The sequence below is a fragment of the Ylistrum balloti genome, unplaced genomic scaffold (assembly GCF_031769215.1).
Source record: "Ylistrum balloti isolate Yb309-2 unplaced genomic scaffold, AGI_CSIRO_Ybal_v1 Utg369562, whole genome shotgun sequence".
NCBI lineage: Eukaryota > Metazoa > Mollusca > Bivalvia > Pectinida > Pectinidae > Ylistrum > Ylistrum balloti.
Window position 1 is genome coordinate 741,123 of NW_026781862.1, and position 106,024 is coordinate 847,146.

General features: G+C 34.5%; 6 protein-coding genes across 8 annotated transcripts; 2 read left to right on the forward strand and 4 right to left on the reverse strand.

Annotated features, from left to right (window-relative positions):
• Nucleotides 1–824: 824 nt before the first annotated feature.
• Nucleotides 825–1,199, reverse strand: LOC132547992 (uncharacterized). Its single transcript, XM_060211842.1, has one exon. The coding sequence runs from the start codon at nt 1,197–1,199 to the stop codon at nt 825–827; it is 375 nt and encodes a 124-aa protein (XP_060067825.1).
• Nucleotides 1,200–20,191: 18,992 nt separating this feature from the next.
• LOC132548998 (RILP-like protein 1) lies at nt 20,192–38,503 on the reverse strand. 2 transcript variants are annotated; one of them, XM_060212941.1, is made up of 8 exons: nt 38,161–38,503; nt 36,573–36,723; nt 35,877–35,995; nt 34,602–34,838; nt 33,091–33,377; nt 29,759–29,809; nt 28,837–28,944; nt 20,192–20,596 (listed from the first exon to the last, which is right to left on the reverse strand). In XM_060212941.1, exons 1-8 carry the CDS (start codon nt 38,461–38,463, stop codon nt 20,530–20,532), a joined length of 1,323 nt encoding a protein of 440 aa, XP_060068924.1. In that variant the 5' UTR covers nt 38,464–38,503; the 3' UTR covers nt 20,192–20,529. The 2 variants fall into 2 exon arrangements, with proteins under 2 accessions (XP_060068924.1, XP_060068995.1); XM_060213012.1 differs by lacking the exon at nt 29,759–29,809.
• A 462-nt stretch (nt 38,504–38,965) lies between these two features.
• Nucleotides 38,966–44,952, forward strand: LOC132545200 (transmembrane emp24 domain-containing protein 2-like). Of its 2 annotated transcripts, none has more exons than XM_060208912.1 (4): nt 38,966–39,195; nt 40,397–40,598; nt 41,276–41,383; nt 41,603–44,952. In XM_060208912.1, the coding sequence occupies exons 1-4, from the start codon at nt 39,010–39,012 to the stop codon at nt 41,725–41,727; spliced, it is 621 nt and encodes a 206-aa protein (XP_060064895.1). In that variant the 5' UTR covers nt 38,966–39,009; the 3' UTR covers nt 41,728–44,952. The 2 variants fall into 2 exon arrangements, with proteins under 2 accessions (XP_060064895.1, XP_060064965.1); XM_060208982.1 differs by having other exon boundaries at nt 40,397–40,592.
• A 2,921-nt stretch (nt 44,953–47,873) lies between these two features.
• Nucleotides 47,874–54,725, reverse strand: LOC132548600 (rRNA methyltransferase 3, mitochondrial-like). The gene is made up of 4 exons (XM_060212504.1): nt 54,145–54,725; nt 51,819–52,063; nt 49,574–49,732; nt 47,874–48,965 (listed from the first exon to the last, which is right to left on the reverse strand). Exons 1-4 carry the CDS (start codon nt 54,723–54,725, stop codon nt 48,367–48,369), a joined length of 1,584 nt encoding a protein of 527 aa, XP_060068487.1. The 3' UTR covers nt 47,874–48,366.
• Nucleotides 54,726–54,834: 109 nt separating this feature from the next.
• On the forward strand, nt 54,835–63,296 carry LOC132546315 (glyoxalase domain-containing protein 4-like). Its single transcript, XM_060210066.1, has 10 exons — nt 54,835–54,968; nt 55,617–55,666; nt 56,806–56,926; nt 57,679–57,817; nt 57,918–57,968; nt 59,372–59,451; nt 60,262–60,348; nt 60,534–60,647; nt 61,590–61,676; nt 62,022–63,296. The coding sequence occupies exons 1-10, from the start codon at nt 54,879–54,881 to the stop codon at nt 62,085–62,087; spliced, it is 885 nt and encodes a 294-aa protein (XP_060066049.1). The 5' UTR covers nt 54,835–54,878; the 3' UTR covers nt 62,088–63,296.
• A 4,421-nt stretch (nt 63,297–67,717) lies between these two features.
• Nucleotides 67,718–105,522, reverse strand: LOC132547395 (uncharacterized). The gene is made up of 4 exons (XM_060211186.1): nt 105,440–105,522; nt 73,517–73,792; nt 71,383–71,517; nt 67,718–70,848 (listed from the first exon to the last, which is right to left on the reverse strand). Exons 1-4 carry the CDS (start codon nt 105,501–105,503, stop codon nt 68,201–68,203), a joined length of 3,123 nt encoding a protein of 1,040 aa, XP_060067169.1. The 5' UTR covers nt 105,504–105,522; the 3' UTR covers nt 67,718–68,200.
• Between the last annotated feature and the right edge of the window lie 502 nt (nt 105,523–106,024).

A 106,024-nucleotide genomic window follows, 5' to 3' on the forward strand; every position in this document is an offset into this window, starting at 1 on the left:
GCAATTATGGTTTTTCTGAACCAACACCCAATATTAACATCTCGAGTTCCATCATTGAGTTTCACATCAAACTTTTTCTTGAAATAATCCTTTGGTTAGTGAAATCTAATATGGCTGCCATGACAACTATACAACTATTATAAAAAACAGATTTTAGACTTCTTAACATTTTAATCACAGATAGATTGTGGCATCATTTGTTTGTTGATGAATATTTGACCTTGCCAAATTCATCACATAATAGGTCATAGCAATATGAACTAACAAGAAATCATGACATACTATGTCAAAATATGGATGTACATATAAGTCTTGATAAAATATTGAATTAGTTAGGTTAAATTATTGATCCATGATTCTGTACACATATTATGTGATCTTAAAAAACTGCACAATGTGATTCAGTATAAAGTGAAATAGGTATGTGAGGTTTGGTGTGAGTTACCTGTGTACCAGCAGTAAACCAGTACAACTATGCATGCCATTGATACCGTAGTCAAATGGTCGATTATATTGGTGCTTTGGTATGCTAGTACACAAGTATGTATGAGGATTGGATGTAGATAAAAAGGCAAATTGTGTTAATGTGACATGTATTAAACTACCAGTTTTCTTGTGATTTCTTAACTGTATATATCAGACAGCTTCAAGAAATCTTCTTTGTAAAACGAGGCTGGATTACTTTAACACAGGTGTACAATATGTTGTGGCACAGAACATAGCAATGCCCCAAGTCTTTCAACATTGTGTTCCATGAAGATTTCCTGCCATTCTTGTTGAATTAACTTTGTTTCTGTCATTCCTTTGTGATTGTGTGGAAGTTCTTACCTACAGCTCATCAGACAATGTTTCTTTTTCCTCCGCACACTCACAACGAAAGTGGTCACACCCACATCAAAACTGGTCACACCCACACCAATACTGGTCACACCCACACCAATACTGGTCATACCCACACCAATACTGGACACACCCATAACAATATCAATACTGGTCACACCCATATCAATATCAATACTGGTCACACCCACACCAATACTAATCACACCCACACAAAAACTGGTCACACCCACACCAATACTGGTCACACCCACACCAATACTGGACACACCCATAACAATACTGGACACGCCCACACCAATACTGGACACACCCACACAGATATTGATCACTCCTGTAACTAAACAAACACTTTTCATGATAACTTCATCTCATTATTGATAGCCCCAGTGTTGACTGTCATCACCACATAAGTTATTTAAAAGAACACTTATATTCATGCCAAACCATAATTGCGTACATTGTCAACAGATGAACGCATATCAAACTATAGGTTACAGTAAAATTGGTATTGTGTTGTTTTAATTTTCATTCTGAATACAGTGATTACATGAAATGGACATTTTGTGATATTTGCAGGTAAGTGTTGTAAGTTGTGACAATTTTGTTTTCACCTTCCCCAACTCTCCTCATCGGGATCAGATAATAGCTTGTGAGACGTTTTACAGCTATGGCCCTTAAATAGTACTGTTCAATGTGTGAATGTTTCAGAAAAATTGTCAAAAATGAAATATTAACTATAAAATCAATTTTCAATATTGAGAGAAGATTAATTTTCATAGATGATGGATGTTTTTTGCTGTTTCTGGAAACTCTCATTCTATTAACTCGTTTATTTCAGTAAATTTCTATCCTCCAAATGTTAAAAGAAGAAATTATTTGAAACAACCTTATTTTAAATTGAAAGTGAGCCAAATGAAGTAATTTTCAAGGATGTGGAAGAAAAAGAAAACTCCTTTTTTAAAATTCAAATACATGTAAATATTATTTTAATTCTTGTAAATTCAGTCGTTTCCATTGGGTTTCAATTTAATAGCTTTCAAAATCACTTGAAAGAAAAATCACCACCACACACTGGTTTTTGAACAAATATTGTACTATATGGGTGCAATGGTACAACCATGCAGGGGAGTTGTGTATATTTACAAGTTTAACACATTTATATTGATATGAATGAGATATTGTCCTCTATTCTGATCACAGTCATTTATTTATAAATGCAGTGTGAAAATGTATTTATTAAAAAAAAAATAAATCATTGTTTTCATTTAAAACCACATGTTGAATTTAACTACTTTTCATTTGATTGTTTGTAACTCATTGCTTAAGTCTTAAATTTCATTAATTTTGTTTGAAAGCATATTGAAACCACTTTGAGAAGTAAAAACTTTTTTTTCCATTTAGTGCAGTGTATATGTAACATGTATGTCTTACCAGTAGCAGAGACATAAACTAGGAGATGTTTGTACATTTATATAGGTATTATATTAAGTTATTTACAAGATGTAGATCTCATTATCCAATGACTAGACATGCCAAATATATTAACTGTAAATGTCCTAATACATGCAGATTTCGTTTAGTCAGCCTTTAAATTTTCACAATATTGACTGTGAAAATTGATACAATGAAATTTTCCTAGAATTTCAGTTTCAATTTAACATATTTTTTTGTTATTTCATCATTAAGTGTGCAAAATATAAACAGTTGTCTGTGTAACAAAACTTGTGTTTGGATATGTCATCATTTTCTCTCAAGACCAGTGTGAAGATGTTATTTTGCTGATGTTCCTGGCTTAAAGATATATACTTGATGAAAAATTCTAATATATTGATGCAAAAAAAATATGTATATAGAAGGAACTGTTAAGCACAATACACTGTACATAACCCTAAAAATTGATTTTTGGAGAAAACCAACCAAAGTTGAGCCAACAAAATAAAAACTGCTTCACACCAAAACTTGCATATTTGGGCTCAATCTAAAAGTATAGGGTAGTTTTCAGGTGCTATTGTTCTGTCTGAATCTGTTCAAAAGTGTAAGATACTCAAATTTTTATGTTACATGGCCCTAAAAAAGTAGTTAAGTATGTACAACTTTTGTGTCCCCAGGTATAAATATTAATGAAATAGTGGTAACAGGTTATCTTTATTTGCTTCATTAGGAATATCCTCACCAAATATATATGATCAACATTAAATTTCAATTTTCTCTAAATTCTTGTCCATGAATGTTGAGAGATTACTGTTATGACGTATTGATTGGAATGTTGTTTAATAAGTTCCTGGTAATTTATCTGACTTATAGGAGGGAAATAAATTGAAAAAAAAATTGACTGAAAATGTTTTATCTTACTGGAATATTTACACCATCTCAGCTTTTAATAATTGGATTTGATCCATGCATAAGAATATGTTGATGGAGTTCCTTATTTCAGTTAACTACATCAACCAGAAGATATTAATATACATGTTTTAGATGACACCAACAATGGGATCAATATTTATCATTTTTTATGCACTACATTTAACATTGAATTCTTGATATATACATGTTTTAATTGACGTCTAAAAATGTGGATTTACAGATTTTTGTTATATTGTACCTTTAAACACAATGGTCTAGGTATAACCAATACATAAATGATCAACATGATAATAGGGGTTTATACCTGGTTCATTTTTAAAAGGAATAATTGTTATATATATTAATTTCATTGATGAAATAAACATGGGAATCACAACATATACTTAAAAATCCACACAAGAGGATCTTGATTTTTGCAGTTTCTCAGCTACATTTATATAACAGGGATCAGGATGTTTAGTTGGCTCATCCAACAGTTTCTGTCTCTAGTCAAATGCTTGTTATGTATGGTCGTTATGTTTGGTTATCAGAGATATTCATTATATCTCATTGTGGTTTGTTTTCATTGGCTGTTATAAATATAGCTGAGCAGATGAAGGCTTGTGATTGGAGGAAACAGTAGTCATGTGACTTGAACAGTGCGTGTGTTAATGAATGACAGAACGTCAGTGTGATAGGTTGAATGTTGTCATGTGACTGGTGTGTCTTGTCTGTTATCAGATAGATATTGTCACATGTAATTGTTTGAAAGTTACTCAAATAAAAATATTGAATTTCCTAACGTTTTTCTGTGTTTGGATTCAACTTTAGATTGAATTATTTCTCATGTCGAGATATGTTGTGAAGAGACGATGACAGATCTAGTCATGTACTGTGTGTTTACAGGTACTGTACTGGGAGAATGACATCTGTAGATATGAATATTGAACTGAGGCAATGACCACTCAATGTATGATGATACTGGGACAGTGACAAATGTACACACAGACACTACTGGGACAGTGGCAACTGTACACACAGACACTACTGGAGCAGTGGCAACTGTACACACAGACACTACTGGAGCAGTGACCAACTGTACACACAGACACTACTGGAGCATTGACAAATGTACACACACACTACTGGAGCATTGACAAATGTACACACAGACACTACTGGAGCATTGACAATTGTACACACAGACACTACCGGAGCATTGACAAATGTACACACAGACACTACTGGGACAAGGGACGATGACAACTGTCCATGAAAACTGTACAAATAGACAACTGAACACACAGATACTGTATTGGAACAGTGACAACTATACACAGAGACACTGTACTGGGACAGTGACAACTATACACAGATACTGTACCCGGACAATGATATCTGTATACACAGATACTGTACTGGGACAGTGACAACTGTACACACAGATACTGTACTGGACTGGGACAGTGACAAGTGTACACACAGATACTGTACTGGACTGGGACAGTGACAACTATACACACAGACACTACTGGGACAGTGACAACTGTACACACAGATACTGTACTGGGACTGACAACTGTACACACAGATACTGTACCCGGACAATGATATCTGTATACACAGATACTGTACTGGTACAGTGACAACTACACACAGATACTGTACTGGGACAGTGACAACTACACACAGATACTGTACTGGGACAGTGACAACTACACACAGATACTATACTGGGACAGTGACAACTATACACAGAGACACTGTACTGAGACAGTGACAACTACACACACAGATACTGTACTGGACTGGGACAGTGACAACTGTACACACAGATACTGTACTGGGACAGTGACAACTACACACACAGATACTGTACTGGGACAGTGACAACTACACACACAGATACTGTACTGGGACAGTGACAACTGTACACACAGATACTGTACTGGGACAGTGACAACTACACACACAGATACTGTACTGGGACAGTGACAACTATACACAGAGACACTGGACTGGGACAGTGACAACTATACACACAGACACTACTGGGACAGTGACAACTGTACACACAGATACTGTACCCGGACAATGATATCTGTATACACAGATACTGTACTGGGACAGTGACAACTATACACACAGATACTATACTGGGACAGTGACAACTATACACAGAGACACTGTACTGGGACAGTGACAACTACACACACAGATACTGTACTGGACTGGGACAGTGACAACTGTACACACAGATACTGTACTGGGACAATGACAACTACACACACAGATACTGTACTGGGACAGTGACAACTATACACAGAGACACTGGACTGGGACAGTGACAACTATACACACAGACACTACTGGGACAGTGACAACTGTACACACAGATACTGTACTGGGACAGTGATATCTGTATACACAGATACTGTACTGGGACAGTGACAACTACACACACAGATACTGTACTGGGACAGTGACAACTACACACAGATACTGTACTGGGACAGTGACAACTACACACACAGATACTGTACTGGGACAGTGACAACTACACACACAGATACTGTACTGAGACAGTGACAACTACACACACAGATACTGTACTGGGACAGTGACAACTGTACACACAGATACTGTACTGGGACAGTGACAACTGTACACACAGATACTGTACTGGGACAGTGACAACTGTACACACAGATACAGTACTGGGACAGTGATATCTGTATACACAGATACTGTACTGGGACAGTGACAACTACACACACAGATACTGTACTGGGACAGTGACAACTACACACACAGATACTGTACTGGGACAGTGACAACTACACACACAGATACTGTACTGGGACAGTGACAACTACACACACAGATACTGTACTGGGACAGTGACAACTACACACACAGATACTGTACTGGGACAGTGACAACTACACACAGATACTGTACTGGGACAGTGACAGCTGCACACACAGATACTGTACTTGGACAGTGATATCTGTATACACAGATACTGTATTTGGACAGTGACAACTGTACACACAGATACTACTTGGTTGGTGACAGCTGTACACACAGATACTGTAATGGGACAGTGACAACTACATACACAGATACTGTATTGGGACAGTGACAACTGTATACACAGATACTGTACTGGTACAGTGATATCTGTATATACAGATACTGTATTGGGACAGTGATATCTGTATACACAGATACTGTATTTGGACAGTGACAACTGTACACACAGATACTGTATTGGGACAGTGATATCTGTATACACAGATACTGTACTGGTACAGTGATATCTGTATATACAGATACTGTATTGGGACAGTGATATCTGTATATACAGATACTGTATTGGGACAGTGATATCTGTATACACAGATACTGTACTGGGACAGTGATATCTGTATACACAGATACTGTACTGGGACAGTGACAACTGTACACACAGATTCTGTAATGGGACAGTGACAACTACACACACAGATACTGTACTGGGACAGTGACAGCTGTACACACAGATACTGTACTGGGACAGTGACAACTACACACACAGATACTGTACTGGGACAGTGACAACTACACACACAGATACTGTACTGGGACAGTGACAGCTGCACACACAGATACTGTACTGGGACAGTGACAACTACACACACAGATACTGTACTGGGACAGTGACAATTGTACACACAGATACTGTACTGGGACAGTGACAACTACACACACAAATACTGTACTGGACTGGGACAGTGACAACTGTACACACAGATACTGTACTGGGACAGTGACAACTGTACACACAGATACTACTTGGTTGGTGATAGCTGTACACACAGATACTGTACTGGGACAGTGACAACTACACACACAGATACTGTACTGGGACAGTGACAACTACACACACAGATACTGTACTGGACTGGGACAGTGACAACTGTACGCACAGATACTGTACTGGGACAGTGACAACTGTACACACAGATACTACTTGGTTGGTGACAGCTGTACACACAGATACTGTAATGGGACAGTGACAACTACACAAACAGATACTGTATTGGGACAGTGACAACTGTACACACAGATACTGTATTGGGACAGTGATATCTGTATATACAGATACTGTACTGGGACAGTGACAACTGTACACACAGATACTGTATTTGGACAGTGACAACTGTACACACAGATACTGTATTGGGACAGTGATATCTGTATACACAGATACTGTACTGGTACAGTGATATCTGTATATACAGATACAGTGATATCTGTATATACAGATACTGTATTGGGACAGTGATATCTGTATATACAGATACTGTACTGGGACAGTGATATCTGTATACACAGATACTGTATTGAGACAGTGATATCGGTATATACAGATACTGTACTGGGACAGTGATATCTGTATAACTAATACTGTCCTGTTACTAAGACAGTGTCAAATGTAGACACCAGTATGTGTTTTCATTATCATCTGACTTGGATCCAATCAGTTATCGAATTACCTCTATGATCATATCTGTCGTATCTTCATTTCTACCATCTGAAGATGAAGTGATGAAAAGGTAACAGACCTGGGAAATAACAATGTTTCTTGTATTGAAGTTCTTGAAATCTTTCAGAAAGCCCATTTGGATCTTTCACATAAATTATACAAAATACAACTAAAATATTTGTGTTAAAGGTTACACTTTATTTATATATAACAAGCTAGAGCATACCATAAAAACTCATAAGTATGAAAGTTTTGAACAGCACTTACTGGTAAATTACATGTCATTCATATATTAACCATCATCATAAAATTCTCAAGTTACCTTAGTGCTTCAGTTTCCCTCTAAACATTGTTTTAAGTTTCATTTGAATGGCAGTATTTTTAAGTCAAAATTTTGTCCAGAATTCTTCCACACAAGTTAAATAAAAAATAACGATTCAGGTGAAACAGTTAAAATTCCATTGATAACTTTTTTTTAATTAAAATTTAAAATGATTTTAAAGATTTAAAATAAGTTATTACTTAAAAGCAGAAATTCTTCAAAATGTCAAAAACTCTTTCAAGAGAGGATATCAGTGTACTGCATCACTAGCACAGACACAGATTTCAAGCTTTCTAATTGGTCAGTTTTTAGTTGAAATATTGGTTATGTTATCTGTGTTTTCAGTGTAAGGAATTATAATAAAGATATACATTTCTTGTTGAAGTGTGAAATAGCAGCTTTCATTTGATAAACAATTCACATTATCAGATGTTTTATACCAAGCTTGTCTTGCTCTTTTTTTCAAGTGATGAATTTGTCTATTTCCAATCAACATGATAATATCCTAAACATTTATCAGTGAATCTATATAAAACAGGGGAAAGAATGCACAAGTATTTGTACAGCCAAACCTGTCTATAAAGGTCACTCAAGGGAGCAGAGAAAAGTGGCCTTTATAGACAGGTAGTCTTTATATAGAAGTTAAATTAGTATGTATTACACAAGGAACCAAAAGCCCTGCCTTTATAGACAGGTGGTCTTTGTATAAAGGTGGCCTTAAAGACAGGTTCGCCTAATTCAACCATCAATGGTTATAGAATCAACATGAACAAAGAATTATCACTTTTCCATAGAGCAACAATCATTAGACAAAGTCATTAATCTTATTGATATGTGTTTATATGTTAGTGTACAGCCGTTAAATTTTGTGAGGTTGATATTTCTGTTGGTGTTCCAGTTTCAAATAGTTCACAGATATTAAATTTTTGTGCTTGTCTATGAACTGGTTGATGTACACAGGCATAACAAATATTTACTAGATTTTCATTGACTGTAGATTAAATGTTTGCTGGATATAAATTTTGCTCTACCTTAATTGATAGCAGATATAATGGAATTTAATCACAAGCTAGTATAACCAACTACACAGTTATGAGAATTACTCACTAAATGTGTCTGTCTATGAACATGTACATTACAATATATTATTGTCTGATGTATTATATAACCAAGTACACAGTTATGAGAATTACTCACTAAATGTGTCTGTCTATGAACATGTACATTACAATATATTATTGTCTGATGTATTATATAACCAACTACACAGTTATGAGAATTACTCACTAAATGTGTCTGTCTGTGAACATGTACATTATAATATATTATTGCCTGAAAAGTTCCTTGTAAGAATTTTTCCCTTTAAACACTCTTGATTTATGGTTTAATGTACAATAATCTCTTTCCACTGGTTTAAACATTTGAAGTTATAACAAATTTTAATTGCAATATGGCAAGCATTTTCAAAACTATGAATGTTAAATTGATGAGATAAACTGATAAACCAATCTGATCAACTGATCACTAAAACTCACTTCAATTATCATTCAATGATGATCTTTTCTATAAATAGATATGCTACCACGACTTCAATCTAGCATAACATCAAATTTACTAAATAGTCAATCTTATAACAGAGACAAATTCACTGTAGAGACAGATTCTTTCCAACACCAACAAAAATATTTTTTTAATATTGAATATACATGTATTTAGATGTTTAGTTATTGCCAAAAACTACTCTTTCTATCAAGTTTTAAAGCAAACAAAACAAAATTAGTGATTATGAAAAATTGAAGTTTTACACATTATTTTTGTAACATTTTTATTTTCTACAGTATTTTCAAGAAGTAAACAAATGTATGAATCTAAAAGCATTTTAAATACACTAACTGTTGAATATAAAAGCTTCTATTTAAGATCCCCTCCACTTTCATATATCCAAACCACCCTTCAACCATCCAGTGAATTATTGGGAGTAAAGATTTTGGAAACAAGTTTAATAACTGCATGAGACAATGTTTGTTATTATAGCTACAGTGTTATTATATTATAGTAATTAGAGAACTACACTTTGGACAGAATCAAAATCCATGACAGAATTAACATTGGAAACAATATCCGAACAATTTCATTGGTCCTTACTAAATTTTTCTCACATTTTCAATGTTTTTAAATTAGAAGCATGTTCAGTTGAAGTTAATATTTAGGTCACAGACCCACAAAGTATATTTCTACCCTAATGATAATAAATACATTTACATGTACTAAATAATAAACTTATATATATAAATAAAGTAATACCACTTTGTACACTGACCAGAATATATATATATATTTATATACTATAACAATGATACTTCATTTCTTATAAAATCATCCATTAAGCAAATGATAAAAAACCCCATTCAGCTCTGTTCACGCTTCACGAACAATCTCACATCAATACTTTATGGTGCACAAGAAATGCATAGATGATAACCGTTAGAGGTTACTTATAATTAACTATAACTACTGTGTATTAAGCTTTTACTTACCTATATCAACAGTTACAACTTTAAAAATGTACTTTAGTTAGACTTAATGGTTTCCATGTAAGATGCCAAATGAAGAAAGTAAAAAAATCTTACAGGTGTTTGTAGAGTTTCTGTAACCAGAGATGCGTATCTTACTAAATGCTATAATTAATATTAGTGTCTGGTCACCTGATACCATGATTGATAGAACGACTATAAACAACATATCGCCGGAGAACAGAATTTGGTATCACTATAGTAACATCAATCAAACTCTATAAACATTGTGTGAATAAAACAACTGAAAAATCACTATAAAGAAATCAGCTCTACTTGTCTGTTTAAGATCAATGAAATAAACTTATTACTTAACTTACTACTAACCAATAATTTGTATGGAAAAATTCATTGTTTGTGTCACATGACTGTGTATAAGGTGAAGGACTAGGACTGGGGGGGGGGGGGGGGGGGGGGGGGGGAACTCTCATCATTAATTTTTTTCACCAATCAAACTTACATGCTATAAATTATCAAACAAGATTTATATGTTTTTATGATATGTACCGAGCAGATTCATAAAGAAATTGAGAGTTGACAATTAACATTGGTTAACTCGGATAAATTACTTTTAATGACATTGGATTCCTAATAAGGAAATCTCTAAATAACTGATAAGGAAATCTCTGGATACCTAATAAGGAAATCTCTGGATACCCGATAAGGAAATCTCTGGATACCTGATAAGCAAATATCTAAATACCTGATAAAGAAATCTCTGGATTCCTAATAAGGAAATCTCTAAATAACTGATTAGGAAATCTCTGGCTTCTGGATAAGGAAATCTCTGGATACCTGATAAAGAATCTGTGGCAACCTGATAAGGAAATCTCTGGATACCTGATAAGGAAATATCAGAGCGAGGGCTAAATTTTTGTCTGTCTGATCCAGTCTGTCTTGTACCTTTCCACACATGGCATAAAACTCATTAGGTGTATGATTCAGACAAGAATTTGGGAACAAAAATAGTTGTGTACTGTTTGCCATGAATTTGATATTCTAAGTTGTTACATTGGTTACAGATTATCTGCCCTGGATGGAGATCAATTGGTCTCCCACAAATAAAGATAACAGATTCTGTATAATAGGCATGATACTATATCTCAAGTAATATTATGGTAATATTACATATGATGTAATGTATACTATGTACATGATGTAAATTGGCACTGCTATTGTTGACCTATTTTTTCATTTTTCTCACAAGTTTTAGCCTTTATGATATCAACAGTATCTTTGGTAATAAGGTAACTGCCTCCTAATAAGCACATCCATTCAGTGTTGTAAAGATAATGTAAACAGATTACACATTCAGGACAGTGTTCTAGAGATAGTGTAAATAGATTACACATTCAGGACAGTGTTGTAAAGATAATGTAAACAGATTACACATTCAGGACAGTGTTCTAGAGATAGTGTAAACAGATTACACATCCATTCAGTGTTGTAAAGATAATGTAAACAGATTACACATTCAGGACAGTGTTGTAGAGATAGTGTAAACAGATTACACATCCATTCAGTGTTGTAAAGATAATGTAAACAGATTACACATCCATTCAGTGTTGTAAAGATAATGTAAACAGATTACACATTCAGGACAGTGTTGTAAAGATAATGTAAACAGATTACACATTCAGGACAGTGTTCTAGAGATAGTGTAAATAGATTACACATTCAGGACAGTGTTGTAAAGATAATGTAAACAGATTACACATTCAGGACAGTGTTCTAGAGATAGTGTAAACAGATTACACATCCATTCAGTGTTGTAAAGATAATGTAAACAGATTACACATTCAGGACAGTGTTGTAGAGATAGTGTAAACAGATTACACATCCATTCAGTGTTGTAAAGATAATGTAAACAGATTACACATCCATTCAGTGTTGTAAAGATAATGTAAACAGATTACACATTCAGGACAGTGTTGTAAAGATAATGTAAACAGATTACACATTCAGGACAGTGTTGTAAAGATAATGTAAACAGATTACACATTCAGGACAGTGTTGTAGAGATAGTGTAAACAGATTACACATTCAGGACAGTGTTGTAGAGATAGTGTAAACAGATTACACATCCATTCAGTGTTGTAGAGATAGTGTAAACAGATTACACATTCAGGACAGTGTTGTAGTGATAGTGTAAACAGATTACACATTCAGGACAGTGTTGTAGAGATAGTGTAAACAGATTACACATTCAGGACAGTGTTGTAGAGATAGTGTAAACAGATTACACATTCAGGACAGTGTTGTAGAGATAGTGTAAACAGATTACACATTCAGGACAGTGTTGTAGAGATAGTGTAAACAGATTACACATTCAGGACAGTGTTGAAGAGGTAGTGTAAATTGATTTCCTATTAAGGACAGCGTTTTAATGATGTCGTCAAGGGATTGCATTTGACTCAATGAAATTTAATTGTATCAGCACTTTTTGAAAATGAAAGAAAAGATGAATTTCCACATCAACAATTTATTCTAAATAATTGTTATATAAAAACATACAGTAACTGAAATTAACACAATCATATTTTAGTGCTATATTTTCAGAATGAAAAAAGCTGAAATAGGATCACATCTAAAATACCCGGGTATGTTTGTTTACAAAACTGGACAAACATTCTTCATTGAAGTCTTTCTAGCCCTTCTAGTCGGAATTTGTGTTGGCTTTGGTCTTTGTGAGGAATTGATATGGTGCACACCTTCAAATATTAAATCTACAAATTGAAGACTATTTGTAGTACATATCTTAACATATTGATACATGTAAAGCCTTATTCACTCTCTTAAAATGACCTATAATTTGGACTCATTATCAAGTGTTTCCTAAAATTATTCTTGATTGAAAAATTAAGATAAAAGCAAAAATAAAATAAAAATTGAAAATTCTGCTGTTTTCATCTGCTTTATTGACTTTTACTAGACAAAATCTTTTCTTTAGTGCTAGGCACTTAAATATTACAGCTTATTGAAAAGTTATATCTATCATATATAGATATTAATATCCTGTGTTAACGATATCCTTGTCACCCTGTAAAATCGTATTACAATTTTACCATAAAAGCTCAAAAAGCAGTGTTACTAAATATACCAATGCTGTGGTTATTAGTGTGAATGCTATATATGAGGGTTATATACTGTAAACCATTGTATCATTTGATAGCTGGTCAGGTTATAATGATAGATATATACCATGTTCATGCATAAATATTTCTGTAACCAAAATTATTTACTGATGAATATATGTAAAGAATGGTGGTCATATCACAAATCTGCCATTGAGTTAGAATCTGGAATGTTTCCTTGATTCAGCCTGGATAATGTACACAGCTATATATGTCATGGATGATAGTTACAACTGAAGCAGTCAACTATTTGTAGATGTTGCATCAATGATACCTTTCAATGAGCAATATATACAGGTTACACATGTTTAACAGATAACACAAACAGGGTAAAATCACAAATCAATGACTGAATGGAGTGTGTTAGTACTTGTCAATTTTTTTATCAATATTTGATATGTCCCTCAGCTGTTATATTGATAGTTTTTTCTCATTAAAAATGAAATCTGACACCTGATGCATGGTTTAATATAATCCATTAAATTTTTCGGAAAACAGCAGGTATTTTGAGACAATTCTACACATAACATGTCTTGTATAACAAGTAAACCAGGATATGTCAGATTTACATATTGTAAACCAGGAAACAAGTTATCGCTGGTATTTGACACAGATGAGTGTTAAAAAAAACCCATATATATATATACATATATATATATTAACTTCAACAGACAAAATAATATGTGATGATGAGATAATGCAGGAGTGACAGGCAAAATAAAACATTAAGATACACACATAAAGAAAATGTTCTTAAACAAACAGCTTAAATAATATTCAATATCAACACAAAATCATAATGAAATATCTTGGCCACTCAGACAGAGGAGATTTGAAAAAGGTCAAACCGTGTAAACCTAAGTGTTCAGGCTGGCGACATTTTACTTTACATACAATCTTCTGTACCGAGTGTTTACAATAACACAAATGTACTGACATACAAATTATGGTATGCAATAATAGGTAGAAATTAAACAATATCAGCCTGTACAACAACAACAACAAATATATCACAGCACACATATCAACAATGATCAGGGGATTGCACTTATACACATATATAATACACTTTTGCACTTCTCATGATATAAGTATTGTACTGTCAACAGAACACTGTATCCGACTTAACTGGAGAAAGGTCAAACAATGCCAAGCAGTGTCACCAACTCCTCTGATCTCGTCAGGTCAACCTGATACTGGCTATAATAGAACCTGTTCAAATTGGGAAAAAAATACTGAAATCACCTCATATTTCATTATTTGAAATCAGTATGACTGCATTTAAAAATCCCAAAATCATTTTTTTTTTATTTAATCTAGTCAAAATAATGTTAAACTATAACATAAATATCATCTTCATTCAGATATGATTACAGTAGAATTGATAATAAGGACCTGTTCCTTGATGACACTTTAAATTTAAACACCATTTCACCCAGGGGCCATGATCAAATATTAGAGGGCTAGAGATTGGTGACCTGTTACCCTAAACACCGGTACATAATATCACCACTTAATGTCTAGTACATCTGTTCAACAAATATAAAAAAACATTGGTACATAATACGACCACTGAATGTCTAGTACATCTTATTAATCATGTGTACAAAATGTCACCTTTCAATGTCTCGTACATCTTATTAATCATGCGTACAAAATGTCACCTTTCAATGTCTCGTACATCGATTCCATAATCTTACCAATCATGATGAATATCTCAGCAAATGTTGTCTGAATGTTCTGTACATATAGACATGATTCTTGAGTATGGTTTGTATTTAATCTTGCCTAATAGGTATTCTATATAGTGATGAATTTATTGATGCATATAATATACTAGTATAGATTTTAATCACTTATTGATGCCATTAAAGAATGTTCAAGTCAATGAAAAGTGACAGATATTTCTGTATAACACTGACAAGCACCTGTACGAATTACTGATTTTATTTGTTCACTTTATTGCAAAACAGGTATACAGAAGTGTTTATGTGATACAGAACTTATGTGACAAGTTCATGTGTTTGATATGTCACAAGCTTAAAGGTGATTAATGATAAATCATCCTTTTAATTTCTAAATTGATCTATAATATCTTACCTGTAACACAGACACTTTGTGATAAATCATTTCATTATATGATTGAGAGGTATCTCACACGTATACCAATCATCTTTTGCATATCACACAGAAATATCTTTCATTTTCCAGACATCAATAGCAGTAACAGATTGACATCGAAGAATTCATCATCATTCAAATTGTTACATTGGTAATATATTCTCATCTTGGTTTCTTAAATAAAAGTTCAAATGAAAAATCTCATTGTCAAAAACCACAACCATTTAAGTAATATAGTACCATATCAAAAGCATACATCTCTGGGCCGGAAGATCACATACTAGTTATCCTACCTCCTCAATTAAAGAGTCTTGCACATGGGAGGGAACTCTTTGTATTTGAACATCATTTTATGCTAGAGTTTTGAAGAATTTCTTCAAACATTTTCGTGCAACAAATTCTGAAAAGAAAGGGTACATAAACCTATCAAAGAAATGAAGTACAAATTAAATAAATAATAAAATCACGTAAATACACGAATATCGTGTACAGATTTCAGGAGAATCTATCATCTTGCTGAAACTAAAATAATTTCAAATCATAAAAAAGTTCTTATTTTCTATAAAAGCGATAAACTTGTGTTTATAGATTCATATTTACTTTTGTAAAAAATGAAATTATTTAAGACTCTTCAAACAATTTTATCTTAACAGATAATAATCATAAAAGCTAATGTTTTCAAGTAATAAACTTTTTATCAATATATCTTTGTAATGTGACATGAAAATTTACAAAATTAAATATAAATATATGAAATGATTTAAGTAATGCAAACAAAAAAATAAACCATTTGTTCATCAATCACACACACACATACAATGTGTACATATGTGAAAGTCACACATACATCTGGAACATAACAGCATGATATGGTCATCCATTCTATTGTAACAATTACTAAACTCTTCACTAAAGTAACCCACAGTGCACTATCCCTGCTTACATGTTGTACATCAATCATACAAAAGTAACCCACAGTGCACTATCCCTGCTTACATGTTGTACATCAATCGTACAAAAGTAACCCACAGTGCACTATCCCTGCTTACATGTTGTACATCAATCGTACAAAAGTAACCCACAGTGCACTATCCCTGCTTACATGTTGTACATCAATCGTACAAAAGTAACCCACAGTGCACTATCCCTGCTTACATGTTGTACATCAATCGTACAAAAGTAACCCACAGTGCACTATCCCTGCTTACATGTTGTACATCAATCGTACAAAAGTAACCCACAGTGCACTATCCCTGCTTACATGTTGTACATCAATCGTACAAAAGTAACCCACAGTGCACTATCCCTGCTTACATGTTGTACATAAATCGTACAAAAGTAACCCACAGTGCACTATCCCTGCTTACATGTTGTACATCAATCGTACAAAAGTAACCCACAGTGCACTATCCCTGCTTACATGTTGTACATCAATCGTACAAAAGTAACCCACAGTGCACTATCCCTGCATACATGTTGTACATCAATCGTACAAAAGTAACCCACAGTGCACTATCCCTGCTTACATGTTGTACATCAATCGTACAAAAGTAACCCACAGTGCACTATCCCTGCTTACATGTTGTACATCAATCGTACAAAAGTAACCCACAGTGCACTATCCCTGCTTACATGTTGTACATCAATCGTACAAAAGTAACCCACAGTGCACTATCCCTGCTTACATGTTGTACATCAATCGTACAAAAGTAACCCACAGTGCACTATCCCTGCTTACATGTTGTACATCAATCGTACAAAAGTAACCCACAGTGCACTATCCCTGCTTACATGTTGTACATCAATCGTACAAAAGTAACCCACAGTGCACTATCCCTGCTTACATGTTGTACATCAATCGTACAAAAGTAACCCACAGTGCACTATCCCTGCTTACATGTTGTACATCAATCGTACAAAAGTAACCCACAGTGCACTATCCCTGCTTACATGTTGTACATCAATCGTACAAAAGTAACCCACAGTGCACTATCCCTGCTTACATGTTGTACATCAATCGTACAAAAGTAACCCACAGTGCACTATCCCTGCTTACATGTTGTACATCAATCGTACAAAAGTAACCCACAGTGCACTATCCCTGCTTACATGTTGTACATCAATCGTACAAAAGTAACCCACAGTGCACTATCCCTGCTTACATGTTGTACATCAATCGTACAAAAGTAACCCACAGTGCACTATCCCTGCTTACATGTTGTACATCAATCGTACAAAAGTAACCCACAGTGCACTATCCCTGCTTACATGTTGTACATCAATCGTACAAAAGTAACCCACAGTGCACTATCCCTGCTTACATGTTGTACATCAATCGTACAAAAGTAACCCACAGTGCACTATCCCTGCTTACATGTTGTACATCAATCGTACAAAAGTAACCCACAGTGCACTATCCCTGCTTACATGTTGTACATCAATCGTACAAAAGTAACCCACAGTGCACTATCCCTGCTTACATGTTGTACATCAATCGTACAAAAGTAACCCACAGTGCACTATCCCTGCTTACATGTTGTACATCAATCGTACAAAAGTAACCCACAGTGCACTATCCCTGCTTACATGTTGTACATCAATCGTACAAAAGTAACCCACAGTGCACTATCCCTGCTTACATGTTGTACATCAATCGTACAAAAGTAACCCACAGTGCACTATCCCTGCTTACATGTTGTACATCAATCGTACAAAAGTAACCCACAGTGCACTATCCCTGCTTACATGTTGTACATCAATCGTACAAAAGTAACCCACAGTGCACTATCCCTGCTTACATGTTGTACATCAATCGTACAAAAGTAACCCACAGTGCACTATCCCTGCTTACATGTTGTACATCAATCGTACAAAAGTAACCCACAGTGCACTATCCCTGCTTACATGTTGTACATCAATCGTACAAAAGTAACCCACAGTGCACTATCCCTGCTTACATGTTGTACATCAATCGTACAAAAGTAACCCACAGTGCACTATCCCTGCTTACATGTTGTACATCAATCGTACAAAAGTAACCCACAGTGCACTATCCCTGCTTACATGTTGTACATCAATCGTACAAAAGTAACCCACAGTGCACTATCCCTGCTTACATGTTGTACATCAATCGTACAAAAGTAACCCACAGTGCACTATCCCTGCTTACATGTTGTACATCAATCGTACAAAAGTAACCCACAGTGCACTATCCCTGCTTACATGTTGTACATCAATCGTACAAAAGTAACCCACAGTGCACTATCCCTGCTTACATGTTGTACATCAATCGTACAAAAGTAACCCACAGTGCACTATCCCTGCTTACATGTTGTACATCAATCGTACAAAAGTAACCCACAGTGCACTATCCCTGCTTACATGTTGTACATCAATCATACAAAAGTAACCCACAGTGCACTATCCCTGCTTACATGTTGCACATCAATCGTTTCAACAAGGGAATGCTTATCAAAGCAACATTCAAAATATGTCCTTTTTATGATCATTATATGATCTCAAACAAGATACGAACATAGTTTGGAAATTTTGTTTGTTTAGTTTTCTAAGTTCATTCTAGAGGTGTAGTGAGGCAGCATGGTGTCATCCTATTTTTATGAAAAACTTTGTCATATTTCATACTGTATCACAAATTGTGTAAAACGTAAGTGAAAATTTCATTGTCATTTGTAGACTGACAATTCATCTGCTTTCCAAACCACTTTCCATTATGAAATTCCTTGTGTTTGCAGAGATCATAAAATAATCTAAGATTTACCTTTTACACACAGTGTAATACAGGCACAGATATCATACTAGTAAATCGACCAACACTTCATAATTGAGTGGACCCTCTCTAATTTCTGTACAATTCCATAATCATGCAACCACATTTAACTCCAATCTGTCTTTGTGATCAGCTGTTTGGATAATTAAGATTTACTATTTTGTAATACAGGACGTCATACATAGGTTTTGAAGTGCCTATAATTGTTAAAATTTTCACCATACACGCTTTCCTTCTAATTCAAAATCCGAAATGTTGACAGGTTACTTTAGTTGAGAGTTTAGTTACTGTAGAACAGGTATTATTATTGTGAGGTTGAATTTTTTTCTACCCATCTTTTGTTGTTGTGTTGTAAATAAATATTGCAGAAAATTCAATTTGGATAAATTTCCAATTTTAGAATTGTTATGAACAAAAGAAGTGACACAAAGTATACTGCTATTTACAAATATTCTAGCTAAAGCACAGACTTACTAGTAAATATGGTATATATAAATAGTATCACATTTACATGTTAATATGGTTCAGCAAGTTAAAAACTTGAAATATCAATTACATAGATATATTGAAATATAAAAAAAATATATAAATCTGACAAAAATAACCTGTTCTACAGTAAAACTGATCACAATTTATAACAAGCATTGGTCCCATGATGCTTCAGGCGTATCTGATGATTTAGGTATATCCCATGATGCCTCAGATGTATCCCATGATGCCACAGATGTATCCCATGTCTCAGATATAGACCTGAGGCTGCTGACCAACAAATCAACAGGTGACATGTCATCTGCAAGGAAGTGTGACCAGGTAGCTGCCATGTCGACATCAAAGTCACAGAAGAGTTCTTGGTTATCTTCCAGCCCAAAAAGATGTCAATGAATGTGGCTTCTTGTCCTGTGTCTCGATTCGTTAGGTGATCCCCCGAACATAAATTTAAAACTGAAACAGAGACAAAGAAACAGTTATCGCAAAAATAAACAAACAACAACACATCATGCTATCAACAAACAAACACCATGAAAATACTGTTTTCATTATGTAAAAGAAAAGTAGAATTCCTGGAAATTTTTTCAGTCATAACTGACACAAAATTGAAACAATATCAATTTTTAATGAGGCATAATCCGAACAAAACTTTGCCAAATAAATCAAAGTAAGGAGAAAAATAAATGTGTTGATACCAATCATGACAGATAATTCAGCCTCTTGAATTTATACTCAGTAAAAGACATTGTACAATCTTTGAAATCATGCTTCTAGTCAAGTATAATACTGAACCCAGTCTTATGGTCAACAAATATATTCTCTAAACAAAGATATCTTTACGACAAAACATAATATTTTGATTCTCATCTCTTGTTTGTAATCTTTCAATTCCAAAATCTCACCCTGATAAAATGAGTGCCACCTTAAGTACAACAAAATTTAGTGATAACTTTTATCAGGTAAACTGACTAACATTAATCATTATACTTAAACACATTAATATTTCGAGGAAAAATTCTGAATAATCAAGCAAGGAAAAAAATTTCATTTGTTAAAGTACCATTATTTCATCAATTATGGGTGTCTACAAAATTAGTAGCCATACTGGAAATGAACAGGTAGTGATGTTGTTGTAAATTCAAGATTCATAAAAATTCTGAACACAATTCAGTACAATGTAGTCATTATACATACACATACCGATATCATATCTGGTAATAACAGTGCTTTATTAACAAATAGATACTTTATGTCCATTTAATATTTCCAAAGTTACTGTCAGCTACTACATCTAAAAATAAACCAATAGAAGTATTCCAAATCTCCATTGCTGTCTTAATCAGAGTTGAACACACTCTTGTTAAAGTACGTGTACAAAGTATTGTGTCGATGACATAATTAAGCGAAACCTAACTTAACACTATACTTGTGTGAAGACTAAAGAAAAAGTAACAGTTTCTACTCCTGATGTATGGGTGTTTACTTCTCCTGAAATATCAGTCAATACACCATAGTTATCCTTAAGTAAGTACACAGGCCCAGCATACCCATTCTGACAGAAGGTGGGCTTATTACAGGACACAAAAAATACCCTTTTTTGTAGTTCTACTGAATAGCAATAGACATATATGGCTTATTCATTGATCACCAGGCATATGGGCTTATTGCCAAATAATTAGGAAGTAATTTAATGAAAAATAACAGCTAAGATCAAAGTCGTTCTATTGTGTGAATAAACTTTTAGTTTGAATTTTTTTTATACTTATCTAGGTAACATATCTTCACTAATGACAGAAATATTTCCTGGTGATGAAATTACTATTTTTAAACCTCAGATAAAGATGACACCAGCAACGTTTTGCTGACTAATCCATTTAATAACACTCCCTCTAGCCCTGGTCAATTACATGATGGACAGAGGCCAAAATGCATCTGTACCTATATAAAGTAATGGTGACCAGTGGGGTGATGTGGGTTAAGTCAGTAATGGTGACCAGTGGGGTGATGTGGGTTAAGTCAGTAATGGTGGCCAGTGGGGTTCTGTTGGTATGATACACTAACAGAGAGAGAGGACAGTCCCCCTGCTTCTAATGCTACTCAAAGCTTTGATCAATATTTCATGGTTGCTTGTGATATTAGGAGCTGCCATTAGGCTAGCCTAGAGTGACAAAGCAGCACTCTGGAGGAATGGCTGACTGACACAAAGTAATCAATGGTACGATCACATACTCTCATTAAATACACATTCACTCTATTTGACTTCAGCGATCAACAGTCTAACACTTTACAGAGAAATCGTTACAAATAACAGCACTCCTACATCTCTATTATAATAATGGTTATTCCATTACATCTATTATGCTAAACAAGACCATTTCTATTCTTTGTAGTGTTGAGTCTATCTAGTCATCTACTTATGAATCAATACTACATAATCAATTCTGATTTAAAAAAACCCTGAGAAATATCTTTAGTTTAAACACATCAACCCTCTATATGTACAACATTTTCCTCAATAAACACAGAGATATCTGACTCTTCACGTTTAATTATAACAAGTAATATACTGTTCTGGGAACTGTTCCATAATCATGTGACATAATCTTTTCTACCTTCATATAAATTGATTGTGTTGTGCATGCTTAGCTACATAATTACATAATACACATTCCAACTAAAATTCCATTGAAACCACATGTCACACATCAGCAGCCTCACGAGGCAGCTACTCAATCAAATGAGAAAAAAGAAGTTATGATCCTGCTTAGAATGTCACATTACATTCACTGACTAAGTTTCATTAAAATCACACAATATTTCCTTTTTGACTGACCATAATCCAACCATAACAGTTAAAGAAACAAGAGGTCAGGTCATCTGATTATAAAGACCTATATATGAAATAGGTCAAATTGGCCTAAAATAAATTGCATAACTACTCTACACTTACACAGAAGGCATTGTTGATTCATAAAACTATTTCTGCAAACTTGAAATCATATTCTTTGTACTTGCTTCTACACAAATGGCATTCTTTGTGCATGTTACTACACAAATGCTATTACTCCAGACCTATTGCTTGCTGAATAAGAAATTTTAAGACATCAACTCATTTAACCCAAGATATATAGGTCAAGGTCAATAATATTAATAAAACAGTAGCCCTCCACCCACTTATAATGAAAAACCATTAACAACAGCATTTGACCCTGTGACCTTGCAAATGAGCCAAGGTCATTCACTTTAACAAATGTGGTAGCCCTTCATCTCATCATGCTACAGACCCAATATCAGCACCCTGGCCCTTCTAGTTATTGAGAAGAAGTCATATAAAGATTCTAACATATCTGACCCGTGTGACCTTGAAAGTAGGTAAAGATCATTCATTTTAACACACTTTGTAACCCTTCATTTCATCATGCTGTAGTTCAAATATCAGCACCCTAGACTTTTGGTTTTGAGAAGAAGTCATTTGAATGGAATGTTTACATATCACCGTGATGGACAAAACATGATGACTATAGGTCATCCTGACCTTTGTGCTCAGATGACCTAAAAAGCCTTTTGTACTCCACTGTTTAGTTTCATTCAATTTTGACCAGGAAACCTCTACAGTGGGAGGAGGTGGGGAAAGAATAAAAAGTCAAGAACAATAGAAAATGTAACATAATTTCTGTTTGGTCATTTAACTGATATTCATATTGACTGATTTTCACCTTGAACTTTAGATCTTAACCCTGACCTTTACATTGGTCTCTGCTGATTGCTTGTCAATCATTTGAAACAATAGTAAAAAATCTCACAACAAATGGTCATCAGGACTGTTTTAACATTAAAGTAATTTGGTGAATACCTTGGAATAGTAAATTATTCAAAGATTTCCAAGCCCAAATGAGAAAATTGCCAATTTAATTGAGGCTCAAAGTCTTGTAAAGGAAAAGAAAAATGTTGCTGACATGAAAATCCTGGAGAAATGGAAAGAGTGTGTGAACAATATAGAAAGCCCTGCTATTGTAGAAATAACTTTGCTATAGTCATTTTATCATGTTTTAAATGATGAAATGTATTTTGATCGAAATATCTATCTGACAAGACTATATCAAAAGACTATTGATGCAGTCTTTTTTGACCCCCAAATCCATCAAATTTTAAAACCAATAATTAAATTCCTTAATCACAGTGTTTCAAATTAAGAACATTTAATACATGTATGATATTATCATTGTTTTTTATAATTACTGTAACAAAAGAGTACAAACCTGCATCCAGGCCAGTATGATTAGTGGTATTATGCCTCGATCAAATCAAATATATTTCATGGGGCAGACTTAACGTTGTTTCTTTTTTATTATCACAAATATCACCTCTGAAGCAATGCTTTTGATAAACATGCATTCATATTTCATACCGCATGTCTGAAAACGTGTTTCAATCCAATCTAATTACCACTGATTTATTGTAACATGGTTTGACTATTGTGACCTTGATATAAGCAGTCATTGAGCGGCTCTTTCATTTCCCCTCCATGTTGTCATGTTCATTATAACATTTTCATTTCGTGAGCAGATATAACAGAGAAATCATGTCCACTATTTTGCAAGATAAAAAGAAAGTCATATTAAAAAGTGTACTTTACAACAAGAATGGAACTCCTGAAAAAAAAAATCAATGTAAAAAAGAAAAAGGTCCAAGCAAATGACAACCCATCATGCATAGAGGTGAATTGGTGAACCTGATATCACAAATAAAACTGAAACCATGCAGAGTCAGAGACTGGAATCCAGCCACTAAAATAAGGGAAAAAGTCAAATAAAATAAAACTGAAGACAGCAATGAGAGTTAGGCGTGACAGTGTTAGTGTGACACAGTGTGATTTGTGCAGCCCAACAGTTCACTTGTATGTTATAAACATGGAGTTCCAAGGTGAGCTTTAAGACACTGAACATGATACTAAGTAAAGCCTATCTCACATCTAAATGGCAGAATACATTATTTTCAAGAGATCAATGTCAAGATTGAAGTGAAAATAATAAAGAAAATTCCTTATTGTGATGTTATGAATGTCGTATTTAGTGTTCGAACTAGAGGCTCTAAAACAACAAAAATTTCTACCAAGACTTACCAAGAATTTATAAATGGATCCCATATGGATTTTTTTTTCATGAGGATCATTTTAAACACGTTTTACAACAGAAAAATTTCCTGGGGTTCAACAAAATTATGGAAACCATATCATGTCAACCTAGGATTCACAAATGTTTTACTGTGGTGCAGCTCTGAAAGGTCACCTTTGTTTGTTCATTTAATGTACAGATATTTATACACAAGACAACACAACACAATAGTTTTACAATATAATACCATTTTGGGGTAAATGAAACTTAATCTGAGACTTTCTCAAATGTTGTTACAAAAAAAAAACAAAAAAATAGCCCAACATGCCTAAATGTTGTATACACAGAAGGCCAGTTAAGTTACCCATGCTATTTGAAACAGAAAGAGAGAAGATGGGAAAAGAAAAATCACTTTGATATTTAAAAGAGATGATAATCAAAACCAAAGCGGGAAGATGCAGTACTCCACAAGCACAGAGACTACCATGGTCAGACAACATTTAGTCTGTATAACACATACTGTGACAGATGATTATATTAAAGATGGTTAGAAGTCCAACTCGGGCAGATTGAGTTTTTCCACCAGTCCAGTAAAACTGTAAATAGTAAGTATAGCTGTATAAGAGAATGTCAACAAAACCACAGGGCCTGTTCTTTTATGCAGACAAACCAGTGCATCTTTTTTATTTTAAATATAAACATCTGACATTGATCATGAAGGACCTGCAGATATTAAACTGCAATACAGACTTGAAAGTAAAATGTAATCACATGACCCATTTTATTTCAGCCAAAACAAACAACTGTGGACTATTCAGTAAAACTGTTTAAGCCGTGACAAACAAGAATGGCCTGGGTCAAATTTTGTTTACAATGATCCTGTTTACCAACACCAACCTGACATGGTTATAGAGGTACAAGGCCGTGTTGACTGAATAAACACCACCTATTTACATCATATTAGCGGAATCGTCATGTCACTACTGCTTAACTATTTCATTGTACACATATCTTATCTTCAAGAACAATTCATATCTTGTTTATAGTAGAAATCCTGAATTTCTAGAAATTATTCATTCCTGAAATGATAATGTGGATTTCTAAACTTTACACCATTAAACAATATCATCTTCTCCTAATGACAGGATCATTGGCCGATTTTAAATATCCAGTTATCAAAACTATGAAAGAGCCAGTTTTTTCTGGGAAAATGTAAATATTTGTGTGAATCTTTTTTCACTTTGTCATAATGGATTAAAGTAGGACGGACACTCTAAGATCTGTAAAACAATGACAATGAAGTTATACTATCAAAATGAAATGTGGCAGCCATCTTGTTTTTTTTATTAGTGTTAAACTTAACATGTAAAGAACCTATGGTAACTTATCATTAAAATCTGAGAAAAGGTTCTCAAAAAGTATAAGAAACTTAGATAGTAATATTAAACTTCAAATTCAAGATGACTGACTAGAAAAAAAAAGTTCTTCAAATAAGCCTCAAAATTCAACATGTACAACTTCTTCACAAGGAATCTTTTGCATCCCCCAAGTGCTTCAAGAATCAGTTATGAACATATTGTCAAAATGACTCAACTATGGGTAGTCCTCTCATTTTTGTAATTTAATGTAGTTTCAAATTTTAAAAATAAAAAAAGAAAGAAATAAAGAGATACCAACAAGCTTCAAATGAAATTTCAACAAAACATTCTTTCAAGTACCTTTAAAAAACATTATATGGCCACATGTTTGCCAATTCCTGAGCTGTCTCAAAATTAAACATGTTCCACCAGAATGACAATTTGATTCTATCTCAGTTCAAATCATGCAAAACTACAGACAAATGAAAACCTACAGCTACATACAAAAGATCTGAGAAAAACCTGTTAATATTAGTATTAACCACTGGTTGTACATGAAAGACTAATTGTACAGTCAACCAGACAAATGATAGTGGGCTAAAAATTGATACCCATCTTGAAAAGCTGGAAACAGGAACCAATTAAAGATGATAATGAAATCATAAAGAAGTAGGATATACATCTATTTTACATAATGGCTATCATTTAAGATAGAACAATGTCAGTATATAAATTACACATTAACCTGGATAGCCAAGGGTGTTGAATACCTTAAAAAGAAAAGTAACATATTTTCGGGGTTATAAGCCGCACTGGTATATAAGCCACAGAACTGATTTTTACCCATCATTTAAAATTTGATCGACATATTAGCTGCACTCCTTGTCTTACGAAGTGGTAACATTATATTGACAAAAGTTTGTTGATATAACAGACAATAATTAAACTCATTTGGCTTAGGTGCATTCACAGATATAGGGCCTGCCATTACCTACATTGTACTAAACAATCTCTCTATCAGTATCTGTACTGTTAAATGTTAACGAAGGCCCTTGCATGCTGACCAAATCCTTATAGTTCCATTTTTGTTCTTGTAAGTTACATGAAGCCATTCATATTGTAAACAAGCATGGTGGTTTTTCTAGAATTTGACCTATAACCCGATAACTTATCAATCCCAGGATGCAAAAGGCTATTGTAAACTTCTGCTATGGCTCCAAAATAACCATGAAAGTCCAGAAGATATCATTGTGATTCATATTGAAAGAAGATACGATTAATTAAATCAATGAGATGTTATTTGATTTCAATCTTCAAATCTTCCAGTATACAATTGCAAATGACGGTTCTAGACAATCTGTTTCAGTCACAAACACATGACAGGCAGGTACTCGTAAAAAACTCTGTACCGTCTCATACTGGTGTACTGGTACACTTCCTGTCTTTTTTTTTCTTCTTCTTTTTTTCATCCCTTTTTTTTCTTTTTTGTGCACAAATAAGCTGCACTGGTATATAGGCTGCCAGTCATGATGAAAAAAGGTGTGGCTTATTATCCAGAAAATACATCATAAAGCTTAGGTAGAAAACAACGTAAGTTTGAAGAAATCTTCTAAATCCAAATCTCCTATGTCTACAATGTGCTGTGGTGCTGGTGGTCTTTTTTTTCATAATTGGCACTGGAAATCTATTGTCATTTCTTCTATCAAAATTGGGTGAATTTTCTTGTCTATTTTTTGTGGAAGATTACATTGATCCTATCCAGAGATGGTTATACATTTTACACAAATAGAGAGTCAGAAATGACATGAACACACAAGTGAACTGAGGGTATCTTCACACCTTTGTTGCTGTTTTTGTAGTTAAATGGCGCTCCTCACAAATTGCTGGATATCTACTTCACCACTAAATATAGCTACAAGCTTCAAAGTTGGTTCAGTAAAGTAAGGAGTTTCAAAATACAATATTCCATGCTTATTAAATTACATGCAAAATTGATATGAATTATTTCATCAAAACACACATCTAAAACGTCTTCTGTCCTATACAATGTATTTGCAAACATGCTCACTCTCTATTTCCATGTCAAGCTAAGATATGGAAATCCTCAGCATTAATCACTTGTGGTGCCTATAATGTCTGAGGATATCTTCAAAGTCATTCTTTCAGGAAAAAAGTCATGACACCCATCATTCCAATCAACAGATACAACAGGTATACTCACAATTTACGGATTCCAGTCTCGCGTTTGAGGCCTGGGAAAAGTTTGTCATCCGGCTCCCTGTTTATAGGTCCTTGGACAGGTAAGTCTTCCTCACCACTGTAGGAATTCCTCAAAGTAATAAGAGGGATGTTTATATAAACAGATATTGTTACCGTGTGGTCAAAAAAGGTATGTCGTTATATACAAGGGGTAAAATTTTGAAATCTTAAGTTTACATCTTGTTCAATTATCTCTTTTTTTCCCTTGGAATTTGTCAAGATGGAGATCTGTCAGTATACAGATAATGTACCATGTTGACACAGTTAAGCTTAATACCAGGAGGTTTTACATCACAGGAATGACAATACAGACAATACAGCTGGGCAATGTCAGTATATAGAGGGTCCTTATGTGGTCAAAACAAGGTATGTCGTTATATACAAGGGGTAAAATTTTGAAATCTAAAGTTCTCATCCTGTTAAATTATCTCTTTTTTCCCCTTGGAATTTGTCAAGATGAAGATCTGTCAGTATACAAAGATTTTATAAGATGGATGTCGCAACCCGCTGAATTTAGAGAATGACAAATCTACAAAGCCTTAAATGTGAGAGTTATTTACTGAGCTGTATACAGTAAGACTGAATGGCATGTCCAGACATTTCAGTAAACAAGATTTATGTTATAATTCTGAAGTATGTCACAACAATGATGGTACTTATCTGGCTGTAAACAACAACAATATACCAATACATGGTTTACATTGCTATCTGTACATAACATGATAATGGATCTGTATTACTTTAACTATTAATAAAGAACAACATATTTCAACAATTACATCATTAAAATGAATCACATTCAAATATAACCAACAAACAAGGACACAATGACAGATAAATGTAGAGAACGATATTAAAAAGGAAACAGATAGGAGGTAACTTACATTGAGTCAGTAGAGGTTTCAAGGCATGCATTGGCAGGGTCTGGATCAAGTCTGAAGAAAGTATAGGGAACATAAAACATCATAGCCACTCCAAACACATAACAGCATTACGTTAGTAACTGCTAAATAAGAAAACTTTAGAAAGGGTGAAAAAAATTCTTTAATATATATAATTATACAAAAGCAATGTGCTCAAGCTCAATCTAAAAACAAAAACTTTAGTAACACATGAAAAACATGTTTTTATCACTTTTTGCCTGTGAAATACTAGATTACTGACACCTGGGAAAGGGTCCCACAATGTGTCTGATTTTTAATTAGAGCTTGGATTTTACTCTGATAAAGCATAAATGCTTACATGTTTTACAGTATCAAACTACATGTACTCTACTATCAACAAAGTAAATATGTGTTGTTTTATAGAATGGCCTCTCTCTTGTAATTTTTATCCTATTTTACACTCAGTTCAAATCAGATTCAATTTAAAATCATCAGACAAAAATATTTATCTGTTAAAAAAATCAGAATGATCAGGCTTGCTTCCTTTTGATTTTTCTGGGTTGTAATGACATCACTTAATATTTTCGAGTAAATACTGAATATTTTAGGACCTTGACCATCATACCAATGACCTTGACTTTTGGAGAATTCTCATTGATAAATTTTGTTTCATAATGTTATAAAACAACCTCCATCCTGAGAGATACAAAATGTGACCTTGACTTTGAGCCCTTTGACCTTGTCTGTTGACATGGATCATAATGTCATGACAAAGTTTTCACCAGTGAAATATCAAATTTCTTTTACTTTGACCTTTGATCTGGTGACCTTGACCTGTTGTCTGGCGATTTTTCATTTGATTCTGATCAGCTTCGCTACCATAGTGTCACAACAAAATATTTCGGAATAAAACATTTTAAAATTTAGCCTTAACCTTTGCCCTGTAGCCAAAGAAACTTTTCATTGGATTTCAGTCATGTTTGCTTCATCATGATAAAAAAAATTCACTTGTAATTCATTTATATATTGTATCTTTTGACAGTACATTCCCAGTTCTAATTTCAAAACCTTATATCTTGTTTTGACCTTAGAAACTTTTCAAATGCTAATAGTACATTTGCATATCACAGTGTATACTTATGTAAAATTCAGAAAGTTAGACCTACTGTAAAGGCCTTAATATGACGTATTTTTGATGGTATATTTCCTGTAATACTTTAAGTAACAGCAACAATGACCTTGAACTTCAGAACTTTTCAACTCTCTATTCCACATCTACATCACATTTTATCATCATGGGAAGTTTCAGTAAGTTTGGTCTTTAGATTCTGAGATAAAGTTTGAAAGCGGAAGTGCTGGTGGACAAATAAACAGATACAGTGACTACTACAGAGCATCCCCATCTCTATAAACAGCTTAAATAAGAAAAATATCTATATAGTAAATACTTGTATCATCACTGCATCGATGATTAAAATTTTACAAGTTAGTTAAGTTACATCACAACAGCGTGTTTTATATTAAATCATAAGTCAAAATAAACTCAATGTTAATATACTGTATACCACAAGAATCAGTAAACATTAAATAGGAAAAAGGATTAAGATACAACTCTGTCAAACAGGGAAGGTCAAACTATCACAAAACTTATAATCTCTGGAAAATGGTAACAGTTTAGAAAATCTAATCATATCTGACGCTCCTAATTACATCTCCATGATAAGTAAGATGACATGAGGACAGAAAGGCTCCTAATTACATCTCCATGATAAGTAAAATGACATGAGGACAGAAAGGCTCCTAATTACATCTCAATAAAAAAAATGACATGAGGACAGAAAGGCTCCTAATTACATCTCCATGATAGGTAAAATGACATGAGGACAGAAAGGCTCCTAATTACATCTCCATGATAAGTAAAATGACATGAGGACAGAAAGGCTCCTAATTACATGAGGACAGAAAGGCTCCTAATTACATCTCCTGATAAGTAAAAGACATGATAAGTAAAATGAGGCTCCTAATTACATCTCCATGATAAGTAAAATGACATGAGGACAGAAAGGCTCCTAATTACATCTCCATGATAAGTAAAATGACATGAGGACAGAAAGGCTCCTAATTACATCTCCATGATAAGTAAAATGACATGAGGACAGAAAGGCTCCTAATTACATCTCCATGATAAATAAAATGACATGAGGACAGAAAGGATCCTAATTACATCTCCATGATAAGTAAAATAACATGAGGACAGAAAGGCTCCTAATTACATCACCATGATAAGTAAGATGACATGAGGACAGAAAGGCTTCTAATTACATCACCATGATAAGTAAGATGACATGAGGACAGAAAGGCTTCTAATTACATCTCCATGATAAGTAAAATGACATGAGGACAGAAAGGCTCCTAATTACATCTCCAAAATGACATGAGGACAGAAAGGCTCCTAATTACATCTCCATGATAAGTAAAATGACATGAGGACAGAAAGGCTCCTAATTACATCTCCATGATAAGTAAAATGACATGAGGACAGAAAGGCTCCTAATTACATCTACATGATAAGTAAAATGACATGAGGACAGAAAGGCTCCTAATTACATCATATCTCCATGATAAGTAAAATGACATGAGGACAGAAAGGCTCCTAATTACATCTCCATGATAAGTAAAATGACATGAGGACAGAAAGGCTCCTAATTACATCTCCATGATAAGTAAAATGACATGAGGACAGAAAGGCTCCTAATTACATCTCCATGATAAGTAAAATGACATGAGGACAGAAAGGCTCCTAATTACATCTCCATGATAAGTAAAATGACATGAGGACAGAAAGGCTCCTAATTACATCTCCATGATAAGTAAAATGACATGAGGACAGAAAGGCTCCTAATTACATCTCCATGATAAGTAAAATGACATGAGGACAGAAAGGCTCCTAATTACATCTCCATGATAAGTAAAATGACATGAGGACAGAAAGGCTCCTAATTACATCACCATGATAAGTAAGATGACATGAGGACAGAAAGGCTCCTAATTACATCTCCATGATAAGTAAAATGACATGAGGACAGAAAGGCTCCTAATTACATCTCCATGATAAGTAAAATGACATGAGGACAGAAAGGCTCCTAATTACATCTCCATGATTAGAAAAGAGACACCAGGACAGAAAGGCTTTAAATTACATCTTCAGAATTAGAAAAAAAACCGCACGAAGGTAACAGAAAGCTCCTAATTACATCTCCAGGATCAGAAAAGTGACACAAGGTCAGAAAATTCTAAATACATCACATAGATCAGAAAGAGATGATACTTACTTCGGTTTGAATGAAGTAAGTTCCTCTTCTACTTCTATTAACTTTGTTTTCAGCTCATTCCTCTCCATCAACACTGTCCTCAGTTCATTGAGGGTAAATCGTGGACGGTTGGGGTCCTTCATATCTATCACCATTTTGCCAATAGTGCTGAGTTTATGTTGAAGGACAGCCATATTTTCACCCTCTAACTGATCCAGTGATGACGTACCATCCACATTACCCTCAGCCACATCTTCATTCAAAACTTCATCATTCAAGCCCTGAGGTATATTGTTTTCTTGGTCCTCCTACAAATATGGAAATAGGAATTATAATTGTTTATTAAAACATTTCACTCATTAAAAAACAAAAATTTCCAATATAAGTATACTGTTTAAAAGATAGGAAAAAATTATAGGATAGTGTTTTAAAGCTGACAATGAAAGTTAAAAAAATTACATACTGAGATAATTTTTTTTAAATGCTTCCAACACCTCCCCCATAAGCTAACAACATCTTCCAGTCACTGTATCTAAAGAAGTGGCAGACATTTTAATCAAAGCCTTGCTTGGAAACTAAATTAGTATAAAGGGTATAAAAAGCCTGCAACCTGTCAAAGAGGTTATCATTATTTTAATGTCAGCACAATGTGACTGATAGGTACATTGCATGATAACATTAACTCCCTTCCATTTTACCTTCAAAGTGACTGAATAACCTGGAAATGGATGTTAAACGTGAATTGATGACAAACAGATACAATATTATACATATAACAGATATAAACATTTAATTACCTTATGGTTTACACACCTTGACCCCTGCATTTTGGTAGAAAAAACACACAAAATATCAACAAATGAATACCTACAGCAAACACTACCTTGTTTTTCCAGTGTACTGGCATAAATACCTGTGTAATAAGCATGGCTATTTCCACTTATTTCCTTCAGAAAAACAGTTCACTATTCAAATTTCAGACAGTCTAAGAAAGCTCACTACTGTGCATGGGTTTTGCTAGTTAAGCATTTACACAACCAAGATTGAGAAAAAATACACAAATGATAGTCATATGCTATATAGCATTTTTCATGTGTTTCAGTGACATAGTAAAATTGATTTTGTCCAGAGTTTGGTGCAGATCCACATGGTTCGGGATATATGTGATGGACTTCAGGGAGTTTCCTATTTTCAAATCATTATATTTTTTTAATGTAATTTTGAATAGCTAAGAAGTATTGAACAACTTGCATTTAACTTTACTGGCTGATAGTGATAATTGTTTTTAGCTCAGATCGAAGCACATGATCAGTCTTACTGTGGGAGAGACCAGAGTACTGGGTTGCCTAGCTAGCTGGTGACAGACATTTGTGTTACCACTATGCCACCTAACAACCCCATCAACAACATTAATTATTGTCTAATACACTGAGATACTGTGTTCATTTTTTAAAATCAGGGATGTTTATTAGCAAAAACAAGATTTCTAAGTGGCAATCCATGACTAGACTAGGAGTGACCTAAACACTCACCTCTGCACTAGCCTCAGACAAGGTGTGTTTTCGAATGTTGGCCTTTTTCTCCTCCTCAATGGCTTCCTGTTCCTTAATAACTTCAGCGATATGCGTTATCTGTTGTTCCTTGTCTGCTAGTTGAGTCTCTAAGTCCACTTTTTCCTCTAGTAAAGTTTTTGTTTGTTTTTTATGGGTATTGTTCTTTCTTCTTAATTCAGAATTCACTTTCACTATTTGTTCCAATTGTGATTCCAGCTGATAGTAGCAGAGATAAACAAACAAAATGTTTATCATGAAAAATAATCAATACAACAAGAATGAAAACTGTTTATTCTGTAGCATGAAAAGTGAGAAAGCTATTTATTGTTGGTTTTATTTTTTAAGATGTTGATCTTATGTCTGTTTAGGAACAAGATATGAAATATATATATTCTTATATGTTAAACATTCTTATGTCAGCATTTTTCAGATGTTGTTAAATTGACATAAATAGTAAGTTACATCATCTATTATATGGCTTTGTCTTGAGTGAAAATAATAGAATGTAAGTCATCATCTGCAATTATTGATTTCTTTGGTTAAAATAGTGGAGATAACAGTATATCTAGTAAATATAAGGTAGATAACAACACCTAGTAAATTCAAGGGAGATAACAATATATCTGGTTAATGAAGGGAGATAACAATATTTCTGGTTAATAAAGGGAGATAATAATGAAGGGAGATAACAATATATCTGGTTAATGAAGGGAGATAACAATATATCTGGTAAATATAGGGGAGGTAACAATATATATGGTAAATATAGGGTGGTAATATATCTGGTTAATGAAGGGAGATAACAATATATGTGGTAAATATAGGGGTGGTAATATATCTGGTTAATGATGGGAAATAACAAAATATCTGGTTAATGAATGAAGATAACAAGATATCTGATAACAATATATACCATTCGGATCAGATGAACTAAAAATAGGGGGATAAGACAATATATCTGGTAAATATAGGGGAGATAACAATATATCAGGTAAATATAGGGGAGATAACAATATATCTGGTAAATATAGGGGAGATAACAATATATTAGGTAAATGAAGGGGAGATAACAATAAACCAGGGGAGTAATATGTTTGGTACATAAAGGAAAGATAAAACTACCTTTAGTAAGTATACAGGAGATAAAAATACCTCTGGTAAAATTCAGCCAGTAACAAATATCTTCTGCAATTATAGGGGAGATAACCATACCTCTGTTAAGTCAAGGAGAGAGAAATCATCCATTCTACTTACTGCTTCACAATCTGTTGACTTCTCCTTTAGATCTTGTTTTGTTTTTCTTAACTCTTCCCGTTGTTTGTCAACCGTTTCTTTTAACTTCATTAGCACTTCTATCTCTTTCTCTTCTGTCTCTACAAATGAATAGACAGTCCATGACATTGAAAAACATATTCAAACAAGATAACGATGCGTGTATATGTGTATTAAATCAAAAGAAAATATCAAGGAAGTTAACATGAAAAATGTAACCTTTCAGTGCCATAGTAATTTCATTACCATCTAATGATATTATTCAAAGAATTTTTGAACTTCAAAAAATTCATAGTAATATAAATATGTAAATTTTCTATTAATAGACACTCAAGTTTGTGTTGAACCATCTCTATAATCTTATGCAGCAAAGAAGTTATAAACCGATCCCACGTCTTAAGGAATATTCCATTTAAATAATCAAAGATAAACAGAAGGACCCCATTTAATCGGAAAAGAATACCAGTTATAGAGACACAATAGTGCCAACCATTCACACTGAAATAACTGTCAATTCTAAAGATTATCAATGTTTGAACTATGAACTTCATGCATATCTGGTGCAAATAAAAATTTTGTAAAACACTATTTTGCACACAATATGATCTACAGGAACAATGCAAATTAACCAAATCACTGATCTTTACTGACAAAATTAAACTTATCTGATTGACCTACTTTTCGTAACCTGGGCAACCTCATGAGCCATGGTCTGCTGCTGGTCATTGAGTGCATCTTTCATTCGACGATTATCCTCCTGCAGCCGTGACACAGACTTTAATAAGTCATTTGTTTCCTTTCTCCATTCCTCCTCAATTTTCTCCAACTCCTGAATAGGCAATTATATGTACATTTGAACACTCTGTGATAATTATGTCTGTTGTTTTTTGTTTAAAATTAAATGCATGTAGAAAGTAACAGCAGATAGATAGTTTATTATATGTACCCTGTGACCTCCAACACTGAAGTCTAGCTATAGTCTGCCCTTTAGGCAGATTTACAATATTGGCCTGTCTGACCCATCAGAACTTGACCCTTCTGAGTTCTTGATTACAGTCTCGGATGTGGACCAATTGATTAAGTGACTGTCTAACCAAAATTCCTTTAATGACTTTTTGTGAAAATTTTATTCTAATGCTTAGATATAGCTCTGCTGCACTTTTCAACTCAAATAAATCCCCTAAATTCTTACACCTACCAGGAAGATCATAATCAATCAATTGGTACATAATCTCTTACTCTATCTGGTAGTATCAAAGTTATTTCAGTTTGGTGATTTGAAATATTAAACTTATGTTTTAATATACAAGATAGGAGAATGCTTATCACCATATTGCATTAAGTGGCCAATGGTATTAGTTCTAACCAAAACCAACAACAAACATACGTTATTATATATACATGCTAAACTACATGTACATGTATGTATCTGGTCATTAATCTGTGATCATCTGTCCAGAATGCCCTCTAGCACCTGATGGTTGAGATTTTATCAGACAGATTGCAAACCAGACATTTGACATTTTGATAGGCTATGTCTGGTATACCAGACATCTGTCTGTCAAATCTGAAACTCCAGCACAATCTGGTACAAATATAGAGGTAAAACATCTATATAGAAAAATTAAATTGTACATCCTAAGCTGACTATGACTTATGTAAAAATCATCTTTATTTTCAAAAGGAAGTTCAAAATTATCAGTAGATAAATAATTTGTTTAAACTACTTGACTAATCACTGATTGCAGGGACATAATATGGATGGATAATAACATGAGCCATGAAGCCTGCTCTTCTACATATTGTTCTCTACTGGTAACATTATCTACATATGCCCTAATCATATCTTTGCTGGCTGGAATGACAACAATAATGTATAAATATTGATGAATTAGATTGACCAATCATACAACTGACACATTTCAATCAATTTAAAGATGATTTTCTTCAAATTTTGGGCTGAAAGTCTTCAACATAGGAATGTATTTCAGTTACAAATATACAAAGTTACAAAAATACAAAGTAACAAAAAATGACACAAATTTTGTTATAAATAAAGAAAATGAACAGAAATCACTTGTCACAAAAGTGAGCACAATCAATTTAAAAATTATTAAGCTTTCTACTAGTTTTTATTTTGAATAAAATAGCTATGTACTTTTGGAGAAAAATAGTTTTCAAACACAATAATGCTAGTAAACTTATATTTCTTCACTACTGTCATACAAAGAAATATAAGCAATCTCTTGTGAATCCATTTACGAACCTCTTCATATCGCAGTCTTTCTTGTTGTTTTTCATTTTTTTCTATTTCAAGTTTTTCTATCAGAAATTTCAAATCTGAAATCTCACTAGTCTCTTTTTCATATCGGGCAGCAAGTGTCTCTAATTGTTCTAAAGATTTTATAACTTTAGGCATTAAATCTGTCACTGCATCAACGCCATATCCTTCGATCAATTTTTCGAATTCTTTTCCAATCACTGCGGCTTGGTCGTACACATCTACCACAGATATAGTCTCTATTGTTTCTTCTGCCATTATATCTCTTCTTTCGATATAAGGCTCCATTTGATCGTCAGCATCATACGATATGTCCTCCTTTATGTGAAAATGTCAAAATCCTTCCTCCTACAAGCACCTGACTGACCGACCCATCGATTCGACCAAGTAGCTGAAAAGCTTTGAAGTATTACGTTATTAGATGCGTTCAAACGTTTCTATGTCGGAGACTACTGAAAGTGTCACGCCTTCTATTTATAAATAAGTCTTTCGGAAATGTTCTAGATTGTACATAACGAAATACAGATCTGTCAAAAGGATCTGTTCGGTAATGTCTACTTTTTTCGTTACATATTTGCAGACGTTGAAAAAACGACCAGGACATGATCAGAATGCAATATTGAAAGCATCTTATTACCAATCATGATTTTATGTTAATATTTTTTTATTGCTTTTCCTCTTTTAAGTTAAAAGTAAAGTTATTGAATAAAATTCGAAAATTAAACAGGAAATTTTGTTTGCCGCGTTTTTGCGCCTGCGCAGTCGGTAACTTTACGTGGCATCCTGTTGCGTGTGGACATACGTGTTGTCACAAAACCGGTACAGTTAGACAAGATGAACATTTTATCAAATTTCTTGGCAGTTCTAGTCTCTCTGATATCAATTAAATCAATAGAATGCTATTTCGTAAGTATAGATGCACATGCTGAAGAATGTTTCTTCGACAAAGTGACTTCAGGGACGAAAATGAGCCTGATGTTCGAGGTTGCCGAAGGTGGATTCTTGGATATTGACGTGAAGGTAATTAGTAACACAGAAATAAAGCAAGATAGAAAAATAGTCAATAATCAGAATCTTCGTATACACAAGTTCATAACAGAATATTTGGAGGTGCGTCATTACCTTATTGTTGTCGAGAGGTCCAGGGAGGTGAATGCTTGTTTACTTGTGTTTACTAGTTTTGTACCTGCCTACAATACCTATTTGTCCTCTATATATCAGAAATATATCTTGTGAAGCCACTGTTTATTCCGGTTACTGGTCCATACTCTATATTAAAGTAATATATCATGGGATGATTTTCCCACAGTTCCATCTGTTTTCAAATTGATGCACGTTTGTAGCTGTTATCATGTTATCTGGTAGGCTGTTCAATACATCAGTTACTCAGTAGGTAAAGCTGGACTTTCTTAGATTTTTCCTGTAATTGCATTTCAAAAATATAAAGTGCTTAGATTGTCGTTCGTTTGTAGTAAGCCAGTCGTTACACTCTTGTTGCACTACTCTCTTAGAAACTTAAATACATCAATCATATTCCCTCGCATACCACTGAACTTTAAAGATGATAGATTCATCATTTGTAATTTTTCTTTTTATTCATCATCATTTAGTACCATATATACTCAAGCAAATAAGACCTGCACTTCATGACCAGAAAATGTTAAACTGCAAAGTTAAAATATTAAAGGTTGGAAACTATTCTTATAGTCCAGAAAATGTTAAACTGCAAAGTTAAAATATTAAAGGTTGGAAACTATTCTTATAGTCATTATGGTGTTACATTTCATAGATAGGACTATTGAGCTGCATGATCAATTAATTAGCTAGCATTTGATGCAGTGCTATCCATGATTTGTATTTAACATAACTATGAGCGTGATAAGTAGTTGGATGATGGCCACTTTACAACAGTCATGTAGACAGGGACTTGTAATAAGCTTCTGGGAGAAGAGGGATTGTATGGTATACTCTAACTAGTGAAGGGGACCAAAAGAGACAAATTCATAATGAGTGAAAGATGTGTAAATTTAGTTTGTATTTTTAGTCGTGTTTTCCTTATAGGTAATTTATTTGTTTTCATTATGGTATCATAGATGTAAAAACTTTGACCAAATACTGATGACTTTTCTAACTGTGACAAATTTCTCTCTGGTATTTCATTGATCCCCGTAATGAGTTATAGCATACTGTGCTTAATTTGTTAAGTATATTGTCTTCCTAGATATACGGCCCGGATGGAAATGTTATTCATCAAGGAGACAGAGAATCCAATGGCAAATACACATTTGCTGCCCATATGGATGGTGTGTACAAGTACTGCTTCAGTAACAAGATGTCCACCATGACCCCTAAAATTGTCATGTTTACCATGGATCTAGGAGAAAAACCAAAGGAGATGGACACTGCAGACACAGATGGTGAGGGTCAGTGAATAGTTGATCTAATTTGTAATCTTTCAGCTTATCTTTGGATTGGCATAATACCTTGTCTTTCCTTTTGAAAATTAGATTAAGCAAAATAATTTGTCACAGATGTTCACAAAATGAAGTCTTTTCTTAAAGAAGCAGCTGGTAAATTATTCATTATTCAGGTCTGATACAATAACATTTGACTGATTTCATATAATTGAGGCATAAATTATGTATATATACAATGTAATGTAAACAAGAATAAGTTAGACAAGTGAGTGAATGAAGGGTCTACAGTAGGGAGCATTGTAGCCAGAACAAAGAATGTAAAATACTGGTAGTAATTGCTCATTCATGATTGAGGTGTAGATAACATGTTCTTATATTTGAAGAAGGTTAAGTGCACTGACATTTGAAATGTTCACATGAATGAAATGTATGGTTAATATAGTAAGGAATTCAAGGAATTTTAATTTTTACTCCGCTAATACATCATTATAAATTATTCATGAGGTGCTTCAAGATTTACGAATAATTTGGGGGGGGGAGGTGTAAAATTTCTAACTTATCACTCCAAACTGATCTGTAGACATGATTAGTATAATTTTGACACTGTTTAAGACTAGAATTTATCTTTTGAAGACTTTCAGGATCTTTTGCTCATATATTGCGCATGTTCTTGATATTTTCAGCAAATCACCAGAAACTTTCAGAGATGATAAATGAGCTGTCAACATCCCTCACTGGTGTCAAGCATGAACAGGAATACATGGAAGTAAGGGAGAGAATCCATAGAGCAAGTAAGTGGAGCTTTGTATCCCAAATCACTTCTTACAAAATATTGTTATAAAACTTTACTTTAGTTGTGCAGGTTTTTTTTAATGTTTAGCTTATGCTGCCCATGAAATCATATCTTACAATGTCGTTGAAATCGTCATATCTGATACACATTATATTAACAATTTTGTAAATCTGACAGTTGTTTTTATGTAAATAAATTGTTTTTTCTTTTGTTCCAGTTAACGACAACACAAATTCCCGTGTGGTTCTATGGTCATTCTTTGAAGCTTTGGTGTTAGTAGCCATGACTCTAGGACAAGTATATTACCTCAAAAGATTTTTTGAAGTACGACGAGTTGTATAGGAAGCAGCTATTAGATAGGAAGATCACATAAATAAGTGCCCTTTTAGAACAGTGATGTCATGACAACCATATGGCTATTTCACTTCGCATGTTTAATACTTCAAAAATATTTAGAAAAATTGTGAAAGGACTGTTTAGGGCTCGTTTTATGAATAATAAAAGGGAAAAAAATGATTTCAATCAATTGTGAGTAAGTACAACAAGCCTCATGGTGATTCCATCATGGACAGGACAGTGTGGGTACAGCTTAAAAAGCTTTACTTTACAACAGCTGAGTGTATAGCGGGGAATTTCATTTATGTGCTTAATATGAATTTGTTAACGATACCAGTATTAAGGAAATTTCAAGGATTTTCTAGAACTTTTTCTCATAATTGATATCCCAGAGAATAGAATTTCCAATCTTTACCACACCGGTAATCTTATGAAAGAATGTGTACTATAATATCTCCCAATAGATGCTGTGCATTTCTGAATATTGAATTATGGTGATGCTAATTATGGTGTAGAGGATGATTTAATGCTATTGTCTTCCTTCTACACATGGCTACTGACAGATTCAATATACAGATTTGTTACACCCCAGACTGACAGATTTCTACAGAGGACATCTGGTTCATACACAAGAGAAATAGATCATAGATGTCTTTGCTTAATAACTATGTTCATCTGATGGTTATTGGTATGTTCCCCACAAAATGATATGTTTTAATTAAAATCAGCAGTAACATACATTTGTACATGGTCAATTTATTTTTTCATTTATATGTATCAAAATATCATGATGTAAATTACAGAGATTTTAGATATTTAAAGAAATGTGTATTAGTGCTAGTCATAGAAGTTTTCTAGAATTCACATTCAATATATATTTAAAGGGACATCACAGTTAACAAAACATTAGAAATTAAGTGAACATAACAGGTATGATACCCCCCAAATATATGCCTTAATTATATTTCATTGTTAAATATAGTCCATTTTGAATGTCTAGTGTGAATATTCAAGTTTAATAGGAAAGCCCTCAAAATATAGTCCCTATAATACCGCATGACAAAACAAGGCAGCCATGTTTGTAAAATGATGGTTGAAGCATTTAGCAATGACAGCTGTAATGAAGACTGTTATAATATACTTAATTAGTAATGTCTGTTCCTATCACATTATTGGTAACTTAACTTTTATTAGGTACCATCAGAATTTCCCCTTCTGTGGCCCCCCTCGAAATTCCAGAGATTTACATGTAGGCTAAGTAATAATTATGTTGTATACAACGATGTAGAACAAATTTGACGATTGCTTGTTCCAATTTGCTTTTCTAGAACAGTGGCAATTTATGACAATTGTTTCATTATTTGAAATATTTTAAACTGCCACACTAAATTCCTATTGTAATCCTTGGATTATCTTAGAACCATATGGCAACTCTTTGTTTTGTAGCTAATAATGTCTGTTTTTGTTTGTCACATCATATAGTAACAAGATTTTCAACTTGTGTACACTGTACTGTCAGTTCCTGATGAGATATGATGAGATTGTCGAGTCCATTTTATGTCATTAGAAGACAGGTTACTGTTATTGTGTAATCATTTCTTGTTTTAGACTTGTTTTTTCTGGACCGTATCTGTTTACACAGAATTTAGGAATAAAAGAAACAAATTCTTACTTCACTGTGATGTCCCTTGAGGTTTTTATTCATTTACTAGTATTTGAAGAGAATACACTACTTAGAGTTCAATATTTTTCTGTTAAGGAAATAAATTGCCAGGGTGATTTGGTTGTTGCATAAGAAGCATGTATGATTATGTATGTACAAGTAATGCCTTTGAAGTGACAGCTGCTAGAGGACATGTCTGATGTAAAGCTGTACTGGTCAGTTGGTAGCTGTACTTGTCAGTTAGTGGATTCTCTCAGTTTGAAAGATTTCACTATTTATTTCCTATTTTCTTTAAATTATTTTATGCTTTATTGTAATAATCCTTCAATAAAACATTAATTGTTGATATCAAATGTTATAGGTTTGGGTGTAGTAGAATTCTTCAGCTGGCAGGTTGTCCCTTATCCCTCCCATGCCTTTCCCCTCACCCTTCTTCCCCTACATCCATCTTTCATCTTGATTACATACCTTTCCTTCTAGTTTATGTCTGCTTTTGGGATGCAGTGTATATCTTTGTGGTTTTAAAAGTAAAGGGATCCATTTGAATGATGCTAGAAAAATCCCCAAACCCCATTTTGTGTGTATGTATAAAAAAGATAATAGAGTACAAGGTGTGTATGATAGTGAAACTGAATAAGTCCACTGGGTGTGGATACAAAAATAATTCAGTAATAAAAATGTAGCAAAATTCTTATGTATCCATTCTTTAAGGAAAGTATGCATACTTCATTTTCCCACTATGAGTGATAGTACTGTTGGTGTTGAAAGTTTCTTTAGAATCTTTCAGGTTTGTTTGTATGATTGGTGAGTGCAGATGGTAGAAGACTGATCAAGTGAGATTTATGTGTTAAGAGACAAGCTTAGGAGTGAATGAAGGAAAATGTACATAGTGAAACACTCAATAATTCTGAAAGTCTTAGACTATAATTTCTTTGATGTATAGTTTTTGGAAATCACAATGTCTTCTTCATTGATTGTCAAAATGTAACATTTGATCAAAGTTTAACATTGAAAGAATATTCCAGATTACTATTAGGAATTATACTTCTACAATTCAAAAGATACTCTCTGTTTGATTATATGAGTACTGAAAGCCCTCTGACTTCACTAATGCTCCATCAAGCAAGTTATAACTGTGATTGAAAGTTAGATAATGCACGCATTTCTGATTACTAAACTTTAAAAAATTTATTTTGAACTTTGAAACATATTTTCATAAAATGAATTGGTAACGAATTATTCAAATGATCATTTTTTTATTGAAAATTAGCACTGCCAATGTACTTTCCAAACTTATATCTCTATATGACATTTGACTATTAGAAACATCAATCACCTTGATATCAATATTTCTTATGTGATATGAGGAATGAAGATTTTGTGTTGAGTGCAAGAATTAACATTCGTTTGTATATTAATGATTATAATAAGACAAATATATCATTGTCCATGTCCAATCTATGTCAAAGTTCTCGGTGCACATTTTGATTCCATTTTGCGGGTGTGTTTTCTCCAAAGAGTAAAATAACTTAAATCTTGAATAAAAATTTTTAATTTCATCTCAAAAATCCAGTGTTTATTTTTATCTAACATCATCAATAGCTTGACTGTCCAATCACCATTTTCCCATGATCTGTCATCTGTCTGACCTTATACAATTTTGTCACATTTCCTCTTGAAGTAGGTGTACCAGGTGAACTTTTCTCAAACTGCTTACATAAATATAAGTTCTCTTTGTGCAGAAATAATTTTAAATGTCAAATGTAACCATACACATCTAGTGTTAAAGATGACCCTTCCAATTCAATAATTATTGAGAAATAGTAATAACAAACTTTTGTCCAATTCCAAGACGACTGCCTGTTAGCGATCTTGTGATGTATAGTTAAGGTATCCCCCCTATACTTGAGGTTCATCAATATTGCGACTTGTCAGCCATTTTGCTTTCCCTGTCTGTCCCAAAATACCATGTACAGCTGGGTGGGACCAGACCCCAGGACAAATTATCAGTTATGATTGTATTTATTTCCTGATGCTCAGCAATGCTATAGTTATTCAGTGGGGATCAAAACTGTTTTAAAGAACCAAAGATCCAAATGAATGGTTAATGATACAAAGAGGACAATATCCTGCAATTCCTGAAGAAGATAGATTTTACAGAAATTGATCATTTTTCCCTATTGGGGCCCCACCCTTTGGGTCAGGTGAATATGAAATCTGATACCAAACAAACTTTCCATTACAAATGGCTGAATAACATATGTGTAAATTAGCTGTGTATGTACAGAGAAGGCAATATTAACATATGAACTTGTCTCAATTTGTGATCTCTACCACAGGATGAGATAATATAGTTGTTAGAAATCAATGGTTCTATAACTTCTGAAAGGTAAATGATTTTGACATCATATCTGAGGTTATAACCTTGACTTCAAATTAGGAAAGGAAGACTTACCACATTAAAGAAGATGATGTTTCAAGTGTCCAGTCTCCATATTTTTATCACATTCATCCACAAAAACTCAGCATTTTCAGAAAGATGAATCAGTTAATGCCATGTCCTTCAAACCCAATGCTACTTATTCTATTGAAAAGATGTATATGTTTCTAGGTTTGGAAACTATCTGATTTTTAGCCCACCTTCAGATGTTGATATCAATCTGCTCTTAGTCCATTGTCCACTTATCCTTAAACCATTATCATTATTATTATTTCTTCAGGAGAATCTCAATTTCATATTCATATGTCTCCACTTGTGCATTCATGTTTGTCATCTCTATTCCATGATGTGGAGGGCAGGGAACTTGGTGTCTTTCTAAAGAGGTTTTTCAATGAGCACAATTGCCCATCTTCATGGCTAAATTGAGCAGAAAAGCATACTTGGTGACAGACAGCCATCTTGGATTTAGTTTCTGGTCATCATTTGAGCAATGTCAATTCTGTTATCAATTTAAAAAGTAGGATGATCTCTGGAGTAAACTGGCTACAGAAAGCCATCTTGGATTTAGTTCTGGATCTTAAGTTGTGTATATTCAATTTTGTGAATAAGTCCAACAAGAGGCCCACAGGCCTTAACGGTCATCCAACTATAAAGACCTATATATGAAAGAGGACAAATAGGCTTGAAATAAATTGCTCGCCTATTCTACACCTTACATAGGAGATATTGTTGGTTTATCCAGACATTTTCTGCAAACTTTAAATCATACTCTTTATACATGCACTACACCATTGCAATTACACTGCACATATTGCTTGTTGAAAAAACAAGCTTCTGGCCTAACATTAAGACCATTGGCCTTTCGGTTATTGAGAAGAAGTTGCTTAAGCATTTCAACACCTTTGACCCCTGTGACCTTGAAAGTTGATCCAATATTAGTACCCTAGGGCTTTTGGTTATTGAGAAGTCATTTTAATACAATTGATACCTGTGACCTTGAAAGTGGGTCAATGTCATTTATATTAACTGTCTGGCTCAATTTCATCAACCTGGGCTTTTTGGATATTGAGATGAAGTCATTCAAAGATTTAAGAATATTAGGTACGGGTGGAATCAACTTTCTGAATTTAAGAATTCATTTCCAACATTCCATGATGTTTTAGAGTAAATATTGTTGATATACATTCAAGCATTAAGAAAAAGAAGCATTTTACTTGACAATTAATTTTCCCTTTTTGGGCTCAGCCCGCCCAAAGTTCCTCAAGGGTCTAATCAACTTTCTGAATTTGAAAAATATTTTCAAACTCTTAATGATGTTACAGACAAAATCTGAATGAAACCCATTCAAGTATTAAGTATTCAAATATGTTTTGAATCAAAGTATAGTCTAACTACCCTTTTGGGAATTTGCCAAGGGGTCGGATAAGTTTTCTGAATTTAAGAAATAATTCCCACTGATGAATCAGGCCAAAGCTTGTTGAAATCCATTCAGGCAGAAAGGCAGAGTAGGGTTTTAAAGCTAATTTCAGTACCTCTGCCTTAAGGAAACTCCTCAACCTCTAGGGTCGAATAAAAAATTTTCTGCATGATTACCGTCATCCAATGATGCATCAGATCATATTTGGTTGAAATCCACCATGGCATGAAAGAGGTGTAGGGTTTTAAAGGAAAAGTTTACCCACAATGGATGGCAAATGGCCCATAACAATGGATGAAGCACAATGGCTATGGGTCACCTTGACCCTTCAGGTCAGATGTCCTAAAAATATAATCTGAGCTTTCCCTTGTTTATCCAAGTTATCATATTATTAATTCACTTGTCAATACCCAATACAAGATAACATAAAGACCAAATAAGAGAAGAGCAAAGATGAGACCTCATGAAGATCATTCAATTATGGGCTCCAAGATCCTCTGGGATCACTTGTTAAAACAAGACATGGAAACCAAAGAATTTTAAACAAGTACCCAGGTCTATCCAAAATATGATTTCACCAACAATAGCATAACAATGACTTCAATATCAATCAATCATTTAATCATGGACTATTATACAAACAAATTAAATTACAGAATTTATACACTCTGATATTTTTTTTTTTCAACCATTTACATCGCATTGTGTACAATTGGTTAATTCTTTTGTTTTGAGGCTATTTAGATTCTGAACACACATAAACTACAATGAGTAAACCATAAGAATGAGTAATCAAACATAATGAAATTATCAATGTTCTTCACAAAGAGTCCCAATATTTGTTATACAAATGTCAATGTAAAATTGTGTGCACACAAAAAGCAGACTCAAGTTTATTTCATATGTAAATTTTTTAAAGAATTTCATCCAAACACCTAAATTCTTCATTCTACATTCACTAACACTCTTGGTTCACCTCCAGTGATTTACACACCTGTTGGTTCAGCCTCCAAATATCCACTGATTTACACACCTGTTGGTTCAGCCTCCATCTCTCAACTCACTTACACACCTGTTGGTCAGCCTCCAGCTGTGATTATCTACACACACTTAAACATCGTACTGTTAAGACTCCATCTCTACACCACCTTCACTTGCTGGTACACCTGTCTGATCTGAAATGTTCTGTTTATGCAGTTGTTTGTAGATCTCAAACATCATCACACTTCCAGCCACAGCTGCATTCAAGCTTTCAACACCATTAGTCATAGGTATCATAATACATTGTCCGTACATGTCATAAGTTAATTTTTGAGCCTCCAGACCGACACTAGGACTCTTGCCACTTATCACCAGCACAGTGTGATTGTTTCTGGTGTAGTCTAAATCTGAGAAATAACTCACTGGCAGTGGTGCATGTCTGTATTGCTTCACTAAATCTGGGTTTTCAAAACTTGTGTTTGAAACTAGATCTGATTCTGGGTCATCTTCATAATCATTTTCTTCTTTTCCGAGTGAATCAGCAACATTGTCATGGTCCTCCGGGTCAGTATAGTTTTCTATTCGTTTATTTGTCGGGCGTCGTTTGTCTGTCAGGTAAATGCGGGCTCCTACAGGTATGTAGTTCTCCACATAGTTCCAGGTGATGTTGTGGTAGATAGGTACTCGAAAATGACAGCCTGTTCCAGCCCTCAACACTTTGGGTTCCCAAAGATCAACACATTCTGTCAACATGAAAACCGACATTATGGTTTGCCTTGGTGATAGATGTTCTGTAAAACTTTGATATTTTAAAAAATTTAAAATGTATGTCAGTTACATTATTATCCTTTAACCATTATTGACTCAAAAACAGACCTAAGGTCCCCTAGATGAAGAAGATAAACACTATAAACATCTGGCCACTGGTGGGTCATCAAAAGGCAAAGAAGCCCTCTTGTGGCACTCCCATGTATAAATTTTCTAAATTTCTGATGAAGCCCAGGTTCAGGTAAAACCAGACAACATATCAATAGATAAGAATAAACAATGTATCCCTGGCTTGTTGCGATCACTGCCTAATTTGTTGTTTTTCAATTAATCCAATCGCCCTGCATACCCAGATGTATCTAATCAAGGGATACAAGGAACAAACCAAACTCTTCTTAAAAAATGGCGTAGGCTCCACCCTAGTATCTACCGTGTAAATTTTCTTAATTGATATACAATATACATTATCAAGAAAATTGAAGCAGTTTCACTTGTTAAGGCATCTAGCAGATAGATACAAACCAATTCAAATAACTGAAATATTTTCAAAAAAAAAAAAGTTTTCTGTTTTATCATGGCATACCTTGCATGACAATGACTTTCTCACATCCCACAGCAGCTGCTGTTCGAAGAAGGGTGCCCATGTTTCCAGGGTCTCGTATCTGGTCCAGAATTATACTTAATGGAATTGTGGTTCTCGGTTGTATAAATGTCTCACCATCCTCAGGCATGTGAAACAATGCTGGAAGATATGAAGCATTTAGCACATTATACCACAATGTAAATCCCACAGAAAATCAATTACAGAAGAAAAAATATTATGATACCAATATCTTACATTGGACAATATCCTAATTAACATGTTCTTTACTTAATTTATATAAGGAATATTCGGTAAAAAATATCATAATAAGTGGGATATCATAATAAGATATTTTAGATATAATAAGTGAGTTTCATCATAGTTTATCCTTATACAACATTGTAAAGGGTGTAAGTTCGTTGATTAAGATAATGGAATAAAACTGAAAAAATACATTGAAAACATCATTGATAAAGAAAACAATGTGTTTTATGATGTTATAGAAAGTTACATCATTTTTGCCTTCAAGCAATTATATCTGAACTATCAATCTATACAGAATCTGGTATCACTGAAATTCTGACCTCTGGATCAGAGTGGGCAACAAAAGAATACATGATAACACAGGACAATTTTTCTTTTCCAAACTAAGTTAATGTCAGACAACAAAAGGTTCTTTAGCATACTTGCTCTATTTGTTTTGTAAAAAACTGTTAGTCTTCAGACAGAGATGCTGGTCCATCACTTTAACAACCTTGTAATTTCTACGTCAATCTTATAGTGTTTTTAGCCCTTTTGATGAAATGATAAAGAGCTACAAAATCTAAGACATCATGCCCAAAATGCTTCATAACATGACTGGCTCCATGTATAGAATCCTGACACACTAGTATTAGAAATACAGAAGTTAACTCTGATAATAGACTTTCCTGACACACTAGTATTAGAAATACAGAAGTTAACTCTGATAAAAGACTTTCCTGACACACTAGTATTAGAAATACAGAAGTTAACTCTGATAAAAGACTTTCCTGACACACTAGTATTAGAAATACAGAAGTTAACTCTGATAAAAGACTTTCCTGACACACTAGTATTAGAAATACAGAAGTTAACTCTGATAATAGACTTTCCTGACACACTATTATTAGAAATACAGACGTTAACTCTGATAATAGACTTTCCTGACACACTATTATTAGAAATACAGACGTTAACTCTGATAATAGACTTTCCTGACACACTATTATTAGAAATACAGACGTTAACTCTGATAATAGACTTTAGACTCAAACAGAATAATAACATGTAAATGGAAATGACACAGTTTGGAAGTCTCCGTAAATAACTCTACAGAATAAACAGAAAGAGAAATCTGTCTAAAAGATATACTTATCATCCCTTCAAATGCTTGATGTTTAGTTTTGTGATCTTTCCAGTATCAAGGAAAGAAAATTGTCCCTTAGCTGCTTACCAATAATAGCTCATTGGATCTGTTTTAGCACACATTTAATTACATAAAGACTATTTAAACATTGAACAATCTTGTTATGGCATTCATATCTGCTATAAACGTCATTTATTTCAATATGGTGTGTTTTCATGTAAAACACAGGTTTTAAGGTTGTTATGAATGACAATGTATATGTATTGTGTTGGGTGACTTTTGCTAGAGTAATTCTACTGAATCACGTGACAGATCCACTTATTATCTATTACCACAATGTATGTAAGGACAATATCATAAAAGATATAAAGGTTTGAAGCACAATACGTTTTTTTTTAACTTTTAACAAATTTTCATTACATATTATGACAAGATGACATCATAGATGATAACACAAAATAATGACAAAAGACCTTTAACAACACCGCAAGGAGAGCAACATAATTAAATGAGTTTGTTGTGGTTATTAATGTCGTCAAGTTTCCTTCTAATATTACTATATGTCGTTAAAAGGGTTGCTTATATATGACTTTATTTTATTGGAAGGACTAAAAGGTCAAAGAACTAGTAAAATATAAGTTATATAGTAACATTAATTGGTATCATGATTAGTGTAAAGTATAGACCTACAGTGTACAGTAAAGACAGTGTACATTATAGACCTACAGTGTACAGTATAGACCTACAGTGTAAAGTATAGACCTACAGTGTACAGGTTATTACATTACCTGGTATCACAAAGATAGTGTACAGTTAAGGCAAACACAGAATACAGATTATTACAAGAATGAAACTTACCCATAATATCAGAAGTAGATGTCATGTCCGACCAACTGTTCATTTGCCTTTCATCACATTTGTACACTGGAACTTGTTCCAGATATTCTTTTGGCAATTGCTGTAATGCATTAAAATCTTTGAAATAAACAGATTTTGGCCTTCCACCTGCTTTAAAAGCATCTGTTATCAATCTGCTCCCTTCAAGTAGAATAGTTCTGTCATTTTCACGAAGCTTCTTTGATCTGGCAGCCCTCATCAGTACACTGAAATCAATAAAAAAATCAAACTGATTATCAAAATACCATGAACATGTACAATATTTAGAATAAAGGATTCAAGATGTTGCACAGACAAGGTATGAAAAAAATTTCATAAAATAAGTCATTGAACACTTGTACTGAACCAATTTGTTTCCAAACAAGTTAAAAAAAACTATCAATACTGATTTGGAAAGTCTAACATAATTCCATTTCCAACTTCACAATTGTCTATAAACTCCATGTTTGATACCCATCTCTGCAACTAACTACAGTGATATGCCCGGTATATATTGACCCTACACCCTGCTGTATGTAGAGTGGTGTAACAAGGCAGATACCCTGGGGATGTAGTGGAAAAAGAAGGGGGTAAGCCTTGTAGTTTTTGGTTGCCTCGGTATCCATGATCAATGATATTCACTGACTGTCATGATGTGTGCAATCTAGTGTAAGCTTCAGACCACTTCCAAGTGGTACATGGGTTCAAGTTGCTATGACACTGAGGCTGATGTCTGATGGGTTAGCTTTTTCTTCATTTATCGCATATTAGTTTTACCATCAATGGTACAAAAGCTCACATTGTTTATCACTAAACCTCAAACTAGCATTGGGGGATGGTTTTACCAAGTGGATTCTATTTTAATAGGAAATAATGTCTTTCAACACTGGCAACAAGAACTTGACATCAGATTAGATAAGATTTATAAAAGTCTCCTGGAAAGTAATAACTATACCCACAGAAACCCCAAACAAAATATCAGTACCCTTGTATACTTAGAAATGTTTATATATAAAGACGTTTACTGACATTTTTCAACACTAATACCAAAAACTGAACACCAGATTTGACATAAAATGTATAAGTTACAAATGTTCAAAACAAAAGGCCCAATGGGATTGCATCCCTAACATGGTAATCAATGTTTATCAAAAATAAAATCAATGTTCATCTCAAATATTTTAACATGCACATCATTGCCATTCAAAGTGGGCACATCCAATCAATTTTAACCAATTTTCATAGCAAAATAAAATACTCAACTCTATACAGTGACAGTTATCACCTGGATCATAGGTAAATGTTACTTCCTTTTCTTTTCTAAATTTGTCCTAAAAACACCTTTCAAACAAATACCCTGGTTCTCGACTTTTGGTTTACCAGAAGAGTCTTTTATGGGCTTAGACAATTTGACCCCTGTGACCTTGCATATTGCTCAAGGTCATTTCTTCTTTACCAAACTTTGTTTGGATTCATCCTAGTAACCTACCAGCCAAATATCATGCTTCTGGGTCTTTTGGTAAATCAGAAGACGCTGTTTAAAAACAAATATGACCCCTGTGACTTTCAGCAAGGGTAAAGGTCATTCTTTTAACAAACTTTGTCAGGCTTAATCCTAGAAAATCGTCAGCTAAACACCATTCTTCTGCACCTTTTCATAGCAGATGGATGATGGATGACAGACAATGGACGACAAACAGATGCTACACCACAACCTACCGTATTTATTCTAATAAACACAATAAATGCTTTTCCCAAGTTTTCAAGGTGGAGTGTTTAATAGAACACAAAATTTCAGACCAAGGTGTAAATATAAAGTTAAAAACAAAGTCTATAGTCATCATGTCTGTGTAATGCTTCATTTTTAGGCAAATTAACAAATGCTTTGGCATTGAAGTAAGAAATTGCACTAGCGTTCATATTGGTGTAATTTGTACTAACAATGACCTGTACTTGTGTATGAAATGCAAAGTAGGCAGAGTGTGTCAGCTTCTGTCAAAAGATGCAGTTATTTGGTCATGACCTTGTGTTCTCTCATTGCTTGTTTGCCATTATATAACATTAAAATAACATCATTCTATAGCCATTCTGATCCTAACCTTGCTAGGGTCACTAGAATTTTTAATGTAAGTGGGATTCCGGCTATTGACCACAACCAGGATGAAAATAAAATTGCTGATAGACAGTTAGAACCCTTCAAACTGTACTACTACATACTTATGACAGTCACAATCCAAGTTGGCACAATGAATGCAGGTAATGAATCGGTCTCTGATGATAGGAGTAATGTACAAAATGTATCTCTTACCCAACTTTTTTGTCCTTTGAATCAAGAACTGTGTATTTCACACCAGAAAAGTTTTGTACACGCTCCACAACTGGATCCCGTGCTTTCGGGAAACTTTTTTCATATGACTGCTGAGTTTGTTTGTTCAGTTTTGTCTGTGTTTCCTTTTTCCCCTTTACTCGACCTTCGTGTTGGGATTTCGTTTTGTTTGTAAAGCTATTCTGTTTGGGGTGATTTTTTGCATCCGTTTTTGAAGTAAATCCGCCGGATCTTGGGATATTATTGAAACCTTCTGACATGCTCTTTTCTACTGCAGCTTTATTTATCCTTGGAATAGACGCCAAACGATTGAAGTCTTTCGATTGCGTCAGGTTACTTAGTACTGGATCATGTTTATCAAAGTCATCAATTCTATCTCGAAATGTCACTTTCTTCTCAATAAATTCACGTTTTTCTTCGTCAGCAGTTAGCACACGGATTGGGGTCCTTCTAAAACCTCTGGCATATGTTCTACATTGTTTGTTAACTACCAAAGAGTGCGATGTTTTAGTTCTCGATAGCAAAGTCAATTCGCGTCCGCATGTTCTTATGAAGGCTGCCATCTTGAAAGTCACTAACGACGTTATCGAAGTGCTTAATGTTTCCTCTCTTACCAAACGTTTGCCTGATAATGACAACTACTGTCAACTTTCAACTTTCAGCCGGTAAACAGTCCTAGTTTGTAGCTTTAACACCTCATGACAGCAACCTAAAATATGTCTTCGAGAAGGGCACTGCATTTCGTTTTCAAAGTAGGAAACAGGACAGAAACAGCTCGATTTTACAGAGATGTTCTTGGCATGAAAGTAAGCTAATAAAAGTTTGTCAATCACATGACCTAAAGTTACATAATGTTTAGCTGGGCTTACAGCTTGGGCATTGCACGTGTTTGTTTCAGGTTACTTCTTGATTTCATTAATAATTTATACATGAATATTAAATAGACTGTCTTACTAATAGTTTCCATGATTACTTGGCTTCTGAAAAGTATATTACATCCTCTACAGAACGTGCACAACTTAATATCTCTAAACACACATTACATATGGTGAGCCTTTATATGTGAAATATTGGTGAGACAGATTTTGATATAACAATTACTTTTCTCATTATTACGGGATATACCCACACATTTTTTGGCGCAAGCATTCAGCCAGATTTATGAGATAGGCAACAAACGTTAAGAGGCAGAGGCGATGAAAAAAAATAAGATTACGGCACACCAGACTTCAAAGTGTTACCAGGGAATAAGATATTTTCTAGCCAATGCCCATAAGATGACTTATGCATATAAGTTATGTTTTATCCTACAAGACTTAAAAAATGCACGTTCACAAATAGATGGGATAAAAAATTGTAGCATTCAATTGCATTCAACTGCAGATAACTATACTCACAAAATAATGTGATATGTGCACACCATATTTATTTGCTTTTTTTGTTTTTTATTCCAGTTTCTGCGACATGAAGAATTTGAAAAAGGATGTGAAGCAGCATGTAATGGGTAATAACACTTTAAAGAGTACTATAGAGTCACATGTGTAAATATGTCAGTGTTTATGTTCGTGGGTACATAATGAATTTTACTACATTATATTGCTAGTCACAAAATATTTAGAAGTGTCATTTAGAATTAGGTCACTGTGACCTTTATTTTCAGCTTCATTGACTTTGATTAAATTTTATATCTTACTTTATTTTCTGTTTTTGAAAAAAATCTATGGTTTACTACTTATCTTTGTCTGTTCATATCATTTATGTGTAAATCAAGTGCCTCTTATTTATCTATCTTAACCTGCTCATAATAATTGATTGACTTTTATATTTAATTCCATTTCTGTGATACTGTACAACAAAGTCTGAAAATAAGGGCATCATGAACTATATTTTATGATCACACAAATTAGGGATCAAGTTGATAGTTTAGATACTGACCCTGATAACCCTGATAAAATACTGGTTGCAATTTACTGCTTGACAAGAGAGAATTTATCTGAAGTTTGATTGGTTGAGTATCAGACTAGTAAACCAGAGGTCCTGAGCTTGAATCCTAGTGGAGGCATTGAGATAAATGATGACCTCTGTTACACCAGTTAGGCTATTGACTTAACCAAAGCCTTCTCTCAGGTGCTGATAATTGGATACTTCAACGAAGATCCTTCAACTGAGTTGAAACAGTCGTTTTTCTCTTACAAGACAGCCTTTAGGAAAATGATCAGGTGGTCTTATGATGGGGATTGTCTTTTACGAAAGGTTGTGATCCATTAAGGTAATTTTACAAAGGTGATAACCTTTCCTAAGGAGTTGAGACTGTTTCATGGTGGTGGTCTAATGATAAGGATGGTCTTCCCTGAGAGACTAAATATCATTAAGGAAGCTTTGAAATTATGATGGTCTTTCCTAAAAAGTTATGGGGAGTGAAATGTCTTACAATAGTTTGTAAACAGTCCAAGCTTAGAAATTGATAAAACATATCATCTTGTATCAATGAAATTACTGAACACTGCATATATCACAAATCATATCAATATCAGATATCTAGAACCACATAAACAGGTAATTTTGTCATTTCTGAGACATATCGATGTTGGCCCATGAGAACCATTAGTATTCCAGGTGAGATGGATTTTTTTTGTGTTGTAGACCATATGATGGCAAGTGGAGTAAATCAATGGTGGGATATGGACCAGAGGACAATCACTTTGTTGTAGAACTAACTTATAACTATGGTATTGGTACCTACAGACTGGGAACTGACTTTAGGGTAAGTTTTGTATAGGTAACCTGTAACTATGGTATTGGTACCTACAGGCTGGGAACTGACTTCAAGGTAAGTTTTGTATAGTTAACCTGTAACTATGGTATTGGTACCTACAGACTGGGAACTGACTTCAAGGTAAGTTTTGTATAGGTAACCTGTAACTATGGTATTGGTACCTACAGACTGGGAACTGACTTCAAGGTAAGTTTTGTATAGGTAACCTGTAACTATGGTATTGGTACCTACAGGCTTAGAACTGACTTTAGGGTAAGTTTTGTATAGGTAACCTGTAACTATGGTATTGGTACCTACAGACTGGGAACTGACTTCAGGGTAAGTTTTGTATAGGTAACCTGTAACTATGGTATAGGTACCTACAGACTGGGAACTGACTTTAGGGTAAGTTTTGTATAGGTAACCTGTAACTATGGTATAGGTACCTACAGGCTGGGAACTGACTTTAGGGTAAGTTTTGTATAGGTAACCTGTAACTATGGTATTGGTACCTACAGGCTGGGAACTGACTTTAGGGTAAGTTTTGTATAGGTAACCTGTAACTATGGTATTGGTACCTACAGACTGGGAACTGACTTCAAGGTAAGTTTTGTATAGCTATTATGTCATTATGGAAGCAGTTTGTATACATTAAGACTGGGAATCAAGTATAAATTGTAGACTAGGAATTTATTATAAATGAATTGTTTTGTACATGTTTCAGTACAATAGATATTGAACTGACTTTGAACTGTTTTCAGGGAATCAATATTTATTCCAAAGAAGCATTTAAGAATGTCAGTAACTGTGGATATGCAGTGACAGTAGATAGTGGAAAACAAATGGTAAACTCTCCTGATGGGTACAGTTTTACTGTGGAGGACAAAGAGAGTGAAGGAGGTAGGTGATATTAGTACAATATTTACAGAATATATTTGATTGATTTGGTGAAGTTTGCATTCATTGTCGGTTTTTGTGATGCTCATATTGTATGTTACAGACCCAGTACAAAGTGTGTGCCTAGGATGCTCTAATCTGTCAAAGTCTGTTGGTAAGTAAAACAATGTTCACATAATGATACAGAAAAGATACACATATTTGCCTATACAGATGAGTGTCACTATTTGTCACTCCACCTGTTTGTCAACAGTAAAGCCAGTGTTGTCAACCTCTTGTCAAGTAATATCTGATCATATTCCTTCAGAATCAAGGATGACAAAATTTTAAAGGGTTGCAGGTAAAAGACCTTAAATTCGATTCTATTGTATAGTTGTCACATCATTATTGATTTAGATAATGTTCTCTGTTATGCTTGAACATTACTTTGACTATAAAAGATCCAATCATTGAATTTGAAACTGTCAAATGCTGATGAAAGTGAACTCAATTTTGCATGGCTATGCTTTTTCTTTGAAAAACGGCTGTTTTTCAAGCATCCAATTGACCTGAAATTTGGTTCATATTTTTGTTGAACAGTAATATTGAACATAAATAACTGTTTTTTTTTTTTAAATTTTTTTGTTTAATCAAAACTCAATTTTTAATGTGTTTTTGATCTTAGTCCTTTTTCCAATGTTAAATCTTTGTCTTTAGTTTTGCGTAGTGTCTTTCTATATAGTGGATTTAGTATGCCAATTTCTCGCATAAATACTATTATGGGATGTTGTTATGATGCTATAAAGTCAAATTAAAAAAATGATTAGTGTTGTTAAACATTTTTGATGTGGTTTTTAGACACAAAATAATTTGCATCACTCTATAATAACAAGATATATGTTTGAGAAAAAGTGTTTTGGAAAGAGAATGTTGATGTAAGAATTTGTGTGGAGGTATACACTAGGAGGCTGTAGGAGTATGTAGCACACATCAAATAAACACTGACACATCATTATGTTGAAAATAATTGGCTTTTATATAACTTATTTAGTGCTGGATATAGGATGTTAATTCTTTACATGAATATTATGTGATTTTACAGTCATGATGTGAAGTCATTTGATAAATTTACAAAGGGATGAAGTATTATTATGTTTTGAGCATTTTCAAATCTAGTTTTCAGCTATTTTTCACATTTTCATGCAGTTTTGACCAAATCTGGTACATTTGTGTACAGAGGTTTTTGCATCTGCAGGGTTTTTAGTTATCCTGGGAGTGACACTTTTAGCTTCATTTCGATATGTCTCCTGGTAGGCATGTCCTTTTTATAGTCTCCTTAGATAGAATTTATTTTGAGTTATATTTCTGTACCGCTCTTATAACAATTTTTTTAATTAGTGCATTTGATTGGTATCAAGAGTAGCTAGTCTTTGTGATTGAATTTTCATTTTTATTTGTAGCTAGGAGTATTTTCAGAGCAGTTGTCAATTTTTAAATATTTTTTAGTTTTCCTATTCTGTATGTAAGCAGGAAGTATTGGTTTAATTTGTCTAAAGTTAACAGTTATAATTATTTCAGATTTCTGGTCTAGGCTATGCGGTATGAAGATTTACAAACAGGAAAACAAGTCAGCACTACTGGGATTTGGTGATAACCAGGTACAGCTATTAACTCCTGTCTATCTTATTATACTTCACAAGGAATGATTTTACTTCAGTACCTTGTTATTGTAGATTGAAGGGTCTGATGACCTATTGCAATCATCTTTTGTCCGGTGTCGTCCGTCGTAAACATTTTCAACTTCTTCTCAAGTTCTACATGTCTAATTGAGCTGAAACTTACCGGAAATGATCGTGACATGATCCTGACCAAAGTTTGTAAATTTCGAGTTGGCCGCCATCTTGAAAACACATTTTCGACTTCTTCTCAAGTTCAAAATTTGAAATCTTGTATTTTATGTCAGATGACCGTTAAGGCCCGTGGTCCTCTTGTTAAATATCTGCATTGTGAGTTAAAAGATGAAAATATATTACCAACTCAAGGGCTTGAGATACATGAAGCAACTTCTGACTCTCTGTAAAAACACCCTAGTATCATCAGAAGGTATTTCTGTTAACCTGTGTTTATATACTGTGTACAATTTCATATTCACTATCTAAGTCACAACTTTCCAATGTAGCAAGTCTTTCCTATTTAATAACCAATGGAATAAACTGTTTTCGTTTCCAGGGAAACATACAATCACTAGTTTATATTTGGTGTAAAAATGGACCTAATTAACACTTCATGTAGCTGTCTGTTTGCTCATGAGAGTGTCACTGTGTTGATAAAGACTATTTTGAGAAAAAGCTTTAATGTGTATTGTATTGAGACACAAAAATGTAAACAGAAACACAGTATGAAATAACAATAATAAACAGATTATCATATAAGCCATCAGAGGATTTCACACCTGTGCTTATTTTCAGTGTAAACTTGAGCTCCAGGACATAGGTGTGAGTGTTGACCATGCCACTGCCTTTGGACGGATTGCCTTTTCATGTCCTCGCACAGAGGTGAGTTTCTAGCCATAATTACTGGGATAATCCCTGTAAAACTTACTCCTGTCAAAAAGTTTTGTAGATTTAATTTTCATGAAAAATATTACATTTTTCGCTTGAAATACTGAAGTTTTTTGGTAAGATTTATGAATATATAGGGATTTATGACTTGTCTAGAAACATACGCTTGCTGTCTACAGTTGCCAGATATAGAGAGAAAGATGAAGGAAGCTGAACAGACCATTCTAACACCCCTCATCAGTCTGGACACGCCGGGCAAAGCCACAGTAGAAGTTGTCATCCTAGCTGATCCGGTAAGTGTTAGATTAGATAATATACTCTGTATGATAGGGATCTTGGAATATGGGGCTGTGATGGCTCAGTCAGTAGCACTTTGGCCTACATAACCTCACATTGAAGATTCAGGGTGCATGGTAACTAATTCTATACAACCTACCCATGACAGTTTGTTTTTCTCAGGGAGCAGAGAAATGGACCTAGTCTGTGGTGAAGTAGTTCCTTGCTTGGGCAAGACACTTTACTTTAATTACTCTTGCAAAAGGCCTTCCATATGTTGTTCAGTGATATAACCACCAGCCTCAAAATGACCCAGGCAGTTGATTGGGTGATAAACCATTTAAACCACAATTATTGGAATGCCTGTGTAAAATGCAATCTAACAAATATGCTTATAAATAGATATGTTAGGATAATTCAGGTTTAATAAGTATTTTATCACATTTATAGACAGTAGGGAAAGATTATATTTATTGTATAATTTATGGAATTGAAATCAATCCATTTTATTTCCTGAATAACTTGTGAACTTTGAGATGGACACCACACTGCAATGAAAATTATGCAACATTGTTCAGATTTTTAGGTCATCTGACTGAAGGGTCTGATGACCTATTGCTATTGCCTTTTGTCCGGCGTCCGTCTTACGTCATAAACATTTTCAACTTCTTCTCAATTTCTACATGTCTCATTGAGCTGAAACTTACCTGAAATGATCGTAACATGATCCTGACCAAAGTTCGTTAATTTCGGGTTGGTCCGAAATCCAACATGGCCGCCATCTTGAAAACACATTTTCGACTTCTTCTAAGGTCAAAATTTGAAATCTTGTATTTTATGTTTATATTGGTGGACCACATGACAGAAAAGACTAGTTTATATATCATGGACTTGTCCTGTGTTTGTCCTTCTGTTATCTTGTCTGGACTATATCTGTAGATCATCGTTCTTTATTTCAGGATGGCCATGAAATCTGTTTTGTTGGTGATGAAGCATTCCGTGAGCTGTCACAGATAGACGATAAAGCTGATGAGTTGCTGGATCAGGTACATATTGCTATTTAGTTGTACTATCACTTAAAAGGAGTAGGCAAAAGTTTTACCAAGAAAAGAAGTAGCAGACAAGGTAAAAAGGTATTTCAGTTAATTTATAAGAAATTATTAAGTTTTGAAAGATGTTGTTTCTGTTGGTTGACAATCTCAGTAAAATAAGAAACTACTTTAATTTAATGTGGTGTAGCATGCTTACTTTCAGCAATTAAAGTTTTGTTTTTCACAAGATCCTATATATCAGATTTGTGATGCGATAATTACAGGTTGAAGTTGGAGTTACCCAATTCCTCGAATCTGGGTTTGAATTGCCATATGAACCAACATGCATTTTAATTTCAGGGGGTAGCAGCTGACAAAAGTGACGAGTGGTTTAAGAAGAAAGGACTCACAAAAGGCACAGCGTGATACCTTTGCTCAGTATCAACATCAACATGTTAACCAAACCCAACCTCACTTTCTATCATTACTAGTTTAGGGTTAGTATGTGATTGGTTCTGCTTCAGAATAAAATTAGGAACTGCATATGTTCAGACATTTGTTAAGGTATATTAGACGTGAAACATGGATTTGTTCCAGTTCTAATCCTGAGTTTAGGAGTTTGGCTGTCCAGCAAGAAGCTTCTTAAGTGTTGGTATATCCCATTCCATCAACAGACCATAGGGGAAGTTTTTTCACTCCGTGAGCTTTATGGTCACTAACTTAAAATTTTTTCTATCTCACCCCAAGGGGCTGTAACATTCTGTTATGCTTTTCCCTAGCCTAAAGAGGCCCATCTTGTGAATAATTTATCAATCTGTCAAGGGCTGACATTCTGTAACAATATCTCATTCCAGGCAAAGCCAACAATGAGAGTTATGAAGATATATATGGGTGACAGATTCTTTATCTCATACATCGTTGTGTCAGAATTGCAGTTAGATTTAAGACAGTTTGATATAGGACTGCAGTAGAAAAAGCAACACCCTATTCACTTTCCAAACTGTCCTTACAAAAATCATTTAAACTTTTATGTTAATTATAATTATATTAACAGGACTGTAGATACACTCTAAGTTAAATGACAATGTGTGGAGACTTTTGTACCACACTGATCTATATCGCACCAATGCTTTGCACTTAGGTAACAAACCTTACATGATAGCTTTGTATTAATCATATAGATGACCCTGAATTTTAGAAAGATCTTGGAAAAAAAAAATGTACCAGAGAAACAATTAAGGTATATCATGGTAAGATACACGAATGTTATAGGATATTCAGTTCCAAGTGGTTGTAAGATAATTTTTTTTGTCTGTATGAATGTTTTCTAGGTGATAAATAACCTTTAGTTTGATGATTATGAGGTATTGCAATATATGTTTATATACAATGTATACCTGAATACTCCATGAAGAAAATTCCTATTTAAACAGAAAATATCCCTGTAAATAGATTTGTATCACATTAAAGTGCCATATATCTGATTTTGTTTTGTATTATTTGATAGATTATGAAACGTCCATCAGTCAATGTCTTTTTCTGTGCATGTTTTGTGATGATTGTTAGGCATGCCAATTTGAGACATCATTCTTGGAAAACACAGCAATATATTAATTGATTAAAAGGAGATTAAAATACTGTGCTTTGACCAATTTTGTTATAATGCTTTCTTGTATGATTTTTGTATAAAGAGAGGGTCTGGCTTATTTTGGGCAGATGATTTCATCCCAACGATAATAGTATTTGTTACATGTTTCCTGAAATTCCTACAAGAGTTGTAAAAAATCTTTTGTGTGGACACAGACATTGACAGAGTCATCTACAACATGTATTTTTACTTCATAGCTGACAAAAATATGATCTATTACATTCAATAATGATAAGAAAGGTTGTTTTGATAAGTGTAAGGCTGTTGTTTATGTAAAATTACAAGTCTGCCATTTTGTGAGTAAGATTGTTGTGTGAAAGTCCAATGACTTCTGATTAAGGGAAGAAAACAAAACTATAAAGTTTCAGATAGGGATTGCTTTAATAGCAATACATGTAAATGTTAAAAGTTTTGGCATACAAACATCAAACTATAAGTAGTTACTACATCGATACACAACTCTGGGACCAGTAAATAAGCAAGCTTCACAATAGTGTAAGCAGTAGAAATTAATAGATCGTAAATGATTCGACTTAGAAATTAAAAGTTTCATAATAATATACAGATGAAAACAATATATACTTTGTATACCAGCCATACAATTAGAGAAGGAACACACACATTCTTTATAGTCTTACATACTTGGGTGTCAAACTTCACATTCATATAAAATTCATGTGTTCATCACAGCTATGAACTGCCAGTCAACACTTTTTATCTCTCTCTCTACATTGCTGGAGCAAATATCAGGAAAATTTTGTAGGAAAGCGTTCTTCTGTTGATCAATCAAACTTCCAAGAGATCAACTTCACTTATCAAGAGTTGCAATACACCTTCTCCTTTTCAGGAAAAGGTGGATCATAGCCTATGGTTACAATGTACCTACTCTTCATGAATAGGTGGATCATAGCCAAGAGTTACAATCCACCTTCTCCTTTTCAGGTATAGGTGTATCATAGCCTAGGGTTACAATCCACCTACTCCTATTCAGGAAAAGTTGGATCATAGCCTAGTGTTACAATCCACCTACTCCTTTTCAGGTATAGGTGTATCATAGCCTAGTGTTACAATCCACCTACTCCTTTTCAGGAAAAGGTGGATCATAGCCTAGTGTTACAATCCACCTACTCCTTTTCAGAAAAAGTGGGTCATAGCCAAGAGTTACTATCCATGTACTCTTCACAAATAGGTGGATCATAGCCTAGTGTTACAATCCACCTACTCCTTTTCAGGTATAGGTGTATCATAGCCTAGTGTTACAATCCACCTTCTCCTTTTCAGAAAAAGTGGGTCATAACCAAGAGTTACAATCCATCTACTCTTCACAAATAGGTGGATCATAGCCAAGGGTAACAACAATCTTTTCCTCTCAAGAGTAGGTAGATCATATCCTGTGGCAAACAAAAATGAACAGTGACCCTGGAAATCCTGTAATCATCAGATAATACATAAACAGCAATCAAAGTACTGTTGACTTATTGATAATACTGTTTGAAAGTTATCAATACACTGTAAAAACCATGTACTGCCAGTACTGAGAACCATTAAAATGAACACCATTAACAATTAACTGCATGGATAAATTAAAAAAGTACATTGTAATACTACATGTACGAAGGTCTTCATATTTCAAGCATTAAATTTAGTACTAACACAACAGGTATAATAGCAACATCAGTAAACCATAGGTTCTTGTCGGTATATCCTTCAGCAATGCACATTCACATCAGTTGTAATACTGACATAAACATAAGTTTATTTTTGAAAATAAAGAAAATAATTTTTTTCTCTGTAAGATTATAAGTTTATCAATTCAATTATAACTACAAGAGTGCCATGAATATATGAATGATGTATGGTAATATTGCGAACTTAACACTGGTATAATGTATAAGTTCTAGTTTCATTGCAAGACAAGGTATTTATTTCAACAAGAGATAAATATGCAAAAAAAACTGATTAAACTCGTAGAGGTTATATCAGAAAAGCTACCTCTACCCCAACATACAGGATATGGGCACTTCTGCTGGATTTGGCAGCAACGGATTCCTACTGCTAGTCACCATACCTCTATCACAAGGACAGATAAATAATGATATAATATCAAGCATGACATGATACTAGAATTTGCTCATAATCATTTACCTAGCATTCACAGACACACAGAGAGAACCTCATTTACCCAGCATTCATAGAAACACAATCAGCACTTCATATACCCTGATTTTGTATACAAACAAACCATAAACTCATTTACCCTAAATTGACAGACTACTAACTTTACAGAAACCTTGCCATTTCTGAACATCATGCTTATCCAGCAATGCCTGGTAATAAGCCCATGTTTAGTGCAGTGTAGTATACTTTTTGACAAATTCTACTTCATGGCAATGCAAGAATTACATCTCTACTCTGAGCTTATTACAATTTTTTCACAGCCACACGAATTAAGTAGTATGGAAATGGAGACTGTGGACTTTACAAGAATTTCCACTCAAATGAAATTTATGAAACAAATCTTTTTTTCTATTTTACCAAACCTCTGGCAAATAAAAGTGAAAAGTTTGGGAGAAGTTTTTTTTTTTTAAAATGGAATGCAAAGTAAGATTCTGTTGTCAAATGACTTGAGAACCTTTCTCAAACAAATATAAAAGCAGCATTTTTTTAGACTGATCCAAAACCAAAATATTCTCCCATATATTCTTAGTCACAATGTATATGATGCCATGAAGTTATGACGTCATAATGAAAACAATGCAGACCTTAAGTCAATGACAGCTAGGTCATACTGAGAAATGGCAAAGATATATGTAATGAGTGTTATTACACTGACAAAGACTGATGAAGAAAGTACTGCCCAGTGAAATACCGTGTAGAGATCATACTTCTAAGAAAACTTCCATTCATACAGTCTTTGAGATGAATAGAAGCAATTTTGTCCCAAAACATAGAAATCAAATAGGTAATGAAAATGTTACACAATGAAATGAAAATCTAGAAGGTAATATTTGTTTTGCACATAAAACAGCTTAGTAAGAGATGTTAAACAATTCTTATACATTTGTATATTAACACTGCACATACACAATTATCACTTACAATTCAACATCTGTCTGGATATATAACAAACATACAATGCAATACAAAACAAAGATTTATGTCACTTTTCTATTAGTACATAAAAGTATTTAAATGTTGTTAAATGGATTGAGAGAGATGGTTAAAATAACAAACCCTAAAAATCAATTACAACCTTACTCCAAAGTAGTTAAGGTCTCTTAATAGTCATAAACAGAATACACTGAAGTTACTTTGTACATTAAGTCAAATATAATCCATTATATTAGACAAAGTAAATAAAAAGCAATCCTTATACTTGATTTTTGAGGACATTTTTAACTTCCCAAATACAGTAACACATGACATACATGGGACTAGATGCTCCAAAACAAGAGTACAGCAGTTCTGGGGTCCTTTGATTTTGAATATCAAACAGATCTTTACCAGTGGAATATACTCTTGTTTAAAACAAAAATAGGTACCACTTCATATACTTTTAAATACTTTTATGTGTAAGTAAGATGTAAAGTTTGTTTCCTGGAACATAACAAATTCTTGATATTTTCCACACAAGTTTTCATTTCAATTTTCGATATTTATCTTATTTCACGCATAACTGAGGAAAATAATGAACATTTTAGGTCAATAAAAACAGTGTCCTGCATTAAAACATTCATAGTGAACTGTTCAGTAACAATACAGCTACCATTTAGCTCCATTGTTTATGTAATGATTATAGAAAACATTGGTCGACATATCTCAATATAGTGGTTACCTCCCTTACATCAGCGTCCGGCTAACTTTTTGATTCATTGTTTTGTTTACAGGGTGCCACAATGGCTTCGGTAGAATTTTTTTTATGCTAATGACAATGCTTTGTCTTGGTTTCGATTTTTCTATCATTTAAGATTTTCATAGCTATTACAGTTTCTAAAGAGACTAGCGAACATGTTTAACAAAGAATTTTTCAACAAATTATTTTTCCAGCAGCATTTTGTGAGGCTATACAAATGTCATACACAGATACAAATACACATTCCAATAATTCTTATACCTCTTTACTTCAAAAAATCACATGACAACTCTTGGCAGTACATATTATTCATGATGCCAAAATTTATTTATGGGTCTTGGCATTCCTTCCTGGAATAATGAACTGATGTGTCATGATCATTAACTAAAACGTTGTAGGATGGTAAGAGCAAACAATGCTATATCAGACCCAGACCGTACTTATAAAAAAGCATGTATCTGTATATTAATATTCATCAAGGAAAACATAACATTAATGTCAAATACTACTATGTATAAATTAAAAGTATATATATAAAGAGAAAAATACTGCATATAAACAAAGAGAGAAAACTTTCAACATTTCATGTTGTAACCAAGTTTACTTCAGAGATTCAAATTGAGAACAAATGGACTAAGCAAACATTATAATAAAAGTATCAATTATCAAATCAACTATGGTTTATTCTTACCATATATGGCAACAAATGATTGAAAGTGTAAAAAGACAATAATAAACTTGATTTTTAAAAAAACGCACAAGTTGGGTATACAGCACATCAACTAGATATGCTCATATCAACATCTATTGAAATTACTTTAAAAACACCATGGCAACCATTGTCTTTAAAAAAATAACCAAACAGATCAGACTAGTTTTTGTTAACAATGGAATTTCTCTTCATTATTATCTTACACAGATACACTGTATCTAATTTTTCTAGGACAAGTTTTTAAGGCAGTAATTCTCGTAGCAGAAAAAACTTATTTATGCTCTGTTTATTGAAAGGGTATTAAGATATATTATCTATGTATTTAATTACATACTAAAATTGTTGTTATCCATGTTTGATCTTGACTCCGACATTACTACTCCATCTTGATTATCAACAATGAAACCATCTTTGAATTTCATGCTTGTATCGGAAAGTTCGTGCATGGGAGACAACTCTATGTCTAAATCGCTGTTTGGTAGTTTGCTTCCAGATGGAGAGAAGCTACTAATTTTGATGTTTGGTGATCTTTGATCAGCAGTATTTCCTTGGCGACCTCGTTTACCTGATTTCACTTTCTTTTTCACAAATGCTACATTTGTAGGACAAAACAGACTAGAGTTTCCATCGGTTGGGGATTTTTGAACTTTGTTGCTTCCACTTCCTGATTTATGGGTGGCACTCGACTTTGATTTTGATTTCGAAGGACGCATATCCCCCATTATACTGGTAACAGCATACAATCCTGAAACCTCGCCCCAATTATTGGCTCCTTGAGAATAAGTCCTATGATCTGATTCTCCGTATAATGAATGATGTCTATGTCCAGTAGGGGGCACTGCATCACAGTGTACTAATTGGGAATCACCCTTTTTCATTCTATATTGCTTCCTCAGTGCGTTAAGTTCCTCCATTTGCTTGACCTCTGACCTTGATCTTGGCAAAGGTCTTACAGTGGTTGCAGACTCAGAAGGTGAGTCAGAGGTCAGTGAGTGTCTTTTTTTACTACTAGATGAAATGCTACCTGATGAAGACCGATGTGATCGGTGCTTATTTTTGTGTCGTAATTTCACATGGGGTAGTCGACTTTCCCTACCAGATTTTTGTCTTTCATCTTTTTTCCTATTAACATGGTGCAAGCCTCTGTCATTTTGATCACAATATGCTTCATTTCCTGTACAAGTATCAGATTTAATGCCATTGTTTTCTGAAATGTTACCATTCTGATTATCAGCGTTAACTTCACAAGCAAGTGGGTGTGTTTCACTGCCAGTGCTGTTATCAGCATTTTCTGGCCTACTTAAAGATACAGAATTGTCTGCCCCTGAAAACACAGAAAGTGCCGGGCGTCCTGCGAAAGCATTTTCCGGATATTGTGCATCACTCCTAAGTGCCTGACCAGTTATTTGGGAGAGTTTTTTCTCTCCAGTCTCTGAACATACAGAAAACATTGACACATCTGAAACAATAGAGCTGGAACGAGGCATGGCCGTATTCTGAATAGGCAGTGACTGTACCGGAGATGGTGGGGAGTTATTTACAGAGCCACCCTCCGCACTCCGTAACAAATTGGATAGTCTTAATTCCCGAAGTGCTTGCAGGTCCTGTAAGTTCTGCTGTTGCTGTGTAGGTGCTTGCTGCGTAGTGCTATCACATCCAGACTGTCCAGATTCTGATATTGTTGAAATATCAGTTATGTTAAATGCATGACCGGGATGGCGTAAGTGTTCCAAGCTTTGTGGCCTTTGAGGAGAGGAAAACATCATTAGTTGATTTCTGTCCACATTATCACACTGATCCCTACCATACCGATCAGAAGACATTGTCATTATCTCACTATTGTGTACACGAGGTAACAGTGGGCACGGATCTACAAAGGAGACCTGAGCTCCATTTCCGGCACTGTCATGTGAACCAGTACGTACATGTCCTGCACTAGCACTTCCATGCATTTGTGTGTCTGTACATATATTGGATGGAAGAGACCCGTATCTCTGGTGACGTGAGGTTGGTTTCTTTCTTGTGGAAGAAGCCACCATTTTATTGTCAGGTTGATCCTGGAAGGACGGTGGAACATATCCTTCCAATGTATCTGTAATATCAGCTACCACTCGTCGCTCTGATGGCTCACTCAACGGCTCATCTTCAGTGGTTCTGTTAGCATCTATATTGTTGTTGTACAATTCCAGTGACATTTCATCTAACCTACACAGATCTTCTGATTCACGTGGTAACATACTTCTATGTGAACACTGTTTGACATTACCTGAACCCGAACGTGACCTCCTAATTGGTCGATCCTGGTTCCCATTCCTAGACCTTGTGACAACTGTGTTGGAACATGATTTAGGGAGACTGTAGCCAGTTTTGTGCCATGGTACTGTATCATACCCACAGGATAAGGATGGTGGAAGGGCAAAGCTGTTGCTGTGGCCTATTCTACAAGTTCCACCCAGTACACCAGAATGACGTCGACTCCTGTCAGAGTTACCTGCCCCTGAAGTGGTTCTGTTTCCATCACATAGAGCCCCTGCATTGGCAGTGGAATTAGATTTACGGATGTAGCGAGCCCTGTTATTGGTCACAGATAAATCAACAGATTCCTCTGAACTGCTACGTGAAAGCTGTTGCTGACGGAAACGAAGACTTTGTAACAACTCGGTGTTGAGGGCATCTTGGATCCTGTCAGATGACTGGCGTTCATGACTGACATGACTGACATTAGAGGGCATTTCCTGATCTACTTGGCCATTTTGTTGTGTGTTATGGATAATGGTTGTCATGTTAATGTTGTTATTGTTGCTGGGTACTTCCTCATAAGGTGGTGGTGCCTCCCTGGAGGGCAAACGAGTATCAGGCTTTGGTGGGGTGTATGGGGGCGGTGGATCCTCATAGGGAGGGCACTGAAGCCAATACTCAGGGATCACTCTGTCCTCAAAATCCTCCATCTGCTCAAGTCGGTTGTCTTGGTAACCTGACAAAAACAATAAATATTTTCAAAATGGTCAGCACTTAATATTCTTTCCACCATTAAGACTGTCTTTTAGGAGACAAAACTTCATTTTGAATATTAGAATTGTTTTAGATTACAATCCAGCAATAAAACAGGAAAGGTCTATGGTGATAAGGACATTAAGTTTAACATTATATTGAACAACTTCAAAGAGTAAAATTTTCTACCAGCCACATTGGTAAGAGTTCAGTTCTTTATATCTAATGCTAGTAACAGGACAGTAAATTCAATTAAAGTAATATGTGTCACAATCCCTTCAAGAAATGGGTTTTCAAAAATACCTCAGCATTACTTACAGTGGTTAGAATCTGTACCATGCACATAGGAATCACACTTTCATTTATGTATATTGGAATCATAAGATTAATAGGAAGTTAAAAAGGTCTTTCATTCTCCTGAATGTCTGTCACTGATTGATTTCAACTTATTTATTAACTACTCGAGATCAATACAAAAAGGCTTGTTAGTGTCCCTAACTAGTTCCTTTATACGTACGTCTCATAGCCATCATAAGGCGACGCTGACGAAGGCGATGGACCATGAACAGCAGGAGTGCCAACACGAGGAAGGACGTGACAGTACTGGCCACTAAGCGGAGCCCCAGTGTGGTGATGCTGTCTGATGATGCTTCTGTAATACAAAGAATTTCACATAAATAGAATGAAAATTATTCCATCTAGCATTTAAACCTCTGTAGTGGTTTCATTTTTTAATGCTTCTACTACTGAGCTCAATCCAATGGTGGACGATTTCAACACTTAACTCTAGATACATAGAGAATACAATATTGCCTAATGACGTATGCCAACATAATTGCTCCACACAGAAAAGTAGTTTCAAACTTCAACAGATATGACAGCAATTTCATGAATTTTCGTAAATAAACGTATTCATTATAACATATAAAATCACTTATTTCAACAGTTATCTATCTTATTAAATATAATTTTAAAGTCAATTCAGAAAGTAATTATGTTGAATTACTGCACATGTTAAAATACAGCTGTTTTCTGTCACTGCCGTTTACAGCAAAAATATATGTAACAGGTGTATTCCAACAATGGCAGTGCCAGTTGCAGGATAAAGGACTTTACTAGTGAAGAGGCTAGGGTAGATGGGTGAGAAGAGCTTTACAATTTGTTGTTCTGTTTGATCATAACCAATATTGATAACAGTCATCGAGAACTGTACCGAAAGTTGAAACGGGGACTTCAATGACATAATAGGTTAAACAATAATGACTTTCTTCACAATTGTTTGTCTAAAAGTTCTTTTTAAACAAATTTTAAACATACAACTTAAATGAAATTTTTGCTAGGAAATATTCATTTTTTTGATTGATTGTTAACCAGAAAGAAAAACAATTAAGTAGAGGTGTCTATATTTAGTTTTGATGGCAGTATCTGATCAGAAAGTTCTGAAAAGATTGAAGGTATATCTGTTCTCATAATGTACAAAATATTCAACAGATTATGAAATAAACTGCTCTCAACCTTTCTAAGATGATATTCTGAAATATAAAGAACGTAATTTTTGGTGCTGATATTAAGACATATTGTATCAAGGTTATAAATTCATATTTAAAATCTAGTCATCTCTACATTTCAAACCTAGAGACCTGAATTTTCTGTGTAGATATGTATACATGGTATGCTATGTCAGGAAAAACATTTAAGACATTTGGCTGGCTCATTCTGACCCAAATAAATGTTTCAGTCAAGCTGCTTTCCTAACAACTTTTCTCAAAACTTGGTTTACTTCAAAATCATCTCAGAAATGAAAACAGATTTAAATAGAAAATTAAGTGTCAAGCGTCATTGGGAAGTGAAGCGTTACTATTGAGGTGACAGTGTGTAACGCTATCAGCTTCAAGTGTCAAATCAACTGGATATGCTCACCCTGGTGATGTTGAAAAGGTCAGAGAATACTGCAGTTACAAGTCAATGAACACCATATCTACACCAGACCCCACACAATGTTTCACACCTAATGATTATCTTCCAACACCAGTATTAGTTCACCTTGTCACCTAGCATGATGACTATCATCTGTCCATCATCAGTCAACTTTTCTGTCTAAAACATTGCTGATCCAGAAAGTGAATTTTCACTGATATAGTCTGGAGAACTGATGGGTGAAGACAACTCATTATCGTGTTCCTTCTTTAGGGGGAGGGCATTTCCACCCAATATGGAAAATAGAATATTTAATTGGGTTTTGACCTAAATCTGCTTAAAATGCAAGAAAACAGCAGTAGGGGAAATGTAATAACTTGACCAGGATTTAAATCCCTGACTTCCTGACAGTACTCTAACTTAGCAGCCTTAATGTCACTTGTAATCACCACAACTGTATTCTGTACAGTATATTGCACTGCTTATTGGCCAAGGCATTCAAGACTGGTATTCACCGACATGAATTTTCCCAAGAATTATTTATATACACGTAAACATTTGAAAATGTAAAGCAATTCTATACTATCATTGTGTATTCCCAGGTGAAATTCTACATAATGGTATTTCCTGATGTTAGTCAACCATCAACAACCATTTAATCCAGTATCAATAAATTAATACCTTTGAGTTATCTCCCTTGTCATGATTGAATGCTAACTATATGTTACACTTACCATCCACCTCACTATCAACTGGTTTGGTGCTGTTGATTGAGTTATCTCCCCCTGCTATCACATCAGTCTCTGGACACTCAAATTTGCAGCACTGATCAGTGAGTCGTTTCCACTTACAAGGTGTAGTTGGTGGGGCACATGTGACAGAGTGACACATGATGGGAAAGCCATTATCACATCGACATGTCTGACACATATCCTTGGTTGGCTGAAATGTCTTCCCATCCTGGATAATATTGCCCTTGTAGTCAGAACAATTCAGGTTTGTATTGGCACCTGTTGGAAAATGTAAAACATTACTGACAGAAAAGTGTCAGGAGACTAATTTAATCATCTTAATTAGTAATAATGTTTCAGGTTGTGAGGATAAGTTCTGCTTAGCACTTTTAGACTGACATTAGTGACAGACATGATTTTCAGATTTTCTATAACTTATCTCAAAGTTCTTAAATTATCAATTGTTGAAACTTAACAATAAAGTACCTGTCATATCAGTCATTAATATATATAAATTCAATCATTTAATTATTTTCTATAGATACCCCCGCTAGCCTGTTGCCATGGTTGTGGGAGGGTCTTAAGTTGGTTGAGGTTAAGTTCCTGGGGATTATTTTCTACCATCGTCATCTCAACAGTTCATTAAACATCCATTTCTTTGGAGCACTTATTCATAGATCACACCAATCATGACAGATTATAGTTTTCAAAGAATTCAAAATTCTCATTTCCTCCCTGGATTTCATATCATATTACAAATTACACATTTTAATATCACTGACTATCAGTTAACTGACATATTGATTTTTTTTCTTCCCATCATCTTAAAATACCAATGTTTCCCCTGAACTGGTTTCTCCTTTCTAACTCTATACATAATTCTTATCCATCAACTATCTCATGGGCATTAAAAAGACAATGTATCTTATTTATTGTATTTTATCATTTAAATAGAAAAAAAAGTCAAACACAATGACTAAAATTACCATCCCTTATTCTGTCCTATAACTGAATAATATTGACAGTGTACTTTTCCTTGGTAATACAACTTGATAATCATCTATGTATATGCATAGTGTGTTACATGTGCCAAGCTTTATCATTTTTTTTTCATTACATGAAGTCACCAAAAGTGATATTGATATTGTTAATGATAAACACCTAATGCTATTCAATATATGAAATGGATATTCTCATTACATCAGTAATTATACTGAAATTGTTTCCATAACAAAATGAAACAGATTACATAAAACTGCTTACAAGGCACAATTTCCTAACACTAGACTCAGAGTCTGCCAGTAATGGAGATATTATTCCACCACTGGACAGATTTCAACTGATCTAGAGCCTGAAGCTGTGTAAAACTCTATGACAGACTGTCTCGTACACTGACATGGTTGGTATCACTGAAGACAACCACATGTAAGGCAGGTAAAAGTTTTAAAGCCTGACAAGATAATAAAAGGTGATAAAGTTTTGGTGAGATGATGCATAACTAGTTCAAACATCCTGTTTCAATAATTAGGATTAAATATTCAGACAAGTATATATGGCATACAAGGTCACCAAAAAAATCATTGTGCACGAGATACACTTCCAGAGACAAGTATTTTTGATGATTCTCAGCTCTGTAGTTTCTGGCAGAAATAGACATCCTAGCTACCTACAACTGTAAATGAGTTTTTATTTTGTTTGAGATTTTATGAAACAAAAAGCATTAATGAGCCAAAACTAAATCATCGAGACAAGTTTTGTAAAGTCTCATTCATGAAATGAAAACAATTTTAAGATTCATCTGATCAAAAAAGCTATATTTTGACAAATTTTTAAGCAAAAATGTGTAGGGATGAAGTCAAACAGGTAGCCATTTTGTTGCACAATTTTCAATTCATGGCATAATACCACAGTCCATATTATGACGTAACTTGCGTATTATGTGATATGTAACGTGCTCTTAACAATCAAGATATTAAAACAAAACCTGTGAAGAATTCAGTACTGGTGAACAGATAATCAGAATTACCAATTAAATTGACAGGCAAGAGTCTGCTGTAATAAGAATTTGCTAATGCAAGAATAATGTTATAAATTTCTCTGGGTGAATTAAAATTCCAAAATATACAGGTGTTGTTTGTATTTCTATGTCATGGTTTACATAAATTACGTCTTGAATTCATGGTATCATTCAAACGTCAGACAATGTCATGTTCTAACTTTATCATAGTCAGTGAAGTGTTTTAGTCTTATAACTTACAATGTCATGTTCTAACTTTATCATAGTCAGTGAAGTGTTGTGGTCTTATATCTTACAATGTCATGTTTTAACTTTATCATAGTCAGTGAAGTGTTGTGGACTTATATCTTACAATGTCATGTTCTAACTTTATCATAGTCAGTGAAGTGTTTTTAGTCTTATATCTTACAATGTCATGTTCTAACTTTATCATAGTCAGTGAAGTGTTTTTAGTCTTATATCTTACAATGTCATGTTCTAACTTTATCATAGTCAGTGAAGTGTTTTAGTCTTATAACTTACAATGTCATGTTCTAACTTTATCATAGTCAGTGAAGTGTTTTAGTCTTATAACTTACAATGTCATGTTCTAACTTTATCATAGTCAGTGAAGTGTTTTTAGTCTTATATCTTACAATGTCATGTTCTAACTTTATCATAGTCAGTGAAGTGTTTTAGTCTTATAACTTACAATGTCATGTTCTAACTTTATCATAGTCAGTGAAGTGTTTTAGTCTTATAACTTACAATGTCATGTTCTAACTTTATCATAGTCAGTGAAGTGTTTTAGTCTTATAACTTACAATGTCATGTTCTAACTTTATCATAGTCAGTGAAGTGTTGTGGTCTTATATCTTACAATGTCATGTTCTAACTTTATCATAGTCAGTGAAGTGTTTTTAGTCTTATATCTTACAATGTCATGTTCTAACTTTATCATAGTCAGTGAAGTGTTTTTAGTCTTATAACTTACAATGTCATGTTCTAACTTTATCATAGTCAGTGAAGTGTTTTAGTCTTATAACTTACAATGTCATGTTCTAACTTTATCATAGTCAGTGAAGTGTTTTAGTCTTATAACTTACAATGTCATGTTCTAACTTTATCATAGTCAGTGAAGTGTTGTGGTCTTATATCTTACAATGTCATGTTCTAACTTTATCATAGTCAGTGAAGTGTTGTGGTCTTATAACTTACAATGTCATGTTCTAACTTTATCATAGTCAGTGAAGTGTTATAGTCTTATAACTTACAATGTCATGTTCTAACTTTATCATAGTCAGTGAAGTGTTGTGGTCTTATATCTTACAATGTCATGTTTTAACTTTATCATAGTCAGTGAAGTGTTGTGGACTTATATCTTACAATGTCATGTTCTAACTTTATCATAGTCAGTGAAGTGTTTTTAGTCTTATATCTTACAATGTCATGTTCTAACTTTATCATAGTCAGTGAAGTGTTTTTAGTCTTATATCTTACAATGTCATGTTCTAACTTTATCATAGTCAGTGAAGTGTTTTAGTCTTATAACTTACAATGTCATGTTCTAACTTTATCATAGTCAGTGAAGTGTTTTAGTCTTATAACTTACAATGTCATGTTCTAACTTTATCATAGTCAGTGAAGTGTTGTGGTCTTATATCTTACAATGTCATGTTTTAACTTTATCATAGTCAGTGAAGTGTTGTGGACTTATATCTTACAATGTCATGTTCTAACTTTATCATAGTCAGTGAAGTGTTTTTAGTCTTATATCTTACAATGTCATGTTCTAACTTTATCATAGTCAGTGAAGTGTTTTTAGTCTTATATCTTACAATGTCATGTTCTAACTTTATCATAGTCAGTGAAGTGTTTTAGTCTTATAACTTACAATGTCATGTTCTAACTTTATCATAGTCAGTGAAGTGTTTTTAGTCTTATAACTTACAATGTCATGTTCTAACTTTATCATAGTCAGTGAAGTGTTGTGGTCTTATAACTTACAATGTCATGTTCTAACTTTATCATAGTCAGTGAAGTGTTGTGGTCTTATATCTTACAATGTCATGTTCTAACTTTATCATAGTCAGTGAAGTGTTTTAGTCTTATAACTTACAATGTCATGTTCTAACTTTATCATAGTCAGTGAAGTGTTGTGGTCTTATAACTTACAATGTCATGTTCTAACTTTATCATAGTCAGTGAAGTGTTTTAGTCTTATATCTTACAATGTCATGTTCTAACTTTATCATAGTCAGTGAAGTGTTTTTAGTCTTATATCTTACAATGTCATGTTCTAACTTTATCATAGTCAGTGAAGTGTTTTTAGTCTTATAACTTACAATGTCATGTTCTAACTTTATCATAGTCAGTGAAGTGTTTTAGTCTTATAACTTACAATGTCATGTTCTAACTTTATCATAGTCAGTGAAGTGTTTTAGTCTTATAACTTACAATGTCATGTTCTAACTTTATCATAGTCAGTGAAGTGTTGTGGTCTTATATCTTACAATGTCATGTTCTAACTTTATCATAGTCAGTGAAGTGTTGTGGTCTTATAACTTACAATGTCATGTTCTAACTTTATCATAGTCAGTGAAGTGTTATAGTCTTATAACTTACAATGTCATGTTCTAACTTTATCATAGTCAGTGAAGTGTTGTGGTCTTATATCTTACAATGTCATGTTTTAACTTTATCATAGTCAGTGAAGTGTTGTGGACTTATATCTTACAATGTCATGTTCTAACTTTATCATAGTCAGTGAAGTGTTTTTAGTCTTATATCTTACAATGTCATGTTCTAACTTTATCATAGTCAGTGAAGTGTTTTTAGTCTTATAACTTACAATGTCATGTTCTAACTTTATCATAGTCAGTGAAGTGTTTTAGTCTTATAACTTACAATGTCATGTTCTAACTTTATCATAGTCAGTGAAGTGTTTTAGTCTTATAACTTACAATGTCATGTTCTAACTTTATCATAGTCAGTGAAGTGTTGTGGTCTTATATCTTACAATGTCATGTTCTAACTTTATCATAGTCAGTGAAGTGTTGTGGTCTTATAACTTACAATGTCATGTTCTAACTTTATCATAGTCAGTGAAGTGTTTTAGTCTTATATCTTACAATGTCATGTTCTAACTTTATCATAGTCAGTGAAGTGTTTTAGTCTTATAACTTACAATGTCATGTTCTAACTTTATCATAGTCAGTGAAGTGTTTTTAGTCTTATATCTTACAATGTCATGTTCTAACTTTATCATAGTCAGTGAAGTGTTTTAGTCTTATAACTTACAATGTCATGTTCTAACTTTATCATAGTCAGTGAAGTGTTTTTAGTCTTATATCTTACAATGTCATGTTCTAACTTTATCATAGTCAGTGAAGTGTTTTTAGCCTTATATCTTACAATGTCATGTTCTAACTTTATCATAGTCAGTGAAGTGTTTTAGTCTTATAACTTACAATGTCATGTTCTAACTTTATCATAGTCAGTGAAGTGTTTTTAGTCTTATATCTTACAATGTCATGTTCTAACTTTATCATAGTCAGTGAAGTGTTTTTAGTCTTATAACTTACAATGTCATGTTCTAACTTTATCATAGTCAGTGAAGTGTTTTTAGTCTTATATCTTACAATGTCATGTTCTAACTTTATCAGTCAGTGAAGTGTTTTAGTCTTATATCTTACAATGTCATGTTCTAACTTTATCATAGTCAGTGAAGTGTTTTAGTCTTATAACTTACAATGTCATGTTCTAACTTTATCATAGTCAGTGAAGTGTTTTAGTCTTATAACTTACAATGTCATGTTCTAACTTTATCATAGTCAGTGAAGTGTTGTGGTCTTATAACTTACAGAAGGCAGAGATTCTGGAAATTTCTTCAGATATCTTGTGCAATGATAATCTGAAGATAAGTTTACGTACATCTGATTTTTGGTAGATCTAATTTCTTTATTGATTGATTAAAATACTTAAAAACACATTCTACACCAGTTTACGAACCAAGATTTTGCCAACTTTTAAGAGCCCAGATTTTGCCAAGTTTTATATATTGCACTATGTGAATTATGGTCTACTTGTGTTACATTCTGTTAAACCTATCTTAATTTTGACATGATTATAGAATCTTGAATGATTCCCAGCACTAGAATCAAGTAGTCAGATAGCCAGAACAGACCATTGCAAGAGGATCTAGACAAGTCAACATGTAGTGTATTGTATCTACTGAGAACTTTTATATCAGAACTACTCCTCCAACTTGTATAAAAGAATTCACTGTAATTTTAAATTACAATTTACTGGTAATAGGATCTTGTTTCCTTAGCTTTAAAACCACTAGGAATCCAAACCAATAAAACAGGTATACATTATACACAAACACGGACAGCTACTTTGATAGGCTACTTTCTGTATACAAAGCATTGAAAAGTCAGAAAAGAATTTCTGGCCTCCTTAAAGTCAACCTAAGTCTATACCACTGGGAAAAGTCAAACATTACACAATGTCAACACCAGCAAACCCTGGTATATCTATTATAGTGATGGGATTGACTAATATATCAGTGCATTTGAAGACGATGAATTGATAAGATAATTGCAGAATGGTTTTTAATGATATTTATGAATACCTAGACCACTAGGTATGAATAGAACCGTCAATGATTACCTGATTATATTACTCATAAATAGGTCACCTGATAACAACTCCTACACTCAGGAAGAAAACTTTTTATCATAATTATACAATTCATACAGCTAATTTAAATCTATTAAAGATAAAAATGAAACAGATAAAATTACTTGTTCACACAGCTATTTATCCCACATTTTCATACTTTCATGTCTTAATCAACAGATTTAGGGTACTTCAGAAGATAACCTTACGGTAAATGTTCCCTAATTTCAACAGTTGCGGTAAATGTTCCTTAATATCAACAGTCATAAATTGAAACTTCTGTATGTAGAAATAGCTTTCATTTAATGAAATTAAATGCTTCTAAAATATAAAGATTTAACCATTAGATTCTTCTTTAACAGCATACATATATGTCCATCTGAATTAGTTTAAATTGAATTAGTCTGACCATTATATTTCAGACTTGGAATCTTGTTTCAATGCTTCATTTCAGTTGGATACATTGTACATTTATATAATCACCTTCACAACAAATTAGAATTTCAATGTATACCTTGAACTGATTCAATAAATACTCCATCATAGACACAATTGATTCAATGGCCGTGTGTGCAGTGATAACACACCTTTCACCCAGCCATCCAAAGTTCCTGGACCTGGTTTGAAAAGGTAAGAGGTCACCTTATCAACTAATTGGGTTATCCCCAGGTACTCTGTTTTCTTCTCACAGTAAGACCCCATGCTTCCTCCCACAGTAAGACCCCATGCACACTTACATCCAGGCCAACATTGATCAATATAAGTTAATATAACTTGTTCCACAATTGTTGTAAAATGAATTAAGTTTGTATTTTATGTTTTTTTTTTTATCTTAGACAAAATTAAAGTAATATGAATACCAATAAAAGGGACATAACTCCTGGGGAAAACACCAAAATGAAAAATAAACACTAAACCATTGGTTCAGATCATACACATATACAAACCATCTTACAAAAGGTATGAGAAAGTAAAAAGTTTTAGCAATTATAACAAACATCATAAAGAGATGATCCTGAAAACTAACAGACTAGAAGCAAATGTTGTGTCCAAATTATGATATATCTGGCTATAGCCGAAGTAAAACCAAATAAATGTTACAACATGTATAGTTTCAGTTATCCAAATTAGCATCCCTTATCTGTGTTTATATCAGATGGATTAGAGTTGAATTCATGTGAAAAATTGTCTCACTCGCCAATCAAGTTTTTTATTTACACAAACTTGAAAGAAACTTGATCTTTCAAATCTCTATACATGTAATTCAAGATGACACGCTACTGACAAAGCGACAATTGTGTGATATTTGTAGAAAACAGCATGAATTTCAATGTGTACTTAACCTGTGGTAAGGACTTTGAAGTTTTTTATCTTTCGTGTTCAATCATTTCAATAGCTTTCATATCTATAAGAGACATTGCAGACTCTTACGTAGCTCTGTCTCTGGTATAAAATCTAACAGAGACTTGATTCATGATCATAAGGTATAAGATATGAATGCTAAAATTGACAGTTATATAATGTGTTTATCTTACCACTGACAAACAGTTACAGCTACCGGATTACAAGTCTTGGTTTGTATTTCGGGCTGAACAAAGCCACAAGTCATCATCAAGTGTACCAGGTACCTCATGATACATTTATAGCATCAAGCAATAAGCCCATGCATGCCCTCTAACATTTATTGCAGCCACAGTTCTAAAATGCCTACAAATGTTGTATCAATTGTTTTGTAATAAGCTCACTCATATTTACTGCAGCCACAGTTCTAAAATGCCTACAAATGCTGTATCACTGTCCTGTAATAAACTCGTCTCCAAACTTGGAATCAGCAGTTATCCGTTTGCCAATGAGTTATATTGCTGTTGTAAACACAGCAAAATGAAATACATTTAAAGTATACAGTTAAACTGAAAAAATGATTGAGTTTTATTTTGTAATGCTAATGCCTTATACAACTTCACGTAAGAAATGTCAAAATTTTCTACAGGTCTTCAGACAAGTACTGTTCAAAGCATTGCTCTGTTGTTTCGCATAAAACTGAAGATTTCTTAGAGTAAATGATCTAGAGCCAACAATATCTTAAACCTTTTGATGACTGATGTTAGAACACACAAAAGGGTTAACTGGTTAGCAAGTTGTCTTTCTAGTAGATCACCTGATAAAGCATTAGAAAATTACTTTGTTAATACACATTAACAACTTTGTCTGATTATCAATATAGGAATATGTAACAGATTATACTACAGGGGGTCAGAGTTTGTGAGCGGGGTGGGGGTGTGTTGAGGGGGGTTGAAAGGGGAATATACTACTATTCCATTGGTTTGGGACATTGTGAAGGAAGGAAAGTGGGGCAGGTGTTACATATAAAATTTGTAGGATCAGGAAAAGAGATGTGCATGTACAATTACAAATTTGGGAAAAAAGAAGCATAATTCCACCATTTATCGATATAGATAATTTATTTGAAGGAAATAAATGCTTAGCCATTGGTCAAGACAATAAATTACAGTTAAGTTTAATATGTAGTGGTCAAGTTTACATGGCATTCTGTAAACCTAATTAATTGTTGGTATTTATCAACTTTTTTAGTTATCAGACAATCAGACAATTCTTATCATGTATGTAAGATAGAACCTGCAATGTTACTTTTGATTTGATTTCCGAAAAATTTGTAGATACGTCGTACATCACATGGAAAATTGTGATTTTCATCACAAAAGTTTGGACTATATCCAGCATATAGTATTGTTTCAATAATGAATTCTAAATGAAGAATTCTACGATGTAATTAACATGAGTACGTATTTCTGAAATATGATGATTGTGACCATATGCTTGGTACATAAAAACATGCACCCTGACTAAAATTACAATACTGAATTTACATATGATAGGATAATGGATGGGCGACAATCTACATCACTAATGAAGCCGATTCCACCACACACTACTTTTGGTAATAAATTATAACCTCATGCAAATTTGGCGATTGTGAAATTCATTAAATTAGCTAATGTACCATGTGTCCGCCGTGTCATACGAGTGTAAATGAAAGTCCCCCATTTCCTGATTAGTTCAATGATGTAGCCGTTGAATCTCCATACCTGTAACTTTATACAGGACATCTGTCTGTCAGTCATGATCCTGCCTACTTCCATGTTCCGACAGGGTTCATTCATACTACAAACTTTTTTTAAACGTTTCTTAATTTGAATGTGATGAAATTCATTTGTGGTAATTAAGGAAAAATAATTCATATATACAACTTCTAACTAAAATACATTGAACGTGTCTAGCACCTTAGTAAATCATTTTCTGTGGAGTATAATTGGATATATTGATATAACAACTTCTCTGGACTTTTTCATCTTCCTGGTTTTTTTTAATTGGCAGATACAGTAAATGCATTTGCCATATGACAGGTAAAAATAAGATAATGATCGTCATGCCAACACAGATACCACTTTCCCCTCACTTAAGTGTTGATTTTATCTTGTGTGTTACCTAAAGGACACATATTCACACACATCATAAAACAGGGAGAAAAGATAAATTTGTTTGAATTTGAAAGTAAAATGAACCAGAACCACCATGCCAGCTGTTCAATCATTGACATATGGCAAGTACATAGGAGAAATTGATTTATCAAGATGGAAATGAAAATGAATGGAGTTTAAAGAAATTTAATGAATTCAATGCAGACAGTGCTAAATCAAGCATTCTTTTAATTGTACAAGACCGCTAATCTCAGTTTGAATGTTTCCAATCCACACAATATACATCTTACAGCCACTGATGTCTCCCATCCACACCATATATATCTTACAGCCATTGATGTCTCCCATCCACACTATATACGACTTACAGCCACTGATGTCTCCCATCCACACTATATATATCTTACAGCCACTGATGTCTCCCATCCACACCATATACATCTTACAGCCACTGATATCTCCCATCCACACTATATATATCTTACAGCCATTGATGTCTCCCATCCACACCATATATATCTTACAGCCATTGATGTCTCCCATCCACACCATATACACCTTACAGCCACTGATGTCTCCCATCCACACTATATACAACTTACAGCCACTAATGTCTCCCATCCACATCATATATATCTTACAGCCACTGATGTCTCCCATCCACACTATATATATCTTACAGCCATTGATGTCTCCCATCCACACCATATACATCTTACAGCCACTGATGTCTCCCATCCACACCATATATATCTTACAGCCATTGATGTCTCCCATCCACACCATATACACCTTACAGCCACTGATGTCTCCCATCCACACTATATACATCTTACAGCCACTGATGTCTCCCATCCACACCATATACATCTTACAGCCACTGATGTCTCCCATCCACACTATATATATATCTTACAGCCATTGATGTCTCCACATCATATATATACAGCCACTGATGTCTCCCATCCACACTATATATATCTTACAGCCATTGATGTCTCCCATCCACACTATATACAACTTACAGCCACTGATGTCTCCCATCCACATCATATACATCTTACAGCCACTGATGTCTCCCATCCACACCATATATATCTTACAGCCACTGATGTCTCCCATCCACACCATATATATCTTACAGCCATTGATGTCTCCCATCCACACTATATACAACTTACAGCCACTGATGTCTCCCATCCACATCATATACATCTTACAGCCATTGATGTCTCCCATCCACGCTATATACACCTTACAGCCACTGATGTCTCCCATCCACACCATATACATCTTACAGCCACTGATATCTCCCATCCACACTATATATATCTTACAGCCATTGATGTCTCCCATCCACATCATATATATCTTACAGCCACTGATGTCTCCCATCCACGCTATATATATCTTACAGCCATTGATGTCTCCCATCCACACCATATACATCTTACAGCCACTGATGTCTCCCATCCACACCATATATAACTTACAGCCATTGATGTCTCCCATCCACAACATATATATCTTACAGCCACTGAAGTCTCCCACCAACACTATATATATCTTACAGCCACTGATGTCTCCCATCCACACTATATACACCTTACAGCCACTGATGTCTCCCATCCACACTATATACACCTTACAGCCACTGATGTCTCCCATCCACACTATATACATCTTACAGCCACTGATGTCTCCCATCCACATCATATATATCTTACAGCCACTGATGTCTCCCATCCACACCATATATATCTTACAGCCATTGATGTCTCCCATCCACACTATATACACCTTACAGCCACTGATGTCTCCCACCCACACTATATACACCTTACAGCCACTGATGTCTCCCATCCACACTATATACAACTTACAGCCACTGATGTCTCCCATCCACATCATATATATCTTACAGCCACTGATGTCTCCCATCCATATCATATATATCTTACAGCCATTGATGTCTCCCATCCACACCATATACACCTTACAGTCGCTGATGTCTCCCATCCACACTATATACACCTTACAGCCACTGATGTCTCCCATCCACATCATATATATCTTACAGCCACTGATGTCTCCCATCCACATCATATATATCTTACAGCCACTGATGTCTCCCATCCACACTATATATATCTTACAGCCATTGATGTCTCCCATCACATCATATACATCTTACAGACATTGATGTCTCCCATCCACATCATATATATCACTGATGTCTCCCATCCACACCATATATATCTTACAGCCATTGATGTCTCCCATCCACACTATATACACCTTACAGCCACTGATGTCTCCCATCCACACTATATACATCTTACAGCCACTGGTGTCTCCCATCCACACCATATACATCTTACAGCCACTGATATCTCCCATCCACTCTATATATATATCTTACAGCCATTGATGTCTCCCATCCACATCATATATATCTTACAGCCACTGATGTCTCCCATCCACACTATATATATCTTACAGCCATTGATGTCTCCCATCCACACCATATACATCTTACAGCCACTGATGTCTCCCATCCACACCATATATAACTTACAGCCATTGATGTCTCCCATCCACAACACATATATCTTACAGCCACTGATGTCTCCCACCCACACTATATACACCTTACAGCCACTGATGTCTCCCATCCACACTATATACACCTTACAGCCACTGATGTCTCCCATCCACACTATATACATCTTACAGCCACTGGTGTCTCCCATCCACACCATATACATCTTACAGCCACTGATATCTCCCATCCACTCTATATATATATCTTACAGCCATTGATGTCTCCCATCCACATCATATATATCTTACAGCCATTGATGTCTCCCATCACATCATATACATCTTACAGACATTGATGTCTCCCATCCACATCATATACATCTTACAGACATTGATGTCTCCCATCCACATCATATATACCTTACAGCCATTGATGTCTCCGTTCCACATCATATATATCTTACAGCCATTGATGTCTCCCATCCACATCATATATATCTTACAGCCATTGGTGTCTCCCATCCATATCATATATATCTTACAGCCACTGATGTCTCCCATCCACACTATATATATCTTACAGCCATTGATGTCTCACATCCACACTATATACAACTTACAGCCACTGATGTCTCCCATCCACACCATATATATCTTACAGCCATTGATGTCTCCCATCCACACCATATATATCTTACAGCCATTGATGTCTCCCATCCACACCATATACATCTTACAGCCATTGATGTCTCCCATCCACACTATATACATCTTACAGCCATTGATGTCTCACATAAACACCAAAAATCTAACTTTTAAAGATGTTTCTTCCACCTACAACATTATAACATCCCTTTCACATGCTGTGTTGTCTACAGCTCGCAACTTCACCCACATCTCTGCCTGTGATGTCTCAAGCTTCTACCTGCACACACATCGCAGCATGTGAAGTTCCTATCCACAACATACATCTCTCAGCTTGTGATATCTCAAACTCCCACCCACAACATACATCTCTCAGCTTGTGATATCTCAAACTCCCACCCACAACACACATCTCTCAGCTTGTAATTTCTCAAGCTCCCACCCACAACATACATCTTTCAGCTTGTAATTTCTCAAGCTCCAACCCACAACATACATCTCTCAGCTTGTAATTTCTCAAACTTCACCCACAACATACATCTCTCAGCTTGTGATATCTCAAACTCCCACCCACAACACACATCTCTCAGCTTGTAATTTCTCAAGCTCCAACCCACAACATACATCTTTCAGCTTGTAATTTCTCAAGCTCCCACCCACAACATACATCTTTCAGATTGTAATTTCTCAAGCTCCAACCCACAACATACATCTCTCAGCTTGTAATTTCTCAAACTTCACCCACAACATACATCTCTCAGCTTGTGATATCTCAAGCTCCCACCCACAACATACATCTCTCGGCTTGTGATATCTCAAGCTCCCACCCACAATATACATCTCTCAGCTTATGATATCTCAAGTTCCCACCCACACCATATCTTCCAGCTTGGGGTGTCTCAAGCTTACACACACACACACACAACACATCTCCTAGCCTGTGATAGCCATGTATAATCAAGTAGTCTGTGATGAACACACACTTCCAGAGAACACAAGAGCAATTTACATTATTTTTCCACAATTGATTTTCAATTCTGATTCTTACTGCCAATACAAGCTGGGAATAATTCAGATGACTTGATTGTCGTATGGCTACACCCTAAAGCCAGTTCATCAAGGTTAATTACAGACAAGGTTAATCTGTTCTGGATAGACTTTTTTCTTGCTTGAAATACATGTAGTTCTCTAATCACATTTCATTTTTTGTTCTCTGGAAAAAAATTTATGCGGTTTTTGAATTCAAATTTATGCTCAACTTTATTGTTGATTTTTTTTGTTTGTTTTTTTTTTGCTCCACTAAAAGCCAAGAGAGTCAATACATTACTTCTGATACTCAAAGTCAGAGGTGAGCTAAACATTACAGGATAATTTAATAACGTTTGTAATTTTACTAAACCACATGTTTTATGGGTGGGCTTATCCTCAAGCATGAACTTTTTGAAAAATAATCAAGGATTTAATTCATTTTCTGAATGCCTGGTTTAAATTGGGGTAACTCCATATTCCCCGGTTTACAATGGGGTCATTCCAAATTGGCTTGTTCATATTAACAGTAACTCTATACAGCCTATAGCTTTTATTAGAGTAATTCAACATCACCTGGATTACATTGGGGTAATTCCATATTTGCCTGGTTTACATTGTGGCAACTCAATATTGCCTAGGCTACATTGGGGTAATTCCATATTTGCCTGGTTTACATTGTGGCAACTCAATATTGCCTAGGTTACATTGGGGTAATTCTATATTGCCTGGTTTAAATTGTGGCAACTCAATATTGCTTAGGTTACACTGGGGTAGTTCCATAATGCCTTGGTTACAATGAGGTAGCTCCATATTGCCTCGGTTACATTGAGGTAGCTCAATATTGCTTCGGTTACATTGGGTAGCTCAATATTGCCTCGGTTACATTGGATAGCTCAATATTGCCTAGGTTACATTGAGGTAGCTCAATATTGCCTCTGTTACATTGGGTAGCTCAATATTGCCTAGGTTACATTGGGTAGCTCCATATTGCCTAGGTTACATTGGGTAGCTCCATATTGCCTAGGTTACATAGAGGTAGCTCCATATTGCCTAGGTTACAGTGGGGTAGCTCCATATTGTCTAGATAACATTTGGGTAGCTCCATATTGCCTAGCTTACAGTGGGGTAGCTCCATATTGTCTAGATTACATTTGTTTAGCTCCATATTGTCTAGGCTACAGTGGGGTAGTGCCACATTTCCTGGTCCACATCAGAGTTATTCCATGTTACCTGGTATATGGAAGTAAAATATGCAGTTTCCACAATGTAATAAAACACAATCCATATATTTACATTCAATAGCCACAGATTTTAATGAAATTTTAAAACTGATGTTTTAACTTACTATTTGCAAATGTATACATGTAACATTATAAAATGTAACATTTAAGCCACATTTATATAAAACTTTTATTAGCAAGCATCGTATATTTACAACTGGTATAAGTAATTATACTGAGATTATGTACTCTGGATCACAATGTGTAAAAAATATCACTGACCACAGAGCTGATGGTTGATAAGATTTATCTAAAGGTTATGGGATAAAAATGAAAATATATTAAGTAATTTCATATCTTTGAAATCTAAAAGTGATATTTTAAATTACATTTCGGATGTATCCAGCTGTATATAAACTGATGATATACACTTACATGTATATTGTATTATAGTATAACATTCCTGCTGCTCTTACAGTGAATAGCTTTCTTCAATATCATAGTTTTTCACAAATAGTAATGGAGCATAAATAGGACTAATTCTACATTTAAAGTTCTGTCATCAAAAATTGAAATGACTTAAAAAAAAAATTCAATTGGTGTCATATTTGTGTCTTATCACCAATCCTAAAAGGCTGCTACACTCAGGCTTAGTAAAGCATCGGAGTTAATATGCCAGTAATTTGATACTCCAGAACATTGAGCTTGGTTCATTTCCTTTTCACATAGTAATTATAGAATACATTAGCCTCCGATACAAAGTCCAGAGATATGGCAGCTAGATAATTTATAGTACAGGAATTATTAAGAACTGTGAACATCACACAGCCAAAGCTGAAATATCAAGGAAGATCTTTCCTTTACCCTACTGTTAACTGTGGTGAACCAGGGATGATCATTGATCCTGCCTACAACTGTTGATCCCTATTCATTGCTATGTCTTTGAAGGTTCTAACACTTGTGTCACTGTAATTTACATGACAAGACCACATTACGTTCACTGAATAACAAGGCCATTGTAGATATAGTAGTATAGGGATAGGGCCCGCCCATCTCCCTGAGATCAGCTTGTCAACACTGACACCCACAACTTCATATCAGAAACTCAGAAATGATCCTGATGGTTACTACAGAGATAATTACAGACAATATTCTTCCTAAGGTAGTCATTTATTCCATGATTAATTGTACTTTTTACTTCAAATGAATTGAATTGATTTTTAGGGTTTTTCTTGGAGTAATATTATGTCATATTTTGAAGTAAAATGCATTCTAAGATTTATCATTTTTTTAACTGAAAACAAATTTGGTGGGATTGATAGATAGGTAAATAATACAGCTGTAGAGTATATTCATATATCTTTTGCCATCCTGGAAGAAAAAAAATCAATAAAACCCACATCAAAATATTAAGGGGAACAAACGTATTGTGACAGGTTATATCATAATGTATGAGACTGACAACATCCAGGCTGACTTATTCTCAGACTGGAGGGACTGGACACAAATATCCAATATGTAACAGGAATGCATGCTGCTTCCCCATCATATCCAGCAACTCAATTCATCAAGGTACATATATACAGAAGATACACAAATAAATCAAAAGGAAAGCGATGCTGAATGCATCATATGAATCATAGATGTACATGCTAGAGAGATCATTCACATCAAGAATTCTTATATCCAGGTCTCCCTTCAATTTCTTAAATTGTAAATTAAACTGAATGATCCTTAAAATCATTTTACATGTTAATTAAAATATCTTTTTTATGGAAAATGAGTTAAGAATTCAGGTCACTTTGAATGTCTTTGATGGAATTCTTTCTAATTTTCATACTCAGCCAAAATTTCATGTTTTTCACCGGGGGACACCCTAAGAATGCACCATAAGTCTATGTTTTTGTCCTGTTTTGTTCAGCTTTAAACATATTTTGAGGCATTATAACACTTTATATAAAATATCTAACCCTGGTAAAATACCAGCAATAAAATACTATTAGGTGAAAAAAAATTTCTCTTCAGTTCGATCAGCTGAGCATGTAAGACTAGTAAACCTGAGGTCCAGGGTTTGAATCTTAGCAGAAGCATTGTGATTAAGAATGACCTCTGTAACAGTTGAGACATGAAAATCTGACCATTTAGTTCCTTTAAGGAAAGGTTTAAAACACATTGCATAGAATATGTGTCTAAATCTGTTTTACACTGTGATAATATAACCATACAATATAAGGACATCCCTAAAGGACACCATACCATATAAGGACATCCCTAAAGGACACAATACAATATTAGGACATCCCTAAAGGACACAATACAATATTAGGACATCCCCAAAGGACACCATACAATATTAGGACATCCCTAAAGGACACCATACCATATAAGGACATCCCCAAAGGACACCATACATTATAAGGACATCCCCAAAGGACACCATACCATATAAGGACATCCCCAAAGGACACCATACAATATAAGGACATCCCCAAAGGACACCATACATTATAAGGACATCCCCAAAGGACACCATACATTATAAGGACATCCCCAAAGGACACCATACAATATTAGGACATCCCTAAAGGACACCATACATTATAAGGACATCCCTAAAGGACACCATACATTATAAGGACGTCCCTAAAGGACACCGTACAATATTAGGACATCCCTAAAGGACACCATACCATATAAAGACATCCCTAAAGGACACATTATAAGGACGTAAAGGAATATAATCCCTAAAGGACACCATACCATATAAAGACATCCCTAAAGGACACCGTACAATATAAGGACATCCCTAAAGGACACCATACAATATAAGGACATCCCTAAAGGACTAAATACAATATAAGGACATCCCTAAACGACTAAATACAATATAAGGACATCCCTTAAGGACAAATAAGTCCTATAAGAGGTGGACATTTCTGTCCTCTATTTATGATGTCTGTAGTCAGCTACAGTTTAAGTGACTGTAAACCATTTTATAAAGGCTGATATCATCACTGATACAAGTCATAATCCTCCAGATCTGTCTTTAAACCTTGACTGGCACATCATTGAATCTCCATTATCTGACAAATGGTCAGAGAATTATTGAAACCCATCAAAGTGTGCTAGTTGTGAATACTTGGTACAGCTGGTCTCCTTAGCTAGTCAATGTACTTGTTATACAGCTTTTACAGGAAAATCACTCCTTCTCCTCAACAATCAATACTGTCCCTGCATTTTTCATGAATTTTTGGCTTTTGCTTTCTGCCAGCAGTTCCACTCAATACTTAAGACTTAATCGCTGAAAAAAATCTATAATTTCAAGAAAATATTTCATAAAGCATACTTTCTGATTTCATCATTTTAAAAGTACTGCTTTTATATACATATCAGTATGATATTTTGTTCAATAACAAGAATACATTCCAAGTTTTCAGTTCCAGAGATGTACATAAAACATGAGAAAAAGGAATATCGGAGTAGCAATAACTCCTCCCATGCAATATTTACAAAATATACACATATTTTTATTGAAACACAGTCAAGACTTTATATTTAATTTTTTCCTTAACAAATTCCGTCTTAAACTGCATCAGTACAGAAGTAGTAACATAAACTCTTACAGTTTTAAGAGATTTCTCATATATAGTATTATTTGTATTAAGATTGTTATGATTAATGACAACAAATTAAAGAATATCCCGATTTCTAATTTTCTCTTGATAATTAATACTAATTATAAGTTGTACTGTTCCAACTAAACAAAGGTAATGTTGACAGGTATATTATCATCTATTAAGAATCATTAGAGAACTAAGTCAATCTTCATTGATTACCTACAAATATATTTTGTATCCTCAGGATGTCACTCCCTCGGACATCTCTCATAAACAGGAAATCATTTACACAAAGAGATCCTTAATATAGTGGAAGTCACTAAATGTCCCTGATAAACAAGACATCACTCACAGAGACATCCCTGATCAACAGGAAGTAGAACATACTGGTTCAAATATACATCACTGAACAACAGGAAGTGGTGTATGCTAGTTCACACAGACATCCTTGATCAACAGGAAATAGAACATACTGGTTCACATATACATCACTGATCAACAGGAAGTGGTGTGGACTAGTTCAAAGAGACACCCCTGATCAACAGGAAGTAGTTCATACTTGTTCATATATACATCACTGATCTACAGGAAGTAGTACATACTTGTTAACACATACATCACTGACCAACAAGAAGTAGTGCATGCTAGTTCACACATACATCACTGACCAACAGGAAGTAGTGCATGCTAGTTCACACAAAAACTTATATCCTTGTTCAGCAGGATGTGTTATAAACAAGTTATCACATTAAGACAACAGAAAGATGTTCACACAGGATGTCATTCTCACTGGAGACAATTTGTGATAAATAGTAAGTTTTTTGTCACAACTGTATATTTTCCAGTGGTTAACATGTAAAATGACAGGTGTGTACCTTATATGTATGAACAGTGTTGAATACAGTCTTTTTCACTTAGTTGACCGAACATAATTCTACATCTGGATTTATAGAATAAACCATGGAATATAACGCCAGGGGCCCTTGTTTGATTCCTATGTACTCTAAATAATGTGTGCTTCTTTGTCCTGTTCATACTAAACAGTTGTTGTATGTTCATTTGTATATAGTGTGCAATACATTTCTCTTTTTTCTTCTTCCTCTTGATTACATTTGTAATAGAAATGAGTTGGTGTGGCTTGTATATAGTGTTAGATACCATCTCTGTCACTTAGCTGACAGAGCAAGCTTCTTTGACTCAGTTAGAAGAGCTGGTTGATTATCACACCAGAGACCTGGGTTCGATTCTTGGTCAGGGCACTCGACAGACATGTGTATTTTCCTTATTCTTTCACACATTTAGATAATGACAAACATTAACATGTCTACTTGCAGACAAATTATTGCTGCATATTTATGTGTGAATGATGATGACCAGGATTATAGTCACAAGCTATTTCTGGAACAGAATACAGGGTTGCCAAGTCTAAGAGCTGCCTGGGAAATGTAAAGGCTATCAAACTTATCCAAAAAATATAAGCTATTATCTAAACAGGTAGGGTCTACCAATTCCTCAGAAGCTGGCAGATATGTTGTCTCAATCCACACACACAGCCACAACATCTCAACAGTCTATGTATTCATTTGGAAACAGGTTCCCACTGTTTTCACTGCCATGTACTTGAATTAAAATCTGGGTTGTTCAGTGCCAATTGGCTGTGAGGAAACTGTGTAACATTACTTACATGGATATGAGTTGAAATCACTTGATATATAAACATTTTACTGATCACAAACCTTTATATATATGTGAAACAAACTATGAAACTGTAGGGAAACATATTGACGACTAAGTGTTTAAATAGTTAAACAGATTTTGCTCGTATAATATCACACGAATGTGTTTTCCCTAACCACTTGGTGCTCATGATCAGCATAACACAGACCTGAGGTGTGTAAAGTACATGTTGTTCTGGGGTCTAATATTGGGGTCACTTCTGGGATCTGATATAGTGGTCACTATCTGGAGTCAAATATAGGGATCACTCTCTGGGGTCAAAGATTGGGATCACTCTCTGGGGTCAAAAATTGAGGTCACTTTCTGGGTTCAAAAATTGAGGTTTGTTACTCTCAGATCACATATATTCGGGTCAATTTAGGATCTAATATAAGGGTCAATCTGGAGACAAATATAGGGGTCATTCTAGGATCCTATATAGGAGCATGCTGGGATCAAAAATAGGGGCTGCTCTGGGGTCATAGATCAAACTGGAATGACAAATACATTGTATATGGACTTTGATATGGCACTAATCCAGAGATGTGTAGCTGGGAATCAGTGGTATTCAGTTTGTTGTGACAGCTGTCAGAAAAGGTAAAACCTGTATCAATTATTTCTATGTATGTATCACTACTGATGTATGTCAAACAGACGAACACATGTAGAGATGTAAACATACCTGTATAAAATCTGACAATCATCCGATGACACACTACGTTAAATCACAACCTATGAATGTAATGTCACTGTGCTACTACATAATATACAGTTATCTCCCCTGATAAAAAAATTCCCATAGTTGCCACCTTAATGAATCATATGTTTCATAGGTGTATTATGGTGCAAATATACAGATGTGTGCATTGCTTTTTACCATAGCTGTAATCCTGCTGGAATGTTCACATCTATACGTGAGTATCATAGAACAATCAATACAATCGTCCATGGCCACTAGTTAGAAAGATTCCAACTTGTAGTCTCGGCCCACAAAACCAAATCCTGTCAGATACTGTCAGGATGCAGAATATCAATGAATCCTTAAAGCATACACAACGGTCTGGTCTAAATTCATTGAGGTAGCCTTAGATTTATATGTGGGTCAGAGACTGCAAAACTGTTAAGACAATTCAGAGGAAACAGAAAGACAAAGGAGCTGCCTTACAAAAGGAGGAAAGATAGAAGTATGATTTGGTGATGTAGGCCCCCACCATATTCTGGAAAATATAAAAACATTTTGAAAGACATAGAGTGAAATATCATAAAAACATATTGAATGTCCCTATGTAAATCAGATCTGTTAGACATGCAAACTTTAGGATTGTTAACCTAATTTTCCAACAAAACCTTGCCAGGGTCCCCTTACATCAATATCAAGCTTCACTTCACAGTAGCCACCAATTTGTCTGACCTCAAACCAACCATACAGCTATAGTCAATAAATATACCTAGAGTAACACATACTTCATGTAATCTTGGTAAAATTCTAGCTGCAATAATACACTGCTTGGCTTTAACTTGATCAGTTGTGCATTAGACTAGTAAGTCTGGGGTCCCAGGTTTGAATCTTAGTGGAGACATCGGAATAAATAATGACCTCTGTTACATTTATACAAAGCACAACTGGTTTGATGTATGTTACTGGTGTAGATGTAAGTACCAGTTTTGACCAATTTTGTCAAGTTAAACTCATATCAGAAAGATAAGAGCTCTGTTAGCCATTTCTATAGATCAGCTCCCTTAATTAGACAGTTTAGCCTCCTCCCTATAAAATATATATATGACATTCCAGAAAAGTCAGGTGAGAGATTGACAGACATATATAGTTGTTTTGCATAATTAAAACCAATACCACTTTACAGAGTTTTTGCCCTTTGGGTTTTTTCATGCTGATATTTTGAAGGCAGTTGGAGGAACTGGATTGTAATAATCTTCCTTGTTAAGTTATGACAACCATGTCAGTATAATGGCTAGAATTTTAACAATCACTGTATACCTGCATATTGTAACTCATTGGCTGTCTCACATCATGTTAAATATTTGAAAAATTGAAACTGTTTTCTCACCCAAAAATCATAACAAAAAAAGCAGCAATCCTGTGTCTACCATGCCATCAAGGTCATTGTTGCTAATTTGAAGTAGTTGTCTCCCCTGACATCATAATCACTACAACAAATTGGTAAAGTTTGTCTCCCTTGATATCAATTCAATGTGACAAATTGGGAACGGGGGCATCACATGAGATAAAATTGCTACAATCAACTGGGAACATTTGCGTTCTCTTACATCATAATCACTACAACACACTGGGAACAGTTGTGTTCCCTTTCATCATAATCACTACAACACTGGGAACAGTTGTGTTCCCTTACATCATAATCACTACTACACACTGGGAACAGTTGTGTTCCCTTACATCATAATCACTACAACACACTGGGAACAGTTGTGTTCCCTTACATCATAATCACTACTACACACTGGGAACAGTTGTGTTCCCTTACATCATAATCATTACAACACACTGGGAACAGTTGTGTTCCCTTACATCATAATCACTACAACACTGGGAACAGTTACGTTCTCTTACATGATAATCAATACACACTGGAAACAGTTGTGTTCCCTTACATCATAATCACTACTACACACTGGGAACAGTTGTGTTCCCTTACATCATAATCATTACAACACACTGGGAACAGTTGTGTTCCCTTACATCATAATCACTACAACACTGGGAACAGTTGCGTTCTCTTACATCATAATCAATACACACTGGAAACAGTTGTGTTCCCTTACATCATAATCACTACAACACTGGGAACAGTTACGTTCTCTTACATGATAATCAATACACACTGGAAACAGTTGTGTTCCCTTACATCATAATCACTACAACACTGGGAACAGTTGTGTTCCCTCACATCATAATCACTACTACACACTGGGAACAGTTGTGTTCCCTTACATCATAATCACTACTACACACTGGGAACAGTTGTGTTCCCTTACATCATAATCACTACTACACACTGGGAACAGTTGTGTTCCCTTACATCATAATCACTACTACACACTTGGAACAGTTGCGTTCCCTTACATCATAATCACTACTACACACTGGGAACAGTTGTGTTCCCTTACATCATAACCACTACAACACACAGGGAACAGTTGCATTCCCTCACATCATAATTGCTATTACACACTGGGAACAGTTGCGTTCCCTCACATCATAATCACTACTACACACTGGGAACAATTGTGTTCCCTTACATCATAATCACTACAACACACTGGGAACAGTTGTGTTCCCTCACATCATAATTGCTATTACACACTGGGAACAGTTGTGTTCCCTTACATCATAATCACTACTTACATCATAATCACTACTACACACTGGGAACATTTGCGTTCTCTTACATCATAATCACTACTACACACTGGGAACAGTTGTGTTCCCTCACATCATAATCACTACTACACACTGGGAACAGTTGTGTTCCCTTACATCATAATCACTACTACACACTGGGAACAGTTGTGTTCCCTTACATCATAATCACTACTACACACTGGGAACAGTTGCGTTCCCTTACATCGTAATCACTACTACACACTGGGAACAGTTGCGTTCCCTTACATCGTAATCACTACTACACACTGGGAACAGTTGTGTTCCCTCACATCATAATCACTACTACACACTGGGAACAGTTGTGTTCCCTTACATCATAATCACTACAACACTGGGAACAGTTGTGTTCCCTCACATCATAATCATTACAACACACTGGGAACAGTTGTGTTCCCTCACATCATAATCACTACTACACACTGGGAACAGTTGTGTTCCCTCACACCATAATCACTACTACACACTGGGAACAGTTGTGTTCCCTCACATCATAATCACTACTACACACTGGGAACAGTTGTGTTCCCTCACATCATAATCACTACTACACACTGGGAACAGTTGTGTTCCCTCACATCATAATCACTACTACACACTGGGAACAGTTGTGTTCCCTCACATCATAATCACTACTACACACTGGGAACAGTTGTGTTCCCTCACATCATAATCACTACTACACACTGGGAACAGTTGTGTTCCCTCACATCATAATCACTACTACACACTGGGAACAGTTGTGTTCCCTCACATCATAATCACTACTACACACTGGGAACAGTTGTGTTCCCTTACATCATAATCACTACTACACACTTGGAACAGTTGCGTTCCCTTACATCATAATCACTACTACACACTGGGAACAGTTGTGTTCCCTTACATCATAACCACTACAACACACAGGGAACAGTTGCATTCCCTCACATCATAATTGCTATTACACACTGGGAACAGTTGCGTTCCCTCACATCATAATCACTACTACACACTGGGAACAGTTGTGTTCCCTTACATCATAATCATTACAACACACTGGGAACAGTTGTGTTCCCTCACATCATAATTGCTATTACACACTGGGAACAGCTGCGTTCCCTTACATCATAATCACTACTACACACTGGGAACAGTTGTGTTCCCTCACATCATAATCACTACTATACACTGGGAACAGTTGTGTTCCCTTACATCGTAATCACTACTACACACTGGGAACAGTTGTGTTCCCTCACATCATAATCACTACTACACACTGGGAACAGTTGTGTTCCCATACATCATAATCACTACTACACACTGGGAACAGTTGCGTTCCCTTACATCGTAATCACTACTACACACTGGGAACAGTTGCGTTCCCTTACATCGTAATCACTACTACACAGTGGGAACAGTTGTGTTCCCTTACATCGTAATCACTACTACACACTGGGAACAGTTGCGTTCCCTTACATCGTAATCACTACTACACACTGGGAACAGTTGCGTTCCCTTACATCGTAATCACTACTACACACTGGGAACAGTTGTGTTCCCTCACATCATAATCACTACTACACACTGGGAACAGTTGTGTTCCCTCACATCATAATCACTACAACACTGGGAACAGTTGTGTTCCCTCACATCATAATCATTACAACACACTGGGAACAGTTGTGTTCCCTCACATCATAATCACTACTACACACTGGGAACAGTTGTGTAATCACTACTACACACTGGGAACAGTTGTGTTCCCTCACATCATAATCACTACTACACACTGGGAACAGTTGTGTTCCCTCACATCATAATCACTACTACACACTGGGAACAGTTGTGTTCCCTCACATCATAATCACTACTACACACTGGGAACAGTTGTGTTCCCTTACATCATAATCACTACTACACACTGGGAACAGTTGTGTTCCCTCACATCATAATCACTACTACACACTGGGAACAGTCATATCATAATCACTACTACACACTGGGAACAGTTGTGTCACATCATAATCACTACTACACACTGTTGTGTTCCCTTACATCATAATCACTACTACACACTGGGAACAGTTGTGTTCCCTTACATCATAATCATTTACACACTGGGAACAGTTGTGTTCCCTCACATCATAATTGCTATTACACACTGGGAACAGTTGTGTTCCCTCACATCATAATCACTACTACACACTGGGAACAGTTGTGTTCCCTCACATCATAATCACTACTACACACTGGGAACAGTTGTGTTCCCTCACATCATAATCACTACTACACACTGGGAACAGTTGTGTTCCCTTACATCATAATCACTACTACACACTGGGAACAGTTGTGTTCCCTCACATCATAATCACTACTACACACTGGGAACAGTTGTGTTCCCTCACATCATAATCACTACTACACACTGGGAACAGTTGTGTTCCCTCACATCATAATCACTAAGACGAATCAGGAACAAAAGTCTCCTCTAACATAAAACATAAAGTATGATTATACTGTTAAAAGCGTACAACTGCAGAAACCACTATACACCAAATCAACAACCATTATAACAGTACTGTTCCATCTATAGCTCACCAATATTAGATACACTTCAACATTAGATACACTCCAACATTCTCTTTTCAACACAAGTAACAACAGACTCCATCTAGAAACTTATAACAAGTACGCCATTGGAAATTTACTGTGATGCAGTTACCTGTTATAACAGATATCTCATGCCCTTAGGTTAATTCTGTTTCAGATTATGTTAAAAGTACTTAAGGTTTTTATATGTATCTTATTTCTGTTTTTAATTGTCATTACTATTACTCTCTATATAAATGTTTAGAAAAGATGTCTGTCTTGCAAACAATGGATTAAGAGAGTTTCTCCATATTGTTAACATGAACATTTCTAATTCACCTTCATAAATACCACATATACAGTATAATCCACAGAATTGAACTTAGACACAAAGCAGAGTATATTTAAATAAGTTGATTTCCTCAGCATGAGACAACAGTGTCACACATCCTTTGTGGACTGTCATTGTAAGCCTGGAGACAGTTGGTAATCTCACTATTCCATAGTTACCTGTATTATAATATCTAATTATCCCACCTGGATAAATGTCACCTTTAGATATACATTAGTGACCCAGGGGCAGATAACTACCACAGATTATGGTGTTTATCTGGTCTCATATTACATAGACATTCCAGATATTTATCTGCTGATCTCATCAGATCTCTTGTCAAACTTGAGTTCTACTTTAAGATACTTACTGAGAAAATATTTAATCTAATGAAGATTTGTTAACATGCAATCAGTTCCAATGCTTGGTAAATTAAGTAGCATGTGGACAATCAAATACCAGTGATTGTCTAGAAAGTCAGAGCAATGGTTCAAATGCAAGCCACCTGACAGACCGACTCTGTTCATGAGAAGATACAAAGTGATTTGATAAAAATGTATATATATCCTTCAAAACATACTAAATATGCACTGTTCATCACATTTCATCATGAGCTTATGTCTAAACAATTATTGATAAATTAAACTGATTAGCTAGCTGCTTTGAGTTTCAATCAATCTTAAGGCATACACCTTATAAATCTATTTTTAGAGATGATAATCAGATGAACTCCTACAGCTTTGATGATTCACACAAAGATTAAGTTGTCTATGTAACAGTTCCCACCTTGTCTCCTACATCATTGGTGATGATTGTCCTTAACCATACACCTCCAACCCTTCCTTCACTCAAAATAAAAATATATATCCAGCCAAGTTCCCATGGAGGAAAAGTTAGCCACCAGCTAAAGCTAGAGGCTGATTGCCAATTGACATGATCACCAAGATTTATAGCTATAAAACCCAACCCGAGAGCCAACACATATAATGTTACTTTTTGTCACATTAAAGTCCTCTCCATAAAGGATTGTTTTCATGGCTATGGGTTAGGTGTGGCAGACTTATGAAGTACCAAACATAAAATGTTTCATTTATCTATTTAAATCGAATTGTTTGTGCTGACAATACCTCCTACGTATACCCAGCAAAGGATGTGTTATGATGATTGGAGTCAGTGTTTTAAACTTGTATGGTAAAATCATGATTTTTATGAAGTAACATGTTCTTAATTCTTCGTTCCTTCTCTATCCAGAACAGCTTTTCTAATCACGGACATAGTATTTATATAAAATATTATTTGCCTTGTTGGACCAGGATGTCAGAATTTCAACTGGTCTGTAATCTATCTACAGGGCCTTCTAATATTTCTTCCAAATATCTACCCCTGAATTACTGTCTAGTAACACAGATCACGATAACCCTTCCTACACAAAGACAAATGATCTTTACCCAGGATTTATCGCTAATCGCCACCAAGGTTCAATGTACCTTCACCAACACACAGAGAACAAGTACCAGTATGGAATGTAACCCTTGACTATTTAAATCTCCAATGTCTTTTAACCACACTGTACTTATAGACAGATCTACCAAACAAGTATCATTGAGGTAGTCTAAACACACATCGCCAACCATACAAACTGATTGATAATGTGACACTGATGTCCTCCATCACTAAATATATAAACCTGAGAAGACCAATTCCTGTATCTGGCATCAATTCTCTGTCCAGCGGAGGCTCTTAACAGCCACCACAGATCCCTGTTTGTAGCCTATAATTAGCTATATTGATTGTAACTTTTATATTTGACACAACATATGATCGTGAACATTGTTGTTTCAGTGGAGGACCATGGACAATAACACAAAGCCAGCGGTGTATTGGCTATCTTCGTGTTCCAATCCACACTACAGTATCAATGGATAAGCACATAGAATAGTGGGAGACTGGAAATCATCCCACTGGTACACTAACTTCTATTTCTATCATAAAGAAGTTTAAAAAATAATGTCAATGAATTGCTGGTCATGAATTAAACCAGATAAACATTTTAGTATTAATTACACTTCATTTCTTCAAAAGTTGTAATGGAAGATCTGGTCAACCTGATGACTGGAACATTGAACATTGTACAAAACACACACGTGTAGTACTTTTTTGATACAAATTCAGAATTAGATACAGTAAAGCCATATTGTAAATTTAAATGCATCAAATTGCTGTTCCTCTAGGAGTAGTCATTGATGCAAAGATCTCAAATTTTGAAACTGAGGAAAACTATATTAAATACCTACATACCACAACAACAAAAATTTATCTGAATGAAAAAATATCATTGATGGTATCTAAACTTGAAGGTAAAAATTGTCTGATATATGTAGAACCGTCTAGTCATATGGACTACATCAATGGCAATGGTAAATCTAGACAACAAATTGAAGTACATGTAGATTTATCAATAGCTAGTACTGGTAAAAAGTGTTGAGAGTCAGACTTTCTAGTAGTATGTTTTGATTAATTATCAATTAATCGTTACTTTGCCACATACCTTAACTCAAATTATGTTGGCTTTTTGAGTAATTACAATCAATCCATTTAATTGGTAACTGATTAATTATTGGGACAACATGAAAACTGCTATAATTAATTTTAAGCTTAAGTCAGCAATTATAAACTACATAAGGACACCATGATCGGAATAAACTTCTGGTTAAAAAAAACATCACCAAGTCTATCTAAAATAACCATAAAAAAAACTGGAAATAAGTTCAAAGATTGTTCCCTCCCTTGTATCAAAGTAATCAGATATATTTTTAAAACCCCACAAAAGTAAATAAACATAAGACTTTTTCTATATACCTTTCATGCTTGATTATGTCTCCGTCATTTGCTTTTGAAGTTTTAAACTCTGTATTGTTGGGAAATAACAAATTTGCAAAATTAGTTATTATCAACAAAATATGAGAACTAAAAACCATACAGTGTTGTAAACTCTAAACAGAGGTGGAATCAATTGAGTACACAGGTCTTTATTTGAGTACTGAATGTCACATTATGTGGGTGTTATCAAGCGTACACAACTGATGCCACTAGATAAATGCTAGGTATGCTCAACTGATCAACAGTTTATAAACTGTAATATAATCATGTTAAAGTATTTTTACTTCATCGATCATTTTATGAGAACATGGCTGAGAATTACAAAAAATACCAGAACTCTTAACTTTCCCAAAGAAAAAATAAACTGACATACATTCATATTCTCTGTTCTGGAGAACTAAATGACAAGTTGTTGAAGACATTTCTGTGTACATTCATATAGTCAAAAGTAACATAGTTCAACAACATCTATGCCCTGTCAACACCATGGCATTTTTTAAGATGCATTAAAAATATAACACTGAGATACATGAATTTTGAAAAAGGATTTTGATACCACATTTTGAAATAACATGGTAGAGATCTGTAGCTGAGTAATTCTGTACACAGTACAGTATCCATTCTCACCATAAACATGCAAATTTTTGTTCTTGATTTCACTTTGGACCTTGATAACTAATTTAAATCATTTCCATTGTCATTTAAATTTTAAAAAAATATATACACTGCCATATTATTTTCTCTCTCTTACATTGTTTTGTCTAATACATAAATAAAGGAACTTGTCAACCACCACAGAAAAGTATGCATAAAAGATTTTAAATTTATACAACAGCCACATGTACATTATGTAAACTATGTATTGGGCTAAAAGGTTTCCTTTTACAAACATGCTCTAAAACGATGGTCACAGAAAATTTATCGTAAGATCATGCGTTGTACCCATTTTTTAAAAAATACATCACATAGTAAAAAGAAGTCTAAAGCTTAATATAGTCTAATTAGCTTTCCTATGTTGTCATGGTTTCAAGCGCTAAATGGGCTATATAGTACTGGATGTAGCTACTGGAAAAGTTTGTTATAGACAGGTATTTTTTGTTAGGAAATAGCTCATGTTGTCAGTTTTCATATCTTGTCTTCTATTAAATGCCCATGGGCCAGTGGTGCATTGACCATCGATGTAAAATTTGAATGGCTGTCAGATCTAATTGATGTTTGGGTAAAAACACTGGAAGACAGTTTAAGTTGTCATCTTACTGACAACTTGGTTGGAACATCATACATACAAGACCATAATACTAACCTAGTATGAGTCATGTTAGTGATGCAAAGCTGGTGGAGTCAGTGATGTTGATTTTATGTATTTTCTGGGTCCATGTTTTACTTAACAGACTGTTATTGATGTGTAATTATATTGATTATACAGATGTAACCACTGTAAAATATGAACTATCCAATATCGACAAAGTAAGGATCGTCTTTAAGAAATGACGATAAATCTGCTACCTCATCCTGTAAAATTATTGAAATATTCTGAGATCCCAACTCCTAATTATGACAAACATTTTTTTATTTACGTAAACACACGATAATAATAAGTACTGAAGGGAGTAAAAGACTGACGTTATGCGTGGGTTTAACGTAAACACAATTTAAGTAATACGAGATAGTAGTAAGCCAACTTCAGCCGGCAGCAATGGTACAGATTACCAGAACTGCAGAGCTGAAAATGACATTTCTAACGTTGAAAAGAAGTGAAAAAGCACAACATACCGAAACCACATATGAAACAGGATGCTAAAATCCACAACCTCCGAACTGGAATTGGTGTCTTCATCTTTCCTGTTTGTCAGACATACGGTTTGTACTCCATTACATCTTGTCAATATCGAATATTGTTTATCACCTCCTATAACCGATAACTATACTGGAAATGTCAATGCTTCACCTTGGATTATCGGGTGCTTGCGCCTTTTCGTCTAGGCGTTTGTAAAAAGGAAACGAAGCATATGAAATTCCGGATCTCAGAGGTTAAATCGTAATGGACTTGCGCATAATGTATGTAAGTAAAATAACACTGGCTCCGATTTCATACTTATCATGTAATCGAAAAATCCAGGTCGAGGAGGTCAAATTGATGATAAATGGATACAGCTTGACTTCCTTCTTAGTTCTGCTGTATATTGAGGCAACACATAAGACCTTGCATTAAAACAGCACATACAGAGATCATTTCCAACCGTGACTGGGAACAGACTTCACAAATACCACTGTAACCTTTACTGTGAATCATGGTTATTTCCTTACTCAAACTTTGTCCAATTTTATCCCAGAAACCTACCAGACAAATGCCATTGT

Bases quoted from the DNA above. Each gene is read 5' to 3' on its own strand.
- LOC132545200 (XM_060208912.1), top strand. From the start codon at position 39,010: ATGAACATTTTATCAAATTTCTTGGCAGTTCTAGTCTCTCTGATATCA. The intron at 39,196-40,396 runs GTAATTAGTAAC...TTGTCTTCCTAG, and splicing joins TCTTGGATATTGACGTGAAG to ATATACGGCCCGGATGGAAA. The intron at 40,599-41,275 runs GTCAGTGAATAG...TGATATTTTCAG, and splicing joins TGCAGACACAGATGGTGAGG to CAAATCACCAGAAACTTTCA.
- LOC132547395 (XM_060211186.1), bottom strand. From the start codon at position 105,503: ATGAAGACACCAATTCCAGTTCGGAGGTTGTGGATTTTAGCATCCTGT. The intron at 73,793-105,439 runs GTATGTTGTGCT...ATTTTCCAACAG, and splicing joins CTGTTTCATATGTGGTTTCG to GTGCCAATACAAACCTGAAT. The intron at 70,849-71,382 runs GTACGTATAAAG...TGTTTTTGTCAG, and splicing joins CCTTATGATGGCTATGAGAC to GTTACCAAGACAACCGACTT.
- LOC132548600 (XM_060212504.1), bottom strand. From the start codon at position 54,725: ATGGCAGCCTTCATAAGAACATGCGGACGCGAATTGACTTTGCTATCG. The intron at 52,064-54,144 runs GTAAGAGATACA...TATTGATTTCAG, and splicing joins TCAAAGGACAAAAAAGTTGG to TGTACTGATGAGGGCTGCCA. The intron at 49,733-51,818 runs GTAAGTTTCATT...CATATCTTCCAG, and splicing joins ATCTACTTCTGATATTATGG to CATTGTTTCACATGCCTGAG.
- LOC132548998 (XM_060212941.1), bottom strand. From the start codon at position 38,463: ATGGAGCCTTATATCGAAAGAAGAGATATAATGGCAGAAGAAACAATA. The intron at 33,378-34,601 runs GTGAGTGTTTAG...CCATATTTGTAG, and splicing joins TGTCTGAGGCTAGTGCAGAG to GAGGACCAAGAAAACAATAT. The intron at 28,945-29,758 runs GTAAGTTACCTC...TATTACTTTGAG, and splicing joins GAAACCTCTACTGACTCAAT to GAATTCCTACAGTGGTGAGG.
- LOC132547992 (XM_060211842.1), bottom strand. From the start codon at position 1,199: ATGAAAAGTGTTTGTTTAGTTACAGGAGTGATCAATATCTGTGTGGGT.
- LOC132546315 (XM_060210066.1), top strand. From the start codon at position 54,879: ATGTCTTCGAGAAGGGCACTGCATTTCGTTTTCAAAGTAGGAAACAGG. The intron at 55,667-56,805 runs GTAATAACACTT...TTTGTGTTGTAG, and splicing joins TGTGAAGCAGCATGTAATGG to ACCATATGATGGCAAGTGGA. The intron at 59,452-60,261 runs GTACAGCTATTA...GCTTATTTTCAG, and splicing joins TGGGATTTGGTGATAACCAG to TGTAAACTTGAGCTCCAGGA.